We start from the raw sequence: 144,179 nt of genomic DNA on the forward strand, positions 1-144,179 counted from the left end.
CACTGCTCCCACTGCTCCCTGCTCACACTGCCCACAGTGCTCACACTGCCCACACTGCCCACACTGCTCACACTGCCCACACTGCTCACACTGCCCACAGTGCTAACTTTGCTCCCTGCCTACACTGCCCACACTGCTCCCTGCTCACAGTGCCCCCTGCCCACACTGCCCAGATCAGGGTCTGGCATAGCAGGGCTGGGATTTGCAGCCCCAGTCTGAGCTCCATGACTTCTCTCAGCTCCTCACTCAGAGGCAGAACACAGAACTTTCTTGTCATGCATTAGTTATTAAAATGCAGCCCCAGTGGTGCAGGACATCTCTAAATCATCCCTGGGCAGGGAGTGGGACCTACCCACCTGTGGCTGCCTGTGGCAGGCACATTCTTTTCTCTCTCAGGATTTTTTCATAGAGGAGCACAGAGAGAAGAAAGAGAAAACAATTTCTATTTCTGCTCCTTGTTTTTCCCATGTGGAATGTGCTTGGAGAATTGTTTACCTGGGGTGATTGCTTGATAGGATTCTGGTGAGGATTGTTTGATCCAATCCCTGTGTGTTCCCTCGCGAGAACATCACGAGTTGTGAGTGGGTTAGATATAGTAGCTAAAAAAAGTAGGTATGTAGTTTTAGTATCTCCTTTAAATAGTATATTAATGTATTATAGTATAGTTATAATAAAGAAATCATTCAACCTTCTGAACTGGTCAGACATCATCATTTCTTCCCACCAGGTTCATGTGCATTTACAATAGCTGCCCCTGGTGGAGTTGACCACCAGATTATTGAATGCAGGGGGTGTTCTCCCACTCCCCCTCCCAGCAGGTGTGCAGCTGCTCCCCAAATATCCCACCTCCTAGAAAAGCACAGTTTAACATTTGTGGGGCAGGAAAGGTTAAGTATGTTTGACACCACTTTAATTATTGCCACATACTAAGTGTGACAATCTGCAGGGCTGGGAGGAGCTTAGGTATGAAACAAAAGTATGCAAAATTCAACAAGGTTTGTTTCTGCCACTTCACTTTATTTTCAGTTTCTCAGATACTGAAAGAGCTTAGCCTTATATTTACAGCCAAACATATTAATAGTTACATTTTTTTGTGCTCCCTAAAAAAAAATATTTGGAATTTGTCTTCTTGGAGGGGGTAGGGAACTGACTGCTTCACTTAAAGAAAAAAGGACTTTTATTATTGCACAATATGGGTCATGTTTCCATTACCAGGCAGTTTGAAAAAAAAAAAGCTTTGAAAGAAATGTTGTCAGAGAATCCAAATCCAAGTTAATACATTGTTTTATCAACATCAACTCTACTTTGTAAAGGAGGTACCTGTTTCACAGGTATTGAATTTATTGATTAAATAATGGGAGAAAGGATGTTCCAAAAAATAGATATATTTCAAATTTTTTAGATTTTTTTTGCTTTAGGTTTGTATTTTGGAACTTGGCTTTTTGTAATACCATATATCATGACTGAAACTGCTTCAAAGAAAGAAAAATGGTTTCAATATGTATGAAGAATTTCTTTCCATATGTCATGAAGGGGAAAAAATGTTTTGACAACTGTTTTCTCAGGAGACAAGATTTGTATGTTCGAAGGAGCAGTAACATGTCACCAGCTAAGCTGGTGAACAGCAGCAGTTTGAAATAGCCAGTGAGGATGGCTGGTTCAAAAGACATTTTTCTAAAAAACCAAGCTTCGGTGGCATTTTTCATTTAGCTGGTGACTGGCAGTCAACATTTCTTTTGGATTTGAATAAACACTCTCTATATAATGATTTCCTGGCATTTTAGTGCCCATTCTTCCTCTATTTTCTAGCAGTTCTGGGCCTTGTTATGTCCCTGCCTGTCTTGTTTGGAAGTGGTTTTCTTCCTTTCCATTTTTAAAGATGACCTTGCAGGTAAATCTGCTTTCAAAGGTCCCTCAGCTCCATTTAAAATCCAGACCTTTAAACATGGTCTTTAATAGTTGTAAAATGTCCTCATAAATTCCAAGCTATGTATTTTCTATATTGTTTCTTTATGGTTCATTTAGTGTGACATTATATAAAAATTTTAAAGAGGCATTTCCTTCTCAATCACTTTTGAGGGAAGTGTCTGGAAAAATCACTCTTAGAACTTTCTGTTTGAGCCATTAATTAGTACACTTCTTGATAACTGCTGCTGTAGCTTTTGATTCAGTGGCACCAGTACACTTCTGGTGTGATGGATGAGCTGTAAAGGCTTAGATAGAGAGGCTGTTTGCATGTCATAGTAAAATGAGATATGGCATTCACTTTCAAAATGAACTTTATAGGATAATACTTTATAGAAGTGATGATGTCGTGCTGGATACCGCAGCTTTGTAAGTAAATACAAATAATGCTCCATGTGTTTTATTGGCCTTTGTCAGTGTAACCTTTAACAGAAAATTAAGACAAATTCAGAGCAGTATTTTAAGTTGAAAGGGGTATTAACATAATGGCATAAATAACAACTCAAGAATTTATGTAGGCAGCTATGAATAAAGAAACAAAGGTTTCTTGAACATAAGAGTCAGCTGTGAGGGAAAATCAAAAAGTCTCATGGAAATAGAAGGAGCTACTGGCAATCAGAATTCCTTGAAAAGGGGAGAAATTTAGTGACTCTGGTTTTATTTTAACTCTTCCTCTATAAAATATAAAAAGTTTTAATATTGCCCAACAGTTGTCTATTATGTATAACAACCTGCAGTGTGGAAAGCTTTTCACCTAAGGGGAATTAATGACCAAGTAAAAAAAAACAAACAGAAGAATAAAAGGGGCATATGTGGAGTTAGCACAGCACTGGTCACCATCCTCTTTCTTGCCCTTGAAACTGCTGAGGGATTAAAGGCAGTGAGGGGCTCAGATGTAATGTAATGAAAGGCCAGAACAATACTTCAGAGAGGAAAAGCAGCCCAAGAAAAGCAGAGGAACCACAGCTGGTTACTGCCCTTGGTTCTGTGGGTCACCAGGAGCTCTAACACAGCACTAAAGGGTAAGGCTTGGGCAACATCTGCTCTTTGTCCAGCATGAGTGGAGCTGGAAAGCAGTGCTGGAGTGAAATCCATCCTGGGGGGAGGGGTTCCACCGGAGGGCACGAGGCTGAGTGCCAGGCTCCACCTGCACCCCCAGCCCTGCCTGCCCCCCTGGCAGAGCGGGGCTCCGGCACTGCCTCTCCGAGAGCAGCAGGGAGCACAAACAGCACTACAGGCCTGAAGTAGATGTCTCAGAGAATTAGCAGGGACATTGATGAATCACACTGACATTTAGTCTGTGCTCAGTGGGAGCTAAAAAGTGAAAAAGTAATTTCTTTCTGTAGTAGATTTTCAAAATACCTGGAGGCAGATATTTTCCTGGGTCATGGCCCAGTCTTGTAACTTTCCTTCTGCAAACTCCTTCTCTTTTTGGTTCTTACGTCTGGTGCTCTTGTATGTGGTATAATAATAATAACACATTTAGGGTAAAGAGAGCTGCCAATGACACTAATAGCACCACGACTCACTTATGTACAAATTGAGCAGCATTTTCATTACAAATAGCATTAATAAAAGGCAAAAATGAAAAATGCTTTTTAAAGGTGGATGAATCTAATGAACAATAGCCAGGAACAAAAAACAAAAACAAAAACAAAAACAAAACAAAAAAACCAAAACAACAACAACAACAACAAACCACCAAAAAACAAACAAACAAAACAAAACACCACCAAAAAAAATAAAAAAAAAAAAAACAAACAGAAAATGTTGTCAATTTACCTTCTATGAAATTTGGGTGGGTTTTGGCAGTCAGCATTAAATGTAACTTTGCTCTGTTGCTGTGCATCATCTCAGGACAAAAATATTACACAATGCTTGTATTTAATGTATTCTACTTATGTCTTTCAGTAAGTGATAGTATGTCCTATCTAATTAAATCCAGATTTCTGTGCATCTCTTCATTTACTAACTGTGCAAATAATGGAAGCTAGCATTAAATTATTAGAATCAGATAAAATTGCATTTCATATTAATACAGTCAGTGGAAATGTATAATTTAAAATATATCTTATGAAATGTAATCTCCTTTACATACTGCATAGAGCTCTGATACTGATCAAGCTATTTCCAGGAGTGTACGATGAGAGGAGAAAATGAGTGTGTTATCCTTCCTCTAGGGATAAGCTTGCTTCTTGCTGATCTCTCACACTGCTTCTTTGAATGAAACTAGTTCTTGTTTGATCTTTTTCTTCTTGTTTAAGGAAGGTTAGTTTCAAAAAGGAGTGTTGCAATGTAGTCAGTCTCTCTCCAGATACTTTGCAGAGCAGTGGGTGAGCAATCCAGGGCCTCTTCAGCTCTGTCCCTTCTCTGGTCACACTGGGATCAGTTCCTAAAACAAACTTGGCTTTGTTTTCCCTGCTTCAGACAAGCTGAGGCCGAGGGGAGCTGGCAGGGTCTGGCTGGCAAAGGCACTGGGACAGAGAGGTGCCCTTGGCAGGAGCAGGGCACTGGAGGGCTGCAGGACACACAGCAGTGACTGCAGGGAGTGCCAGGACACCCGGATCGACAGGTCAGCGTGTCTCACTTGGCTGCCAGTTTGAAAATACAGCCTGTTTAGAGACAGAGCAGACTCTAAGTCACTTTTCTGAACACTGAATCCTTCAGGCTGGTTCATATGTCATTCACACCAACTAAATCCTCTGGGCACAATTCCGGTGAGAATGATATCCTCAATATTCACGTGCAGGATCTTCTCTTTTCCACAACCAGGTCACCTATTTGTGACCAAAGATTTGCTTTTGAAATCACAGTTTTGGTTTGCATCAGAAACATTCAAATATTGTCATCCTGGACTACACACATACACATTTGTAACTGAATCTCTTTAAAATTATCCTCTCTTCTTCCTGATGAAAACATGTCTAATAAGTCCTGTAAAAAAACTACCTATGCAATCTTGAGACAGGCTCTATTAAAATTAAGAAGGACTTTCAAATTTAGGAGACAGTTTAGGATTAGAGCCTTATATTTTAATATCAAACATCAATGCTTCAAAGAAATTTATTCAGACTTGTACACCAGCAATATGGAAGGTGTCAGGTGTCTTCCTGCATTGTTATCTGCTGGCTGGGGACCAAAAAGCAAAAACTAGTGATGCAGAAATCTGAAAACTGAAACTAAAAATGAACTCATAAAACCATGATATGAATAGTGCCTATATCTCTGGAACAATAATTGTTACAGCCAGCTTTTTTGTAGCTTTTTCATTAACCAGGCACTTAAAATTTTCAAACTAATAAAATTATCTGAGAAAAAACAAAATTGCAACTATTTTCACTCAGTGTTGTTTACCCTTGGAGACACAAAATTGTCTGCCAAATGTGGAATGGTTCCTTTCTTTAAATTCTAACTGGCAGGAAAAAAATCTGCTCTCTGCAAAAATTATCTAATTTTGTAGCTGTCTCAAGGATATGTCTCCTTTTATCAGATGATGCCCTTTCTTCCTTGAGTGGAAAACTCACTGTGCTCCATAAACAGTCACTTTGCATTATGTAGATTATTTCCCAAGAAAAGTGAAGGAGTAGGCTTTTGACAATGATGGAAACAATGAAGCATGAAGAATTCAGAGAAGATCAAAGGTGCTCATTAGTTTAGATGGTAGGAAATTGAGCCATTAACAATAACACAGTATCTCTCTTGTTACTCTTTCATACAGTATGAAATCCCATAATTGTTGCATCAGAAAATGCCTCATTTACTTTTCATGAATCAAATATTTAAAAGAAATTCTTATGCTTCATATGACATGTAGTAGACGGACCCCCTCATTCATTGTGTTACTTTGATGTATTTTTTTATTACTTGAAAGGCTAATTCAGATTGCAGAGGTTTTATGAATATTTTATAGACTCGGTGTTGTGAATGATCAGAAATATCTCTCTGATATGCTCTGGGCTTACAATTCAGCAGTACTCAAATTAAACCCAGCAGAGAAATAGATTGTGGAAGCAAAAACCCAGTTGAATCATCTTCCATATTCCTGCATTTCTTCTCAGAGCATTCTTATGACAGCTACAGGTGCCTCCCATATGTGTAGAGCTGAGCACATCAGTGGTGCAAAGTAATTTCTTATGCATGTCTCTTTGCTAAGACACAGCTAAGAGAATCTAATTTAGGCAATTTCATGTTTTAACTGATTTAGTTCAACCTAAAACTAATTTTGACCTTATTTATTTTCTTTCTTTAAATTATAAAGGTCTGCAAATCTCCTAGTACATGGTTTAGCAGTTCCAATATTACTGTTTCCCTGCTCCATTTGAGGTTGAAGTATAACAATAATACAACTGGTTTAATTAAATTTTTACTGCTTCTTTATGTCTCTTATGATTACCAGATTGGTGCTGTATTTAGATACTGAATTATTTTTATTTAGTAGCATATAAATAGTTTTTAAATTCTATCCACTATGGGCTTTCTCCCTGTATATCCTGCAAAAGAAAAAGGGATCTGTGTATTTAAAATTTTGTGATGGAATATTCTGGGCAAAGCAGTGGATACATTAGCAAAGGTCAGATAAATAAATATATAAAAATATATCTTCAGCATCCACAGAAAGGAAGAAATCATACTGAAAAAACCTGCCAGAATACCACTAAGACCCACCATACATACAGAAATGTATGTTTGTGATATAATGGACACAGTCTCTTTCTTTAATAGTGATAAAAACCTCACCAACCATTTCTGCTTGCTCATACAAGCTCTGTGTCCCCCGAATTGCTCAGAAGGTTTGCTGTGAACCCCCTTCTCCTCTAACAGGCTCAGTGAGAGTTACCAGTCATTCATCCTGTGCCTCAGCCAGCTGTTCTCCTGCTCACAGCAATTTTGTGTGTGACATCTAACCCCTATATCAGGATAAATGGTTCCATCTCTTTTTGTGCTGATTTGAACTACAAACTCACCAATGTTTTGTGAATCAGCCTTTTTTTCCACAGCACAATGGAACATAAGCAGAGAAATTGGTGTCCCTGCTTGCAGAAGTCATTGGGTTTTCTTCATGATGAGCAGACTGGAGGTTAGCACTACTCTGAAGTCATGGGGAACATCCACAGTGAAGGGATGTGGGAGGGTTGGTGCAGTTCCTCTCCCTCCTATTCTGCTGTTCCAGAGCCTACAAACAGCTGCCAATGTGGTTAATCACTGCAAGCACTAAAATAACACTGGTTGTTGTATGCAAAATATGGGTGCACTGGGAGAAGATGGGAGGGTGGGAGGGAAAAAGAAAACAGATTTTAATGACCTCTGTCTACTCCCAAAGTAAAGGCATGCCCAGTGTTATTCAGCAGCATGAAGATATGTTTTAACAGTAACCTTTAAAATAATGGTAAGAAATATAAATTAAATACTGCTTGCCTGTACTCCAGAGTTTGAAAAGAAAATCAGCTTCTGCTTCATTTGGTAGGAAGCCTTTGCTTATTCCAGAGAACAGGGTGCAAAGCCACAGTTTTGCATTGTTAAACAGATTTGGTATTCCAGCTAGGTACTGAATTTCCTTTAAATAAATATTAATACTTGGAAAAATTCTGAACCGTGTAAAATCCACCATTTCAAATTCCTTTCCAGCACTTTAGCTTATGCAAGACTGACACAAAAAGTAGCTTCTGAAGCCCACAGAGGCAAGAAGGTTTAACTTCTGTTTTCATTTTTGCTAAGAAAATATTAAAGCCATGCTCAAGTAATGATTCTTAATGAAAAAATGTAACTGTGAGGTAAACTTTGATCATAAGCCTGATCTTGTGAAAGAAGTGCATCTCAAGATTATCCTGAGTAATTGCTGCATGTTTTCACGACATCATTAATATGATCATTATTAAGATGAGCAGCTTTTAGTGCTGGTTAACTGTGACAGTGCTGATTTGTAAGTGTATGCAACTTACATTTTTGTCATGCTACCTTTCAATAGCTCCTTCTCATTTTGCCTCAGGACGTGGAACAGGTTTCTATTTTCAATAGGGTTTATTGTTTCCCTTCCTTGCAACTCCATTAGCTGATGGAAAAAAAAATGGTGATAGGCTTGTGTAGCAGGCCCTGAGATATCCATACCACAGGTTTTGAGTTTTCAATGAGTTTTCAATCATTTAACACATATAAAGATCACGGGGAAAGGTGAGATTCCAATACACGAGCCAGCTCTGAAATAGCAGACATTGTGGTAGTTTTTCTTCTCAAACTATTGGCTCAGATACTGAGGGGACAGGGGATGGAAGGGAAATTTGCTACACAATAAAGTATCTCCTGACTCAGCCTAAGGGAAGAGATATTTTTCTGTTCTGTGATCCAGATCACTCATGGGCAAGACCAGACCAAGGCAGATGGATCAGACAGATGCAGAACAAGCCCAGACATAAAAACCTCAAATAAATCTTGCAGTCTTTGTCCCAAGCTCTTTAGTGTGATGCTCAGGGCATCATTACTCTGTAAGTTTTAAAAAGGAAAGCACAAGAAACAAAGCCATTTTCCTATCTTTTTACTGAATTCTGCATCATATTTTCTTTCATGAAAAGCAGGCTAAATCTATTAACTGCAGCCATCTTACAATCTGCAGGCCATTTTCTGCCTGCAAGCTGCGATCAATTTACAAAGTACAGAGGGAAAAAGGCAGCCCAGAGCAGGATGTAAAATTTCCTGTAAGATGCCAACCCTCTCTCAGGTGCCCTCTTTGTGGGCAGTAGCACCTCCACACTCATGGCAGGGGGTGAGAATGTAGTTGAGATGAAGTCATCTCTTTAGAGAACAGTAAAGTCATCCCTAAAACTTTTCTTCAGTCACTTTTATCAAGTTCCACTTCAGTGTTTTCAGGGCACTCAAAATTTACTTACAGAACATCAGAATTTAAATAAAGGACTCAAGCTGTGTCACCTTTTAAATGATTTCTTGTTCTTCAAGATACTGGCAACCTGATACCAGAAATTCCACATCCCTTTATCTGTCTTAAGAAGAGCTTACAGACTTAGAAGGAATTTTCCCACTCTATCAAAATTCTATGGAGGACATGAGAAAAGTCAGAAGAAAAGCTCTGGTTTCCCTGACTTTGACCACAGAGCTCTCCAGAAGGGATATTGAATATCATTGCACCCAAACAGAGAAACATCATACCATCACCTTTTTAATCTATGATGGATGGCATTATATGGCAATAACAGAGCAATACAACGGCATCCTTGTCTTTTTCTGGGTTTCATGTAAATCAAATCCCCCAAAGGAAATCAAATTTAAAAATAAAAACAAAGAGAGCTGAACTTTAATGCCAGTTAGAGTCCTGCAGCAAGGAGTTCCTTTTTATTTGAAAGCACATGCAAGCTGAAAATACAAATTCAGATAACCATATAATTTTCCCAGGGTGGACTCTCTGCTTTGGTGAGTCTCAGGCTTCTAATTACCCAGATCAGGTGTCAGACCAGAGAGATAATATTGGAGCCTGCATGGGCCTGGCTTCATTTCCCCTGGAACCAGTGTGCAGGGATCAGAAGGAAAGATCTGAGTAGTTTGCACCAGATTTTCTTTACAGACAGGTGTTAGAACTGAGCCATATTTATTTTATAACTGTGCTGGGAAGGCTTTGGATGTCTCTACATGGAAAGGACAACATGGAGGTATGATGAGCTTTAGGAGTGCCATGGAGATGTATTCTGTCCTAAACAATGACAATTCTTTTCAGAAGAAATGATGAGTTAAATCAGTTGGTATGTTCTAGATGTATTTGTTGTTTTGTGCTCTTCAAACAGGTGGAAGCACAGCTACATGATGTTTATTAATGGCTTAGCAGGAAGGTGTTCCATGTATGCAAGACGAAGTATGCCTGTGAGAGGAGGAGCTTTCCTGTGAGTCTGCAAGACAAGATGTAGATGAGCTGTGGGTTAGAGGAAGTCTAATACCATGGTAAGTGATGGTGTTAAAAAAATGTTTAACTCATAAACCAAGAGAAAAAGAATGAACTGCATTACTGAGCAGTTTAGAAGAGAAAGAAAATGAATCCAACTCCTTAGATCAAGGCAGTTAGAAATGGTTTATAGTTTTAATAATCAAGACTGGAAATTACAATAAAAATTAAAAAAAACCCTGACACTGTGGCCTTTATCATTCTCCCTACTTACAATCATGGAAGGTATTTGTGCCTATTGTGCATTTATCAACATTCAATTTTCTGTAAGGTGTAAATATTGATAACTAAAATGATGATGTTAAACCATAAAAAAACACTGTTAAGTGAAAAATATTCCTCAAGTTCACACCTCAGAAAGCAAGCATTCCATACAGATGGCTGCAGCCCAGTCATGGTACTACTGATGTAGAATTTCTCAGTGTGGTGAAAAGGGACGTGGATTTTGCAGTTTCCCTGAAGGTGTGTTAAACTTCACAGACACCTCTCCAGAGAATCCAGTGACTCAGATCTTTGTTACCTTCACTAAGGAAATCGAATGCAGTACACTTAAAAACTGAACTCTTCACATGGCAGGTTCAGTACTGAACAGAAAAACAACTGTATGCTTTTCTTAAAGTAATAACCAAAACCTCACATCTCTACATTAGTACTCAAAGCTTGAAAGGCTTGTGTCTAGGTGTAAAACACCCAAAGCCTTGGACTTGTGCAGAGTAATTGCTGAGTCCCACGTAGTACTCATTAATTTCTTTGGTCACGAACAGTAACGCCTGTCAGCTGTGCATTATCACAGTGCTGGAGGCCAAAAGCTCTGTTGTTGCTGTTTGAGGTAATAAATGAAGTGATGCCATTCAGAATTTATAGATAAGATGTTAGCTACAGAAAGCTGAAGTGTCTTGCCTTAGGTCACAGAGGAATTACTTAGTCTGAGTTGGTTATCACTTATTTTAGTCACATAAAAGAATTTGGATCTCAGTCATCAACTGTTTATCATTAAATATGTCACTGAGCAAAGAATAAAGAGTCAGCATCACTGTCATCATTCAACAGAAAATCATCTTGCGAGGGTGAGTCATCACAAAGTGGAATTTGCAACAACATGATGTTTTAACAAGAGCAAGGCTAGAGGCTAAATATTAGAGTTACAGAAAGCATATAATAAAGGCAAGATTACTGAAAACTCATCTAACTTCAAAAAGTGGATATGGTGTGAATCACATCACAGGTTTCAGATTCTCACAGCTTAGGAAAACAGTTCTGATTTTGGCTTCGTGTTTTAACCTTGTGAGACTCCCACTTTTGCATTTTGATGGGAAAACCAGCCTTACTTCTTTTAAATTTTTTGAGGCTTTTAAATTCCCAGACTCAAATAAAATAGCAGAACAGCTAAAACAACACCACCTAAGACCAAAGAAAAATTTATATATTGTAAAATTTATATTTTGTAGACTCCATGTGCCCAAAGACAGTTGGATTTAGCAAATTGCTGTAAAATATACAAACTTGAGTTTTTAGTCATGATTTGTTCTATTACATCAATCATGCTTTCTCACCCAAGCTGGGCTGCAAGATTGACCCAGCACAATTACTTATTGCTACTTTCTTAAGGATTTTTTTGTCATTTGCAAGTTTTACTAACAATGATTCGATATCACTTTTCAGCTACTTGTGACTCAAGAAGATTAATTACACTGAATCAAGAGTATTTCTGTGAAAGACTTGTTATAAAATCTGCTAGTGGAGATCTCTAATTGAAGATAACAATTTTTAATAGTAGATCATAACCCTCTTACATTGAGATTATATTAAGTTTTATAGACTTGTTTGAAATACATTGCTTTCTGTGTCATTAATTTAAAATATTTTTAAATTTTAGATGGTTTGGTCACTCAAAATAGATGTTTGCTTTGAACTTCTTTCTTCTAACTAATGGGTAAGTTTGCATCTTGATGATCAGATGCACAGAAATAGCTGACATTTTTATTATCCCATAAAATTTTAATATGAATGGCAATAAACAGTTTAACTAGAAAGCTTATTGTTAATTTTAACCTGATTTGTGTCCTTTTAAGGACTATGGTTTTAGTGTCCTCTTTAATTTTTATAGTTTATGGTATATTTTGGTAGTAGAGGTTAATTCCTCTGATAAAGAAAAAATAGCATGTGCAATAGAATGTATTTACAAAGATTAATTTTATTGCACAAATGATTAATCTCCTAAACTTTATGATGATAAATACCAAATAAAGTGCAGTGAGATACAGATTATTTCCTAGACTTTCAGAAATTCTTAGAATGATGAGAAATGGGAATGCATTGGCAATGAGTACTTGGTGATGTATGAGAATACCAACACTTTTCCAAGCACCTCTGAACCTCACCCAGTGCTTCTTGGACTGAAATTCCTGCATTACCAATGAGGGAACAAGGCAATTACAGAAGGAACACTGAAAGAGAAAAAAAAAAACTTTAAATGCTATTTAATTAAATGTTATTTTCAGGATAATCTTTTGATTCCTATGAAAATCATTTCGTTTTTTGGAAGGATTTGGAAGGATTTGGAAGGAGGTTGTTGAAAACAACCAGCATTGCAGAGCTGTAATCTTTTCAGGTTATATTAATAAAAATAAAGAAAGCTCTTGGAAGGATTTAATATCAAATTATGTATTTTGGTGCAGGTAATTACATACTAGTTTACATCTATCAAACACTTAACTATTCATTTTGATTCAGTGTCAAAATTCTGATTTGAATCAAGAAGTTCTGATGTTGCACCCTGAGTTTTTATCTTCCATCCCTTTCAGTGTGCAGATGCATTCAATGCTTCTGCAAATTGGACTCATAACTCTGAAGAGCACTGAGGGATTCTTGTGGCTTTTATGTTTTACTTGGTTCTCATTTTGTTTTGTTTTCTTTTCTTTTCCTGTCCATTCTCTCCAGGAAGAAAATTAATTTTTTTAAAATCAGTTAATTTAGAAATGGGCTGGGAAGCTACTGAATTGACAATTATAGTGTATTGTTACATTTTTTAATTTGAATAACAAACCATTTTTAATTCTTGGTGATGAATAAATGGTCATAGACTATTCTAAGCCAATGTCACAGCTCAGAGAAAACTACAGAGCTTGCTAAGGCCTGGCTGACTGAAAATCCCAGTCTGTTATCTTTGTGAATTCAGGCTAGTACTGATTTTTCACTGAATTTTTGATAGGTCAAGTACAGTTGAGATGTGGACTGATTTTTTTTCACCGTATTATCCTACAGTGTGTTATTGTTTAGCAGCTTTTAAGCTAAAAATAAAAAACATTTCTCAATATACTGGAAAATAATATCTTAAAGTATTCAGAAAATACTTCAAATTATTAATCGTAGCATTTTTTAGATACAGTCAGAGAGCTTGACCATGGTGAGCTGTGTTTAGCCTAAAGCTGAACAAATATTAAGACACAGTGGCTTTATACCAATTGTGTCTTTTATGAATTCAAGGCTTTAGAAAAGGGCATTTTGGCTTCCTCACAACAGGTGCTGTGTAAAAGCAGGTTCAGAGCTGTTCAAATCACATCTGTGGGATTTGAGAAGCTGTACAAGCCAGAGACCAGTAGTGACACTCGGCTGCTGCTTACATATCACAGGGGGATTTCTGAGACTCCTGGAGGTCATTGGTTTCCAGATGCTGAACAAAGATGATGGCAAACAGGGACAGGCGAAGGTGGGTTTTCTACCCATCAGTTTCAACAAAGTCTAATTTTATTACATAAAATATATATCTGCTTTAACTAAAGACTTGATATAGCATTATTTATGACCCAGACAAATATGAATTGGAAAGTATCACATTCATGATTTCTCTCTGCTGCTTTTTATTAGTATAAAAGTAAATAAATGAACCTCAAAGAGTCATAGAAGGAAACTTCTGTGCAAGTGACTTGCATTTGTTCATAAGAAACATCTATGATAATAAAAACTGTCAAAAATGTCTACCAGCTTCTTGCTTCATTGCCATCTCACTTTTCCAAAACAACATCCCAAAAAATTCACTCTAACCAGGGTTTAATGCAAAGTATCACTCACTAGAATGCCACAGAAAGGCTCATGGTCTTTTTTGAGCCAGGCAGCTTACCAAGCTCACGGGATGCACACTGAACTGAGCAAGCTCTTTTTCTCGGGTGTTTCTGTTGGTTTTATCAAGCAAATGAGCAGAAAGCCTTATAAATTCTTTTTTATAATGCTCTAGCTGTGCAGATTCTATACAAGAAAAATCTCACATTCTTTAATATTGAAAAATTTCTTATAATACCTTTGCAGACACAAAGATCTCTATACAGTGAAGGAACTTAGTGCATTCTTTTTTAGCCAGTGCTACATTGCCTGTGGGAGGACCAGGAGGAGGTAATCTGTGTTCAGTCAGTCCTTTAGCCTAAAAATAATTGAAAATTAAATTAGAAAATACTTCTTCAGCTTCTGCAACATTGTGAAGAAGTAGGAAAAGTAAGACATGGTTTTGTAAATCCTCAACTATTTTGGAGTGCAGGAAGCACAAGTGAACTAGCATATTATTTAAAAAGGTGTTCCTGTAAAAGAGGGATAGCAAGAGAGCAAAATAAAATTGAGCATAACAGGGATGGAAGAGGCAGCTTACTGGAACCAATAAATAGTCTATGTAGGATAAATTTAAATTTAGTATATTAATATTAAACATTTTACAACACCATATCTGAATTTCACTTTATTTTTCCTTTAATCCATTTCCTATTACTTTTTTTCTTTTTTTTGTACAGTCTCTCTGAAAAGGGAAGAAAAACCCCAAAGTAAATAGCTGAATTATTTCTAACCAAATAACTTCTTATTAAGACTCAGGTTTCTAACTAAATTATTTCTTCTTCCCCACTTACTCTAAGTTAGGAGAAAATTGGTTGCTTGAGCTCCAGTTACAGGCCTGTGCTTAAGAAAGATCTGTATAATTTTTATACTTGCTGAGACAGCACAATATTGCCTTAGTCTCTGAAATGTCTCTGAGCTCAATTAATATTTTCCAGAATGGTATTGTCACCAGTGAATAGGGATTCCCAGTGCTGATTTGAGAAGAGACACACCAGGCACTTGGACACTCAAACTGAGAAAGTTACCAGTGCTCTACAGGGCCTGTGGAATCAGAACATTTGCAATGACTGGTGAGATTAATTTTAGATCAGAAGAGTTCCTTCTCCTGACAAAACAGCTTCCTGCAAGTGAACCTGAAATTTCAGTCTACAGCAACTCCAAGCACCTATCTGTTCCCCAGTGACCTTTTATATAATCTAACAGGATGGAATATGAAGAGAGGTTTTCCCTAAGGATCAGCATAAATTTCCTTCTACTTGCTTTCCTCTTGTTATTTATGCTTAGACTACTTCAGGCTATCCTAAACATTTCCACCTATTGATAACACCACCCCCAGTGAAACTTCTGGCTGGAGTTCACTCCTTTTCAGCTTCAGTGCAATCAAGGACAATGTGTGTGCTTGAACCCCCACAGCAAGAAGCCGATCTTTACCAATGGGGTAAAAAATGTGGCAAGAACCAGAAAGATTAAAAAACCCAACCAACCAACCAACCAACCAACTAACCAACCAACCAGCCAATCAACCATCCAACAAATAAACAAATCCAGCATCACCCCCACCAAATCACTTGCAGAATACCTGAGCATGGAAAAAAAAAAAAAAAAAAATTACTGGAGTAGACATGCATTCTTCCAAGTTTTTATGGAGACAATAAACCAAAAACTGGGAAATATGTTCTGATCATCTGTTTTAAGCAGACTCAAAGTACTTGCCTAGTAAAATTATTGCTTTATATAACAGTTTGTTCTTTTTGTTTTGATTAATGACTGTGCTAGTTTCTAGGCAGCAACACTTCCTACAGCTACATTGGAGAAAGCACATTTTTTGGAACTGCTGTTACCTGCCAGTGAGAAAATGGTTGTCTTGCCAGTGCATTTTACAGAAAGCAATTAAATCTTGTTCTAAAATAGGAAGTATTTCGTGTTGTTTTTAAACATGTAAGAATCTTTGAGCATCCTGTTCTTGTTTTTCTAATTCAATTGCATTACCGACCATGTGAATCTTCAGACAAGATAAATTGTCTTTGTTTGAAATACATTTCCTATATAAACACATATTCTCTCCACATATCTTTGGGAACACTCATATTTCCTCACAACTCCTTTTGGTAGCTCAGACAGCTTTTACAGCTTGATTTTTTTTTTTTTTTTTTGGTCTCAGTGCAGTAGAAGCACATTGTGCACATGTCTTCTAGTGTTTAATCTTTTTCATTTACAGAGTTTGGTCACAGAACAAGGACTCATGAAAACAGAGCTTCAGTTCACAGGCATATAAACCAAAATGGCAGCATTCAGATAAGGAAACTGAAAGGACTTTGACTGCTGCAGAAGCTTGAATACTGTTGTGACTTTTCCTGCCTAAATCAAGCACAGAAAACTGGCACAGCTACTTTTGATCAAGAAGATGTGTTTGAAATGTGGTGGAAAAACACAACCCATAACCCACTGCTTCCACTTCTTCAGTTCTCATAGAGCTAGCAAATAAGAGTCAGACCAACATCTGCAACCAAGTACAAGCTGCTGATCCAACCTATCTTTCAAAGACATTGGATTAGGATAGAGGAACATTATGCTGGAGTTTCAACAATTTCTTCAAAATTTTTAGCTTGTCTTTGAAAAATAGGAAGGATTAGGAAAACCAAACAGCTAATTTTTAGGTCACTCTGCTTTGAATGCAAAAACTGGGAACCAAGTCTTTAAAAAATTATTTAAAGTATACAGTAGCAAAGAAGGTGTGTTGATTTCCAATTGCCAAACTTCATGGGTAAAAATCTCATAAAAAACTGCATAGGATACAAAATGCCAAAGTGGTATTCAGATTTCAAGAGAGCTTCTGCCAGAGATTCATGTTCAATTGTATGAACTGGACACATGGATTTAATTATATTATGTGAGAAGAGTTTGGAGCATGGAAATAGTACTTCTGTTAAAAGCCAAGAAATATAATGCCGAGGGACTAGGTAAAAAAAAAAAAAATCTTTCAAACTAAGGCAGAAACTGAAAGAAAGGATCACAGAGTTGTGGGATCTCCTGTCCTGTAATAAAATGAAAGCAAATTTCTCAAAGCATTCATTAATAAATCCAGAATTTAGTGCCATATTTCAAAAATAAATTGCTACATTCTGTGTACAGAAAAGGTTAACAGCCAGTCTGCTACTATAAACTTATTTGGTTTTGTTTCTAAATCCTGTTATTGTGGGGTTTAGTTGTTGGCTTTGTTGTTTCTTGGTTTTGCATTTTTTCTTTTTGAGAAACTTCCTACAGCAGAGACAACCAGGCCAGAAACAACTCTATTAGCACAAAGCACATTCCAGCAAATGCCAAAGGCTTTTTCACTGAATACAGGGTGGAGAGGACACAGCCTTCCCACCAGAGAGCCAGCCAACACTTCAAGAGCTTCCACTGCCAGTTATGTATCAGCCCTGGGGTAGGTGGAGTCTATTTTTCACTTTTAACATCTTGCTTGTTGAGTTTGCATTTTGACTTTTATGCTTCATGCCAACTCTTCCCTCAGTTTCCCAGCTTCTGGCTGCTGCTGCACCTCGATGGATGTCTCCTTATGCTTGTTCTTTCCCCAACTTTCTGTCCCTGGAGGAAGATGAGAGGTTCTGTCTGTTACTTTTCTCTTCTGCAGAACTTGCTAAGAGAGTGATTAGTTACTGTATTAGTTGATTATTGTTCAGATTGGTGCAGGCCAGAAAACACTTTTCTTGGGGACTTAAACTTGCTTAGGATGTTATACACCCATTATTATTCTAATTCTTTGCAAAAGATCCTGAGCTGCTTGTTTTCAATCTATATGATCTACAGATTCTACCAGATGAGGTAATCGACTTTCTCGCCTATGCTTGCTCTGATCAGAATGAAAAAATCTTTGCTTGTGCCTTTCTTGTTTCAATAAACAGTCATCCAAATTCTCCTTGCAGTTAGATCTCTGCTGTATTTCACTATCAATGGACTGAAAAGCATAAAGGGCAATGTAAACACATTGTTATAAACACATAAAATATTCCTAATGAGAACTTTTCATACTAGCAACCAAATTAGCTCTATGATCCTCCAGTCATACCACCTATGTCAGCAAATGCAGTTTCTCAATAATTTCATGCTTGCCTTTTTCCCTGAAATCATGGTCAAAGAACTAATTAAAAATGGTCAAAATATCAGGATCCTAAAAACGGCGCTGTAAGACAAATCTGAGAAAATCTGGAGTTTTTAAGCTCTCAGTCAGATTCCTTCAGCCTGTCTGAGGTTCAAAAACAATGTTGTGTTTGATAAGAAATCCTAATGTTTGTCTGTGTATTCTTTCTTCATGCAGCTCTGGGCTCAGGACTTCTAAAAAAAGATGAAGACATGAAGACAATCAAACAAAAACAGGACTGGCAGTGCCCAGCAAAAGTCTGAGGAGCTGTGATGCAGTGTAGGAAAACTACAGAGCAAGTTTGAGTGATGACTTTAACCAACTCTATCTTTGACCTTTACTCAGTCTTTCTAATTATTGTGATTTTCTTTTGCTTTATTGTGGTTTTTCAAAATGTGTCTGCACTTTAAAAATGCTCTCCTTGCTTCAGTAGAAAGACTCAAAACAAACAAGCAAAAAAACTAAGCCAAAAGTACAACCCCAAAGCTGGAAACTACATATTAGGAGTAGGAATGGCCAAACTCTTACTCCCAGCCCTGTGTTCAGAAGGGAGGAAGCAAACAAAGGCCGAGCTTCTGTGGCACTGCCAACACAAGCAGAGCCTCTCAGTGCCCACACACAGCCCAGGCAGTTCTGCACCAGCCTGGGCTGCCACTGAGCCCACGCTCCCTGGGAGCTGCTGCAGTGCTCTGCGCACCACGTCTGGACAGCCAGGCTGCCTTCCTGCAGGAAAGGGCTCGTGTCAAAGGGAAAGACAAACTTCTTTCAAACCAGCATTTCTGTATCAATGATTAAAAAAAAATAAAAACATAGAAAGTTTTTACTACTTCACTCAGAAGTAAAACACAGATGGGGAATGAAGAACCATTTTTGGTTTCTTTGGTGGAACATTGCTTTGTGATGTGAAAGCAGTACCTGCCAAAGAGGCTATCACTCATGTGTAGAAGTGAGCTGTACTGCAAAACTGAAAAATTAATTAAACCATTGTTTATTCAATTACATGCTCTGTCCCTGCTCTATCTAGATAAACAAGCTGAAAACTCTCAGCCTGAAGAGCCTGAAGCCTATTATCACCTCTTAAATTAAACATTTAGAAGGCCACATTCTATGAAAGGATATTTCAAGGACCTATGGTACTTCTAAAACAGCACACCTAAAATATTTTGGCATTTTAAACAAAATTGCCTTGAAATTTTCAAGATCTGAAATGGGCCTAAAAATTACCTACTTCCATTTAATTTTTCCACCAAGTTTTATGTGGTAATTTTTTTTTTTTTTTATATATAAACCAAGGGGAATCATCTAATAAAGAAGAGATAGTGTATTTGGCTTTGTAATATTTCCTTACCTGAGATCACAGACCATACCAAAGAGTGTGAAATTCCTCTCTGCCCCTCTACAGGTCACTGTGACTAGGTGTCATTCCAGAGCAGACTACTGGAATTTCACACATTATTCAATGGTGAAAGTAAGAAGGAGACTCAAGCCCAGGACGGAGAGCATTTACAATTAGAAGTTGTGAGAGGCAAAGCAGATGTGCTTGAGCACAGAAACCACCTGGCAAGTGTCACTTTACAGTCCTGCATGTGCAGAAATGATTTTCAGATGTGATGAAGTTTACAGCACCACTGGAATCCAACACTTCACTACACAAGAAACTGGCAGCAAGAGCAGCTGCAGGACAGAATTCCATGGGCCAACTACACCTTTTTGGAGGGGGCAAAAAGAAGCTCATGTATTCAGAGGTTTAAACCAGAATATGATATGCATGTGTCATTGGGATATCCATTGGTTTAACAGCCTCAGACATCAGCACTGAAGCCAGTGTTTTAAATTTATACTTGGCTCTTGGACAGAGACTTTATTAAAAGCCTAGCCAAGAAATAGTGAGAAAAGATGTTTACCACATAAAATTCTTTCTTTTTTTTAAGAGGCATCAAGCATAAAAGCCTATGGAAGAGTTCTCACCTTAAAACAACAAAACAAGGAAAAAATATTGTCCCTACTGAGTAACAAAATAAAAATAAAAGAACTTCAAAATTAGACAAGACTACCTACTTTTTCTGAGTAAGCAAAGAGAGTCAGTATGTGGAGTTTTATACTCATTCCACTGCACCCTTGTGTTATTTATTTATCTGTAAACAAACTCTTATTTTACACAATGCTGAAAGAAGAACAGCAATTTTCCCCATGAGTGGATAAAGGCCTCAGAATCAGACTCCTGTTCCCAGTTTTTCTTCATTACTTATGTGATTTTTGCCATGAGGAAGAACACGGCATGTCTCTGTCCCAGAAACAGACTGGAGACTGACATGGGAAGGTTCAAGAAGGTTATTTATGCAAAATAACATTTTTCCAGTATAATGCACTCCTTGATTTAACACTGGATGCAATAATCTTTGCTGAGCAGTAAGAGTGCCAAAGCATCACAGAGCTGCTAATGTAGTCTGAAAAATAAGAGCTGATTTTTGCAACAGCAATGACAATACAAAGGCATGTCAGGACCCTGAGCCCAGAGTGAGATTTTTCCTCTGTGTCTTGTAGCAAGAGGACAGATCCTGGTCATAGCAGAGGCTGACTTGTTTAGCAGGGACTTTAGCAGCAGCTTTGGGCTGAGGCAGTGCCAGGGGAGCTGTGTCTGGGTGAGCAGGGAGGTCCCCAGAGCCATCACTGTTCCCTGGTCTCACAGGTGGCAGCCCCAGAGTCTTGCCCTGCACCATCAGGCCCAGGGCCCAAGCTGTATTCAGCACAGGACATTTACCAGCTGCAGTTATTCCGTGTTTGAGAGTGAGTGTGTCTCTAGGCAGGTCACAGCCATCTGTGACTGGCTGCAGAGACATGTATGGTACCACTGCGCTTTGCACAGTCATTCAAAGGCTTCCACATCAACGTGGGAAAGACAACGGGTTTGGCACTGGAGTGTCAGGAGGAAAAGGGTCATGGGTTAAGCTCAGGTGCACAGAGATATTTATTGTCATGCTTGAAACTGAGCACTGTTCAGATTACAGCTCGGACTTCACAGCACCAACACCCTTTGGTCCTTCTTGAACAGAGGAGGCAGAAATCTGACTTGGGTGATTAACTCATTTTATTAAAGTTTAGAAAAGAAAATAAGTACAAAGCCAAACTAAAAACCTCTGGCTGTGACTGAAACTGAGAATTCAATTGCCACCACTCTGCAAACTAAGCAACCAGGGCTGTGCCCCCATGACTCCCGGGCAGCAGTGATGATCGGCCCTGGCACTTGAAGGCACTGTAAATCATCTGCCCAGGGCAATATTGTAGACCTCAATAGATCAGATCAGCCCTTACTGTCTTCAGAGTAGATTTACTAGGGCACTAATGGGTTTTTAGCCCTTCCATCTCACTCAGTGACACTTCTCCAGGAGTGTTATGCATATTTCTGTATAAATGGCAAACCATGCTGAGCAGTAACTGCTGTGCAGCAGATGTGAACTTGGTTTTCCTTGGTCTCTGCAGGTGCACTGCAGACTTCAACCAACAGCACATTGCTGTCCTTACCTGGCTAGTGACTGCCCACAAATCTCAGTCTGATCAGAAGTTGGGCTGCATTTCTGGGAGGCCAAATATCTTCAGACATGATGCCCTCTAACTTCCCAATGGAGTACTGACAAGAAACAAAACACAAAACAGTCCCAGATTTCTACCTAAGCAGGCTTGCAGCCCAAGTCTATAAAGACTGAAATTTCTATAGCTCAAGTTAAGTCAGGCACAGTACATTGTAGACATGTACTAGAAAAAACTACTAACTTTAAACAAGACCTGTTTTTGAAGGGGGAAAATGCAGTAAGAGAAATTTCACAGACAACCTGCCCAAAACCAGAGAACCAGTGTTTCTCTTCTCTACTACATCACCAGCCTGGCAACCTCAGCACTCTAGAGACACAAAAACTTCTTAAGAGGATTAATTTCCTTCCCCCATTGTTTTATGTAATTTAGAATCTTAACTGTGACTTTCTTGCAGCTCTGCAGGCTGAGAGGGGCAAAAAGCTTTAATGCAAATATCAAAGTGCCCAAGGAAGTTTGTGTGTAAGCAGCAGAGCAGCTGCAGGCAGAGGGGTTTGCCAAGGCTGCAGGACTGAGGCTCCAGCAGGGAGGCAGAGGGGTCAGAGCTGCCTGCACAGGGCTGCCCAGGCAGCTGTGCCACAGCCATCACACGTGGCCCTGGGGCCTGCAGGGCCAGCTTTATCCTCAAGGCTTTGTAGGTTGATGCTCACCTCTTTTCCATGCTCCATTATTTTTTTGAATACTCTGCTTTCCACACAATGCTCTGGAACAATATTGATCCAGTGGTGGTGGGTTTTTTTTTCCAAAGGGGTAACCTTTGTGACTCTTTCTGGGTCTTGAATAACCTTTATCACCACCAGAGCAGCATAAAGATGGGTTTATGATACAGGCTACTGACCTATTTTTGATATTTGTTTCTATAGAATGACCTTTTCTTTTCCTTGAAGTTTTACTCTACTTATTCCAACTATTCTCAAAGCATTGCACTAGAGATGAAAATAAAAATGGATGATGATAATAATAAAAGAAGATACAGCATCCTTAATTTCCATAAAGTGAAAAGAGTTAATTTTTTAGTCCTTTCCAAAAGAAGATAATCTCTCCTCTTTTATTCCAACTCTGACTGCTCTAAAAGACAGGGGAGAAGGAAGACAACAAGCAATGGATATAACCATCTACCTATTCTCTTCAATCTACTGCTCTGGGCCTTCATTTAAATGTCAGGTTTGTTCTCTGCAATAAGTACCAAATTGCTTTTGTTGATTTTATCAGAAGATCTCACACTGTCTATTTATGAATGTAGTTTTTTTTCCATAACCAATGTTTAAAGAAAGAGCAGAAGTGTTCATATGTGCACATTCAGTTTTCTGAAGGTGAAAAATATTACTTTTGTTCTTGAATAGTTTTACCTTACTCTATTTGAGGTCAGTCCAATCCTCCTCTTTATAACTCCACTATAATCTTGGAGAGCTTAAAAGAACTCTTCAACTCTTTTAACTATTCCCTTGTGATTGAACTTTCATATAACCTGTTATTTTCTTGAGTTTGCTTTTTTATTTTCACAAAGGATTCTGAAATAAACCCCTGCCCAAAGCCCCTACATGAAAATCATTGAAAAGACAAGCAAAGCTGACCCAAATAACATTTACTTCTGTGGTTTGTGTGGCCCAAAGAAGCCTTACTTGGGAATTAACTTTTCTCTGATAACAATTGCAGCACATCCAGAGACTACACCTATCTAACAGCCTAACCTGCAAAAGTAATTATAAAACATCAAAATACTTAGCAAAATAATGCATTTATCCAACTTGTCCATTGCTTAGAGAACAACATAGAGAAGTGACAAAATATTTCATTACTTTCTTATCCCTGTCCTTTAAACTTTTCTTGAGGTGTGTCTTTGTCCTGTGGAATGGGAAGCTTCCTGTTGGGAGCTAGGTATGAGCAGGTCTTTTGAATGCTGATGCCAGTCAGGGCTTTCAGCATCAGTCCTTGCTCTGCCCCTGATCATCCACCCAGCACTCTCTGTACCACAGCCCTCACTGCCCCTCCTGCAACACCAGTAACTCAGAGAGGCTCCAGTCATTCCAGTATCTCTTTTGAGAGACCCTCTCCAGAGCCGATTGCAGCACAGACACAGACACAAAGCTACAAAATGATCCCTGCCTCAATTTAAGCTGTCAACACTGACTCAATTCAAAGTGGAGGGTGCCTTAGTTAAATTTGCACTGTCTGGCCATGAATTCTGGCTACATTGCTCTGTCTTTCCTCTTCAGTTCAAGTGCTCCAGTTTGATCTAAAACAGGACAGAAGGAGGCAGTGATCCATCAGAGCATTTAAGCACTTCTTCAGTTTACAGTCCCTGCACTCTTCCATTGGAGTTAATGTTACACCTCTCCCTAGTAGGACTTCTGGGTATGACTTTGTCAGTTGTGCCTTTGCTTGAGTTTAAAGAGTTTTGACACCTGCTTCAATGCTCATGGGAATTGACAGAGAATGGTAACACCCAGCCACAAAATCCAGCCTGTTTTGCATGGTAGTTTTGAATACAAAGATACAGCAAAGAGCATACAGGGGCCTTGATTTGGGCAGAACGAGTGTATCTTCTCTGAAGGAAATACATGAGATCAGAGTCCAATGGTTTTTCACCTCCCCATATCCATCCTACTAATTTCACATTGGTTTTGCTTTGCAGTCTAATAAATCACTGTTGGCTCTGTTGGCTGATGTAATGTCACTGTAATGCTCTGAGACAAGTGCTGGTGTGTAAGTTATGGAGATGAGAGTGTGTAGGCAAGCACTCATTAGCCTTAACTAATGATCCTCTAACAAAGTCACACACAATTGAGAGGAGCACAAGTTACTGAAGCCTTGAGGCTTATTGCACTGGGTTTTCAGTGAAAGGTTTTTTGTTTGTTTTGTTCTGATTGAGTGAAACTATTTTCTGCCTTCCTTGCTTTGTAAGAGGCCACAGACCCTGAGTATGTTCCTAAACTGAGCTGTGGTTTCTGGGAGACCTGACTTTTATGTGGAACAAAAGCCAGATTTGCCTGGGAGTGATCTGAGGTGCAGTCTCACTGTGCTGCAGCAGTAATAAAACAAGGTGATCCTGCAGAGATATACAGGTGTTCTCTTCTGAATATATGACTGATAGCCCCTAAAAGCTAAATGAAGTAGGTCTTTGTACTCTGAAAAACAATCAGTCCCCTGAAGACCTCAGGGGAAGCACAGATGAGCTTTGGTTTCTGCGGAGGCTGGGAAACACAACAGGTTATAGGGAGGGAGAGCACTGTGGAAAGCTGGCAGGAGCCACTCTCATCTTATGGAGATTGTTTCCCCTTCATTTCATGCTTAATTATAGAAATCTCTTCTCAGTGCTTGTTTAGGGAGAAGTTTTTTCTTTAGATACAGTGATTTTATCTACCTTCCCACTTGAGATGGGAGGATTGTAGCTATTTAATATTTGCATTTTATGATTACGTGCTTTTTAAAATTCCTTTAAAAAAAAATTCCTTACAAAAATGAATAGGTCAGGAAGAAGAGAGGGGGCAGCATCTTTTCTCAAAAGCTGCTGAGCCAGCTCAGGGTAAGAAGCTCCAGAGATTTCAGGGGCAGGGGAGCCAAGCTGGAAGCTATTTCCATTGTTTCCAGAGTTCATACAGTTTGTCTAAGCAGGTCTCCTTCAAAGCCCTGCTTGAATATGTCCAGGGCTGTAAAAACCTGGCCAGGCATGGAAGGCTGCAAAGCATTTCCAGGGAACTCTGTCATGGCAATGAAAACAGAGAAAAGCTAATGATGGCTCATAAAATCACTATTTTCAAAAGAAGCAAAAGTGAGAGGCCTCATGGAGTAGGATGTGAGTGCAAGAGAGCTGGACACAATTTCCAGCTTCACCAGGTGGGAATTCATTTAACCCATGTCCCAGTCTGTGCCTCCACCCATACACTGGGGATATAAATTCTACTTGGACATTTTTGTTACCAGTGTGACTAACATTGCTAATTTACTGATTGCCATTCCTCAGAAGCACTGACAAAAGGAGCTTAACTCTTTTAAACCTTTCCAGAAATCAAATCTCCCTTCCCCTCCACCTTCAGTTTGAAGCAATGGGGTGAGCAGGAGCCCTCTCAGAGTAGTGGTGAATTCTCTCTGCTTTACTCATCCTCAGCACAGTAGGAGGAAAGAGAGAGTTCCCTGCTGAGCACATGAGGATGTGTGAGGAGAGGATGCATCTTCCTCTTTCTGTCTTATTAAATTAGAATTACACACATAAAATAATATATTTTTTCCTGCCAAAATAGACTTGCTTTTCTCTAAGTATGGCAATAACATTCTGACCGTGGGGGAGTAAAAACACTGGTGTCTCTGAGGGAACAAGCAGGAGCACTTCAGAGCATAAGTTGGGCACAAAATGAGCCACCTCCAGAAAGCTGGATGACTTAGCACTACCCAGTGGATGTGTAGAATGATTAGGATGAAACACTGCCAGCATACATGGACTAACATACCAAGTAAACCACACACCAGCATAATAAATGAGACTTCAACATTAATAAAGTACATAAAGAAGTGTACCTCTAGCATTAGCAGGCAAATGCTATGTTCAGTCTGGATTTCATTGAGGATTCATTTGAGAGTTTGAGTTAGAAAACTAATCATGACATCTCATCTTGATTGAATGACATTTTCTTGGTGTGTTCCTTTATGTGACTGGAAAGTTATATATTCTAGTTTAAAATCCTTGCTAATCAAGACAGTTTGTAGTAGAAAAGAAGGGGAATTTAAAATCAAGTTTCTTCTTGGAACAGTGGTTCTCTCAGAAAGTTCCTTCAGTGCCCTACACTTTAAACCATTGATGAAACCACAAAGTAGATCATGGAACAGCTGGGGTGACATCCTGCTCTAAGGAACTATTCCTGTAAACATTCATCACTGGGCAATGAGCCCAGAGTGTGAAAAGTACAGGAAAACTGTCCCCTGCACCCCCCATATTCCTGGTATGGCAAACTGCACCATTTTACTAAAATTACTGGGTTATATTTCTTACAAATACATAAACTAAAAATGAAATGCTAAAATCTTCCTTTTAAGGGGTGAAGGGAATAAATACAGTATCTGGCTGTCAAATCAAAAAGCCATAAAATCTCAGTGGAAATATAAATTGCCTGGTTTTGGCAACAAACCAACAGAATTGGAACATAATTTGAAAGTTGCAAAAGGGCCAAAACGAAATTGAATACCAGCTCTCCAGTAGCTTCAGTTTGGGATGGAGGAAGGCTCCTGGTGAGGACACACCTCCCTAGGCTAGCAAAGAGCTCCACTTGCTGGCAGATGCAGCCCCTGAGTTATTGCTTCCCACTTAATTAACCAAAGCAGAAATAAACAGCCATAAATCAATTGCTCAGCTCACCAAGCCAGAATAAAAGAATTATACTGCTTAAGAGTACCCAGTGACAGCTCACATACTTTCAAATATCCTTCCTGGTCTGCAGTGAAACTTTGAACAAGAACGTGGACAAAATGGAAAGCGGTTCTTAGGCAAGGTGGAGAAAAAGGTGAGGAGTGATACCAGAGCCGCTGGAGCCTTCCCACCAATCAAGCTCAGCTCTTGGCTGAGCTCCAGAACAAAAGTAAGGAAGACACTACCAGTTTTGACACTACCAGTTCTTTCTGTGAGCCTCAGGTCATTCTAGCCTGGTTCACTGACATTTTGTGGTGAGAAAATTAACGCAGATTATGCATAATCTCCCCATGCTTTCCGATATTTTAGTGCTCAATATACCAAATTTACAGCATGTTTTTTCTGAAGGCAGCAAAATGCTGCACAAAAAGATGGTGCTCTCTATAAATTCTTTTGTAAATGGCCTTTATGAGTATTCGCCCACATCTTTATCATTCATTATAACACTATTTTCACCTTTACAGCAAAGTTGAATATGGCTGGTAATTTTTGCCCACAGCTCTTCAAAAGCACCTCATCAGCATTCACTCATGTGGATAAAATTATATTTCATGGTGTACAAAAGGATATTTTGCACAAAATGAATGATCAAAAATGATTTTTCTGTATGCCAGAAGTGTGTATATATATACTAGTCTTCATATTAATTTAATTAAAAATTTAAATTTATTTTCAAATATCTAGTAGGATCCCATGGAATGACACAGTGACAGGGGACTATAGCACTTTTCTAGAAAGGAGATAAGAATGAAAAATGTTCAGGAGAAACAGAACAGGGACCAGAGATTAACAAAAATATTATAAGGGGCATTTTGATTGCAATTTATATACCGTCAATTCAAATTACAAAAAGTAAATACAAAAACCTTGGCAGCAATGTTTCTTTGATGGATTTGACCAAGATCACTAGGAAGACATTCTGATTTTTTTCAGTTGGCCATCTAAATTTATTTGAGGGGGGGTTGTGTTTGGTTTTTTGTGGGGTTTTTTTGGTGGTTTTTTTTTTGTTTGGTTGGTTTTTTGTTTGTTTGGGGCTTTTGTGTGGTTTTTTTTTTTTTTTGTTTTTTTTTTTTTTTTTTTTTTTTTGTTTTTTTTTTTTTTTTTTTTTTTTTTTTTTTTTGTTTTTTTTTTTTTTTGTTTTTTGTTTTTTTTTTTTTTTGTTTTTTGTTTTTTTTTTGTGGCAAGGTTTTTCAATCAATCAGTGGAGGACAGATTGTGACACATTGCCAATGCTTCACTCACTTTTTTCACAGTCTGCTGCATCACAGGGACTGCTGATACACCTGTGGAATCTCTATCCTTTAACTCCATGCACACATAAGCAGATTATCCTGAATGAGACACTGGAATAGCAGTGCTCTCAGTGTCAGGAAGCATTTAATGTGGAGAAATTATTGTACACCAGAAGCAGTGGGAAGGGTTCAGCGAGCTCTGTTCCTCACCCTGCTGTGCTGAGCACTGCTCCTTTCCAAGGAAACCACCCCCTCTTCAGCTGATTGCCTGCAGGTCTCCACCATCATCATGGCCTGTCTTGTCTCTTTCAGGATTCAGGATTTGACTTTTCACACAAAGGGGCATTCTCACTATGCCAGAGATCAGAATCAATGCACACAGGTGGGAAAGGAGTAGTATCTCTGTTGTTTGGTCTGTTTAATTAACTCCTTGGCAATACTACCACAAATGGAAACCTAAATTTTTGGTACCTCAACTGGCTTCTGACATCACTTGCTTTCTAAAAATAGTTTTCAAGGAAAGATGCCTTTAGGAGTTAAGACTGAATCAGTGCATGCAGAAGCTCCTGCTGCATTGCTCAGTTATAAGGAAGAACAAGTTTCTTGAAGGAGAGAAAGTACAATAATTATGCATCTTTCACCACCAGACAGAAGCACGCTGGCAAGATAATAAGCAACAACATGAGATAGATAAGCTTCCTTTATTTGTAGACAGTGAATTGGGAGACAAGTTCAAATCTTTTTTTCCCTACCAAATATTACACAAACGGCCTCTAGAGGGATCCAGGTTATTGCTTTTCTGTTAAAATCCCTTAAGCTTGGTTGTCATTTTTATTGTTGGTTTTTTTTCTTTCCCCTCTGTTACTTTTCAACTAGTGAATCATTCATCTAGAAATAATGATGCAAACAATTTGCATTTAAACCACAGAGTTCATGACCAGGATGAAGGTTTTTTCAAAATCAAGAATTAAAAAACCTGGAGGGCAAGGATCAAATTCAGTAAAGTCCAGGCTCAAACAAATCAGCTCTCAGCTTATATCACATTCAATAAAAAAAAAAAATTCCAAAGAAATGCCTAGGCATTCAGCTGCCTATGTGAAATGCAGCTGAACTGGTGAATCTGCAGAGTTAGGTTAGGAATGTGGTAAGACTTGGACTCAAGTTTCTGCAGAATGAGTCAGAATTTCCCACTTGAGTTCCTAGAGTTCTCACGAAAAAGTATATTGCTTCCAAGTTATTGAATCTGGCTTGGGCTTTGTTTGCCTGAATTACTTCACCTAGTTAGAATTTTCACAGCTAAGTTTTTAGTGAAGCAGGAGTCCCAAGTTAAACAAAGAGCAAGAATTTAATTCCATGATGTCTATATTCTACGCATTCTATACTCTGGATTCACCAAATAATGGGTTTAACAAGCAGCATCAAGCCAGCTTCAAAATTCAGTCTAGCAAGCTTTTTAATGAATGTGCTTCACATGTAATCAAATGTAAATAAAGGAGATGTAATGACCATAGGCATGTGGAAATGACTCTGTGTACAGGTATGAAGAAAGTCAAAGACATGCTGCCACTCTGTTTGCAGCTTTGTTTTCAAGTTCATATTCTGCAAAAAGAGCATTTTCAGGGACCCTCAGGCATTCATAAAAATATTTGAACCAAACCACAAACTCAGCTAGCAAAACTCAACAAATTCAACTAGGCTTTAGATAAAAGAGAAAGACATAACCCATCTTTGGAGACACCAATGAGAGCTTTTGCAATGAAAAACCAAAACATTTAATTAAAAATGCCAATGCAAATAAACTAGGGCAAAGTTGCCTTATGCTTTACTATGAACTTTGTATAAAATTAGAAATGCTACAGAATTAAATATTTAAGCTTCTTCTTGAGGGTAAAACAAGAAAACAAACAACGACAATCTGGAGTCTAAACTAACATTTCTTATTCCACCATCACTTCATTACACCTTCTATCCTTTAGTAATCCAGACCACAAAATACCTCTTGAATCAAAAAGCCTCAAAATTATTATTATAATATTTCAACAACAAAAAAATATATAAAGTGTTTTTTCATTCATAGATTTAAAAAGAATCCCTTTCTAAAATGGAATTATTTCATTCATTGTACAACTTGTTACTTCCTCTCCCTGTAATTTTTTGATATAATCTATAAAAACAAACACAATTAGTTTTCCTCTAGCTGGAATTCACAAAAATATGGTTAGGTTTCTGTGGCATGGTTTTTGTTGGCTTTTTTACTCTCTGGAAATTGAAACCACATTTCTAATAATTATCTAATGCTTTATTTACAACTATATGGTGCTCTTGAATAGTTTGACAAGCAAATTCTACCTCTTCCCATTCCACTGCATTTTCTCTCAAGACCCTAGGAAGAAAATAATGGGTTTTATGTGATTTTTTTTTTTTTACTAATAAAACTCTTCTTAATGAGGTTCACCAGTGAGACTCATCTCACAGGTTGGGGCTACCTGTCAAAAACAACATCAAAAAATCCCCAAAACCAAAACAACCCAACAAAAAGAAACAAAAACCTAAACAAAACATAATAAGACTCCCCCAAAGAACCTCAAACAAAACAAAACAAAAGCCCCAACTAGCCAAAAAACACAAACACACAGAAACAACCAAAAGAACCCCCCAAAACCAAAAAACAACAATTAAAAAAAATCAAACCAAAAACCAACAATTTAAAAAATCTAACAAAACAACAATTAAAAAAATCAAACCAAAAAAACCCACAAACAAAAGACAGAAAGGAAGGAATCCTCAGATATTAAAAGGAGGATTTTTGCATTGAAAATAACAGCACAGTGCTCACAGAAGGCTACCAAGAATATTGCACAAGATTTTTGCTACTTTAGAGCAGTTAACCTTGCAGTGGGGCTTGGAAATTCCAGTCATGCTGGGTCTCTGCTGTGCTCAGTTCAGAGCTCCTGAATGCCACTCAAGCCAGCTCTATTTTCTCAGCTCCAGTGGGCTGTATCCCAGGGGTAAAGCTGCTGGACTTCTGTCATCACAGCCTAGCACAAAGCCACCTGGCTGGAAGAAAGAGAGGCTACCAGATCACACCTGTTTCGGGGAAAAAAAAACCTTAAAGGTATTGTTATTTATTCTCCAACCTGCAAACATAATCATGGAAAGAAAACGAAAGGAAAAATTACTGCTGCTATTGATATAATATTCAAATAGTGATGTCATTAAACAAGGAATAGAAGAACCAGATAAGGAATTCATGGGAACAGCAAAACCATTCCTCTTCAAGCTCAGAGTACACCCACTACAATTTTTAGTAGCACATCTGCTAATGAAACTCTAAATGCTTTGAACAGCAAGAACTAGTGGTGCTTGTCTTTAATTTTTGGAAAAGTCTCTTGGCTCATTCATTTTTGGTTCAGTATTTGATATGCACTGTTACACAGGTTTTTAAAAATAAAACCAAGCAACTCCACAATATTACATGAAAAGAGAAAAACATTTCTTTTAGTGCTCCCTCACCAGAAGTAGTAGTACTTCTGGTAATTAAAGAGAGTATGTGTTACACTTTTAAAAACATGAGAAGCCATTTCTACATCCTCTTTACACATGAATATTGTTAGTAGCTCTGGTTTTTGGATGAAGCCTCTAGGAAACAGATGCTCATTTTTTGCAATATTTCAGCATATCTGCTCTTTTGTCTAGATTCTTTTACCTTTTCACTGCCCATTTTTTTCTCCTTACCTGTTCTTTATTGCAGATTTTCCATCTTTAGATGAAACATAAGCAAAGCAAAAGTAAGTAAAAAAGCTGCAATTTTAAAACGCAATCAAGCCTGAACATAGAACCTTTCAGCAGAAGTCCAAGGTTGGTTTGTGATGGATGTAAATAATGCACAGAAGATGACCTTTCCCATTTACAGGAACTCTTTTCCTCCGATCTTTAACTAGATTCTGCCATGGAGTATAAAAATATCTATCTGAGAACAAATTCTCTTCCTATTTTTAATTTTTTTTCCCATGATCTTGGACTGACCTGTTGTAACTAATAAATTTCGATTGTCACTTTTTATCCCCCAAAACAGATGAACTCAGAATGTGTCAGGGGGGTGTAGATGACCAAATTGCTACTTTTTAATTTGGTGTCAAGCCCTAGCAAACCCACAGTACTTCTTTGATATCCACACATATTTTGGATTTGCCAAACAAGGAACTGGGCTGAAGTTTGAATAGGGTTTAACTTCTGACATTTAGTTTGATACAGCAGAAACACAGGAAACTTTCCATTAAGAAGTTGGCACGTGAATAATTGCTTAGAGAAAGCTTCAAATGGAGAAGTCAGTGACTATTTTTTTACTCCAGTTCCTAGCATTGCTTTAAACAGCCTTGTAGCCAATCACAAGGATAACTGTTTCTCCTGCAAAGGGAGCACTAACACACATGAACAGCAACATTTATCGTCAACTTTTTAAGTTTGTTGTCAACCAGCTCAACCCACACAAATCTGTGTTACACCTTATAATCCACACCAAAACCCTCTATGGCTTTCTGATTTTAGTGTTATTTAAAATGTTGAGATTTTTTTTGCTTGTTTGTTTGTTTTAGTGAAACAGCAAATTCTGATTCTGGGTCCTCCCTTTTCCCATAGCCAGCTTTGGCTTAGCTCAACACTTTCCCAAAAAATGTACAAGGGCCTGGAAACAAAACATCCTGAAATCTTTTTGTACTCAAGAATTTGGGTAAGACAAGTACAATTATAATAATATAAATTATTCTCTTTCAATTGCACTAAATTTGTAAGCAGTCTTTCCTATTAATGAAATTGATTTATTTTGATATGACTTTTTCTAGTCAAGTAATTTCAGTTTTACAATGTTGGAAACATAAAATGATTTAGGCCTCCAGCCTCCTGCTAAGGCTCACGTGCCTTCTTGACACCAAAAGTCCTACTCTAGTAGAAGAGTGGAATTAAAGAAAGAAGAAAAATGAGCAACATAAAGTGAAGTAAAACCTCCTTCTCTATGCCAGAAGTTGTTTTACTCAAGGAGAAACAAGCAAACCTGAAACTATTTCAGGTTGAAATAGTACCTGTCATACACATTTGTGATTTACCATCATGTTGTCCTCTATTCTCATGATACTGGGTGATTTCTTGCATAACTCCTTAACTATTAATGCGTTGAAATCTTCATTGCACTACATTTTCTATTTCACCTGCTGACATTTTGTTTTCTTTGGCTTTGTTTTATCAGGAAAACATGAGACAACATCTAGTAGACAAATTTCCACATACTAGGTAGGAATAGAAAGATTTTTTTCATAAGGAGTGTTCATGGAATTTTTCTGGAATATAGGAAAGCCCCAGGAAAACATTCTTCTTGATTTAAGTAAGTGTTGTGATCAGAACAGCAGCCTTGACAATTTCAATTTAATTTCATCCCCAAGCAGCTGTGATTCTAGAAAACCTGCATGGGAAGTAAATTCAGAGAATTTACCTGACCCTGTTATTTGGGTCAGATGGACATGACAATGTTATTTTTCCATTGCATAGAAGAAAAAAATGACTTTGTCTTCCCTACAGCACAGCATATGTTTGAAAAGGTACACTACCTCTCCCTCTTCTAACTAGCTATATATTTTCTTAAATTTGTAGAATTAACTTGCATAAAGATCTATTTTACTTCAGTTTAAATGAGTCAATTGCTTCAAAAGCAGGAGAATATAGACAAACACAGAGACACTGAGACAGAGTGAGGGAGAAGAAAGAGGGGAAATCCCCTTAACATCAACACTGCTCAACAACTGTCTCAGAATAAAACCAGCCAAATTTTATTGCTTAAATTTCAAGAACCCAATTCAGATAAGATATTTTCTATAGCCACTAAATGATTGCAAAAGTACTTTTTTACTGGCTTGTCAGCAAGGCATTTCAATTTCTTGTAATCAAGATAGACTGTAAAAAACAATAGACTTGCATCAAGTAACAGGGGTTGAGAAGCAGGTTTTTCCCAATGATTAAGTCATAAAAAGTGCATGGGAGCATAAGAAACCTTCAAGTTAGTCAATATACTTTCTTTCTCAATAAAAAAAAAAAAAAAACAAACTAAAAAAACAACCAACCAAAACAACAAAAATAAGCTGCTTAAAAATACTGTGAACAAAGTAGAATTTTGATCACTGAATTCAAAATAAAGAGATTTCATTCTTTCCTTCACTGGGACAACAGACAAATTTCAAGTGTTTTCTACAAAGCAGTGACTTCATGTCACTGACATGCATTATGGTAATAAAACAAGAACAATTAAAGGAATATGATTTTATTAGGCAAAGATACAGCAATATAGCTACCCAAATGCCACATGGCTTTTTGACACATTCCCTGGCATGAAAAAGTGCATTGTTTTCTCTTTCTATAATGTACAACCTACATATGCACTCAATATATCTGGTATTCAGCTAATGTGTTTTCCTGAATAATAAAGCTCACTTGATTCTTACTGTGTTCACAGAGGGTGTAAGGATTCCTACAGCCTGCATTGTTGTATTCGCCCGCCACAACAGTAGTTTGACCCTTAATATTACAATGGAAAAGGCTGCTGTAAAATTTTATATGCTCAGGGCTACATCTGCAGCTATACTACTTTATTGTTAATATTACTGCTCACAAGGTAGCATAAAAAGAATTATTCTCAGCAGAAATATTTGCATGTGTTTATTTTTAGCTCCTGAACAGAAGAATACATCAGCAGAGATTGCTGTCGAGGTTGTTTCACTGACATCAATCAATTCTTGTCAGATGACAAAGCATCATGACCAGATGAAGCACCAGTGTAACCAATGGCTTTGATGGGTAGATGTATATTTAGTAACAAAAGACATGATGCTACAGCAAGAGCAAATGCTGCACAGAAAACACTTCAGTTTTTACTCTTCTATAGTGGATAAGAACATTATGTGGCTTCTATATCTTTTATTAAGGATTTAACTGAATCTCTATGGTTTCTATTTTTTCCTAAGTCAGCACTTTTAATTTAAAGAGGTCATTTGAATTCCTCCCCTAGGTGATATGATTTACCCTCAGGACTAGTTTGCATTTTTATTATCTTCTAAAATTATACTGAAAAAAAAATGTGTTCAACCTGAGTTTGAACCACTGCCACAAAACTAAACTTAGCCACTTGAACTGACTGTGACTGGGATTTTAAAATTACCTAGTTCTTCCTGCAATAATAGTACTGTTCACTTGGGTGCACACAAAAATAAACAGAACATTCTTAATTAGCTCATCTGCAAGAAGTGCCTCCTAAGCATGTCTTTCCAAGCTCTGTTTATAATTGTGAAATTGTCATCCTAAGGGGAAAAACATAACTCTTTTCATGTTTCTACTATACAGTCTTAAGCTAATGACTTTGCACTTGGATTTATTAATTAACATGTTTTATATTCTTTGTATAAAAAACTTGCCCAAGACTCTGTAAGTCAGAATATAATATCTGAAGATTTAATGTCTTTAATTGTCTAAAAGGCCATGGTGATTATTTGGCTGAGCAACATAGGTCTGTATCTTAAAGACTTTTGGATGCTGCTGCAATTCCCACTGGAAAAAGTTTTATTTTAAGCAATCACACTGATTACCTCTACTTATATATTGAACTTAAGAGAGAAGCCTATAATTCTAAATTCCTTTTAGTATTAAGGTAAATCACTATCCAAGTTTCAATTGCATGACTCTCAAGAACATCTATTTCCCCATTAAAGAACATTTTCTGGTTTTCAAGACAAAAAGGAAGCTTTAAAATTGAGACATTTAAGATTCAGGAAAGAAGGTCATATAGATAAGAACTTCATACCTTTTCAATAAATAAAATATCTTTCAAAATGTGCCTTCAAAAATGTGCCATTTTCAAAATACAACACAAGTCATACTGGTCAAAGATCAAATAATTTTTCTGGATATCAATATACCTTGGCTCAGTCCTACTGTCACAGTAGAAACAATAGCATTAGGTATGAACTGTACATAATCTAATGTGGTCATGGGCTTGATGAGCTGCAAATGGTATATGGAGTTGGAAAACCCCAGAAAACCTAGTTCTGCACTGGAAATGGATGCTATTGCCAGCACTATAACACAGGGAGTTAGAACAAGACAGGTGCATGTGTCTCATTTATAAATATGAGTTTTGGCAGGGTCTAAACACTCTCTTCATTAAAGTGAGTGAGAACCGTCCCCACTGAATTTAAAGAACTTACTGGATTTCAGAGATGGGTTGGAGTAGATAATTGAATTTAAGGCTTCGGCTATTGCTTCTTTTTCAAATGTCTATTTTAAGTTCTTTGTTAGCATTATAAGTGCATTTTAAGAGGATTGCAAATGTAAAAAAACAATGTTCATTGAGTGTTTGAAATAACAACATATTTCTTAGCTGTTCTCCAATGTTAAAAATAAAAGTCAATACAAATGCTTCAGAAGGGAGGAAAAGAAACTAAGCATGATAAATATGCTTTTGCCAGTCTGCTTCCTTTCTCTGCAATGTGATGATTTCTCATAGAAATAATGTGTCTGAAAAGCCATATCTGTGTAGCATTGTATTTGATCAGTTTGATTGGTGTAGCATTACACCTGAAGGCTGATCAATATCAAATTACCTTGAACAAAGTCAAGTCTCCAGCACAGTTGGGCCATTGTATTGTGTTCAAGGTAAAGACATAATCTGCAAGCACAAACAAGCCTTTCTCATCTGCCACCTCACCACTGAACTTGTACTTTATTTTAATATGTGGCTTCAAATTTCGCTCTGTTATCCTAGAAAGAGGAAATACAAATCACAGACTTGCTTCAATGTTTTCCCATAACATTAATGCCACATGTCTGAAGAAGTCTTTTTTTCAATAAATAATGTTCATACCTGTCTGAGGTGTTTGTAAGAGCAGTTCAGCAGGTCACACTCGGGCACTGAAGGCCTCTGGATCCTGCATGTGGCAGTTGCACGTCAGTCTGGCTGAAGGTAAATCGATGTACACCGAATTTTTCCAATATTAATTCAGCTGGTTTAGTGCTTCTCCTCTGGATATTCCAAACTAAATTTTAACTGAAACTGATCCAAAATTGCAGGTCCTCCATGTGGGCTTCCCACACAACTCAGGGAGGTCGTTTTAGGAAATCACTGCTGTCAGCCCCCACAATAACTGTGTTTAAGAATATTCCATATATATAAGATATAAACACAGTCTTAAAAGAATTTTTTTACTGCTTTGCTAGAGTTTGGGTGTTCTGTATTTCACAGGACTAAGCCCATCACAGATATGTTTAATTATCCTGTTTCAGATTCAACTGTGTTATTAAGACAGACCTAGCAAGCTCTTGATGGATAGAAAAATCAATATGGGTGGTAGTTCCAGTCACTTGCTTTTTGCATATCTACTTCACAAGAAACAACACTGTCATACTCGAGTTTGACACAGTCATAGTCAAACAGACTTCCTGCTAGAATCCTAGATGATACAAACATGCCTTGAATATAAAGATTGAAATTCTAGTTATGCAAACAAGAGCTCTTCCAAAACCTGAGATTACATCTGGAGTGAAGACTGATTTATAATTAATTATGATTTAATTATTCAAAATCAGTCCTCATTCTATTTAAAACCCTACTAAAAATAGAAAATTACCTAATATTGAGGATTGTTATACACAAATATGTTATTTCGTTTCTTATTCTGCTTCCTTCTCACTCCCCGCTTTCTGAGTATGAAAATGTTGCACCGTTAGCAATGCAGGCTATCAAAGCCTTGGAGCCCAGCACAACTTGTTACAGACTTCAGCCTTCTAAAACCTATTGTTTTTCAAGGAAAAAAGTCAGCAGTATTCCACTTGTTGGTTGAAGTTTATCCCATCACACTGGATGTTCTGAAAGGTGAAGGTTAAGCTATACTCTTGGTGATTTGAAGTCATTCCTCTTAGGAAAGACACGTGGCATAAACTGATCTCTGCAAGTGCCTGTGTCTCTGTTCTGTAGGAGTAGGATGGCCAGCAGAGAGAGCAGAACCTTCAGAAGGGGATTCTTCTCAGTTGAAGAGTCAGATTTCTACAGAAAGGTGAGATGAGACCAAACACCTCTCTCCTCCATAACAGCTAGCCCCAAGCTGGGGTTTCAGATATCAGATTTTTTTGTCAAAGATTTAGCTTGCCAGCAGTACTTGATACAGATGTGAATCTCAAAAAGTCCCTGAAGAAACAGGTTGTCTTCTCTGGATCCACATGAGAAATATTGCACACCTTCAAAAGTTACATATTGCCCATCAAGGGCCGTGCAGGGTGCACAGTCCCTGGCAGGTACACAGAATACATGAATTATTTGATTATATAACACCACCTCTTCCTAATACTCAAGCCTTAAAAATGAGGGTGGCCTCTCCCAAACCATCATCTAATTTCTGTGTATCTTGCCCTGTATTTTCATATCACTTTTACTGCTCTGCCCTTTAATATGAGGATTTAATAAAGACACTAGGTGAGGCTGGCCAATGTAGATATTCCTAATGGTATATTTTATCCCACAGATTAAATAAATAAATGAAACTAGGTCTTGGAGTTGCCAATGAGGTGACTGAAGCCTGCTATTGTGATTAAGGTGTCTTTCTTCCTCAAGCAACCTGGAGTTTGTTATACACAAGTCAAGCCATAAATCAGTAGATACTGGATGACTCAAAAGCTATAAAGAACATAAAATTATGTGGCTTCAACTTAAAGAATCACAAGCAGAGAGAAATTAGTGATGGAAGGCTTATTAAACTGCCTAGTTCAATCTCTGCCAAGATGGGAATATCGCCTGGAATCTATTTTACAGCACATTATCAAAAATTGTTTCCATATGTGATTCTGCTCTGGAAAGAGCCTATAAAAGTGGTCTGGTATAGTACCATTCTGACTGAATCTGTGATTTCTTTCACTTCCAGAGAGTTCAAAGAAATATCATTTTCCTCTCAGTTGAAGACACCCACTCATTCAATCATACCCACTATCACTGAGAATAGATGTTCTGTGAGGCACCCTTGCCTTTATTTGCATTGTGTAACTCCACACTGTGCCTCGACTCGCTCCTCTTGCCTTAGGCACACTGTGATGCAGGGCAGAGGATGGAGGTAGCAGCAGAGGTAAATGCTTTATCAGAGATAAAGTGATACAGGCTCTTTGTATCACCTACATGTGCACTGAGACTTGCAGCATTAATACTGGATCTTCTGTTCCTCTCCTATTTCTGAGCCCACAGTTTTTGAATCATGACCTAATGAGTTCTTCATCATTCTCAAGTTTCTTCTGATATTACTACTGAAATCATTCAAATATTACTACCACTCTCCCCAAGACACCTGTCTTTTACAGCGTGAGGTGAAGGAATGAGTCAGTTACCTGAATCCTGGAGCTGCTGGGATTATTCTTCTGCCTCATAGTAAGCTCGTTTGCTATTCATTTAGTGCCCCTTCATCTCTTTGACTCTAAGTGTGACCTTTTCATTTTTGTCTTTGATTTTATTCATAGCTCTTTTCTTTTTCCATTTCACAGTTTTAAACTCCCTTCTAGGACTGGAATATAATTTTGATTTCCTTGACTATAGTGACCAAACAGGCCACACTGTTTAACTGGATAAGATTTGTTTTTGTCAGTTCTGTAGGACTCATGCCAGGCTTTATTTAAGTGGTCCTCCTTGCTTTGCTATTAGTGTCCATGCTTTGAGGTCAGATTCAGGATGGGTGTGGGTGAGTGATGCTTCTGCCTGCTGACAGCAAGGAGAGAACAATGCTCATTTGAGCACTGACTGGAACAGCTCAGCTGGAATCTTCTCAGGGTTTTCAGCCAATTAGCCATTTACATTTAATCTTTTTCCCCATTATTCATCAGATTCCTGTTCTTTGAAAGTTTTGCATATCCTAATTTTTATGCTAATTTCAAAAAAGTCCTAACTCTAATGCCTTCAAACTTCTTTTTAATTATTCACATTCTCACCACTTCCAGAGGATGTCAGCAATTCTTTCACCATGACTTTAACAAAAATCATGGTTTTTTCCTCACTTTTCCACTTGCCTGTCAACATAACCCTTTCTGAGCCTCTTCAAAATGTCCTTATGCTGTTTCTACATTGCAGCAGGCAGGCAAGCACAAAGCATAACACAGACGTTTTCTGGAAACCTGACTTGGCCTCTCAGCTTGAAGCCTTCCTGCTGACAGCCTGCTCAGGCTCTCTGGTGCAGTGAGATGCTGGCAAATGTTTGATGTTCAGACCTGAGAGCGCTGAGAGATGCACTTCAGCTCACCTATATTTGTGTTTGTTGGGTCTCTACGACCAGTCAGGCTTAAAGATGCAGTGTAGGTATAATTGTCATTATTTGTAGCTTCCCTGTCACCAGAGCAGGGTTCACACCTCTTCAGTTCACTGCAATCATATTTCCTCACAATCACAACAGCATCTGTGGGGTTGGAGCACTTACAATCCCGCTTCACAGAAATCCTGCTTTGCAGAAATCCCACTTCACACTTTCCCACTGTTTTCTAGGCTGAAACTCATCTTGACTACTGCAGCTTCTTCTCTTCCTCTTTTATATTTTACTCTGCCTCATTTTTCATAATTTACAAGAGAAAAACTAACTTTGTCAGTCATTATTTTTGATGCTGGCTGTACTACAGCTTGAGGCTTCCAGATGCATTTCAGAGAGAGAGGGCAGTATTGACTGCAGCAGCCACAGCATTGAGCAAGACACCCTGGGAACCTCAGCTTTATTCTTACTTTGTCACAGTCTTGCTGAAGGACTGTGGCTATTACCTGAGCGCTCCTTCTGCTTTGGTTTCAGCACCTTTCATATAAAGATAGAATCACAGAATTCTGATTTAGGTTGGAAAAGACCTTTAAGATCATCAAGGCTGACTGTTAACTGCACACTGCCAAGTTGACCCCTAAATCATGTCCCTCAAGCACCACATCTACATGTCTTTTAAATACCTCCAGGAATGGCAACTCAACTACTTCCCTGGGCAGCCTGTTGCAGTGCTTGGCAGCCCTTTTTGGTGAAGAAGGCTTTCCTTATATGTAATCTAAACCCATGTGACGTAACTTGAGACCGTTTTCTCTTATCCTATCACTTGCACCCGTGAGAAGAGGCTGACACCACCACCCACCACTCCCTGCCCCACTCTCCCCATCTTGCTACACCCTCCTTTCAGGTAGTTGTAAAGAGCAATAATATCTCCTCTGATTCTCCTTCTCAACCACCCCAACTCCCTTCATTGCTCCTCATAAGTCTTGTTCTCCAGACCTTTCACCAGCTTTGTTGTCCTTCTCTGGACACTCTCCAGTGACTTAATGTGATTCTTCAAATAAGGGTCCATAGACTGAACACAATACTCAAGATGTGCCCTCAGCAGTGCCAAGTGTATGGGGGGATGATCACTCTTCCTAATCTTCCAGGAACCTCCTAGAGTATTTCCTCTCTGCTGTGCTGTATTTCCAACAGACATCAGGTCAGTTGAAGTCCTGCAGGAGAACAAGGGCTAGCAATTGTGAAACTTCTCTCAGCTGCTTACAGAATTTTTCATCTACTTCTTGATCCTGGTTGGGTGATCTGAGATGAGTCCCACCATGATATCTGCCTTGTTGGCCTTCCTTCTGGCTCTCACCCATAAACACTCAGCCCTGTTGCCATCATCATCAAGCTCTAGACAATCAAAACACTCCCTAAAATACAGGGCTACCCGATGTCCTCTCCTTTCTTGCTTGTCCCTCTGAGGAGTTGCAGTACTCCAGCTGTGGGAACAATTCCACCACATTTCCATGATGGCAACTGTGTCACGGTGTTACTGCTGCACAAGGGCTTCCAGCTCCTCCTGTTTGTTCCCTGTGCTGCTTGCACTGGTGTACATCGACTTCATCTGGGCTGCTGATCCCATCCCTTCCTGAGGGGACAAATCCCAATTCCTGCATGACCATTCTCAAGTACTTCCATGGTTTCTAACATCAATAACCTTTGTGGTATTGCTGCTGCGTGGATCTCCATCCCGCAGGCTTGCAGACCTTGCCAAAAAAAGCCACCCTTCAATATTGCTGTGCTATGCCCAGGTTTTATCTCTAGGGAGCCTCCAGATTATCCCTTTTCCCCTTCAAATCTAGTTTGATCTCTTTCTGTGAGCCCTGCTAACACCTGTGCCAAAGAACCTTTTCCCCTTTGAGACAGGTGTACCCCATCTATTGTGTTGTGTAAACTGACCCATGGTCAAAAAACCCCAAAATTCTTCCAGTAGCACCAGGTTCGTAGACAGATACTGATTTTACGGCATTTCATGTTTTTTCCCTCATCATGTCCTGCAACCAGAAGGACAGAAGAGAACACCAATTGCTCTCCTCAAGCCCGATGATACTGACTTCCTTTATAAAAAGCTTTCAGCCCAACTGAAAGGCTGAAGAGAAGAGAAATGCTCTGGAAGAGCATTGGAAGAGAAATGCTATTATTGCTTGGCTGATGCAGTCCTTGCTATTTTCTCAGCACAATCACAGTAACAGAACTGTTGTACAGCCCCAGTGCCTGAAAGCTCACCTGCCTGTGGAGGAGGTTCCTCCTAAGCACAGGAGTGAAGAGCATGGAGCCCCCCTAGGCTCTCTGGCATCTCACCAGCATGGCAATGGGTCTGCCAATACAGAAACTTTTTATTAACTTTCAGGTTTCCAAAATCTTTCTAGTCCAAGCATTTATTTACTTTTTATCCTGGAAGGGAAAATAAAGGTTGGATAATCTTCATGTTGCACATACGTGACTTTTGTCTCTGATCCAGTTACAATAGCAAACTCCTCCCGTTGTCCCACCCAAAAAGACTGGAAAATGTCCATTCTAATTCTTTTCCCTAGGCTATGCTGAGTGAATGTTCAGCTCTCTGAGGCTGGAGTGTACTGGTATAAATTTACTGTCATAGAGCCTCACTGCTGCTGATTGTTGCAGAACTACCACTGAGTAGTAAATGCTTCACTGCTCTGTTACCCGGGGGGGCTGAGCATTAACTACACTATTGAACAGCAAATGCTTATCATCCCCTATAATTCAAACTGTATAAATCACTGAAGAGAGACAATGTGCCTACAGGGAACTCACATGTCTATAAAAATGTAAAAATCAGAACTATATTTAGCTGACAGAGCAATACTTAAAAAATAATAAAGTATTCAAAATATAATCTCAGACATTAAACTCATCTTCATTTCAATCTACCCAAACTTTGGTGGAGTTTAATCTCCTCTGCAAACATTTTCATCGTTAACAACATTTAAAAAAATAGGATTAAGAAATAAAAGCAATTACTCTTCTCTCTCCCCCATCCTCCAACCATTCATGCAGCATATAGAACAACCCCTTTTAAGCCCATCCTTAGAGTAAAACCAAAATGCCAGCATTTTTTATTCACTGAGAAAAGCATTTCTACTTTGCTTAAAAAATAACAGAAGGCTTAAGATGCGTTGCTTGTAAACATTGTAACCACTGGAAGTGGAAGACACAGTTCCCTTTTGTCTAAAGACAGTTCTTCAAATGTAGGGCTTATGCAAAGTTCATTACACTGGGAAGAAAGGCACGTAAAAACATTCCTCCAAGGAACTGTACTGTGACTGAGGACATGAACTTTCATTCCTGTGTAAGCAAACACTTTATGTGAAGTGGACAAAAGGAGTTCCATTACTGTCAATGAATTACTCGTGGCTGTGAAGTTAAATACACGTGAGCATTTGAAGCACCAGAGAACTTTATAAGAAGCTGGTGCTGCATATTCCTTAATGTGTACATAAAATCTGTTTTCTGGTTTGGCCTTAACCATGCAATAACCTCTGGAGAGGCTTCACCATGTATTCATAATGCAATTTACTGCAGAGCCAAGGCCTTCAATATATTCCATATTAAAAACCAAAACCATCCCCAAACACCTATCCATAGAGAAATAAAACATGGTAACCTTTAAATACACAGATGCAATTACAGAAAAAGACAAGGAACAAATCCAGAAAGATCTTGGGGGAGAAGTGGTATGGGACTTTCTGAGTCCCATATAACATTCAGAGAAATGATGAAAGAGAGGTTTGAGAGCAGAGTTGGAAAACGATTACAAGCACTCAATGTTTCAGAGAGGTCAGAACAAAATCAAATAAGGGTACTAAGCTTTATTCTTAATCCACTGACAGCTTAGTAGCATCCCATTAAGATCTATCATTCTTGAAGATGTTCTAAGGAAACAAAGAACATTTTGATTTTTTAATCTTATGAAAGATGATGTCATCAACAACTTGTGTTTGTTCTTTTTTCCCTTTACAGAGAAAATACCTGTACTTGATCAGCATGTGTGTCCTACCACACTGTGTGAGCCTGAGCTAACCAAGAGTAATGAGGGATTTTAAATAGAAACATAACTAAATCATGCAAATATGTTTGAAACACTAAGAGAAATAACATGGTGTTTGGCTTAATTAGACATTCAGAAAAGAGTTTTCCCAGCACACCAAGTCACGTATATATAAGATTACTTTGTAAGAATGAAGCAAATAACGCCAATATACTTCAGATGTGCTATCCGGGCACCTCATCATGAAGAGGGGAGATAAGACCTTTCTGTATGTATTTGTAATGTGGCTTGAAAGTGTTGCTTTCAGTTGTCTTCAGATGAAGAGCTGATAATTAGCTCTAAATAAAATCAAGGAAGTTCAGAGAACACCAATGAAATCTCTAAAGGCTATCTGGTCTTCTAAAGACTATGATTTCATACAGTCCATAGCTTTATCTCCTATGGGATATGTCCATCAGTGGGTCAACACTCAGAAGGGAACAGAGCATACTAAGAAATTTTAGTGAAAAAATGCTTAATTTGTGATTAAGGGCAGAAAAATTAATGTGATGCAGCAGTAATTTAATATGCTGGCAAAATGAACACTTACAAGTAATCCTCCAAAAAGTACACCAGCTGCAGAACGCCAGATGAATTTAAGATGTTCATCCCAGAGGACCACTCAATGAAAATGAGCTCATGCTTCAGGATTTTCAGATCAGAGCCATATGCTGTACACTAACACATTTGCAATATTAGTACCTTGAAGTAAAATTCTTAGAGCATTATTGAATCTAATTTCCAATGCCCACAGTCAGCAAACTTCTCTCATTTCCCTATGGAGATAACCCTGTTGGATGAGCCTTACACGATGTTACTGTGGCACTAGGTTGAGAGTATATTCCATGTTTGACTAAACATTAGATATCCATAACTTCAGGTGATGAACATTTAATTGGTTTTAAATTTTTTCTCCTGATGTTACTTATCATTTGGTGGAAACTGCTGCAGTGCCAGGAGTGGAAATGGAGGGTGACATTTCACACCTGTGAGGGTCAGCTGGGCACTGTGAGGGTCAGTGCCCAGCATCTGTGGGAATGATGGCACGAGTGTGGGCCAGGCGCACACAGACCCTTCCTCTTCTGGCATGCCAGGAAGTCTCATGCATTAGAAACAGGCCTTTTATTTTATTTAGTTTATTTGGACCCTAAACATTTTTAGCTTTCCATTGACAAAAAGTAAATATCTGTAAGTAAACAACAACAACAACAGGCCTCTTAAAACTTAATCTAATTTGCCTTATGTTCAAGACCCACTATTACACTCTCACGCTCATTATGTCTGACCTAAAAAGAATATTAAAAATCTTATTATTTTGTTGCTAGCTTTTCTACTTAATTATTACCACAACAGGCAGGTAATCATTATGATAATTAATCAAGACTAAGACATAAATAGCTCACATAGGGGTTAATAATCAGATAATATCAGTAAGCACTGTTTCTGTATAATTAAGTCAAATGACATGATTTACACTGGTGCAAACCTACCTCCAGAATGCAACATTTAAGGATTTTACTGTCGTTTCAAACAGCTGTACATTTGCAAGCCTACAGTATCTGAATGTTGCTTAAATTCTAAACTTTTGACATTGACAAAATTTGAACTGAAGGGGGATATTTTTTTTCAAATTGTAGTAATCTATTTGCTATTAATGTTGGCTACCATTAGTTAAATTTTCCTTTTTGATAGCCCACACATCAAAGAATCACAGAATGGCTGAGGTTGGAAGACATCTATGCAGATCTTGTCCAGCCACCCCAGCTCAAGCAGGCCCTCTCTAATTGATCACCTCCAGAAACTCCATCACCTGTGCATCATAATATTCCTGTAGGAATACGTTAAACTTCTAATGTGGCCAGTGACGAAACTCTCACTCATTTTCTAAAAACAATATATGATTAGTAACGTAGAGACTTTCTTGTACCCACTCATAATTGGAAGGGTTAGTCGCAATCCTTAATAGTTGTGTAAGCACCAGCAGTGCTACGTGTAAAACAACATAAGGCATTTCCAAATCACAAAAGAGGAAGGAATGTTCCATAAAAACAATGGTTTTCTCAAGCTATAGCCATTCAAGAAACAGCTAAGTATTTTAATATTAGTACTAAAATAACTTATATTGCTATCTCTAACTCAAACCTCTTTTTCAACTATGTGGAAGTAAAGGGTAGGATGCAAGAAACATTTACTAGATATGAATGCTATTTGAATGATTGCTTGAGAGGAATTCTGGAAGCTACTAACAGTTTTGCAGTTTTGCTAAGGGCCAGATGTGAATCAGTATTTCTGAGACAAAACTTACTTCTTGAGTAGTCGTACTGATTGAAATAACTTTTGGGGGAAGGGGTGGGTTTTCATTTACATACCTTCCTAACATGGGAAGATTTGCTAAAATATGTTTTAGGTTTATTTGTCTTTGCAATTTGTTATCCTTTGCTTCTCTTCTTTCTTTTCTCATTCAGCTTTCCCTAAATAATTTTGCTTTATCACTGTGATAGGATTGCACAGGCCTGAAAGCACAGAGTTGTATGGGTAAGAGAGGAGGGGCCACTTTCCCACAGGGAGGATTTCTTGCTTATCTTCCTTTGGATGTTCCTATAAAGCTCTACCTTAATCTATTTAGTAATCTACAGGGTTGCAAAGTGAGTCAGATGCAGAATTCAGGTAAAAAATTTCATGGAAATCCAAGGAGAGACAGGTTAAACAGAGCTTTAGGGCTTGCTATCCTCACAGCATCAACATCTACCCTTCATTCCACCTGTAGGGCTTTACAGCTCTGGCTGCCAGTGACAGTAGCCTGGGACAATCTCCAGCAGCACATTTCAGGTGATAAGCTGGAAAGTCTTAAGGAAAGAAAAGCAGAGATCGCCACACATTGTCTCCTCTCCACACATTTTTAGTTAGGTAAGATTGTTTAGACATTTAAGACCATTAAAAGCTAGTATAAACAAACTTAAATGAAATGTCACTTTTGGGGAGGGTCTTTATTCCTTCTCAGTACAATGTCCAGGGGAATACAATGAGGATGATATTTTTTCCTGACACTTGTTGTACTGCCAGGGTACCAAGTATCCATGAGCTGGATGGTCAATATTCCTGGAGATAACTGCTTGAATGAAGTTGTATCCAGACTTTAATGCATACTTAAACTCTTAGTGTCAGCCTTCCACCTTGCACTGAGGTAAAATATTCACTTACATAGGACAGCACCTCAGCAACAAATGCCAGAAATTTTTCATTAGGACCTATGCCTCATGAGCTTTTTTAAGCACTTTTACAAACTTGTTTCCTTTTTCTACTCTGCATTTTTCTCTGTTACCCCATATTTTATTAATGCCAGTCTGCTTGAAAAGGGCACAGGGAAAAGCAAGCATTCTACAGGGTAAATGGGAAAAGAAATGGACAGAAGCTTTTCTTAAAATGTCACTGCTCACAAAGAGCTTGTGGCAGCCCAGCGTTATATAAGGCTGAGTTTTAAAGAGGTGTAGTTAAATATGCCCTGATCTCTCTCATATTTCTAGCTTGCAGTTTTAATCCTCCCCACACTGAATTTTAATTTAAAAGTATTTTAATCTGCAACTTGTTACAATCCCACGTCATGTTTTGTATGGACTTGGAGCAATGCTGTCCTGAATCAAGACAAAGTAGGAACATCATGGTTGTCAAAAGATGTATCTGACAGAGCCAGTTATTGCTTTAGCAAAAAACCTCAAAGTCCTCTGTGCACAGCCTGACCCATCACAAGAACCTGGTGTGATGGTATTTGGCACGCATATGTTGTTGGAGTGTCTTTTATTCTATTTTCATGTATTGTCCTTTGGGATCAGCACTCATGTTCTGAACACAGCTGCAATTGTCATCAGAGAAATGAAATTTAACATGAATGCGGCCCTGGCACCAGCAGCTTTATTCTAGATTTTATAGAAGAAACAGAATAAACTTAGAGACAGATAAAATACAAGAAAAACATACATATGCTGCTTTATATAATATATATGCTGTTTAGTCTAATAAAAATTATAGAAGGGATCTACATCACAATGTTTTGGAGTTTGTCTCCACACATTTTTAGTTAGTTAAGGTTATTTAGACATTTTTAGAAAATTAAGAATTAATATTAAAAAGTATATGAAGTCCTATTAATATAATTTATTCTTCACTATAAAGTTTCATAAGAAAATACTTTTCAAGGCTTTCCTCCCTATAATGGATCTAAAATGTAGCTAAACCATACAGAAAAGAGTACATACTAGTATTGAGAATCTTCCAACTTTAAATAGTTTTCAGAGAAGAGGAGGTGATTATTTTCCAGTAAATTTTTGGTATAATCAGCTATTTCACACCTTCCTTTACACCAGAGTGCTTTGATAGCCTTTTCCAGCAGTCCTGAGGTCTGTGCCCCTCTGGAGTCAACACTTTGGTCTGTTCTGGGATACTGTGATGTCCTTCAGAAGAAATATATAGGCAGAGTTAAGGATGGGGTTTCCTTAGTGCAAAATCCAAAGGGGGAGAGGAAGAATGGATTCTGGAGTGGGGCCATTAAGGGTTCTGTCCATGCCTGCACTGCTGCACTATTGGAGGCTTCCTCCCTCCTACCTCCCTTTAAAACCAGCTAATTCTTATATTTGGCTTAGAGCTTGAGTCTGTAAGTCAGAGGAGAAGATATCCAATGAGGCTTATTTGAATTGTTCCCAGTTTCCAGACTGGGAAATCCAGAGATTGAGACAACTCCAGCAGTAAGGGCTGAAAATGTTCCTGGCTTTTCATTCCTGTGCTTTGTTCATCATTTACATTCACCAGCACCAACAGAAGCCCTGTTCTAGTCGTCAATCTAAATCAGCTGTTCATCTGTCCCAGGAGGTCTGATTATATTTATCCAAAATAATAGAGAAGCAGAGAGATGACTGTAAAGAAAACTCTGAACTTCCCCACATAACAATTTAGATCTCAGATTAATGAGCTCTTAATTAATTGGGTCAGCCATAAATAGGGCTGTTTGCAAAGACAAGAATACATTAATCTGGAAAGATCATGTTGCTTGTATCACTGGGAAGTATCAGAGTATTTATAACCCAGTTTTGAGGATCAATTGTTTGCAGTCAGATTTCATCTGTTCCCTTTAAATATATTCAAACTAAAGAGTCCTCTGGAGGTTTCTTCCTTGTAGTCCACAACACAGAATAAATACTTTGGGTCAAGGCAGAACAGATTTTGTTTAAGTATCTCCTATGAAGAGTTGCAAAAACCAGTATTGATTTCTACATGTTTACTTCAGGAAAAAAGAAAAGCCTTTCCTGGTGCTGGAGGTCTAATGGATTATTACAGACAAGAGAAAAACTCCAAGAATCTGCTTCTTCAGTAGCTGTCTGATGAAAGATAAAATGTTCTCCACAAGCCTGGGTGCACCTTAGAGATGTGTAGGGACCTCTGCATTGTATCCCATGCTGTTACAGCAGCCTTCCTTTTCTCAGCTCTTACAGGAACTCTGTACCATGCTGAGGAATAAATTATTTATTTGGGGACTTCTGCCTTGTCTGACTGAACCTACTATCCCAAAGGACTTTGGGAGGTATAAACTACAGTAACTTAAAACGGATGTGATTTTACAGCTTTCCTTGTCTGAGCTTGTTATGGGAATATAGGAAACCTCAGCACTGTAACACTGTGAATTGAATTGTTTTACTCCCTAAAATACTCAGCACATGCTCTACATTCTGTCTTGTAGCCTCCTGACTCCTTGACCAGGTTGTTAGAGAATGAGAATTGAAGTGGCTTTCTAAGCCATTGAATTAGAAATAAACTGCATAACATACTGCTGTCTTCATCAGATTCCTGAAGGGTTTAAACCACATTGTTGTAGTCCTTATTTGATTTATGCAAATAAAATCCCTTAGCATAATATGTAATTAAAATAGGATAATTTATTCCATTAATCTTAATCTAAATACAATCCTGCTCTACTGTAAAAAAAAAAAAAAACAAAAAAAACCCAAAAAAAACAAAAAACAAAACAAAAAAAACCCAAAAAAACCAAAAACCAAAAAAAACCAACAGCAACAAAAAAAACCAAAAAACAACAAAAAAAAAAAAAAAAAAACAAAAACAAAAAAAAAAACCAAAAAAAAAAAAAAAAAAACCCCAAAAAAAACCCAAAAAACCAAAAGCCCAGCTTAAAGCTCTACCTGAAAGTTTCATGTTTTGCATTGGGATCACAGAGGAAATGGAAGCATGAAAACAGTCAAGAAATCCAATTAAGAACAGAGGTACTAAAACAGGCCAGTCTTAAAAAGTGCCAGAGAAAAGAATGGGTAGCTACATCTGAGAAAACACCTCATCAAAAATAGTTTCATTATTTCTATCTATTTTTTTGCTATTTATAAAATATAAATTGGGAAATTCTTAAATATAAACCTTATTTAAATATATATATGTGGATAAACTTCTGTGAAGTCCATAGACATTACAAACCACAAGTGAATGTTCACCAGATTACACTGGATGAGGTATTTGGACCAAGAGATGACTTTAATTTGGCATTAAATTTCTTACTATATAATCTAAACATTTATTAAATTTAAAATGCAAATATTTAAAAAATTCCACTTCAAAATACTTGCACTTTTGATATGGCTTGGAATATTTGAAATTCAGTTTAAACATCTCTAGTACAATCACAGAACAGAAAGTTTGTAGCAGAAATAGATGAGATGAAGGAAAACATTAAAATAGTTTTCAAAAGCAGAAAATCCAACCAAATTCAGACAAAAGAGTAATTAATCATAGAATCACAGCATAGTTTGGGTTGGAGGAGATCTTAAAGATCATCACCTTTTCCAACCCCCCCCACCATGGGCAGGGACACCTTCCACTGTCCCAGATTGCTCAGAGCTCCACCCAACCTGGCCCTGAACACTTCCAGGGTTGGGGCATCCACAGCTTCGCTGGGTAACCTGTGCCAGGGCCTCAGCACTCTCACAGAATTTTTTCCTTTTATCTGATCTAAACCTACTCTCTTTCAGTTTGAAGCCATTCTCCATTGTCCTGTCACTACCTGCCCTCATAAAAAGTTCCTCTCCAGCTTTCTTGTAGCTCCTTCAGCTGTTGGAAGGGGCTCTAAGGTCTCCTTGGAGACTTTTCTTATCCAGGCTGAACAATTCCAGTTCTCTCAGCCTGTCTTATAGAGCAGGTGTTTTAGTCAAATAGTTTCACTTCTGGAAAATGCAATTTTGGGTTAATGGAATGTTTTAAGTGTTCAATAGGCTTCTGTGTGACATATTTAAGTGATGAATCTTGCTTTTACTTCTCATTTGAGGACCTTCAGTCCTGGAGCCACCCCTGGATTTTGTCACTCTCCTGAATTAATTCATTCTCATTCCAATATTGTCTTCTACAATTATTCCAATTGTAGAATGAAGTACACAAGACACCAAGGATGCCTTGCCAAGAAATCACTATTTTTGAAGCTATACCTATAATTTTTCCCCCTATAAATATGCACATAGTCAGGGGAGAGAGGAAAGCCCAAAATATTCATCACCATGTGATGCTGGCTGCTAGAAACAGAGAAAATGGTGCCTGTAACCTCTGGGGAGTCAGTTCATCATTAGATTAACCACCACTAAGGGCAGGCCATACATCACTGGAGACGACAGGCGCACTGTTGGCAATACAAGAATAATAAGCAGAACAACTTGCACTGTCACTGTGCGTGGGAATGGAGGAGAAGTCTTACAGATGCTGCTGAGGAAGGGAAGGGTGAATAGTTAGTCATTGCCTTGGGAGAAAAATTGTAAGCTACATTCTTATTCAGCAGACATGTCTTTGCTTATCAGGTTTATCTGCATTTACAGTACACTATGAGAACCAAATACATCAGTTACTCAATGTCTAAACACACTTTTCCAGCATGAAAAATATGGTGCCTATCCTGATAAGAGCTGCAATGCTTTTCTTTTAACCTTAGCTTTCTCTGCTTCAGTTTTAATGACAAATTGTTATCTACATGAAATGTTTTCCAGCTAAGCTCCTTAGCACAACATTGCTAGGGAATACTACAGCAGGAATCTCCCTGCTCCCCACAGGAGTGCTGCCTCAGGCACCTGGGGTTCAGTGTGACTGGAAAAGGCAACCAGCTGAAATCCTGTTCCACTCAATGGAGTTTAGAGTGTGCAAGGATAAAGTCCTTCAGAACAGTGGATGAGCAGCGAGTCAATTTTTTTTTTTTTTTTTGTTTTAGTTAACAGAAGGGGAAAGTTTCATTTTGAGAGCTTCCCATGGAGAGCAGAGATTTATTTACAAGAGACAGTGCAGACTCCCATGGCACATAGTGTTCAGCATCCTCATCCTTAGTTTAGTTTCAGCCTATCTCTACCTTTTCCATTTGCTTCAAAGTTTCATTTGAAATTGAAATAAATTGAATTGAAATAAAAATACATATAGAGAGTCAACATAGGTCAACTCTTCCTTCTGCAAACTAGCAAGCTCTTTACTGTTAACATCTTGGCAACCCTGCCTCCCACGCAAAGCTGACAGGTCTGTTTAGCACACCCAGTTCATGTTGGTCATGGAATGCACCAACAAATGAACAAAGAAATCTTTCTCTTTTTATGCCTTTACCTGTGTCTGAAACAGAACTGCCCTCAAGCATCTCTTGTACTCCCTGTCTGCTAAACCTGTCTGTCTCATTTATAATGTACCAGAAGTTGTAATGCTGTAGCATGTGAGGCTCTAGGAACATTTCAAACCATTATTTCCTTGGCTAAAGTCAATGCAACCTATAAAAAAATCTCTAGTTTTAGCAATGCAAATTAGCATGTAAGTGCTTTTTCAGCAGAAGATCAGAACTAGAGATCAGAGTATGATTATTGACTTATGAATGTGAAAAAGTATATAAATTGTATGCATGACAGCAATCCTGTACTTAAAGGCTCATTACCAACTTAATATACCTAACAAACCATTCCACTTCTCATGTCTATAAATCCATGAACTTTCGAAAACAAGGTATGTCTTCCTCTTTCTATAATGTCTCATCACTGCACTACTTAATCAGTAAACTTTACAGAATGGGGATAAAAATAAGCCAGAAAGGCACTAATTTGTTTTACAACCTTTCAAAATTTTGATTTTTGACAGAAAAAAAACCCATTTAGATAAATCTGTTAGCACATTCATGTAATGCATCTAGAAAGTCGATTTTGATGCACTGGCAAAAACCTTCATCACTTGTCTACTTCATGCTGTTAGTGAATTCTCCAAGTCCAGGGTACATGAGAAATGTGATGCTCATGGTCTCTGTCCTGACTGATGCAGCTGAGCCTAGAGAAGGGTGATGGTGTCACCTGCCATGGTGGCAGGCCCCAGGGCACAGAGATAAATCCACAATAGCTCACACTTCATCTAGCCATAAGCTCTGCCCAGACAAATCCCCCACACACTAACAAGGCTCGGCAAGGAGTGGTATCTGTTCTTTCTATTTCCATGTTCCCTCTCTCCTCTTGTGTAGTCTTCTGCACACTTTAATAGACAACTGGTCTTAAAAATGCAGCTCTGACTAAGTAAAATATACTGAATTAGTTCAATCACTTATCAATCAAGAAATTATGACTTACTGCTATGAATACTAATGCGAAAAAACAGGAGGAGCATTAATGAAGATAGTGCAGACATATGTAATAAAAAACCAAATTTTGCAGTGTGAAAAATAAACGAGACCATTGGGTAACTGCTGAAGATTTAGTAAAATAAAAAGATTTCTTGTTTATATTTTTCTCAGTGTGGAGTGGCCTATGTTTTCAATTAATCCTAAAAATGAGAATAAGAAAAAAAAACCCAAAATCTTAGTATGTGTATTCTGAAGATAAAAACCCCTCTTTAATTAGAACAGCATATTATTTATGTATCTAGATTTTAATTACACTCACTTGATATACTCACAATTATTTTCATTACAATCAAGCTTTTACTCTCTTCTTACTCCATTAAACTCTACTATTCATGGAACGGAAAAAAAAAATAGTTCCGAACAAAATTATGGCACCAGGCATCCCTTAAATCTGAATTGAACCCTGTTTCTTTTCATAGGAATACTAATTTTTAAATGGACATTACACACTTCTAAAAGCTTGCATACAAGGACAGGGCCAGCCCATGGCCATTTCTCCTCTGTGTGGCTCCCAAGCAGCCCTCGTGAGGATGCTCTTTCCCAGCCTGACGCTGCCTCACTCTGCAGGAGCCCTCAGTGCTCCCAGCGTGGGCTGGGTCCCTTGCTGGAATGGGAATGTCAGTGGGAACCCACACAGGCCTGGCTCAGAGCAGCAGCAGGGCACAGCGATGTCCTCACCTCCTGGACCATCCCTCTGCACATGGAGGGACCAGGCAGCTCCTGCTGCACCCGGCGGCTCCAGGGGATCTCTGCTCTCCTCTGTTTGTCAGCAGCACCCCTGTGCCCCCCAGCCCATCTGAGCTCCCACAGGAAAAGTCACACCATGAGACACGTAGGAACATACCCTGGAGCTGGCTCCTCTGCTTTGGGGGTCAGTGTCTCTCCAGGGCCTTCAGAGCCACAGGTGTGTCTGTGGATGTGACAGCCTGGTCAGAGAGAGGGAAAGCTAGACAAGCTTTCCCATGAGCTGGTCTGGGAGCTGGAGAGAAATAGTGATACTCAAATGGAAACTATCCACAGGCTGTGTTTTTAACAAGCTGTTTTCCCATAAGGATATTTACCAGAAGGGTGGTTTCTTAATTAGCCAATGATGATGGTGTTTTGATTAAAGGACCAAGCAGGTCCACCTCTAGCAAAACTAAGGTATAAAAGAGGAGAGGATGAAATAAACGGGGCTTTTACCATTTGCCTTCTGAAACAACTCTGTGTCATCTCTGACTCAAGTGTGACGCACGTCACAGAGTCTTTTACAAGAGAGTCTTACAATATTATAATTCTTATTCTGTTACCTTCAATCATCACGTTAGTTTAGGTACATTTTTCAGAAATGGTCCCTTGGCCATTGCCATCACTGTGACTGCTGAAACAAATCAAATGGAGCTTGATAGACCTCAGCATCAGACCTCAGCCAGGCAAAGTAGCTAAAAAATCTCAAAGCATGGATTTTCCCCACAACACTCCAATTCTTAGAAATAAACAAATGACAAATTCTTTAGTGTAGTAAGTCCCTTGTAGGTGCACAGTATTTAATAACTGCCTCCTTCAAGTCAGTTTGTTAAGCTTCCTGCATTTTTGAAACATCCAACAATCCTCTGAAAATGTGTAAGACATTTCTGAATCACTTTTCTTTTAGAAGTTATAACAAAAACTCTTAATTAATTTCATTAACTTTTATTAGCTTAGTTTTGCTTCACTGGAACATGTACTTATTCTCCATTTCTGAAGAAATTGAAAAATAAATAAAGGGGGAAAATATAATATAAAGTAAACTCACCAAAAACAATTACAAATAATCTTTGGACCACAAGTCTTTACTAAAATAATTAAAAATATTAAGTATTTTTTCCTCAAAAAATTTAGTTCTTTCCAGCATTTTGGGTGTTGAATTATAAGTAACACATTTGCATTTTGTGCTGTTTTTTCATGTGGCCCACTGAAGTAAGTTCACTTTAACTACTCACAAAGATGATTTACTGCTAAGAAGTTGAATTAGTATAAAAATGTTTTAGTGTGCATAATTTAAACATTTAATTGTATAAATAGTATTTTCTTCCTCAGGAAATTATATTCATCCCTCTTTCTTCCCCTTACAAAGAACCATGCTATTTTTACATGTTTATTTCTGTTCACTTACAAAGCAAATATTAAAAAGCAATTTAGGTAATGCCTTTCTCATAAACAGTTTGATTTAATTTTATTTAAACAAAATCTAAAATTTCCACACAGAGAATATGCACTGTAAGAATTAAAACACAAGTTAAATAATAGAGTTGAAAGCTTTAACACACACACATATATAAAATATATTATATATATTTTTAATTTATATACATACATATATATATAAATATATATATATATATAGTGGAGCTGTAAGGTTTTTTGAGAGTTAGGGAAATTCAGATCAAGATTGAGATTTTTAGCCTCTGCGTCTTCCCAAAATACCAGGAAAGCATGCACCAGCAACTCTTATGTTTCAGCATCATAATATTCTTCAACTATTACCCACACAGACATGCCAGAAATTTCATATATTCTTAATAACCAGGGATAATTCCGATCTGTGCTCACCCTGATGATCTTTCAGTTTTCACCAAATCACAGGTGTGCTGCTGCTGGGAGATCTTGGTCATCAGGAAATCTGACCCTTGTGATTATTCCATTACCAAGAGCTTTGCTGCTGGTTGGATAGATATGAGAGCTGCATGGGAAGCATGCTCACATTTTGTTCCCTATTTTTCTATCAGTTTATTTAGAACATAACCCATAAGGACAGTCATAAATTTTGTAAGGTAATTCTCAGCAATAGCAGTTCAGGTGACTAAATTCTTAGCCAGATTTTATTCTGCCTAACTAAAATATATTAAAGTGGTTTTGTTTTCCCCTTGTACATACCTGGGTTACTCACCAATTTCTTAGAACACAGCCTGGCTAAGCTGCACGTGCTCTGTGTCAAACACAAATTAGAGCTATTGGACTTTGGTTTACAAGGTCAAGGCTACTTGTGCTTATGAGAAGTTCTAAGAGGCCCAGGAAAGTTCCCTGCCATCACAAACTGTGCCTTTCCTATTCTCTTGATTTCTGTATTAGAGAGCACCATCACAATGTGTCCTGTCTGCAAGACACAGCAATTATCACTGACTGAAACCTCACCGGCCTGGATGCTCACTGTTGTGAGTGGACACTGAGCAACTCTGTTTTGTCAGGAGGTCAAATAACTCTTTCATATTACTTATCCAGCAGGAGTGAAGGGATTTATTGTCCATCCATTTTGAAACACAAGTTAATGTGAAGAAAGGGATGGTGGCATTTTCCTCAACTTTCATAACCTATAGAAAACTCTTCACAGAAAACACACATAAGCAGTTTTTAGCACATTTTAAAGATAGGATATTTTTGAGGAAGAATTTCAGTCAGAGTTACCTTTAATGGCAGTATCTTGAAATCCAGCAGACTTTCTCTTCAGTACATACCTGCTGAACACAGCAGGGTTGACTTAAGCAAATCACCAAACCCCTTTATTGGGGGGATGTCCTTCACACTGAGTGGAGAAGGTTTTAAAGATGATTCACAACAGCAGCACACTGACATGGTCACTCCCAAAAGAGTTTTGTCTCCGAAATCACCCATCATCTGTGCTGATTAGTGCAGGCTTAGGATCTTTGGCAATCTCTTGCATCTCTGGGTAGATGTAAATCAAAAGACCACATTAAGTATAAGCATTACCAAAAGTCCAGGATACAGTGCAACATATTAAGTCCAAGAATCCATTTCATCGAATTTATCTCAATGCTAAAATTTTCAAACTGAATTCAAAAATCTGTTCCTGTGTATTTATAATAAATATCTGTGAAGTATCAACATTTTCCTACTACAGACGGCACACTGTGCTTTTTTAGCTTTCTGCATCTACATCTTCCAGGGAAAGATTTGCTCAATAGTTCTCTCACTGAAAATATCCAAGAGACAATGATATTTTAAGATATTATTAATTGTGTATAAATTTTAATTCCTCTGAAATATACTGCCTTAATAAGGGGGAATTACTGCATTTTACAGACAGAAGAGAAAGTGAAATAATTGGAGTTTTCTGTTTCAGTATCCCTACTCCTCTGTATTAATTCAGTTTGACTGTTGGTGGAGTTAAAATTTCATTATAGAGTGAGTTATTAGTTCTAATAAGTTATTACTGAAACATTATTTCTAGTTTGAAATCATGTTTAAGTGATGTACCTTACAAGCTTAACTTTCAAGGGCTAAACCATCAGGGAAAAATGTTAAAAAAATAAGTCATTGTACTGGGAGGTTAAAACTGGTTCTTGGCACAGCCTGAGCAAGGGTTTGTCTGTAGGCTGGTGAGGATGGGAGGCAGACTGACCAGGGGTGTCTGAGTGGCAGCTGCCTTTCTGCTTCTTGTGAAGGGGCAGAAATGTGCCAGGTGGGTGTTCTGGCACTGGACAGCAAACCCTGTCCCTCCTGTGAGCCAGGGCTGGGCACTGCAGGGAAAAGTGAAGCTTTTTTCATCTGTTCCACACACACAAATTAAAAGATACTTAGCACACAAATGTTAATACAAGTGAGTACACTCATTTCCTTTCGCTTCAAAGTGTGTGTCTGGTACTATCTGCAGTCTAGTCCATATAATTTAGAGGATCTGACATCTATTGCCCTGATCTCATTTATCACCAGCCCATCTTCATTTTAGAAGCACAGATACTCAGTGAACAATTTTTACTGTAAAATTGAATTTGTTTCCTGTGACAGTGTAGGCTTGCTGAATTTATGATTCAGTATTGAACATCCTTCACCTTGGAAGTAGCTCTCCTGCTGTAAAAACGAGGCATCTCTCTCCTGAGGACAGTATAACATCATGATACAGATGCCCATCCTGTTAGACAAGGTCGTGCCAGGAGAAACTAAACTTAATTTTCTGAGACTTTACAACACTTAGCCCTATATTTCACTTTACAAGGATAAATACTGGGAAATACTTTATCCCAATGTAACAACTGTCCTTTTGATCAGGAGAACAAAAAACGTTTGATGTTCAGTTCAAAATGGCTGAGAGAAGGAAAATACAAAAGGCGTGCTGAAGACATGTTACTTTTCTATCTGATGGTTGTTGCCTTTGTCTTTACATCACAGAAAACAACCAAATTATCTCACCTGGATTTTGGACACAGACTCTTCATTATGTGTGGGTACTTCATTCAAGACTCTATTTTTTTACTTTCTCAAATCCTTTGTCACTGGGTTCACTGCTTTGCTCTCACCTTATTTTAACCACTGCAATTACTGTCAAGTTCTCAAATAAAACTACCACTAAATTGGTCTTAATTAATTCATGTTACACAGAAGCAGGGACATCTTGGTATTTCCATCTTGTCTTCAGATTTCCACAACTTATTTCAAGTCTGCAAATAGTATAATTTTTTTAAGTACTTCACAGCACTTCACACACTTCTGAGATAACAAAGTTCTGCACTAACTCGACCCCTTTGTCATGCAGGGGACAGCAGCTACAGAAGCACTGATGGGTCCATCTGGCTCCATCTCTGAAGTGCAACCCAAGAGGTTGCAACTCTTCATTTTCCAAGAAGGAAACAAACCTCTTTCACATCATGCCTTGCCTTCCTCCCCTATTTCACCTCATCATTATATGTAGGGTCCCCAACCAGCCACAGCTCAGCTCCTCCATGCAAGAAAACAGAAACCAACATCCTGATCTGCTGCACCTTTTGTAGCTCATTTTCCTTCTCTAGAGAAACTGCTGCTACCAGCTGTTCAAGGTGCTCAGTAATTTTCCAGCCAAAGTAAACACCTACAGGCTGTAATTACAGCCTGTCAAAAACCTTCTCAGCCTGAAGGAACTGAGATGCCGCAGACTAAAGCTGCTCAGATCTGTCTGGATCCTTTTACAACCCCAAAAAGGAAACCAGTTCACAGCTGGGGAAATATTTTCCCAATTATAATTTAAATTAGAGTCTGTGTGTTCTGCATTTGAATGAACTCTCCTGGAAGAGCAGCTGGATTCTGCTGTACTTGAGAGATTTTATAGAAGAATTAGTTAAATATTTTTTTTAAAAGTATGTATATTAAAAAAAAAAAAGAAAAGAAACAAACAACCCCAAACCAACAAAAGCAAAAAAAGCCCAAACCAAACCAAAAACAAAACAAACAAAAAAAAACAATTATCAAAAAACCCCACATTCTCATGCTTTGTAAATTACAGCTCTTTATATATTTTGCATTGCTCTAGATCATCATTCATAGCACTTTCCTGGACCACAGCAACAATATTGAGGAAAAAATGAATGGCGTTTGATGCTCAGGTTTATTCTCACTTTTGAATTTATTAACTTCCGTGGTTGCAAGGAACATTAGAGGATCATGGACCAAATGTTCCACAGCATAAACTTCCAGCAAATCATCAGAAAACTTTCAAAGGCTTAGACCAAAGTGTAAAGCCTCTTTTTAACAAAGAAGCTGACAGCCTGATGTGCTCTTGATGTGTTTATTCTTCAGCTCTAAGAATGTGCATCCTTGGAGGGACGCTGCTTGATTATGCTGTCGTATCACAAGGTATTACAAGCAGTGAACCTGCATTTATCTGGGAGAAATAAAAGATCATTGTACTAAGAGCTCAACTCTTCTCAGATATTTTGGGTTTTTTCCCCTTCCCCAAGCAGTTAAAATCCTATAGGACCTAACCTCTGATTTTGATTCCTTTTCTACTGCTGTGTATTCCTCCCTTACTAAGAACAAATCACAAGAAGAAGCTATTTTGAAAATGGCTTGGACATGTTTTAGCCAACAAATCCAGTGTAAACAGCAGGCTTGGATTCCCAAAGTTAAAGGTTTATTTTAGAACAGCATGCCATGTTTAATCAGTTTCCCTAATGCTGCACAGTTCTATCTGCTTTGACAAGAATATGTTGATCATATTACAGAATGATTACTGTTAATGGAGATCTTTTAGACAAGATTAGATTTTGCTTCTGTCCAGATGCCTCAAAGAACGTTATTAGTTTTTGGTGTCATATTTTTGTAATATTAATATCATCAGCTTATGGGCTTGCTCATGTGCTATAACTGCAGCAATTTATCTGACAGTTAAGCTGTCAGGACCATGCAGCATTTAACCCAGTGAGCATTGCTGCAATCTGGATCAAATTAGGCACTGCCCACACAATCTTATCATAGCTGTGAGGTGACCAATGAATATTCCAATGAGCCCCCCCCATCTCTGAGGTTCAGAAATTTGCATTGTGCAGCTCAATAGCTGTTTCTAAGAAAGCTGATTACTTCACGGAAATATCCCTAACAACGAATCTGCATACTTTTAAAGGAATGTAGGTTGGGGTTTTTTTCCACATAAATCAGCAAAATGGGATTCAGAGCTGTGCTGTTTTCACAGCTAATTAATGTGACACTGTAGCCTATTAGTATAACAGCTGTGGTGATAGTAGGTTTTCTATATACATACAGAAAGAATAAGTTACTTGACTATAAGGCACTTTTCTGTCCTTCTTTCAAAGTTACTGAAGATGTACAAGGGCCTTGCATGACCTGTATTTACTGGTTAAAGAAAATAATAATTATTGAAGCTAAGAAGTATAAAGACAAGTTTTAATACATTTGGACTTACAATATCAACTAAGCAATACCATTGCCCTTAAGTTCAATACATACTGATATGCACTCTGATGGCATGCTTCATCCCTTTGGATAATATGCCTTTAAAAACCATGTCCTTTAGGGTCCAATGGACCATGAAATAGTGTCTACAAAAGTACCAGTGGTGCCAATGCTGAGACAAACATTCATTTTGGCTGTCAGCTTTAAGGACTGCAGAAGAAATGAAGCACATTTATTATATACTGATGTATTCTGACTAGATAATCCTTTTCAGTTGTAGGCACTATAAAGACAAGTGCAGATTACTGTGGGGAACATTTAAAAAAATTGGGATGTGCTGAAACAGTTGAGCTTCCAATTTCACAGTTGGGTAATTTGCCTTATAAACTTGTATTTAAAGGAAAAGTTTTACTGGCAATGAAGTACTCTAAATAAACAATCTATAATTTGAAAATTAGCCAGTTGGAGATACTTACACAGAAATGGTATCTACTAATGCTACATTAATTAATTAATGTTGGAATTTATATTTCTTTGCTGCTGGCATTGTCAGGGCTTTTTCTTACATAACCATTGTCATTCAGTTCTGTAAAATTTTATTCCTTTGTCACCATTTTACTGCATTTTGATTGCATCCTTATTTCTGTACAGACAAAGCAACTCATCCTGGACAGCAACAGAACCTCAGGATTCAGAAAAAAATACTTAAATCATAGTATTTTCAGGATTCAGTACTGGGACCAGTAGTATTTAAAAAAAAATATATTATTTAAATTACTAGATTTGGGTTGGGTTTAATCAAATTTCTAGACAAGAGATTCATAAAGAGTTTAGGTAGGAGTGGTTCCTTTGAAACCCACTAGAGGCCTAAGAAAATGCATTTTACCTTCAAAAAATATTAAAGGCAGTTTCTGTAAGCAAAGTTTAGATGCTAGACTACAGATAGAGAAGTCACTGTAGATCTGTAAGGAAGGATGCTTGCACCATGTGGGGCTTTGGTCTGCAAACTTAATAGACAAGAAAATCAATTACTCTGCCATATTATTCTTCAATGCTTATGATATATTTTGGCAATGTTCAAGACATAAATATCTCAAAAGATATTGATCCACATTATTTTAATCTCTACTAAAGCAGATAGTATTAGAAAAAAGTCAATATTATGACAGGCAGCTTAAACCTTTTCGACTTTTAACAGAAATATAAATTTCCTGACTGTATACTTTCACAGTTTCATAACACCCAGTTGGCAGCAGCAACAAATATATCTGAGATTGTAACTATGACTGCAATGAAACAAAAATTAACCCTTTTATAGTAAAGAAACTTTGCTCTAAATTTACTTATTATATTTATTAAAACTCACGTTGTAATTAGGGGGTCGTATCAAAGAAAACAATGGGAAATTTTAGGCTGAGGTCTGGCCATTCTGTGTAGCACTGGGTAGTGCCCAGTACAAGCATTTGTAAAATAAACTTGTTTTTTACTAGTTGTGGTGTGAAGAGAAACACAGAGAAAACAATCTGCTTGGGCTACATCTGAACAAAACTGCTACTTTTGTTTCCTACCCAAATTTACTAGTTAAAAACACACTGAAAGCTGACAAATTATCTTGTTCTGTTAAAATACTTTTTCCAAATTCTGACTCCTTAGGCAACAAATTTAGTTAAATATTATTTTGAAATGTCACAGCAAAATGAAAACTTGAAACACACGGTTTAAGAATGTCAAAACAAAATCTAATTTTCTGTTGTCAAAAAAAAATCTATTTTATTTCCTGTTACTGAACATTATTCTTACCTTTGTTAGTATCAGGCTGAAAAGCCATTGAAATTATTTCGAGTATGGAGCTTGAAATGGAGTTTTGTGAAAAATTTTAGCTTCACTAGCTGTTGAAATAAATCTACTTAGCCGGTCTGTTTTTCTGTATAGCATGTTCTCTCAGCCAGGAAAATCTCCATGATGTTTATTTTCTGTCCCGCTCTCTGCATGTCATGAAGCATATGTTGTAGGAGACTGATTGCATCTCAGACTGACAGCTGCTCTGCTCTTCCAGCTCTCTGTCATAAAGGAAGATTGCTGCCATTTAAGCAAAGAAATTCTTCAGTAATATGCTTGGACACTTGCCTTTAGAACTTAACCATTATAAACTCTGGGGTTCAGTTTGCCTGAAAACAGCATTCTGATTTCCTAATAGGCTTCTCTGTCAAAAATTCTAATCCATATTAATCTAAATTCTTCTGGGAAACTGTATCTTGTGCCACTCAATTTATAAATTAATTCCCTCCACTCATTTTATTTGCAACCCTTCTGGCAAAGCTGGAGCTGCAGAGAACACTCTGTGTTAGAACACACATGAACAGGATCAGATTCCTCACTTGATATCACACAATCACACAGCCTGTTCAGGGGGAACTCTTTATGAACCATTTCCTTCTCATCAGAATTGTAGAATGGGTTTGGAACAGAGCAGGGCATCTCCTAGGTGACCTATGGACAGCCCTCTACACAGGTTCATATTACCTAATATTTCATATGAACTCTGAATTGCAGGTGTTATGGTGCTGTGATTGCAGCAATTAAAATAATTACTGTTGGAAGAGGTATCATTAAGTTATTGAAATACACCATGTTTGTTATTTGCAGAACATATGGCTTTTTGACAAGGTGAAAGAAGCAAGAGGGCAACTGCAACATATTAAAGTGACCAATCAGATCAGAAGTCAGTCAGATGCCTCTTAGGAGAATTGTAAAATTATTACCATATAAACCAATATAGAAACTGGTGGGGGTTTTGCTTTATTTACTTTACTTTTTTATTATTTTTGTGAGTGTATTTCATTAGAATCACACCCTTGGGTGTTTGTATGGGTCACAACAAATGTATTGCAAATGAAACAAAACATTGTCTTTAGTAAGCCAAGATCTTCATCTTGACATTTCCTAGACTGAGAAGGTGACCCAAGGAATTCAAACACAAGTGGTTATCAGAAACCACCAGGTAAAACAAAATGCTGTAAGGTGACTAACTCTTTCTCTGCTATGAGGTGACAACAGATATGGCTTCCAATAATCAAGGTATAAAAGAATAAGCATTTCCTGTTTGACACAGATTGGCAGATACTGGTATCAATATGACAAATGAGGAAGAATATCACTGCAGAACATCTCAGCAATGGCCAGCACACAATTACTCTAATTAGTGCCAAATTTCTTCAGTAACCTTAAGTTCTCTCCTCTAGAACCTGTATTACCTTTCCAAACTTTAGATTATAAGATTATAATCCTGCTTTATTTTTTAAAATTATTATTCCCTTTTATTAAGGCAGTTGCATTCTCCTCTGGTGATCCAAGTAATTTTTTGCCACAGGCTGGAAATTCCCATCAGTAACCATTGTGTTTCTGTCTATGCACTGTCCATCTGGAAATACATTCTCCATGCTTGTGCTAGGAATGAAAAGTATTGGAAGCAGACATGATATTTCTGTCAAGGTTTCTTGAGAAGAGTTATGCAAATATATATAGGTTATAGGTATCAACGAAAGAAATTCAGAAAACCTTAATTTGCTAAGCTGTCCAACTGGAATACAGCTTTAGTATTAAACTTTTAAACTTTTTTTTTTTTTTTAGCCCTGGCCTATTCTGAATGTTCAGTGTATTCAGCCATCTCAATGCTGCATCATTGCTGCATCATTGCTGCATCAACAATGAATTAAAAATTATGAAATTCTAGACCGCTTATAGAAGGAAATAGAGCAATTTATCAACATTTTCATTTTGTTAAAAAAAACTGAGAAATATATAGCTGGAATAAAAGCAAAATAGGTAGTCATAAGATTGTTTAAGTTGTGGTCTATAGGCCACAATTCATTGATATTTACTTTCTTCATAAACAGCTGTAAAGTACACAGAGGTTTTTTCCCAGGCTTCAGACTGACACATAAAACCTGCCTGTCTTTGCACAAAACTAACTCAAATTTTAGAATGCATTAAATGAACTCATGTTTTCAAAAGATTAAGTTAATATTTGTGAAAATTATTTTTAAAGAGATCAAATTGATCTATAATTTTGTCCATGTTGATACAATGGATTTTTATTAAAACAGTAAGACAATAATAAATGAAACTTACAACCAGAAGAAGAAAGCCAGTGATTTGAAAACTAGGAAACAGTTTGGTTTGCAAATCAATTCTACTCCTGCTGAAATAAACAGGGTTCTGTCATTGTATTCACTGAAAATAAGATTCTACTGCTTATTTGGGAGTAACATTTTGAGATTCCTACAATTTACAGGGAAAGAAAAACTATTTGGGAGATATTAACTTTCATTCATGAATTCAAGATGCTTCATTATGAAACATGTATGTCTAATACACACATATGTAATGAATATAGGGATATATTGATTTACATGATAATATGAAGACATAAACAAATACTTGAATTGAGAGAAGCAGAAAGAAACCAATTACGGTATATTGGGTCTTGAAATTGATTTTATTCTGGGTTGGGTTTTTGGCACAGTTACTGACGCTGATTATTTCTGACTCCAAAGGTGAGACTTCCACTGTGTCCTTTTCCTGCTGGTCATACTGCATAACAATTGCTGCAATAGTGGTATGGAAGCTATCATTTATATACAGCCAAGTTTTCCAAAGGAGTACAGTTTTTATGCTTATATTACCAATTTCTTTACTTGCTAGTTTCTGGCTATGAGTACTTGCCTTTTTACAGTAATGTTCATCATTTAACAGCTTCAAAACCTGACTGTTCATGCAAATAAAGCAAAAGGGTTTTGGCTTTTGATGTCAAATGATACAACTGCTCTTATGATAAGCACAGACTTTCAGCCCTGTTGCCTGTCTAAAAGGCAAACACTTTCCCTTATACTGCCACATAAAAAGCTCCTCTGTACATTACAATGCAGCCTAAACCCAAGCCAATCAAAAATTATCTCAGTTCAGTGGAAGAATCCATGTGATCTGGAAAAGAAATTCCTTTTTGGAATTTCAACCATTCTTTGATAGTGAAAACTTCTGTAATTCAGTAGGAATTCAAAAAGAATTCCTCTTTCCACATACTTAGGAGCACATGAAAATGCTGGAACAAAATACCATATTGCCTTCTGAGAAGCATCTGATATTTAGTTGAATATCTTGGGGTGGACTAATGCTGATGTATCTGTGGTACAAGAGGGACTCTAAATGCCTCTTATGTGTATCAAACATCACAAACTTCTATAGCAAGAGTAAAATAAGAGCCTGGTATCCAATGAACCTCTCAGTCCAGTAAACAAAATTTTGTGACAGTCCCAAAATTCTTCCCTCAGCCAAACACATGGCAAGGGAACATCTGACATACCAGCTGACAGAATGAAACTGCTCTGAGATGACACGGAAAATCAGAATTTTACAGCTAGTGCCCATGCTGGCACATACTCAGTCAAGTGTATTTTGTGAAACTGGAATGTGGTAATAAAAAAAGTGTTTGCAAACCATAGCAATTTCTGAGGACCTCAAGAACACGCTGTCAGGACAGCATGTATTAAGAAATATGACCATGACAATGCAAGATCCAAAGGAGAAAATGGCATCCTTTCAATTACTGGAAACTGTTTTCTCCTTTAGAAGATTAATCAATTTTCAATTTAGGTTGGGTTTTTAGTGGTTTTGTTTTTTTTTTTTTTTTTTTTTTTTTTTTTTTTTTAGTACAGTGTCTGAGTATGCAATATTGAATAATGCAAGAATAAAAAATTGTGTCTGAAAATAATTAAATGGTCTATCTTTACTTTGAGGTGTAATTTTCTACTGAATTGAGGTTCTTAAGATAAACTTTAATCTCTCAACTCTTTATTTGTCATTGACAAGGAGAAGCAAGGAAAGAACAATAAATCCCTCTTTGTAGATGTAGGATAAAATGAAAATACTCCAGTATTTACCTTACATAACCAAAGAGGAACTTCAATTCCTTAGGACCCATTTGCAGAACCTCTCCCCCTTACTTACCATGCATCTGTCTAAAATTAATTTTTAGGCTAGCTTAGAAAAATGCTTCCTACATGAAAGATATTAAAAACTTTGTCTGGATTGTACAAGGAACACTAAGAGGGTTTTTTTTTTCCCATTATCAGTGTTAAACAGAATGAACACATTTCAGAGATACTTGGGTGGGTATTTACAAAGACAAATCTGCACTGTGACTTGTAAATCCATGTTTACCTTGTGCAGAGGGCAGACAGATCCATCAGCATCCCCTGTTTGTTAGGCTCTGAATAGGTTTGAGTACCTGGATACTGATAGCTTCCATTATAAAAATACCTCACAGTCATTTCAGTCTTGCCTGTCAAGCAGAGCAGCACCCTCAGCTTGCAGGCAAGGAAATGGAGCCTGAGATTACATGTGATTTACTCAAGGTCAGAGGGGAAATCTGCATTAATGCTGAACTCAAGTTTTGAGCCCTAAAATCCAACTAATTCAACCATTATACTATCCTTTAGATATGCAGGCTATAAAGTTGAGCACATCCCCATGGTGCTTTCTGAATTAGAGTGAGAACCCTCAATCTCTTGCATGCACATATGCTGCAAGAAAAAACTGTAAGGAAAGTTGTTGGATGAGATGAAATATTTAAGTGTGCACTCAGGCACATCAAACTTAAAAAATATAATAGACTCTCCATACTCCACAGACTCTTGGGTACAAGATTTCATTAAATTCTGCAGGTTTGGGACAGGGGCTGAATGGATTCTGTAAGGAGAATTACAACTCAGCTGACAATTAAAGCTAGGCAATAAGTTGCAGTGTCCTTCTGATCTATCCAATTTTACCAAACCTGTGAATTTCTTTCTTATTAATTTGAGGTGAGTCAGGACCTTGAGGAAAACATAGTGTTTTTTTACAGTGTATTTAACTACAACTCTGTCTTCAATTCTTTCTTGGTGCCCTCAGTTTTCCTTGCAGTTTTAGCAAAAAGGATAATTTTCCTTTTTCAGTACTTTACTGGGCAGCGAACTCTTGGATAGTTTCTCTATAAATCTGCCCAAATTCTACAGAAATGTTTTGCTTTCCTGGACTTTGTGGCCAGACTCCTATTTTTACTGATATTTTCCATCACTAGCTATCATGGAAAAGACGTAAGGCTGCAGAAGGCGCTCACTTTGCCTTTGTGGAAAACCTTAAATACGCCTATAATGCCTCAGAGCTCTGTTGTAGGAGTGGCAATGCTTTTCCTCCCTTGAAGGAACTTGAGGCAGATTCTTTCCAGCCCAGCACTGCTGCCAGAGCAGGGAGCTGGATGTGACAGCAGACTGTCCTCCAGTGGAGAGGACCAGAATTAACAGTCCTGCAAGTCCTGCATCCTGCACAGTAAAACTTTTCTGACCAATGTACAAACCCCAAGCTTTCACGGCAGAAAACTGTACATTTTATTCTGTATCTCATTCTATTCCTCTGCAAACTGCCAAATTGAAAGGGCCTGCAGCAGATGGATCACTGACAGAGTTGCAGGGATCATTTAATTAAATGGTGCCCATTCAGCATTCAGGAATGTGAAACTTCACAGCTGGATTTTCATTACACAGAAACATGGAAGATGTCAATGACATGCCATCTCTATTATCTGTTAATGTAGAATGAATAAATTTAATTTAAAAATATAAACATCTTTGAAAGGATATGTTTAAGTCTTCTTTTGTTAACTGTAAAAAAAAAGATGATACTAATTTTCAGGCAAGTACAAGCTCCTTCTCAGTTCATTTGATCTTCTCAGAAACAGAGGTAATCATGGATATTTTAACACTGTAATTGCTGTTGCCTTACAGAAGCACCTGAGACCTACTCTTTCAATTTAGACATCCTTTTTGCACATTGATAATAATTTCCAATAATCTCATTCCATTAGAAAGAGGTTGCTTATTATTTATTTTTTATTCTGACACATGACTTTCAAGAAAAACAAGGGGTCTTTACCAAGTTGATTAATATTTTTTACTGTGAATCCCAACTAATTACCATGTAAGGGTTTCAGTCTGGCTTCTAACAAACAGAAGTCACAAAGCCATTGCTGCAGGGAAGAAAAGGATACTGTGAGACAGGTGCTCTATAAAGCATGTCAAGTGTCTTTGTAGAGCACAAAGCATTCTAATATGTTAAGATCAGGAACACTGCCTTCAAATAATCAGCCAACTCCAAAACCAAAAAGGTCATCAGTTAGAAATATTTCATGTGTTTTATCATCTTTCTGTGATAAAGAAGTGGGAGACAACTACTTCAGGAACTGTGTTAAAACCATTACTCAATCTATTACAAAATTATTGATGCAGTAATGTGTCATTAGTGGCAATTAGTGAGAGGTTAAATGCTGCATGGTACAGTGATATTGTGCATTAATTGGAAACCATTTATGAGAAAGAAAATTCTTATGAAATTAGGTTAGTATTTCAAAATAACTAGTCTCTCCTTGAAAAGAAGAGGCCCTTGATAGAACTCCTTGAAAAGAAGAGGTATATTTTTGGTTATTTTATTTCTTTTTTACCAATCTAATTTTATATATTCTATGTTTAAGCTTGCAGAATAGAGTGGAAGCAGACTTGCAAGAATGAGGCACTCCAGTGATCTAAGAGAGAGAAGGAAGAGCAATTCACTCTGAGACAAGTGGATGGGTGACCAGAGTAAGACTGAAATACTCAGCTGGGATCTGACTCATGACAGTCTTCAAGCAGATGCCTTTTATTGCCCTCAGGCAGATGTCTTTTATTTCCATTCTGTGTCTATAAAGGAGAGTAGGTAGTAAAAATAATCTGAAAAAAAATTTTATAAGATGCTCAGGACTGTGCACATACCTGAATACATATTGCAAGCAGAAAAAGCCTGTAAATGCACTTCAGAGGATAATTCCTTCTGATCAGAGAACTGTGTGATGAGAGAAGTGAAGCCCTTAGACAGGGGAGAGCCCAGCAGACTGACACAGTGATGTCCTGCAGCCTGTGTGCCAGGGCACTGCAGAGCAGAGCAGACTGCCTGGCACAGTGCAGTCAGTCCCTGCATAAGGACTGAGCACAGCCCTTATGGGGCTGATAAAGCACCTCCAGTCCAGCACTTTGGTCCAAAGTGGACAAGGAGTGGATATATGTGAAACAGAAATATTTTTCACAGAATGCTTCCACAAGGGTGAACTGAAGTTTCCTAAACTGAAAGACTAATCTGAATGATGAGCAAATCACACCTGTGTCAGACCTAACAAGGCTGGTGTCATTGTTCCTTGTCAAAAAGGGACTGCAGGGTTATTAGCCCAAGATGAGCCTAAAATGGGCCCAACCTTAGCCCAGGATGTTGCCCCAGCACCTGGGATGTTCACCCTAACAGCACCAAGGTCTCACAGAAATAACAGAGCTCCCACAAAACTGGACATGGCAATAATCAACATGTATCACATCTTAGCTTGTAAAATAGGGACATACTGATGCTGTACCCAACTGATATGAGGTCCCTCAATGTCAGAAACTACAAAGAAATTACAGAAATTGGATTTTTTTTCTTTTTGGCAGGATAAAAAAGGTAAATAATCCTTTAAGAATGTTATAACATTCAAGTGATGAATCATGTCATGGACCTGCTTCACCTACATTCCACCTGCTGATCTGCCTCTCTGTGCAGCTTGGAACAAGTTGTGCCAGAATACCTCAAAAAGAGAAACAAACAAACCTCCCCCTTCAATTGTCATCAGCTGAGAGAGGATTTTCTACTTTGTACTCCTTGTTTAGAATTTCACCACCAGTGTGCCTGTGTTCCAAGAACAGCTTTTTTACATTTTATGGAAATATTGAAGACTGAACAGTTAGAAAGGTGCCCAACCCCCCAAAATATATATTATGTGTCACATGAGGAAGACACATTTTATTGGATGTTTAATAATGTGCTAAAGGTTCTGTCTTTCATGAGTAATTTGGTTATCAAAACCGAAAGGTCACAAGATATTTGCTTTCACATATAACCTGTGCCAACTCTAAATATAGATGTATGTACAAAGTGAGGAAATTTATGGGCTATGTCCTATATGACAAATCTGCTTTTTCAGGGTAGTCTGAATACAACTTTCTGATAGAGCTCATTTGAGCACTGTGAGTGGGATCCCAGGCTGGAATAAAGAAAATTGTTTGTATAAATTCCATGGCTCACCTGATTGTGTGCTGGACATTTAAGGCAGGATGATGGAAATTTCCTGGGTTGCTAATCCAGTCAGCCATATCTGGAGAAGTGGTTCCCAGGTGTTCTGTCAGCTGAGAGGCAGAGATTCTTTCCTATTCCTCACCTGGTAACCTCTCTCCCTCTCTCTCTCCTGTGCAGACCAGGCACTGTTGCCCTCTGGCCCCATTCCTCCTGCAGCAGCAGCTCTTGCAATGAGCACAGGAGAGGAACATCCTGACCCTGAGAGTGCCCACACCAAGAGCTCTGTGACACTCAGAGCCTTTGCACATTCAGTGAGGCCCTGTCCATGTTAATTAGTGAGCAAAAAGGCACCAAGGGACAATCAACTCATGGCAGTCCTCAAAGGCAGGTGTACTTGAGAGGTTTCTCAGCAACTACTCTGCCTTTTCTCTCAACTTTATTTTTTTCTTTTTTTTTTAATCAAAGGTGGGGATTCAGTCAAAGATCTTTACAAAAAAACCCAACCAAACCACTTCTCAGAGCTTAAAATGTATGAGCCAATTTAAGAACATTTTATACTGATATATATATACATGCAACCTACAAGTATGTTACTTGCACAGAGATGTGTCATGACAGATCTGAGATGTTAAGAAGAAGTTTTCCAGACTTTTGAAATTTTCCAAGAGCTCTGTTGAGAATTCCTCTTGGTCCCTATTAGTTTACAACTGCATTAAATGGTGTTACTATCTAGCTCCTTTGAAAAAAACCCACATTATCCTTTAAATAAATTATATATGAATTTATCTTTGTGACTTCTGTTGGGTTTGTAGGTTTTCATCATTTTTGTCCACTAACTCTGAATTTGAAGTTATTCACTTATTACTATAACATCTTTTTTAAGTTGCAAAATTTGGTGTATTTTCTTCAGACTTGACATATATCAAGCACTACCACTTTTACACCAGTTGCTGCACCTCTCTGCCATCCATATCCTGCCAAATATAAAAGAGGTAGATAAACATGGAAGATGAAAATGAAATGGGAACAGATGGGCCCATCTGCAATTATACCTCTGAAAAGACTGAGAGCCTCATAGAGATTTATAAACCTTCTGGAGTCCAGACATTTGGTGATCTCATAAAATTATCCTGAAAGTGTTTTAAATAAGTAATTGAAAATAACAATTTTATGTGGCATAAAGGAAACTTCTCAAATCAACACTGTACCAACAAAGAGAAAACAATTAAGAGCTCAAAAGCTTTTGCAAATGTACACAACTTGAGTAAGAAAATGTAAGATTCCAGAAAAGGTGTTCTTCCCTTTTTTCAGCCAAGCAAAAAAAAATATTTTTAAACAAATGTGACAAGAGGACCTGACTAACAATGATTCTGGTCCAGCTGATCAGGTCTGTCCTTAGGATGTGTCAGTTACCAGTTTTTCTATTTTTAGACTAAATAAAACTGAGCAAGTACTCTGCCATCCTCCTCCTCCTCTGCTTCTCCCTTTAAGTCTTGGTTTTCTTCTGGGTGTGTAAAAGAAGCAGTAAAGCATGAGGTGGTTTTGTCCCTACAAAGATATACCTGCTTATCTGTTACATGCTCAGCACCTTGGTGAGGATGAAGCTAGAGCTAATGGCATCAACAATTCAGGGAATATCTCCCCACTTTCATGAAAGTTTAGGGCACTGATTTTCTACAGCCTGCTCAGTTGTGATGGCTTTCTTTCTAAAATATCCCTTTTTCTAAGTAGGTTGTCAAACAGCCTAGACAGGGATGACTTCAGTTTGTAAAGTATTGGCCATGAAATAAGAACAGAAGTATTAAATAATATAATTTGTATAAACTGAATTTAAAATAGCAAGCTCTAGCTCTATGAAATTTCATACAGCAAGGACTTATATCTCCAAGGCAGTCATGGGTAATGGATTGATTCACAAAAATCCGAGTCAATTTTCTAGGAATCTAGTAAGAAAATTAAAGCCCATGCCTTTGAATATTATGAGCTGGAGAAGTTGAACTGAAAAAAATTCAGGAAATTTCATCAGCTGGCTTCTAAACTGTGTGAGATGTAGGAGATGCTCAAAATGGAATTGTTTCAAGGACAGAGATCCATCCTATTCAAACAATAAGCTTGAAATGTTTTCAAGCAATAGAAAAAAATAATTTTGAGAAGGAATTTTTCTAGGAAACATGACTACAAAACACTACCACACAATAAATGGTAACAGAGAGACTGCTTCTTTATGCTGTATTAACATTTGCAGCAACACATTTTTATGCTTTGCCCAGCATTAACCAAAGTTTTGACCTCAAAGTCATTAAAAAACCTTGAGACTTTATAAGGAAAAGGAAAAACAGGACCCAAACCTCAGCACCACCAAGAGAAAATGAGAAAGGAACAATCCTGCTGTGAAACAATGACTTTTATCCAATGGCTTTTTCATTCAGCCATGGAAAGAACTTTTCGGGCTAAAAATCCCCCAAATTAACTTAGTCTGCAAGAAATAGCATTTAAAAGAGAGAGAGAAGGTTACAGGTTTTCCCAAATCAATGTCTAAAATTTGTTCTGAGAGACAGAATTAGTACAAGCGCATTGTTTTGCTTTGCTCTTTCCCATTAAGTCATAGGTGGAGAGGACCTGATTTCCTAAAAACAACTTAAAAGAAATTCCAATATTAGCAGTATGTAGTGTTTTTGAAAGGCTGTGTTCAGCAGCCTTCTGGGATAAGAATTTCACAGAAATTTATAAAACAGTATAAGATTTAGAACTGGAGTCAAAAAAACACCATAAATAATCATTATTTGTTTCTGCTCATCTGTTTTAATTCTGTAAATATAATTCTAATATCATTGCCTCAGGCTCAGTGTTCAAGCTGCAAGCTGGGTTCCATTTCAAGGTGTTCTCAGACGAATAGCAATGCTTCCAAATCAACAAAAGAAGCACAGTGTAAATGCCACACAGTCCTTTCATCCTGAATACAAACCAGCAGAACTTGAATCCATTAGGACATGGTGAAAATAAACCCCACCATTTTAGTCTGAAACCAATAAACTCAACTGATTTCTGTATTTTTGTTGCCATTTAAAAATTGATTTAAGTAAAGACAGGAAAGTCTCTTTTCTAAAAACTGATTTGTTGTGATAATTTTCAAATTTCCTCTGCAACTGGAGGTCTATTTTGGCTTTATTTTCTGTTCAGGTATTTTGGAAAAGGGACCAAAAAGTTAATCTAATTTAAGTCTAAATACCCATCTCATAAAATATATGATTATCTGGGGAGAAAGAGTAGAATGAGGAGGTGACAAAGCATAGGGAACTTAAATTCAATTATTGTAATCTATTTTCATGATAATTTAGTTAATTTCTTAAAGAGACACATTTGGATCTGAAAAGGCATAAAAGAACTAAGAGAGAAAGTCTGGAAATTGAAGCTCCATCTAGAAAATTCTACATAATTTTACCGTGAAGAGATAAAAAATATTTAGAATATTTTGTATAATGGAATAGATTTTCAGGACTTCATATTTTTAATTCTTAATTTTTAGGTAGATGTTGTGACACTGATACCATAAGTATTTAACCTGAAGTATAATAGACAGACTCAATGATTACAGCAGACTCTACAGCTTGAAACTGATGAATTTGTTAGGATAAATGATTTTGAGATTAGGTCAGGAAGGAAAGTTTTAGTGCAAAATAGTAAAAATTTACCTACTTCATCTTGAATCAGCTGTAGGTGTGAAAAATTACTTGTTTCTCTAGGCAAAATTTTAAGCAAATATTTTGGTAGCTATGCAGAATTTGCAACCATTATTTTTTTTCTCTGTTGTATCAACAGTGGCGAGGTTCCAAATCTTGTTTTCTTTCCAGTACTTCTGCCATCCTCTCAGCTGGTACAGATCTCCTTTCTTGCCCCCTTCACTTGTGCTTCCCAGGAACAAAACTGACAACTAGTTCACTGAATCCTTGCAAACCACGTTGTGATCCAATCATTTTTATTTCTATAATGCTGAATCATGCAGGGAGCCTCCCATGCAGCATTTATTTGCAGCAAGGAAAATTCTATAAGTTGCACAGGTATTTGAGCTCTGAGGTTATTCAAAGCACAGTGGAATTAAAATTACTCTCTGCCACAGAACGCTTCAGTAACTGAGGTATGGAAAAAGGGAGAGGAAATTGAAAAGATGGAAATGCAAGGGGTATTTAGGGCTGAGGCTACCACCTCAAGAGTAAGACAAAATGAACATAGATAGATAAGGTCAAAATGCAGTTTGATATTTCTGTGCAGTTTAAATTACAAAGAAAAAGGATTTATTTGAACTTTTTTCCTTCCAATTCTCTATAAAGTATTCTCTTCCAAATAACCAGATGGCATAGGTTTAGCAAGTGGAAGTGTTTAGCAAGTTTAGCAAGGGGATATATATGAATGCACTTCAAGGTGCTGCAACTTCCCTGCCACCAGCAATGCCTCCACACAGCCTGCAGGGAACATTAGTTTTCTCTTAAAAACACACACATATATATCCTGCATATTAAATTCATAAACCTCATTTTAATTGCATTTTTACATGTAACTTTTCCTTAAACAGAAGGTAAAACCACTTAGTAAGTCGAGGAAGACTGGTAAAGGGTCAGGGAAACCTGGAAATGTTCTGCTTCTCCTGCCATTTGCATGTGCTCTGCGTGGATAAGAGGAATCTTTGTACCACACCACTTGAAGGATCACAGAGTTCTCTCACAGGTACCACTGACACCCTCCCAGATAATGCCAGGAACCAGGGATGCAGTAAAAGGAATAACAGAAGATTTCCTCCTTTCTCACAGTCAGTGCACTTCCCACCAGCTTGCTTTTTCTTAAAGTAAATACAACCCTGATTTTCTCTTTCCCCTGTGCAGAACATGTGTCCTTTAACTCAGGAAAGGAAATGAGAAGGTTATCTCTGAGCCTGGCATACCACAGGCCAGCCTGTCTGACTTACAAGGTCAGAAGATTCAAAAAGGGAGGTTTTTCTTCTCTTTTTTTTTTTTTTTTTGAAACTAAATGGAGTGATAAGTGCTTACTTGATTAAGCCAGTGGATAAGAACATCTATTGTAATTCTTTCCTCTCATTTCATTTCTTCCTTTGGCTCCACGAGATAAGAATGGAGAACTTTTAGCCTGGCATTGATCCAAGCTTTGAAAGGACTTGCTGATTATGGATAATGTTCTTATTCAAATGAGCAGTCCTCTTGAAGCAAATACTAATGTTGCCTGTAGTGAACAGAATTTCATGTGATATTTTAAATGAATTTTTATCACATGAAAATATATTTATATATTCCAGTCTTTAATCTGACTGGATTTTACCATTGACTTCTGCTAAAGAATAATCTATACCACATGAAATCATCAAGTTAGATACAGTTAAATATCTTTCCCTCAGAAGTATGCTTCCATAAAGAAAATATAAACAGTCATGGTAAAGGACAAGAAAATTAGGAATTTCAAATTTTATATTAAATGCATTTATAGGCTAATTAAAAATTTATAGTCTAAATACAAATATATTTAAATTCTCCCTCTAAATTTTCTCCTTGACAACAAAAAGTCCCAGCACATCTAGCAATTTCATATACACAAATAATTTCATCATCTTTATGTCCTTTCTTTAAAGCTTTTAAATTCCAAAATAAGCCTTCTGAGATGGAGAGACATCAGAAAAGTACAAGGCATTCACAGGGTTGATGAACAATGTATTTATGCAGAGATATACGATTTGTTTATTTTCTATTCTTTCCCTAATAATTCTTAAAAGGTGATTTCTTCTGGACACTCACCAAACACTGAGCTGATGCTTTTCACCAGCACTGTCTGTAACTATCCCAAGGGCTTGTTCTTGATAATTAACAATCCCAGAGATCATAATTTTATATGTGGAGCTCAAGCAATTTTCTTCCTCTGAGTCACTTTACATTTATTTACACTGAATTTCACCATTTTAGTGCCCAGTTACCAGTCTTAGGAAATCCTTCTGTAATTATTCTTGATCATTCTACCTTAAATCTCTAACAGTGAATAAAACCACAGCACTGCCCATTCCAAGGTCACTGACAAACATGTTGAAATGTGGTCAATACATGTTTTTTTCCAAGTTTAGGAATCAGAATCCAGAATTAGCAATGGAGCATAGTCTCTTATAAATGCATCTAAAAGGTGAGATAGGAAACAATATAATAATCACAATAGCTATAGAACAATAATGAGTTAGATATAGGTTGATTTGATACAAAACAAAATGAAATGTCTAAAAACATTTGAAATATTTTAAAAATTTAGAAAGAGAAAGTAATTAAAATGTTTAACAAAAAACTCTATTCTTTTGCAAGAGTACAACCCAAATTTGCTGCTTAAAATGTCTTCTAAATAGTTCTGGGATAATTTAAGAATACATTATTATTCAGGGGCAAAAACCTTCAGGCTTTTTGAAAGTTTGAATATTTGAGAGGAGTAAAATACTGGATTATTCAAAGCTTAAGAGTTCATTGCTTCAGCTTTCTCAAAATGATGGTGCTTTTGATGAGTAAGACCCAACTGCTGACAATTTATTGACAAAACCATTGTTTGTTCCTAACCTAACAAAATAATTCAATCACAAACCACAGTGAAATTATTTACTCAAAGCAGGAACATATGAAAGTTATTCTCATTTACCTCAGTATGAGTTGAAATCCTTTATTCAATGTATTTGATAGGAGCTTGAACTTTTTTCTCAGTTCAACAATTATAAAAAAATTTCCCACACAAGTGAGATCCCATAATAAGCAAAATTAATTCTTTTGGGTAGTTTTTGAAGTTATCTTATATAGTTCTTAAAGTCAGCTAAGGGTTCAGAGCTGTCAGCCTGAAAACCACTTGAGTCCCCGAGTCAATGCCTGTGCCTGTGGCTCGTCCCTGTCAGAGGCTGAGGGACAGCCAGGACAGCAACAGCTCAAATGTCCATCCCTCTCTACAGCGTCTCCAGGACTCACACATGGCTGGAGTCCAAAATTCTTAATATGAGAACAAAGTGAAGCAACCCCACTGGATATAAAGATATAAAAAGTTTTTTTTTTCAATGACAGGTCATACACCCTAAAGCTGAGTAAGGTTATGAATATAAAATATACTTAGTGTGAACTTCAAATCCTTTGCTAGGAGGTAAAAATGAGACAAAATGGGGCTGATGACATTTCAGTCAGATGAGATGGGAATGGGATAGCAGCTTTGAAAGTTGAGAGAGAACTCAAGGAATGCAGAAGAGTCAGTATAACACAGTATTTCAAACAGATTATTTTCAGAGCTGAATCAGGCTTTAAAGATACAAAAGTAACTACAAACCTTCCTTATCTTTCATAGAAAACAATCTCTTCCTAGTCCATGAGGCTATGCAGATCTTTGCATTTCTTTTATTGAAATTCATGAAATTCATGAAATTCATGAAATAAGGATTTGGCAGGTTGGGTATAGCAGTCTCAGCATACATTGGGTCTGGAGCACCTCAGCTCAGCATGCACTTTGCAAGCAGCTGAGGAGGGACTGTCCTGTGGTCCTGTGCACCCCATCCAGATGTCCTGTGCCATTGCCCCTCCCTCTTGACAGGAAGCCTATCATGGAACAAATCTTGGAAGTAGCCCTGACTTTCCCAACAAATCTTCTCTAGCTGTTATAAGCATCCCAACTAGTCACAAATTAGATGGATTCAAATGTTTTTTCAGCATTACTGCCAGGACATAGAATTTCAACTAAAAACATTTCTATTTATATAAACACCAGTCAAATCAGCTCTGCAATAGTTACCAAGTAGCTCCTATTGTCCAATATAATCCCTTGGAAGGGGTGATCCTCAAATGAATATTTACATTTTCCACACTAGATGTACAGAACTGGATGTATAACAAGAAATTCCTATAAATAATGTCCACATGTCAGGTTTTGCTGCTCTCAATTTTACTGCTCTTCTTTCTTCTAAGAGAACATGCACCAATTCACACAAATGCTGCAAGAAATTTATCTATAACTTAGAACATAATTGAGCACTAAGAATTTTTTGTCTGCTACTGACCTCGTAAACTCTATCCATAACTGATGACCAGCATGCCTCTCTACTTGTAAACTCTCACAAAATATATGCATCACCTACTTTCTTTTTCTTTTTGAGAAATTCCTCATAATAATTTGCCACAGGGAAAAACAAAGAAAAAAAAATTGATGTTTTTATGCCCATTCAAAATAGACAGTTCTGTGGAGTCAGTAAAAAAGTGCACATCTGACCTTCTGTCTTATACAGCACAGAAACTAAAGTGATTTCCACGAAGCACAAGCAGAAATCGAAGACCTCAACACCCAAAATAAATTTAGCAGACTCCATTTCCTAGCCTGATTTCTTTCAGATGTGTTCCATGGTTAACTGCTTTGGTACTGGCTCTGACTGAGGGCTCTCCTCCAGTGGGGGCATTGTCAGAAATATTCTCTTCCTTTCTGATATCTGGTAAAGAATTGATGTCAATGTTCATCTGTTCCCCAAGGAAGGCACTGATGGAGTCTCTCTCCTCTGACTGATCAGCTGCTCAAATGCTGAGATTAACTCAGGACACTGAGGGAACTTCCTTCTGTTAAACCCATTCTGCAATTAGGCAACAGTTTCAAAAACTGTAGACACATACTGAAAAATCCTCCAGAGAAATGAAAACATTGGTGAGCAATCTAAACTAGTGCTGCTTCTTTTACTTATAGATTGTACCATAGTCTGTGTCAGTGGTTGCAAAAACTATTTCTTGAATCTTAGAATTCCAAGCACTCTTGAAATGCCTTTCTTTGGTACCTAAACAAGTCATCCAGATCAAACAGAATTCCATTTCTCAGACAACTCAGAGGTCCTTAAGCAAATACATGTGTGGCTACACACAAACGTGTGCAAAAGTGTTTTCATTTAAATGCAGAATGATCTATTAAGAACTTCCATTTCCAAATCCTGTTGGAAGTCAGTCTCTAAACTTTCCATGACTTCTTTCCATTAAGTTCCCAGTCTCTGCTGCATTTACTGGTAAAGGCAGCATTCAATCATGTTGATATTGCACAAGTACTGCACTGTGCATCAGACAGATATATTACCTGTGCATGCATATGAAAATATTAATGTGAAGAGTATTATTAAAGTTCACAGAAAAGAGTTTATATCTTTTTGTAATACTGCATACTAAATACTCTTATAGTGCACCACACATATAAAATCATTTATAAAGGTCTAAGAAAAGTAGAATGGGGCAATTTGAGCTGTAGAAACAGTAGAAGATTTTTTGCTTCTTACACTCTACACAAGGATAAAACCTTTGAAATAAATATTAGCATTTAGGTTACATGACATTGCAAGGATATCATGAAGGGGTTTTTGTTTGTTTTTGTTTTTCTAATGTGGGCAGTAGGGCTGAAGCAGATGGCAAGGGTTTTTTCTCCTAATTTTCCTTGCTGCCTTGCCTTGATTGCAGCAATAGCAACTACATTGATGTACAATGATACACTTGACATCCTCACATTAATATTTGGTGACTCTGCTCATTTTCCCCAAGGCCTGCTGGGTAAATCCCCTGAGGTCAGTTATTTTTATAGAGGTTCTCAGCAGGAGGGAGGGCTCTCCACACCCTCTTTCAAATTCACAGTGTGCTGGCACACCACAGCTGTTTTCCCAGACATGGGACAATAATCAGCACTGCAGGATCTTCTGCAAAAATCAGAAAGACATTCTAGCTCTCCCCAGAAGCCCAAGCAAAAGGTACCCACTGCATGGATCTGAACCTCCACCCATCTTTTCTGCTGCCAAAAGAGTTCAGAAAAATGTCCAAGTCTAACCTGAATCTGGCAACTGTTAAAGACAAACAAAAGTAGTGACCATGACACCAATATCAGCTGTGGTTTCTTTAATTTGAAAATAAACCAAGTAAAAAAATTCCCTGAATACCTCACCTACAGGACAAAGGGGGCAAAGCTATAGAGCCAGGACTAGCTGAAATGTTTGTTCAGGTAAGGCCAAAGACTCCTTCATATTGGTTATCGGTTCTGCTTTTATATTTTAGCTTTTGATTTTTTTATTACTGGTGTATGACTGGGCTGAGAGTTCACATCTGAATTAGAAAAGCACCAGACGTAGGAGTTACTGCATCAAGGTATCAGCAATGTTTCTCTGTTATGTCCTTGGTCACGGGAGTTTAATACATCAGATGGTGACTGTGAAGCATCTAAGACATACCTACCTCCCTAAGAAAAAAAAAGGGAGAAAAAATATAACAGATGCATGTGTTCCCATGTATGCAAAGAAATTAACAACCAATAAGGGAAATAAAAGCAAGAGTGATTATCCAAAGTTTAGCATAATTCTTGTTATAACTGAAACCATTGCAGTAACACTGGCCCTGTTGAATGGTTGGGGGTTTTTCCCCCTGTAAAGATTCACAACTGTTTGATAAATAAAAATTTTGAAAAATACTGATTTATAGCACTCCTAAGTATCAGTGGATGCTGATATTGGTTCTACAACTCTTGGTAGTTTTAAATTATTCCTAAATTATCATTTTCAAAGGAAACTAAAACTCATTTAGAGAATTTATTATTTTCACTCAAAACTTAATCTCTGGGCACAGACATTTCCTTTTCCCTCTGTCCTGCATTGCTTTGTCCCCTCCTCCTTCAGAGGGTCTTTGTATTTTAGAGGATATCTGAAAGCTCCCTGGCTATTCTGTTTACAATGTTATTTTGCAGAGCTCTAATTACTAAAGTATTTAGTATTCTGAGTCTCAAATTTGAGCCTTCTGACAAATTATTAATCATGGATAAGAGAAGCTCAAAAATAAGGAAATAAAAAGCTTATTGTGGCCACAGGCTTGTTAATCTTTGTTATTCAGCACTTATGTGTGCTGACAGGAATACTAACACAAATCATGTAATGGGAAAATTTCTGCATGGGGACTTTTTTTCCTGAGTGACATGTAGATTAATAGAACCCCTCCTGCTACTCTGAGCTGTGCATCAACTTTCCTTCAGTCCATTTTGTTGAAACAACAAATCAAGGTCAACTTTCTTTACCCACTGATCTGGCCCCCTCTAATCTGTTTATTGGAACTCTGTAGGAAAAAAGAAACTAAATACTTTACATCATATTATTTAGAAGGAAAATAATAAATTTGATAAATTTAATATACATTTAAAAAACCTCCAAACCCACAACACTAAGATCCCATAAACTTATGTAGGGAAACCCTGGCTTTCTTATTCTCTCCCTTGGTACTGAACAAAGAGAATATAAAATTTCTTTATCTTTTCAGTCACTGTGCTGAGCATTTCAAACCTTAAGAAAATTTTACTTACTGGTAAAGAAAATAAATGTAAAGGAACCAGTTCCTAAACCACAGTTATTGAATCTTACTTAATTCTCTGGCAAAAGAAAAAGAGAAGGGGAAAAAGGAAAAGGGGAAATGTGTTAAAATGAAAATACCTTTCCAGAAACTTGAAAGATCTATAGGCAAAGAGTTTCCCAAACTGACTGCTCCATTACACCTTAAGAGAATTTTTTCCTGCCTATATTTCCATCAATTGTTCATGAACATGTCAGTGAACAGGATTCTAAGCTTTATCCAAATTTCCAGTTCAGCACATTGACTGCTTCTCCTCAGAGCCTGATCTTCCCGTCAAAGAGGAAAATCAAATCACTTTGATAATATTAGTCTTCTCTAAATCCATTTGGCTGTTTTTTATAGCCTTATTAGACTCATAAGTATCTGGTCATTGCTAATATTTTTGCAAAGACAGAAGAGGGGCTTAGAATTCCTCCTCCCTTGCATTTACACCCTGATTAATTGAGACCCTGCCTAATTTCACTCTTCTCTTTTTTACCTAATGTATTTGTAGATCCTCTTCCTTTCTTTACCCCTAGTAAATATCAATGTATTCAGCATTTTATCTTGGCTGATTTTTTAACCCAAAGGATTTTGATAGCCTTTGAGAGCCAACTGCCCTTTTTTCCATTTGTGTGTCTCCTTTTGTACTAAAGATCCCACAACACAGCCAAATTACCTTTCATTGCCTTCTACGTTCCTCTGCTTTTGGACAGTTGGCTCTTTTGCCATTATGACCTGAGGTAGTCATGATTGGATTCACTTATCCAGACACTTTTGTACCATCAGTGATTCCTGGTTTGTCAATATTTCTAATAAAGCCCTCCTGCCTGCTAATTCAGCGGCAGCAGTTTGAGCTGGGAGAGCTGCAGAGCCCACCAGACATTCTGAACAAGCCTTTAGACAGCTGTGCTCCAAATCCCTCCTGTAATGATAATTTCACCTGGGAAGCAATGCAATTTGTGACATTTTCAATTCCCACTAAAAGCACAGGCACATTATGATACTATCTGGAAATGAAAATTTAGATTTAAGTGTGATTCCTACTAAAAGCATATTACAGGCCCAGCTAATCACTTCAGTCAGGGTACTACTGGTGCTTTGCATGTAAACTCCAGACTAATTAACTATCTCTGCCAGCTGCAGGTTTTGAACAAGGTACAATTACTATGTATTTTCTACTAATTTTAGTAATTTGGATTGCTATTGTTCAATAACTGCAAATCATCCAGGTCCTTCAAGCCAGACAAGTAGTTGGCTACAAACAGCAATGGTCTCTGCTAATTCCCATTTTTTCTTCTTTATTACTAATACAAAACCTACTGGGATGGATGACCATTATCACCAGACACATATAGAGATGGACAATTTTGTGAAAGTTGCTTTTATAGTCAGGATTTCAGATGACTAGGAGTAATAAAACAAATATGATTCAGGAACATATGTTAGCTGTTATTTTGCTGCAAACATTGTGAATATGTGAAACGTATATTTGGTGTTCATACACTGACAACAGCAGACTCTCAGATGTAAAAAGATATAAAGCAATTTATTCTATTGAAGATGCTCTGCTGCATAGGGCTGCTCAGATGGGACTCAGCAGAGATGGTTTCTGTTATGCCAGTGATTTACTCTGTAACCTGCTGTTGTATTATTTCTTTCCACTCACTGATTTTGATTAAGGGAAAAGGATTACTTCTGCCTGTGAATTTGTGCAGCACAGGATCTTTCATTCAAAATAAGGCCTCGATCCTAGAGAAAATAAAACAATAAAAAACCCCATCAAAAACATCTCCCCAGCCATACAAATATATCCATTCTATACAGCCATACAGCATTATTGGTTGTTAGCTGATAAACCTATGGTAGGTGCTGTAGCTACAATACACAATACATAGGAGAAATCCAGTTATGTCCATAGCAATGCTTCAGCACTGCTGTAAACACATGCCTTAGCTACAGCACCAGCTTCTATCTGTGCTGTGTTGAAAAGCAACAATTACAGTCATTTAATTGACCTGATCCAAGTGCAGTTCTGGAGCTAACATATACAAGATATCATCACCCAATCTATTAGGGCAGTATTGACATTTGCAGGAATTGCTTTCTGAAGATAAAGATGAAACAAATTTGGGATTGATTTAAGTATTCAAAAGTGTTTTATTCACTGGTTTTACAGTGTAGCAACTGTAATTTCTGAAAGCCATATGGATTTAAATTGATTTGAAATAGAGTTCTTATTTAATTATCTGGCACAATTGCAGTTTATGAAACTTACTGATTACTGTGAGAGGCTCTCTGTGGCAAAAGCTTATAGCAAAGAGAGAAGGAAGTCAACAGATGAGAGGAGGATTGTTAATAGGCTGATGAAGAATGAAGACATACAAGGCTAAATCACCAAGGAGTATGTTTTGAAGTTCTTGTGCATTTCCAGATTGGCTAAGGATTAAGAGCTTTATGCAAAAAACAGATTTAATAATTTCTAGGAAAATTAAATCATTTAGACTTCAAAGTGAAGCAGCAAACTTAAAACCATAAAGCTGTGGAAGAAATGATGCTCTTAAAGAACAAAAATATCACAGCACTTTCAGAACATGCAGAAGTCTAAACTTGTATTCTCTCCTCTGACCAGGGGGATACAAAAATGCTTTCTTCAGCCTGCACCACTGCAGAGGCACTGACGTGGTGGGCTCTGGTCCTGGCACCCTTTCTCCTGACTTCTTTTCACACAGGGGCATCAGCAGCACTGGGATAGGTGAGCAAGTCACCCGTGCGAACACATTCAAGGAAGATTTCATGCAAGGATGTGTGGGAAGGAAGGAGGGGGGTAAGGCAGCACTGAGTGTTTATGGATTTCCTCCCCAGGTTAATGGTTGGCCTCATCAATATTCTCAGTGTACTGTACCTAATTCTGTAAATCTGTTCTGAAAAACATCCTAAATTTTGAGCCTCTCAGTGTTTTAAATGACAAAACCTGGTTGGGCTTTTTTCTGGATAAGACAAATCAGGCTCAGTCATAAGATCTTCAGCTCCGTCACAACTGAGGCAGCTTGGGACATACCAAAAAATTAAATTCTAGGAGTCTACAGGAAGTCTTCTGCCAAAAGAGAGTCAGGTAAAACTCTGAGGTAATGCAACAAGGTGGTGGAATTTGCAGAATCACAGTTCTGTAGTTGCTGGCTAAATTTCAGTTAGCAGGTCATGCAGAAACACTTATAATCAGTTGTAAATGCAATGACTGAGAGCTGAGCTCTAGAGCATGTGTGGCACCACAGTTTCTAAAATCACACCCATATCCAAATCACACCCATATCTATAGGGTCTGGATGCCTTAGTGAAAAACATAAAGTTGCCCACAAGTGCATAAGAGAGAACAGACATTTGTATCAGGTAAATCAAAAGTCTGATATGTTGCTGACCAGCTTCCAGATGGTCAAATCCTACAGCATTTTTGAGGTCTGAAGGAATTTTACTGAGCCAGCACCTGCAGTATTTGGTTCTGAAGAATTAAAAACATTTCTGGCTATGGAACAAAACTCTACTAAACCTTAAAGATATACTTGGCCAACTGGAAATGTAAACTCAGGGGTCTGAGAAGTATCAATTTTGCTCTGGCAATATTTAATTCTACAAAAACTGCTCCACAAACCATGTGTCTGTGGTTGTTTTTGCTTGAGGCTATGTCGCCTCCTTCCAGTTTGAGGAGATAAGAAATAATTGTCATTTTTCAGCCATCACTGGAAGCAGTCCCTAATACATAAGGCCATGGTATAGCTCCTGGTATTCAGACTGATGCTTATTCCTGGAAAAAATAATGAATCCAACTGTGTTTCCCTTCAGCTATTCCTCATTATAAATAAGGGAACAGGAAAGATGCTGCTGCTTGCTGTTTGAAGGGATAAGACATCAGGTTTAACAGCACCATATAGGACAAACTTTAATATCCTTTCATTTCTTTGTTTATTTCTGAAAGGAGGGGGAGGAATTGGGCTGAAAATGGCTTTCTAGATCAGTTTGGTAAGCTTACCTGATTCTGTGACCTTCACAGCAAAAATTTCTACAAAATTTATTTTCTAAAATCTGAGACGCACGACTTGGGGGAGGAAAGCACTGAAGGTGTTTGTTGTTTAGGCAAACTGAGGAGCTTATCTAAAACAATCAGACTTCCTTCTGAGGAAAAACTAATAAGAAAATTAGGGATGTAATTTTACCACACTTCAAATTACCATGAGCAAGATAAAACACATTCTTTTGACATTTTTGTACAAATTCAGAAAAAAAAAAACACAAAGCAAACCAAACCTCAGGTAAAAACAATTAAAATTTTGGCAAGATTGGTTTCCCTTTGATCACACAGTATTGGTTCAAAGACAGTTCAACAGAAATGCTAAGTTTTGGTTGAATTTGTACTAAAACTCTGCCCTTCCTGTGATTTGCAATGAGCTAAATTAAAAATGAGACAACTTCAATTTACTTAAAACTAGGCTCCACTTTGAAGAAACATTCATTGCAGAAAGTGAGGTAAACTCAAGTTCTCAGATTTTTAACAAAGCCAAATAAGTTTAATATTTTCCAGAGGTGTTCTGCAAGGGTCAAATAAAATTCTTTTTTGACCATCTCGAGTTCACCTGTCACTGGTAAAATAAAATGGGCTTTTGCAAATCATTCTTTTGCAAGCACTCATAAATAAAGGGTACAGCTCTGTAAATCTGCATCCCTTATATGCCCTCTGCAGTTCTGTGCCTAAATTAAAAAGTCAGAATCTATTTCATATTGTCAAATGGATCTTTAGCAAGTGGGATTTGTTTTCATATTGTTGTACCTAGTAAGCATAGTGAATACATGAGATTTTTCACTAAATTAAATGAAAAGATTATTGCTTTTGCCCTAAGCAGACATTACAGAACATGCCCAGGAAGATAAATGTAGAACACAAAACATAGCAGAAGATTGAGTACTTCTCAAAACCCAATTGAAGGCAGTAGGCAGCAAATTGGATTTTCTTTTACAATAACATGCAGTTCACATTCTACTACTGTAATGAATATTATAATGTGTGCTTTCTAATATAATGTCTACTGATGCATTTCTAGAACTATTTCTCTAAGCCTAAGGATATTCTTGTTATATCATGGCTCAGTACATAGTAATGATAAGTTTGTTCAGTTCGCTGCATAGCCTTAAGGATATCTTCTTCTGAAGAAAGGAAAATACTAATCTCTAGATTTCTCTTGCAGTTAAAATGATTCAAGCTATGAAACTCAGCAGATTTACAATGTCTTCACACTGTCCAGCTCCCAAATATCTACGGTTGCTTTGAGAACCAGCACAAGTACCATAAACAAGCATCCAATCCTTCCCAAAGCTTAGAAACAACACTGAATTCCGTGGCTGCAAACCCAGCTTGGAAATGATGAGCCCAAACCATCTTGATTCTTCTACTTTTATGAAAAATTTAGATGATGGGTTATTAGCACACTCATGCTCATGAGTCACAGACCCAGGGTTTCTGCTGCACAGATCAGTGGCTGTGTGCTGAGAATGCACTCCCAGGTGGGCAGGTGACTCTAAGTGGCATTGCCAGGAAGGTCTCTCTTCGACCCAGAACTGAACCCCATCCTACGTGAGACAATAATTTTAACATTTATGAGAGAATCTTTTTTTGTTGTGTTTGCAGATGATGGAAAGGGGCCGGTGTGTGCAGCGCATGGAGCGTAAAGAAATGGAAACAGGGAAATAAAGATTTTTTTATACTGGATATTAAACTTTACTATATATTTCAAAAGAGAGAAGCATAGGCAAAAAAAGCAATAATGTGAAATGAGACAGGATCATGTGGGTGAGAAGGGATGCTTGGTTGTCATAACAAAGCAATACCTTCCTGCACAATTCAGATCTTCAGGGAACATTTCTTGCTGAATTTAGCTTAAAAATAAGGCAATCAGAAAATACTGATATGCTGAGGCTCAAAGTGATAAAAAATGTACATGGATGCCAGCCATGGGGAGTACTGTATGTGTTCCATATCAGATAACAGCTGAAAACAAGTTGTATATTGTGCTGTGTAAATGATATTTAAAATAAAGAAGCCAAGGAGCTCTACTATTACCATGCAGTCAGGAAGAGTGATGGGACTGCCTGTTGGTTCAAGGGCACCCATAAAGTGCTTCTTTAACAGAAGCAAGCTAATGCAGTGAAACACAAGATAATCACTTTCAAGGCTTTAGTCAGAGGAAATTTAAAACTGGACTGGAAAAGTTATAAATATCCTGCATTTTTTAAACTCTTATCAGGGAAGAATGGATTTGATATTGAAGTATATAATAATTTCTAGTAATTATGAAAGAAAAATAAGAATACCTTGCCTCTTTTTTATCTGATTTTTTCCAGAGAAGATCCTACATTTCTTCAACAGAAGCAGCCTGAGGGAGGTGTGGTGGCCCAAATTCATATCAAAACTCAGATTTTTTGTAAAACTTGAAATACATAGAAAATGCTTGTAGTACTGTCAAAATAAGCTTAATGTTTCTGTCTTAGGGAAATTTCTGAAGTTATTAATATTCTGTGTGATATCAAATGTTTGGTCACTGTTCCACATCTTTCTTGACAATAACTTTTATTGATTCCTGTGGATTATTCAGGTCTCATGTTTAGATTGTCAGAAATCTGGTGTCTAGGACTTTACAGTTTCCATGAGTTCCACGTTTCAGACCAGTTTCTTTTCTAATTACAAGCGATTCGTTACTGCAGACATTATTCCTAGTACTAATCCTTCTTTGGAGCTAATCTGACACTGTCATTATTTATTTATTAGATATTGAGCATAGGATTTATGAAGTACAAGAATTCAACCAGAAGAATGTTTCTTTTAAAACAAAACTAGCTTAGCATGAAGATTACAGACAGATGAAATTCCTGGGAAACATAGTTAGCTTTATTACTTTTTTCAACATAGATGATCCCTTGATTGAATTGAGAAATCTATTATCAAATCCAATAAAGGCAACTATCATCAGCTGTATTTCTGAGAACACAGTGAGTAATAGCAATGTACCTTTCAGAAACTGAAGAAAGAATAGAAAAAACCCCACATCTTGAAAATGCCAAATCCATGCAAACTTGGAATGTGTCATCATGATGAAATCATCTTCCCTTAAAAGTTATATTTGACTGGCTAAAAAAGAGAACACCTAGTCAGTAGCCAAATGGAACCCAGAGACAATGAGAGGCAGCACTGGGCCACTGCTGCTGATTTGCAAGGCTACACTGGCATTTCAAAGGAGGATGGCAAAAAGGGAAGCACAACTCACAAAAAAAAAAATATGATTGGAAATTGGCAACCTTCTATTTTCATACTAGGTTTCTTTTTCAAGGCATGACTGGAAAAAATGAAAGATTTTCATAGGTAACAGTAGTTTGTATGCAATAAACCCCAGCTTATTTAATCCTTTTTTTTTTTACTTATACACTTGCAAATTGTATTTAGTATAGGTGTTCTCTTGCTGTTGCTACTATGTTGCAGAGAATTCCAGACAACTTGAATGTCATTAGCAGATTAATGAATGATTTCAATTATGGAAATATTTGGTATAGGAAAAAATATGATTTTAAAGCTTTAAAAGCTTAAACATTTTCAGAACATCAAAAACTGAATCAGAGACATCCTTTTCACAAGAGTTGCTGATTTTAGGAGAAACTTGAAGTCAAAAAAGCCTCCTAACTTAAGGAGAAAAAAAAGAAGAAAAGAAGAAAAATAAATATACATATGTTAATATAAATATATAAAATAGAAAACTTCAGTATAAATCAGCACAAATGTGTTAACTCATTAGCTGTTCTAACTATTTTGTGGCATGGACTTGTACAAGTGAAGTGCTTTTCTATTCCCATTCATAATGTGGTGATGCCTGCCTTTTGCAGTGAGCAAAGAGTAGGATTTTGCTAATGAACTTCTGAACCCTTTAAAATGAAATTTCTGCTACAGAGCAACAGTTAACCAGCAGACAAGATGTTTGGGTTTTGACCAAGAAAATAACCTTGGTCAACATTAAGAAATCACAAATCAAACTAGATCAGGACACTAGAAATAAATCCATCCTTTAAATCCAGTAGTAATGTAGTACATTTTTTTCCTTAGCACATTCCAAGATAATATTGGCATAAAAATAATCAGATTCTGAACATCATATATTTGTTCAAAGACATAAATGAATGCCTTATTTTGTAAAATTTGTGTCAATAAGAATAAAAAGAAAAATGAAAAAAGATAGAGATACTAATATACAACAGAAAAAGTTAGAGCCTTTAATTTCTTTTTAGACATAACAGATGCCTGAAGCTCTTGCTGTTGTGTTTAAGCAAAGCTGATTTGCTTGTCTGTAACTCAATATTAAGCTGCAGATTAGTTTTGTAGTTTATTGTACATAATAAGCTTCTGAATTTAACCACATCTATTTGGAAGTGATGGAGGGAATATTACTTTTTAGCACTTAAGAGTTCCAATTTCCTCCAAAGCCAATGGTGATGAATGCCAGCACGCTCCTGCCTTAGGAACACAAAATTCAGACTTTGCTGATGAACTTGTAAACTTTCTAAGATATTTGGAGGCCACCAACAGAGAATCTGTGCTTGACCTTGAGCAGACAGACCTCAGGGAGGTACCACAGTGAGCAATAGAAACTTCAGCACCTGAGAATTCTGTTCTTTACAAAAGTTGTGGGACCAAAATTACACACAGAGGCATGGAAAAAGTGGCATGGAAACAGACAATTAAATGGACATAGAGACAGCAAAGTATGTCAGGCTAAGTTTCACAGCATTCAGGGAATTCTGATTGTAAGTGTTTACACTAAGATGAGTGAGGGATGAATAAGTAGGGCTGTGAACATTTACAATTTTAGAGACTTATTTCCACGTTGCATGAACACAGAGCACAACTTTCTCTCCATTCCTGCCTCCAAGGTCAGCCCTACCATGAACCTCTCCATGAACTGGGGATTCCAAGGTTGCTTCTTCCCTCTGTCCCTGTGATCCCTGAGCCATCCCCCTTCCCCAGCCCTGTGGAAAGAGGCTGACCTCTGCTCTGCTTCAGGGAGAGCACTGCCTTAACCAGCCTTTTCTCTAAAGCTGCTGGTAGCAATCCCAGCCTGGCAGGGCTCAGATATTCTGTTGGAAACCAGCTCTTTGATGTGGCAAAGCTCTATGGGCTATGAGAAGAGATTTGATAAGCTTTTACATATTTTTAAAATGTGCAGTAAGAGAACTAAGAAGACACAAGGCACTCAGGTCTTGCACAGCCCTCCCACCACGACCACTGAGAAGCTTTGTCTCTTACAGAGCCAATAATGTCAGCAGATCTGCCTGAGGAGTTGCTTTTTCCCCTGCAGCCTTCATCTGCCATTGCAGTAGGCCTAATCAATAACCCTGCAAGAGGGAGAGAGAATTTAATGTGTTCAAAGGGCTTTGCTCAGAACTTTTTTTTGTACCAGTATCCCAGCTGAAAGTACCAGTACATGCCTATTTTGCTCATCATAGTTTTGTAAGTTACAGTAGCCTGAGGCAGTTCTTCCCTCCTCCCTCCTCCTCAAATGGAATGAATTCAGCCACAGGGTTTCACAGCATCTGATCAATATTTACTTAGCAAGACAATTTTAACAAGAACAAAAATATTCTTTTTCATGCACTGGCCTTCTTTCTTTAAACTTACCAAAATATCTGTCTTGGTCTGAAGCAAGATGTAAAGATTTTAATGAGGAAAGGGAAGTAGTAGAATTGGAATTGATTCATTTTGAAATGTTCACAATTATTCAGACTACAGCTCACACAGAATAGGCTTCATATTCAAAATAAAGGTTTTCCTTACCAAGCTGTAAAACCACTCCTAAAGTGTTGAAAATTTATCTCCTGGGATAGATATATATTAAAATTCAACTGTTGCTTTACAAATTGCTTGTGGCAAATAATGTGACGGTAAAAGGTTGCAATAAGTTATTAAAATTTTTTTTCATTTTTGGATTAGATCTCCTATATGCACATATTTAGTCCTTCAAATACATTTTTGCTAGATAACACCAGTTAAGACAGTACAACCAACCCGTGCACCCTCAGCAAGTTTGGCGATGGCACCAAGCTGTGTGGTCAGCGTGCTGGAGGGAAGGGATGCCATCCAGAGGGACCTGGGCAGGCTGGAGACGTGGCCCCAGTGTGGCCCTCATGAAGTTCAAGGAAGCCAAGTGCAAGGTCCTGCACTGGGTCAGGGCAATCCCAAGCAGAGTTTGGGCAGAGAAGGGGGTGAAGAGCAGCCCTGAGGAGAAGCACTTGGGGGTGCTGGGGGAGGAGAAGCTGAACACGCCCCAGCCGTGAGCACTCACAGCCCAGAGAGACAAACGTGTCCTGGGCTGCACCCAGAGCCCCGTGGGCAGCAGGGCAGGGAGGGGGTTCTGCCCCTCTGCTCTGCTCTGACCCCACTGCAGGGCTGTGGAATTCCCAGCATAAGAAGGACATGGAGCAAGTCCAGAGGAGGCCAAAAAGGGATGGTGAAGCACCACTGCAAGTAGACAGGCTGAGGGAGCTGGGGTTACTCAGCTTGGAGAAGACTCCAGGGAGACCTTGGAGCTCCTTGCTGGAGTACCTGAAGGGCCCTACAAGAGAGCTGAGGGAATGTTTACAAGGGTGTGTAGTGGGGAATGGAGAGACTGGGAGAGAATCTTTACTGTGGGGGTGGTAAGGCATTAGAACACGTTGTCCAGAGAAGTTTTGGATGCCCCAGCCCTGGAAGTGTTGGAGGGCAGGCTGGATGGGGTAACCAGCTCTAGTGGAAGGTGTCCCTGCCCATGGCAGTGAGAATGGAGCTAGATACATTTAAGGTCCCATACATTTCATGATTCAGCAAAAATAATCTGTGATCACAGAGATAGTTGTTTGGAAAGACAAAATAGTCTCCTTGTCTAAAGCAGTTTTACTTGGTGTTTTAAATATTCTGCATGTCAAAAGTGAGTTAATCTTGGGCCGATATTCAAATCTACGGATTTGGATTGGTAATTTCGACTAGAAAAAACCTCGAGAAGATGTAAGTAGGGGTGTTTAGCTATGGAGATTATTATAAATTTAGATTATTATGGCCTTTAGGTAAACTTCTTTAAACCTTGAAAATGTTTCTTTCCCTTAGTATAAATCAGCCCTGAGGCTGGAAAATACCCTTTTTTTCACAGTGTCTAATATTTTCTAAGAAGTAACTGAAACATTACTGATTCAATCCACCACTGATTTTATCAGCTACTTTTATTAGAATAGACAAGATTTTTAAGAATAATTCTGCAGTTGTGATGCTATTTAAAAGGCTAAAGTTTCCCTTACTACAATGAGAAATGAAAATGCAAACACTTATACTGCTGATAAACAAGCTCTGAGGAACTCAGTCTAGAATGACAGAAATAAATGAAAAAAGAGTAAGTTTGACATTGCTTCCTTCAACAACTGAGCACCTCCTGCTTTGACCTAGTTTTATTTTTAAATGTGGATCCAGCTAGAAAACTGAATCAAAATACCTTGCAATTATTACTTTGTGTGATAATTAGCATTTTGCACCCATTATTCAAAAACAACCACAGATCAAGGCAAACCACGAGTCTCAGCTCCAAAAAGGCTTCAACACTTTCCAGAAGAGTTTCCAGAAGGGTTCTAGATGAGATACAAATATATCCTATGTACATCAGCACTGTGGATGTTCTGCATGCCCTCTGCTCACCACGTTACACAGACAAAAAAACAGCAATTTCTGATGCTGGCCTTAGAGTAAGAGTTTGGTTTTTAAAACAAGATATTCCCTACTATTTAGATGTTTTCATTCTTCTTGAGTTCTGCAGTACTATATTGCCCAGAAGTTAAAGATGGATGAGGAAAGGGACTTGAAACTTGGCAGAGACAGTCCAAGAGTTAGTGATAAACCTTTCAGTGAATTGCTGAAAATTGGTTATTTTTTGATAAAGTCAGTGTGGGAGAATCAGCTCTGAAGCTTCACTGGACTTTCTCCTACAGCTTCAAGCTTCAAACAAGTTTGTGTGGTTTGGAAAATGCCTCATGGTAAACACTGGGGTTGTTCTCAGTGGTAAGAACCTAAACTGTAAAGGTTCAGTCTGTAGCACTCATCCATTGGAAAAGTACAATAAAATTACTTAATACAATTTTTAATATGCCTTTAGAAGATAACAACAACAAAAAAGTGATGGATAACCAGGAGTCTACTAAACCTTTCCTTAATGAATGATTGACTCTTTCTTTTGCTTTACATATTTGTCCCTCTATTCCATTACCAGATCAAAACTTAATGCCCACCAAGACTCCCTAGTTACTGTGTACTGTGAGGTATAAACCTCTTCAGGGTGTTCAGTCACTTCAGGGGTTATTTTCCCACAGTAAAGACAGACATTAGAAGTAGAGTAGGGCACCTGAACTTCTAACAAACTTGTTTTGGGCATCTGGAATAATTCCCTGAAGACCAGCTTGTTTTAAATGCAAAAAGAGCATTTGCAGAGCATCAGTGACAGTCCTCACACACACCAAGTTCATGAGGCCATGAAGCACTGAGATGTTATAAGAAAAGTATTGAAAAACACAAGCTCCAAAGACATAAAGCCTGCTTTCCTGTAGACATGAGGGAGAAGTGACTGTTATTGAAATCTTTTTTTTTTATCTCCCTAGAGATATATTTCTCAGAGAAACTGGGGATTTGTTGAATCTTATGCTGTCAGAAACCTCATAGATTTTTTGCATCTTATTTCTTTTAATAAACTACTGCTACAGTTCTGCTACACTGCTATAACAAATCTCTTTCAGAATAAGGGGATTTTTATGCAAGGTTTATTGGAACTGAAATGAGGACTTAAAGTCACAACATAACAAATAATTTTCATTTCTAGCATTATGTAATTAGAAAGAACACTTTATTTCAGTTAGTTGCCATCCATCTTTTTTCCCCTTCTTGCCCAGCTAAAACTGAGGATGCAATATAATTGAAAACATTAGTAAATAACTGCTTGAAAATAGAGTTTTTGAAAGCATTTAGTCAGGAATTTTCTGAAACCTCAACTGCAAGTAAGAGACAAAATGGGAAAACACTACAATACAGGATATCATTACCTGATTTTCAGTCAGTGGCTAAAAAAGGCAGAAGCCTCTACTTTTATTTCCTTCATGTACATAAAACATAATCAGTGTTAAAAATGCTAGAAAAAGTATAGTCACATAAAAGTACATCCCTAAACACTCCTGTACCTAGAGACATTTACATCTTTTAAAAATGCAGTGTATTCCTTTCATGCAAGAGAGAGACTGAAGTGAAGGTGTCACTTTTGGAGTATTCAGTCGCTGTAATACACGCTCAGTCATAAATCATGTCATCACTGAAGTGGCATTTGATCGTGTTTTAAATGTCTGTGGTTAAAATGACTCTGTTAGTATATGAGAATATAGCAGTTGTCTTGCAGAAATATGACTATGATTTCTCCATACCCAATTGGTGCTGCTATTATGCATTAAGTTAGACTATTTCTTCCAGTAGAAGAAATTTAAAAAATTATTTCTTTGCACCTGAGACTTTCAATTTGAAACTTCTTTTGTTCTATCCTCCCTCCTTCTGCCTCCTTCATCGACCTGACACACTGAACCAGACAAAAGCACTGTTGATTCACTCTTGTTAAGAAATTACCCACTCCTCTCAGAGACTCCCAGAGCAGAATGACAACAAAACAGAAGAACAAAGCAATAGAAAGCACATGAAAGGTAGAACTGTCCCTCTCCATCTGTCATTGACAAAAGCAAGGAAAGAAGGCCATACTCCCCAGCTTGGGGAAACCCAGGATGCTAATAAGAACATTCATGATTTGTCTTAGCAGAGCCAGATTAAATTGTAGCTTCAATTAAATTGTATTTTCCAGATTGTGGATTTATCAGACAACTAAAGTACAAGGTGTTATAAATTTATAATTCACTAAATTTCAAAACTATAAACTTATGGGGAATCTGATCTTTGGAGTTGAAACAGTTCTTGATGCCAAGGGTAAACTCTTGTTTACAGTATATATCTTTACCATACTGATGTAAGAACTATATAACACAGTCACAAGAATATTTATAACACTGTCCAATATGTCCAGCAAAACCAAAATTCTTCTTTAGATTTTTATTTTTTAGAGAGCCACTATTAAACTAAGAAAGAAGAAATTAGTTTACTAACAGCAGGATTTTCTGTTAAATTCAACAACCTGGGTAACACAAATTTTGCAATTATAGAAAATCCACAGACAAATCCTCCCCAATGTTAGTCACTGTTCAATAGTTAGTAATGAATGTTTTTAACAATGTGAATGTGTTTTGCATTGTTTTCAGGCTATAACACTACAGTGCTATGTTGATGAGAACTTTACACAATGAATCTGAATGGTTACCACCCAAGTGGGATAAAGCTTGTATTGTATGACTGGATTGACATTGGGCAAATAAATACTAAGATTTTCTTAAGTCTGTTATCCAGAAGTGGCATTCAGAGTACCTTTGCACATCAAGTCCTGCCAGTGCAGGAGTAAGAATTCATTAGTAGGCAGGTTAAACCTCACTTTGTTGCTGAATTTTATTATCATGAGTCAGGGCAGCCCCATTCCCTAGAGATAAATTCACTCTCCTGAGATTCCCAGGAAGACTTTACCTCTAAACTGCATTTTAACAAGGGAACAGAAGCCTGAGAAAGGCAAATTATCTGAGAATCAGTTCCATTTCTTACACCTGAGCAGATCCTCCTGATAGTTCAGTTCCCAGCCCAAAGAAAACAACTTGAAGCTAAGCCAAAGCTGCAGGTAGCTATTGCTGTTTCCCTGCACAGCACCTGCTTCCAAGCACAAGGGAATTGGTTTGCTTTGTATTTGATTACAATGAACTTGACTTTGCTTCATTATTAAAGTGTGTTTGGGGGAAAAGTAATTTCATGTGGGTTTGGTAAACACTTGTCCCCCCTCAAGGGACTGGGAAACTTTATAGCACACAATTCTCTGTCAAACACTCTGGGAAAGATGTTTCTGTGTCTGCTAGACTTGCTTGGAGACTGTACAAGCTGGGCAGACTCAGTGGGAGATTTAGGTCTTAGATTTGCCAGGCAATAAGAAAAGCTGGTTTTGTAAACAAGGAACAGGAAGCAGAGACAAATGTCAGAGACCTCAGAAACTCACGACATATGTACATTCCTACAGTTTCCAGTGTATATATATCTTTGCTAGTTTTTAGTTATATTATTATTATTATTACTACTGAGACTTATTTTAAAAAAGGCTAGAAAAACCACTCTGTTTTGATGTTAAAGGGATGTAAAATCCTATCAGCACAAGTCTCAAATGCTTCATTTTCTAGAGCATCTCTTGATAGTTATTCTGGGTCAGCAGATGATTTTTGCCACCCCAGTGAAATGAGCCATAAACCACTGAAAGCTGTGCTTGCTAAATTCCACAGGGGCTTCTCCAAACTGAAGCTTGCCAATGTTTTGTGAGTAGAACATGCTCAACATGACAACACAACAGCAAGTAGAATAAATCCTGTGCTTGACCTGTAAAAGATGAGGCCAAATTCCAGATGTACTGATATCTTTCAGTTCTGACAGGTGAAACATTTAATCTGGAGCCTAAATATAGTATTTTATATACATCTGATAAATAGACTGTGGTATTTGGTATTATTTTTTTTTTTCCTTTTTCTTCCCAATACTCTGCTGTTAATTTTAATTTTTGGTGCATTATATGAGCGGGTGTACATGCTGACTTTGTATTATCTTTTAAAGTGGCCTCATATTTATATTTTCTTCCAGCATGAAGAAATTTTATCTTTCTGGTTATTCTCTGATATTAGAAGATCTTTGATATTTTCCTGAATTAGACATCCAAGGAATATCTGTAGTGACAGAATTCCTTCTGGTTAGATGTCACATGCTGAAAATTATTCCCAGTATTAGAAACAGCTAATAGCTTAGAAACAAGGTGACAACTCAAATTACTATTTTAGCAAACAAGTATAAAGTCTTGCAGCATTATCTGACTGAAAGATAAGTAAATAATTAGATTCAGTTCTGAGAGACTTCTCCCCCAGAGAACTTATCTGTACTGTTATCTCCCATCATAATAGCTTAGCAAAAGAACTGTTTGCACAAGTGATAATCTAAATGCAGACATTGCCCCAGACCAATTTAGCTGGAGATGGAAGTGTTTCTAAACAAAATCTAATAGCAATAATCTCATATTCTGGCTTTCATTGTGTTCTAGTCAATTTCTTCCCCTTCTGAATTTGTTATTGGTTGGAAAGTTATCACATTGGCATCTGGGGAAGGCGTACAGCTACCATAGCCATTGTTCAAGAGTTGCTTTATTAGGATATGTTTACAATCTGACAGCATTTAGAGCAAAATAATGGAATCCTGGTGAAAAACAGGGTTAAAATACCCCTCTACAGCTGATGCAATTCATCCCTTTGTGCCAAGGCAGGATCAGCAGGGGTGTTTACACTGAGACAGAAATCTCTCCAGCCCAGCTGCTGCTGGTTGCCCTTGGAGTCTGCAGGCAGCAACTCGGTGCTGCCCTACAAGGGGGCACAGTCCAGCCAGCCCCTACCCCCTCCTCAGTGGAGAAATCCACCCTGCAGCTCAGACCTGCACTTCTCAGGACGTGCTCACTCAGCCCCTGGGCTACGCACACCATCCTCACTGAACTCCTGCTCAGAGCTGCTACTAAAGACCTTCAGCAGTGAGGATTTAACAAGCTCCAAAGGCAGCCTAGGTTGGTGTTTCCTCTTCACAAGCTTTCTTCTAACACATTGCTTGCCACAAGGCAGGATTCTTCCCCTTGGCCTGACCATCACAGGCATAAAGAAGAGCTGTTTCTGTCTAGGGCCTTTGTATGAGCCCTTCCCAGCCCTTCCTCTCCCAGGCCATGGTTCTCTAAACCTCCCCTGTGCACTCCTCTGGACTCCCCAACAATAACAGCCGGTATAAAATGCTGCACCTCGTGTGAGCTCTTCCAGCTCATCCATCACAAGCTGATGGATTTTTGCTCTCCCCATTGCAGTTATTGTTCACTCCTGTTTATAACCCATTATTTGGCTGATTCTGCAGAGCTTTGGGCAGACATCTGGCTCCTTGCCTGCAGCCAATCTTCCCCCAGTTTAGACTTCTAATCCTATTCTCTTCATCCAAGTGCAAAATACGGTTCTGTTGTGTGGGTTTTGTGTGTTTTGTGTTTCTTTTACTAAAATGTCATCCCCTAAGCCATCCCAGAACAATTCTGTTGTCTTAGACTTTGTTTAAATCTTTTCTTTGAGGGTTTTTTTACTCATCAGGAAGCAGCTTCAATCTTTGCCCCAAATGCAGTTATCTTTCAATGCTGTAATATATGTACAATTTCTTAATTAGGAAGAGTCATGCTTTTCTCACAAGAAGGCTAAAAGTAATAAGGAAAAAATAAATAAATTAAGAAATAGATAGTAAATACCGCTATTCAGCCTCTTTCCTACAGCCTCATCAAGCCTTCCTTCACAAGCATAAGAAATCTAGAAAGAATTATAGAGCAATTTCTTTTTTGACTCCCCTCCACTCTTCCTAACTTTCACTAAACTCCTTAGCTTTCAAAAATAATTGAGGCAATTAATGAGCAAATATATCCATGCTGATTTTCTGAAAAGAAACTTGGTATTTTGGAAGGAAAAAGTGTTATTTCACACACAGATGGAAACAAAGAAAGAAATGGGAATTCTAGACAAGGTGTTCCTTCACAACACATGCAATATTTCTTGCTTTTCCTGATTAGTCTTGTCACTAATGCAAATACTTAGGACAGCTATGCACTCCCACCATTATCTGTGACCAGTTTTGAAGAGATTTTGATCAAGTCATTAAGCTCAACACACATCAAAAGCTGTTTAATGCAATTTTTGTGGTGATAGATGAAGCATCCTTTTCCCCTCAGTTACAGAAGATATCTGAATTCCTGTTCCACCACCTGGTGAAAGGGTTCGGACACAGCTGCCACAGAACTGGTTTCACCTGGGGGAGAAACACAAACCCAAAATCAAAGAAGCACACAAAAAGGAAAAATCTTTCAGCTTGATAAGTTTGAAGCCACTGGGTGTGAAAAGTCAGCATTTTGGAGAGAGCCGAGAAAACTGCTTATTTCAAAGCAGCTCTTGAGGTTTATGTTATTTGAATCCAGGACTCCCACTCTTCATATACCCATCTTAACACAAGGACCATTGGTTTTCTAAATAACAATTTTCCTCACCAAAACAAAAGTTCCTCTATAAAGGAATGATCTGGAGAAAATTCTGGACCTCAGTAACATTGTGAAATTCCTACCATGGACAAGCCTATATATGAGATGTTTCTGTTCCCTTTCCCTGGTTGGGTGTTTTAGTGGACTCAAGGGAATCTCAAAGAGTGATAAAGCAGTTGGAAAAAAGAGTGAATGAGCGGATCTATGAGTAGTTTAGTCTTAGTTTTATTGATCATGCTGAAAATCCAATTCTCTGTTAGCAAACTTTCTTTTAAAGTATAAGAGCAATGAAAAGAGGGTACTTCTGAAAGGTTATGTCATTAGGGAAGAAAAATTGAGTCATGAATTAACTCTAAATGCTGCAGCTTTAACTATGGAACAGCATTTACTGTGCACAGGACTGGCAGTTTCACGCACATTCAATACTCCACGGCAGAAAAGACTCTGTAATTACAATCTAAATTGTAGCTCTCAGCATTAAGAAATACATAAGGTTTCACACAAGACCTCAGTATATCTTTATACCCTCTCTGGAGCTTTCAAAAACACCAGTAGGATTTGCAAGTCAAGAAGAAATTCAAAAAAGGTCTCCAAAGGAAAAAAAATATGCAGCCAATAAAAAAACTACAACAAACTACATATCTCTTTCTCTGAAGCTCTTTAAACTGCTCATGAAAATGCAGGTTAAGGAAATAACTACTTATAGGCATGATTAAATGTAAACCATAAATTCAGTCTTGAATCTACCATATAATCTAACCGTAATGTTGAAATCATGATATATTTCTAATATCTCTGTGGAGGTGTTCAATAAAATATGGCAACGTTACACAAAAAAAAGGAAAAAAAAAAAAAAAAAAAAAAAAAAAAAAAAAAAAAAAAAGCTGTTTTGATTAGGTGTGACACAGGGATATTTTAAATTCTTTTTTGGCCCTTATTCCAATCCTTGTGATTTGCCTTGTGAAAAGGTGTATACATTCAGGGTCATAGGAAAAGGAATGATTTATAGTCCAGATTCTTAATTTTCCAGTTCATTACCAAGTCCTCATTTAATTTAGTACCTTGTTTTCCTCTGGCCAATGCATTAGCCTCAGTGTTTCCAATTTTATATAAGTATAACATAATATCCACTGAACATTAGAAATAACTATGTACAATCTTTCTCAAAACCAACTCATTACAAATAACCCACAGTTTCCTGGTATATAAAAAGAGAAGAGATGAAAAACACACTCAATATCCATTAATCCACTGGAAAAGCATATATCTTTCTATCCAGATAATTGAAATTACCCATTCCAGGCTTTAAAGAATACTACATAATTTCAAAAACAATTGGAGTACACTAACATGAATTTTTCTATTTTGGATTTCTATTTAAATAGAAAGAATTATTTGTACACTAACTGCTGGCTTTCTGGGTACATTAGCTCACTGGTAATGTCATTAGATCACATTAAACCATATGAACATATATTTTAAATAGAAGGAACTGGCAAAAGAAATTAAAATTCCAGCTAGGAAAATTTGACCTTTTTTAATTACTTCAGGGGAGAGAGAGCTCTTTGATGATAATAATATGCTAGGTAATGTCAGATAAAGCATTATTATGAACCCTGTGCTTCGAGTAATTAATCTGCTTCAATATCAACTGCCGATAAATGTCACCACTGCCTTAAAGAGTCACATTCTGGACTTTCATGACATAGTGTGATATGTGCTCAGATGAAGAATGAACTCTATATTCCAGAGTCCTATTTACAGACAGATTTGCCCCCAAATCCACCATGAGTTATTATTACTAGTCCTAAAATATTAATGATCTATAGGACTAGCTGCCTAAAAATTACTCAAGAAAAAGCTTTCAAAATAGCACATAAAAAGAAAAATATGTGCCAGATATTTGAATTGCCATATTGTCCAATCAGAAAAAAGTAATTACCTTGACTATTTTAAGAGATAGTTTAAAAGAAATAAAGACAATATGACACCAACATAGATGCAGCTGAACAAAAATATAGTGGAAATATTGTTATAATAACAGGAAAATAGCAGATAAGCTATCTCTTAATACCAGCAACAAGTCTTTTGAAGCTAATGTGAAATCAACTAATATTGTAATTTAAGGGGAAAAGGGCAGTAAAAATTAAGGAGAAAACCCCACAGAGCAAGTCAGATCTTTTGGAATTCTGTCCATAAGTTAAAATCACAGCCTGATGTTAATTTTCTATCTCAGTGCATGCTGTATCAACCTTAGCAAAATTTAGAGAATGATGTCCTTTCAGAGGCCAAAGAATTGCAAAATCCTACTCCTGAATCTTGCTGTTCTTTATAAAGACTCATCATGGATCTAGGACTGAAATACGAGTTCCAAACCACACTTCACCTGCAGAAATACTACACAGAAACTGGCTCCTCTTCCATTTCTCCTATGGAAATTCCTGCAAACTGCCTTTACAAATCTCAGCTGTGGCTAATACACAGCAGTGAGAGGGGAAATTCATGTGGTGTAGTAGTTCCTAAATGCACCAAATTTTATGCCACAACCACTATTTGGGTTCCATCCACAACCCAATTAAAACTGTAGGTCAAAAGCCACTAATCTAATATTTTCTCACTGCAGATATTGATGAACTAATGGAAATACCCTGCATGAGCTGCAGAAGCTGAATATGGCAGTGATGCATTTTCTTTAGGAATTGCATCAGTGTGATCAAATCCTGAGGGCACACAGACCTGGATAACCCTGCAGCAATGAGGAAAGTTCACACTCCCCTACACATGATGCAGGACATGCAGCTGAGCTGCACTGGGGCCAGTGGAGCTCAGCCCAGAGCACAGGGCAGGGCTCCTGTCTCCTCTGTTCCCACCACTGCATATCTGAGCTAACTATTATGGAGGAAATTGTGTTCCTCATCTGGAGCACTTCATCCTCTCAATCATTGCACCTCGAAGTCAAAACCAGTAAAAAGTTGGATAGTTCATGTCAACTGCCACCAGTTTCTTTTCTGCTGTTCAGTAATGAACAACATTTGTTTTTCCTGATGTGACAGTGAATGTCTCTCTGATGTTTTCTTGTTTTCATCGTAAATCTCAGCCCTCTTATCACTAGATACCAGCTTCTGCTTCCAACTATTCCATCAGTGTGTCCATGGGAATTGATGGTTCAAGCAACATTCAGCATCTTCCCTTTCAGACCCTTTCTGTCTGTACTACAGACTCTCTGCAACAGAGGAGTTGTACAACTTCACACAAAGTGTGTATTTGACTGTTTTATTTTATTTTTAATGATGGGAAACATTTTTTTAAAAACAGAAGCATTTTCCTGAAAGAAATATGTAAATATGAAGTACCAATGGATAGACTTGTTTAGTGGGAAACTCCTGAACTAAATTCATATGATGGGAAAAGGGACATGTGTTAAAATCTAGTTGAATCACAGGATAACTTAGGTTTGAAGGAACACAAAATGTTGTTTAGGCCAAACCCTGTTCAAAACAGATTATGCTTGTCACAGCTTTGTCCTGACAGGATTTTAATACCTCCAAGTTCCAGATCTTGTTCCTTTGACATCCATCTCCACAGTCTGCACAAGGCTCATTTGCTCAAGAGCCCTTCAGAAAGACAGACACCCCCAATAATTCCAGTCCTGCCTCAGCTGTCAATGGAGCAGCTCCATCCGTTATGGCACAGCCCTCCTGATGTAGCTGAACACCAGAATAGGTCTTACTATGTGCAGAATAAAAATCTTACACACATAAGAAGAAAAAGGTTTTGAGAGGCTCCCCTAATGCAATCTGCATGAATTACAAAATTAACCCCAGGCTCTCAACCTCATTCACACCTTGCTACACTTCCATTTTCTCCTAATCTACACTGCTGAACAGAAAACAGAAACAATCCTTTAATCAATAAAACCATGAACTTTGCCTTCACTGCAAGCAGTCATAGGAAGAGTTCAGATCTTTCTTTCAATTTGTCAATATGACTCCACTTGGAAAAAATTCTTATGTCATCACAAGTGAATACATAATACTGGTGGCTTTAAAAGACCCATGTTAGTCCTGTATTATATTATCCCCATATAATAAAAACATTAAGAACAAATTTGGCCTAATATGTCAGTAGAGAAATATTTTCAGTTCATCTTTCAGATCTGAAGATGATAACTTTTCTGACATGTTATGGAAGTGCATACCTACAATAGCATTTTGGACACTATAGATATAGTTTCTAAGAAGAGAATCAAAACTGCTCAGCATGTCATATTTTAATACTTTGGGGGTACATTAATCTGACTGATAGCACTGTGAAATAGCTTTTTTTTTTTCTTAGCAGGGATAGACCATTTGTATGTATTTATGATTGGCTCCATTCCAAAGCTGCTAAGGTTTTATGTTCCCTCAGTTACTGCCATAGTTATGGTTTATGGGTCTGTTTGGTGAAACTTAGGGAAATATTCTTTCCATATAGTGACAGTTGCTGTAATGCCAAGAAACATAGAAATTGCTACTTCCATTCATCATCATAAAACTGATATGCCCTGAGTCTCTTGATATCATACAGGTTGTGACTGGTGCTTCTTCAGCGCCACCAAATTGCTTAAAAATGCACTTGATACAGCATTGGCAGGTCACTGACCCAAGGTGTTTACATCCCAACTACCATGAAAAAATGCAATTAGAGGATTATTTGGGAGGGTAGGAAGAGATACATGCTTGACTAATAAAGATGAACGAATCAGTGGGTGAAGAGGAAGCAAAATAAAGACCACTTAAAAACCGTTCAAAGAAAACGTGATGATGCAAAGAGCAGTACTTCAGTGCAGATATAGGAAAAACCAGAGATATACAGATACAATTAATAAAGCACTGGATGCAGAGACTACATGATGAAAGAATAATGTAATCAAGGAAATATTCAAAGTAACAAGTGATCAACCTGGAAGAACAGATACAGAAAAGAATTCTGTTTAGCAATCTGTGAAATGGGACTTGATAAAGCACATATTTTTGAAGATTGAAGCAGTTCATGGAAATGCAGTAATAAAATAAAAGGTTTCTTTTAGTATTGTTTTCTTGTTTAGCAGACAGAAAGAAGCATATTTTTGAGCTGTTTTGTGGTCAAAGTGAATCCACATGCTAATGATAGAGTGCAGAACAGTGTGCAAGTTTCTTCAAATTTTAGTGAATTAAAAATGGAGCACACCTGTTGCTAAATGGCTGAAAAGGAGAAAATGTGTAGATAAATCACACCTCTCACCAGTAATATGAACTGGACGAGGACTCAAATTCCATTTTGCAAGGAAAAAAACCAAGACAATATTTTATAGGTAATGTAAAGAAAAGGGTGGGAATCAAGCATGATTGAGTTTTAAAATATAAAACCCTTAAAATATAATAAAGGAATTTCAATTTATGGATTTCAGTGCTCACAGTAGCAAATTTCCTAGTAACCTTGGCAGACGTTGCTTACTGCAAGAATCAATACACTTTGTGGGAATTGCAAATGCAAACCTCAAACTAGTTTAAGTGTGCTATACAGTGGATATTCCTTCTAACAGATATAATCTATGTATTCTATCAATTAAAGCCATCAGGACTTGTGCTAACTTTCTTTTTTTAAAATTTATAGACCATCATTCTGTGCTTAGAGACAAGAAAAAAATTAAATGGCTTTTGTGGGAAAGTAGTGAAAGAATTTGGCTGAACTCATAAACATCCACTGAAGTACTCAGCTTGGTTTCAAGTTAAGCAAAACTTACAGCACCTCTTGAATTAGATTTGTTAATCATATGATGGTTATTCAAGCTGTTATAGCCAATACTGCATGCTTGCAAGCAGAGATAAAAAGATCCAAGTGTAATACTATTATCAACATAAAGGAAAACTCCAACCATTATGCTCACTCTTTTTCTTGGAAAGGATAAAATGGATCATGGATATGGAGGTCTCATACCATTAAACCACAATTCTCAAATATGTTCTATTCTACAAAATCCAATTTCTATAGCCCTTTGTATGTTCTTATTCATAGTTCATATACTCTACAATCCAGTCTGAATAATTATTTATCAAATAAATTTACACTTATACCATTAGTGGATAACATGATCATTATGGTCTCAATGTTGTCAAGCATTAATCTTACAGATAACGTAAGTTTATTTTCAAAAAATCTGACTTTGCTAACACTACTAAAGAGGTTATGTGTTCAAATGTTATTTCCTGAAATGACACATTTGTCAAGCCAAAATTATCATGCCATAAAATTAATTATTCTTCTGATAAACAGAGAAAAAAGCAAACTAGGAAGTGAAAAAGTGCAGCACTGCATTCATCCTTTCCCTGTCACTGAATAGAAGAGAAATGAAGGCTAATTATTCACAAAAAGTAAGGTGCTATTGCTTTCTTAAGAGGGTTTCATCAACAAGAAATTTTATGTGCCTGTAATATTTTTGATTAGTTCTATCTAGAGAGAAATGATCATTATGGTTACTCCTAATCAAAATGGACAAAATAAAATATTATTCCTGAAAGTCTTGTTAATTGCCAAATAACTGGACCATACTGTTTGGAACCAGTGAAACACTGACTATCCCAACCTTGACTCTTGGTTTAAAGGAAGAAAATTTTAATTTTCCTAAGGAGCTGAGGGAGAGAAAACATTACTTTCTTCCTTCTCCTGTTGTCAGAATTTGGATCCCACGGGCTGCTGGTACAGGCCAGGATCAATTGCTCTCCCTCCCACCCAAGCAATGGAAGTAGAAGTGGAATTATGGCTCACTGGGGACTCAAAGGAGCAGCCCAGGCTGCTGCAGGTGCTGCTGCTGTGGGGAAAATGACCCAGTTCTCAGTGCTCTGCCTGAAGTCACAATGAAATCTGGAAGCACCTCCCCTCTGCTTACCAGATCCATTTTGTTGTTTATGAGGATAAATTTCAGATGGAAGGGAAATGAATTTCCACTGCATTATTGCATTTGTTATTCTAGCATGCCTTAAAAATTTGTAATAAAAATTGTAAGGAGGTAAATGAAATATTGATACAGCACCCAATATATATCATAAAGCTTAGATTCCTTTTTTTAAATATTATTTTTCTGTGAATGCAGCCAGTCATATTTCTCAGTTCATCAGAGACACTGCTCTTTGAAATGTAAATGACACTGCAGGGACTGAGGAGTATTTTGCTGACAATACTTTTTCTATAATATATCTGGGACATAATGTTTAAAAACCACTCAAATATGGAATACTGTGTAGATCATCACTCAGTTTACATGACATTGTGTATTACACAGAAGTGTTAGATTTTAAAAACCTGAAAAACATAAATAATTATAACATATTTAGAGTTTAAATAGAATTGTTTTATATGAGGAATAAAATTTATATTTTGTAAAGCAAGAAACGGTAGCATTTGTAACATACACTGGTGGACACTCTCCATTCTCTAGGTTATCTGGATTCATTCTCTTTTTGTCAGGAAATATGAAAAAATTATGACAAAACCTCAAATAAATAATTATGTGTAAGATGCCCTTTGGACAGGCAATGCTCACTGGGAGGCTGTGTTACAGAGTTTTAATTACTACTATTATTCTCTGCTCCTTTGAAGTATGGTGGTGGTCTTTGAGATGCTTGGACCAAGAGCAGAGAGAGAAATCATGACAGAAGTGTGCAGCAGAGATCATAAAAAGTGTTTGACTTGAGATTAGCTCATTTTATGTGCTAAGAAAAACAGAAGTTCTTCCCGGACTTTAGACTATCTTTAATAACTTTGATTAATTTGGCATTGATGGTTTTGGAAAGTGGATATTGTTCTCTCTTGTGCTATACTTTTCTCCCATTAAAATGGTCCTTTATAGAATGATGATTATGTTCAGTTCTTTATCCTGTATGTCTTCTTTTAGCTGAACATCTGAGGCAATTATTGTCTAAAGGCATAGTAATCGAAAAAGACTTTTTCTATTTCAGACATCTCGACTGGTTTTATTTTGTTTAGTCATTATGCCTTCCATTCCTAGAGAATGGGAGCTACTATAAAATTGGCAGCTCCTATACCAATTTCATACAAAGCTTTCTTTTCTCTCTTGCTTCTGCTATAACTGAATGTGGTTTTGATGAGAAAGGTATTTCCACAAATAATGCCTATCAGAAAACTGGCTGTGTGTAATAGAATTGCTTGAATTACTATTGCAGAACTTAAATTTTATACAGCCAAGAATCATTTTAATTTCAGTCTTTCAGCAATTTTTTTTTTTTCCTAAGCAACAACAATAACCTCCCTATAGAGATTGTACTACAGGACAGCATAAGCTCTATTTTTGCAGAATCTGTAAATATATAGCTTGGTCTCCTGCCAGCAAACGAAGCAAATGACAGTGCTAGAGCTTACTTGAGTCATTTGATAGACACTTAGGGCTGCAGTGGGTTTCCAAGCAGGATACAAATGTTTACTTTAGTCTTCAGCACAACTCATGTAATCTCCTCTCTGCCTTCTTGCTTCTGTGTCATTCTGTTCCCCCCAACATCTGTCATTAAAATAATTAGACATAAGGACTTTTTTTTTCCCTGTAAGGCTTCTATTGTTATTTCTGTACTAGGAAGAGTGAGAAGAACCAAAGAACCCAAAGGAACCAAAGAAAGGTTCTTCTAGAGGATTAGTTTGTACTTCAGTGGGATGCTGGACAAGATATGCCTTAAGCAAGAGAGTCCTCGATGACAGCACAACTACTTCAGGACTAATTTCCAGTAGCACTGAGAACAGCATCCCAGCTGAGATTTAGAGAGTAATTCTGGGTTTACATAGTTCCAGCTTTTTTAGGTAAGGATCTGTAGCTGAGGAAGTCTATTTCCCCACACAAATTTTTGCAGCTTTGAATAGCCGGAGATCTCCTCTTGTAAAATTCCTCCAACACACACGCACACATCCTCACACCCCCACACTCACCCTACTGGGTGCCTATTTCTTTGTAGCTTGGTTTTCTTTTATGAGACACATCGGAAACATGCCTGACTGGAAATAACAAAGTACTTACTCTTTCATCTGTATTCCCTCTGCCACTTTTCATTGTCGAATTCCTTCATTTAAGGATAAAAGGGAACTGCTTGAAACATCTGAGGTTAGTTTATGGCATTGTTCTGTTGCTTTTGTCTGTTGCCTGTCTCATCCTAGGGACTGAATCCATTCATCCTCCCTAATTCTATGGGCAAGTTTGAGGTTTCTGCTTTCAGAACAACCCTGGCAAGTCACAAATCTGCAGAACTTCTGTACAGATACATGAGAAGTGAAAGTCAATAACGTGCTCAACAGCAGCTGCAATTTACTGAGAATCCTTGGCCCTGTAGGCAATCCTTTGTGGAAGGGTAGACTACATGTGATTCTCTGATAAACAAAAGTCGACATCAATGTCTTGGTACTGCAATTGAAATATTTCCTTTTCACTACAGATGACACTCTGTGGTTCTGATTATTCTCTTGTTTCTCTTGCCAATTGTAAATAGGACAACAGTAGTAATGTGGAAAAGAAAAGGTAATGTGAAGAGTTCCCATTACTTAAATCCTAATAGTTAGCAAGGCTGGAAATAGGGTTTTCTTATTTTAAAAAACCCAACAAACAAACAAACAAACAAAAAACCAAACAAAAACCCCACCAACAAAAAAAAAAAAACCCAGCCTACTCATTTCCCAAAAATGGTTTTATCCTTTTTTTTATTCCAGAGAACTTCCTGATGGAAAATGCACTGAAGTAGCATTTCAGAAGGGCGGATCCCATTGATGCATGTCATAAAGGATATTCCCTTTACATTTATTATGCAAGTTGGGGATATATTTTACACATAAAATTGGTTTTATTAATTTTTTTCTGTGACTGAAAAAATATTTAAATATTTAAATTTCAAAAAGTATGTTAAATCAAAAGAACAAGGAAAAATCAATCAAGAAAAATATGGCCAGTTTAAAATTATATCAACACAGAAAAAATCAGGTGTTTTTTTTTTTTTTTTTAATTTATGACTCACAGTTTGGTCCTCTAAATTATTTTAGTACTTATAGTAAGACTTATACAGGAGAAAAAAAAATAACCCAACCCTTAGGTCCTATACCTCCTGGTGCAAGTAATCAAAGCTTTTTTGAAAATCAAATTTTTTTATGTAGTAATTTTAGAAAGACTTTATAAAATGAGATTGTTTCATGCTTCTTTCTTTGATTTTTATCTGAAAGCTAGCCTTGAAAACTGGCAATAGGTGTCAGCAATTCTGATATAGTGCAATGGTCTGCATCTAGATATTCTGCAGATTGTATGAAACTGAGACATCCTTTCATAAGAAAGCGCAAACCAAGGGAAAATTACAATTTTCCAGATGGAAGAATATATTTGACACCAAGGAAATTTACTCCTTGATGCTCATTATGAATGACATTTTTAACATACAGGTTAAAATAATGTGGCTTTACATAACAGTGATCAAGAGAGCAAAAAGATCTGACTGCAACAAGCTTGACAAAGAGAATTTCCAATATGATAATGGATTCTTGCCCTCCTGAGGTACTGGAGTTACAGAACCCTACTCCCACAAAAGTCACTGAAGGAAAAACTCACAATGATTTCAATGGAATTTAGATATAAATCAAGGAATTTCTGTGGCTTCTTAAATGTGTTAATGTATTAGGACAGACAAGTGTTCCTAAGAGAAGCTAGGATAAAAGAATTGATTGAAAATTGCATCCAGAAAATGGTCTTGTATTTCATTTTATCTCCAGCATTCTGAATAAAAAACAGATGAAAAAATTATAGGACAGAGAGAAATTCTCTCTTAGTTTTCAGCTATGCTGTTTCTTAAAAATTTCCAAAACTCGAAACAATGAGGAAACAGGAACAGTTTAGTGTAGCTAAACTGCACTTTTATATGCTGAACCAACCCAAATCACAATGCTTTGTTGAAATTAAGAGTGGGGTTTTTTTGCTGTTGTTGTTTGAGCACCAGCATGGCACTGATCTGTCACACTCTCAGATGCTGACAGCCTTAATTTTCACTTAGGGCAGGCTGACAAACTGTGACTTTCCTCCAAAATATTGGCAGCTGGGACAGGGGGACTTGGGTCAAATATCTTCGCATTTATGGTACAACAAACACATGAACCAACAAATCAGAACACAAATTAAGTGGCTTGCTGTTCAGTGACAAAAAGAACAAGCATCTATCTCATTTCATAAAACAAGGACATATCTATTTTCCAGTGTTTTTCATAGGGGAAAAACAGTAATTAAAAGCTCAGGGAAAACTATTCAGAGTTACAGCACATCAAAGTTTATTTGATTTTCTATTTCATTGAAGATAGAGATGCTTGGAGTTTTTGACCAGTTGAGAAAGGAGAAACTGAGAATAGGAATATTTCCAGTAAATGAAAATGTTTAGTTATCTCTTCAGACCAAACATTTTACCCATATTATGTTATTCTTCAAGATTTATTTATGTCAGTAAAATATGAGTGGATAACAGTGAGAAATTTGATTCTTTGCCTGTTAGGTAATTTTGGCTAGTAGGGAGGCACACTCACTGCTAACCCAAGCACAAATGAAGAACGGGATCTGATACTCCTGAAGATGATTGTCCATATGTGATTGCCTTAGACTGCTTTCAAGAAACCACCTTTAGTTATTCAGTGTTAGGTTGGGGTTTTTTTTGCAGATATCTTATTCTAGAATGTAACACTAATCTCTGGTATCTCTGTGATAGAAACAGTACTGATGGAAGATTTTGTCTTTGAACTTGAAATTATTTCCAAAGTTGACTATTTTTTTGAAGGAACTGTACTTCACTGAAATTTTTCTACCCTGTAAAAATTTCATCTTTCTAAAACAGATACTGGCTTATTTCCTTTTGAGTAACTTAAATCCACAGAAACTTGAAATACAGTCAATTGATTATCCTCCATTTGAAAATATTTTCAGATGATATGCAAAGTAAAGTACAGATAACCTTTATAATTATATAAATACCATATAGATTGATCCACTTATTTGAGAGTGTGTATAAGTGTGAGTATTGTATAAAAACAAAGAACCCCAAGGATTCCCTTTCCCAGCTGCTGTGCAGAATATACAGACATTAGGCATTCAAAAGGTGCCCAGAACTGTGGCTGAGGAAGCAGAAAAACTAGTACAGATAAACAGGGGCAGAAAGGGCATTTACCCATTGTACCACAGACCATTATTAAAATATGGCTACAGCACCAGGATCAGTTCTTAACATCAAACGTACTCCAAACCAACAATTAGTTTGGAAGAATTCTTTTCAACAGAATATTAAAAAAGAAGTGTTATAGGACCCTTTGCAATTTGACTGTAAAAATAAAATAGAATTTAGATTCAATTTCTAATGCTTTATCTAAGCTTAGTTTTATCTGTTAGTATTGATGTAAGTCATTAAAAATGCATATAATGAATACATTAATATTGACAATATTTTATCTTTTTATTGCAACAGGCAGTGAAAGACACATTGCTCCTTTTCCCTGAAGTTCTATTGAATATAGAAAGATTAATAAAGGTGTAGAATGGCATCCCATATTAAATCCATATTTTAGTATTTAATCAAATAGCCTAAGCTAAGCTGGTTATGGTTGTTCTTGTGTTGTATTATAAAGGTATTACCAGGATAGCTAAAAAGATTTAGAAAAATCACAGTATTGCTAATTTGGACATAACCATTAACTACTATGGCTTTATTACTATGGTTGAAAAGCCAGACAAGAGCTGGGATTTATCATATTTATTAGGAAGAAAGAGTAATTTCCCTGCTTTTTGTTAACACAGTGGTGCTCAGTCAAACAGCACTTGCTTTTGAAGTAAAATACGTCAAATTGCTCCCTATATAGAAGGAGATAATATCTGGCAGTTAGTAAAAGACAGACAAAAAGAGTGTAACTCAGCAGAGAGAAAGGACATAGCTCAGACCAAGGAGAAAATAAAAGTGGAAGAAAAAAAAAAAAAAAAAGGAAAGAAAAAGAGACCAAGGAAGAAAACACCAAAATAAAAAATATATTTTGAGGCCCACTTCCACACAAGCAGAAATATGATTTTATATTTAAAAGATTAGAGTTGTCATCAGTCTAAAAACTCTGAAAGCATAACTCAAAATGTGACTGGGTAGAAACCTGGTCTGCATATTACCTCTACCCTTCACCTGCCACAGTCCAAAAAGATTTTTATAGAGGGCAAGAAGCAGCTCTGTGTGTGTGTGACAGATAAAGCTTTTTTGTCTTGCAGAGCACAGAAAAGCAGCAGCTGCTTTTACAAGCACATCATTTGTGAGAGGTAGAGTTGAACTGCATAATCAGCATATCGAGATCACTGGAATGCTAATTAAACCCCAAACAGGCATTCCTGACTCTGCAGCAGAAATTGATCCACCTGTTGATGGGAAGCATTCTTCCTGAAATATATTTCATGTCTTATGGTGGATATATGTCAGAAATTGCATCAGCTCTTCTCCTGGACTATAATCTTACCCTTCCCCAATGTGCTCTAACAAAGCACACCCCAATTGGGTCAGAGGCCCCATAAGTACAGATGTGTGGGGTAATCCATTCAGTCTGAAGGTGCAGCAACTGGAAACTCTGTCTTGTTGATATTTTAAAAGAGAAAAGAAGGCATAAAGCTGTATGCAGGCCATTTGAACAAGTAAAATCAACATTGGAGGCAGCTGGGGAGGCTTTTTTTTGGTGGTTTTTTGTTTGTTTGTTTGTTTGTTTGTTTGTTTTTTTTACATGAGCGGATATTACAAATCAAAGTATTTTTACACACATGTTCCTCCAGTCCTTATGTCTGCAAAGAGGGACATATCTCATGGCCATCACTAGAAATCTTGGTCAAGGACACTTGGGCAAGGCCAAATTCATCCAGCAGCTTTTTAAGGATTGTTCCAGGGACATGTCAATTCTCCATTTTCACAGTATTAATCTTTAAAATAAGAATGGAAATTGGGAGAATTATAAAGAAAATAGCAGGTAGAGTAAACATTTATCCATATGATTTTTTGCAAAATAACTTAGATAACCTATTTATAAGAAAGGAAAAAAAATAGGAGGAAAAGAAAGAGAGAAAAAGATGGAGGTGCTCCAATAACTGAAATATTTTCAGAACTTCCAGAATGTTTAATAAGAGCATGTTGCAATTTACATCGAGATGTGGAAAATTCAATACAGTTTGCACCTCCCAGAATTCTGGACCTGCCAGGTCTGAAGGAATGAGGCACATAAATAATGCATTTCCTGTTATTCTTGGTCTGCAGCTGATCTCCTACTGAGCACCGAGAAAGAGTTTTAGAGCCCTAGGAGACAGCTGGTGCTGTCTAGCCTGTTTGACTGATTTTGTGAGCAGAGAATGAAAGGCATGAAAAGCAAAATAAGAATCTAAGACTCAAGATGTATTTTCTCCTGAAAGAAAACTTGGAAGGTAATAAAGCTGTGCAAGAAGGCACAATTAAGAGTAATCTGTTTTAAAGAATTATATTATTTGAAAATGAAAAGTCTCAAGTAGATTGGATAGAAATCCAAATGTGGAGTTGTCTCTGCAAACAAACTGCATCGTGTAGTTAGTAACCCATAATATTTTACATTTCAACCTAAGTGCCAGAAAGCTAATGACTGTCAAATATTTGCATCACTTGAGACTGTGGACCTCAAATGAGATGCCATCCAGGACTCAGCTGCACTTTTGTGACACTGAATTTCAACTGTTCTTCAACACAACCTGCAGGGATAAAGGTTTTCAGTTCTGGGTAGGTTTTCTGCAGAGGGCACTAAACTCATGGGTGGTTCTGCTCTTTCCAAAGAGCTATTCAGACTGCAATTGGTAGGCCCCATTCCTGTTCTCCAACAAGCTGGCCAGCTGCAGGGAAAAACATTCCTCCAGCTGCTTTCTCATCCCTCTGCAAACCAGTTATTCTCTTTGTAGAGTGTCTCTCTTTAAGCAAATTAAACTGCCTAAGCCAGAAGTACCCAGGAGAAGGGCCTGCATCGATGGTTCCTATTTACAAAGGCAGGCCACCAACATGCAGTCATGGCAGTGTCCAAACACAAACAATTGGAATAAAAAATGTGCCTTTTCTCACAGACTTCCTTAATTTGACCTGTAAGAAAGGCTAGAGATTAATGATGAATTTTAGCTCATTCAGAAAATCTAAAAAACACAATTCCCACAGATGAACTTCCTGTACATACGTTTAGAAATGAAATTCCTTTCTCAAAACAATTCTCTTTCTGACCAAGTCATGACTCCTCCAAGACACCAAGGGAGAGGAGGGTTGAACCTAGTGCATTTTACAAGGACTCAGTAAGACAGTACAGAAATTAAATCTGCATTCCCTCAGCTAACAGGTTTCAAAGATGAAGCCATTGTAATTATGCCACTAACAACAGAAATTCCAGCAAACTCACACCACCTCTGTGTAACAGCTGATTTGGCAGAAACCCCTCTTGTCCCAACATGTCCCATCTTGAAAAGTATTTTCCAGAACTCAAGAAAATGAGACAGAAGCTGCTGCTTCTATTCAGCCCTGAAGAGAGCTAAAATGTATAAATCATGGTTCATGAAAGAAATATGGGGAGGAGAATTTCTCTGCACCACAGATGATGAATCCTGGGCAGGTAGCCTTCAAAAGATGCACATATTGCTATCACAGTGAGAAAATTCCAGTGGAAATCAATTTCACACTCTTTATCGGCCACTGTAATCAGCCAGGAAATGAATTAGCATAGCCCAGAGGAAAAGGTACTATCAAACAGGGTCTTGATCCAGTGGAGCACTTAATCTTATGCTTAATATTAAGCACCTGAGCTGTTCCATTAAGTCACATATGCACAAATCAAACTTGGCCTGGCACTAAAAATAACTGAAATAATTTCTACCAAGTTACCCTTTATATCCAGTGTTTTGCTCTATTCATGTTGCCAATGAAAATTTTCTCATTTTTCAAATTATCTTAAATTATTTACATATACTTGCCTATTTCTGCCACTTGTGCTTGGGCTGGATGCCATTCACAGTCCAGGAAGTTGTTATCAAAATGTTGATCCTTCATATAATATTTACAAATAATGATGCATGCTTTCTTTTCAATGACAAGTAGAGTATAGATTTTAGAATAAAGTTTCTGTTTAGCATATGTTAACAGCTTCAAAATTCTCTAATATTTATATGACATTTTCTTTTTCTGAAAAAAAATGCCTTAGTCATTACATATATTTTGAAAAGTGGCATAAAGGCAATCAAAGCATAATAATTTTCTTTTATCTGGGTAGCTAGTCAGATGTATTTTTTTTTCAAATACTATTTACAAACCCTTTACATATGCTCTTGGTTAATACACCAAAAATTGAAACAGATTTGGGAGACAAATTTTGAAAAGAAATGCTCTTTAATCAGCAATACTATCCCAAAATCAGAATAACAAAGAAATACTGACAACTGAGCATGAAATAAAACTTAGAAATCTGAAAGCAAACTTCAAATTTTCAATATAGCTAGAAAAATTGCCATTTTGAAATATGAATAGGAGGAAAAATAAGATTAGACAGTCCTGGGACTTGCTTGAGGATCATTGAGTTTTAATCAGTAACTCCTATCATCTACAGAAGCCAGACAAATAACTTGCAGATAAAATAGTTTTATAGTAGAGAGAGGTCAGCCCTCCTCCACACAGAGTTAGGTTAAGGCCATTTTTATTCCACCTAAGGTGATTCAAGTCTTCTGAACAATTTAATCTGGCTGCTCCAAGGGGCAGAGCCTTGACAAGGGAAGGTAAAATGAGAGCAGAAATGACAGAGGGGAAAGGAAAACAAGCCCAAAGAAGCAGGACTGTGGCAGGGTGGGAAGTGAGGAGTGCTCTTGGCACCTGGACAAAATAGCAGCTACCACTAATACAGATGATTCAGTATTACATTCCTACATAAAATTCTGTCAGGACACCTAGAGGGAATGAATTATAGCTGGAAAATTATGCTATCAAAATGTCACCATTTGCATTCAAATTCACCTGTTATTTCTAATAGCATAATTTCATATTTAAGGTTATGCATATTTAGAGAATGTACTAAAATGTGAATAATACCAACATGCATTTTTCCTGTTTACTTTCTATTACTCCATAATCACCTTCCAAAACTGGCATTTAAACATCCACAACTTAAAGAGATTGCAGATTCCTTCCAAATTGAATTCAGAGCTTACACATATTGTGAATTACCTAAAACATTGACCTACATTACCTTATCAGAAAAAAAAAATACTTGAATATAAAGGGAAAGCCAAAGCAGTTCCAGCTGTTGTAATCAATTTCCATTTGCAGTGGGATTAGAAAGCTTTATTTAAGGGACTGCAGCACACATTCAATCCACAGATGGGAACTAAGGGGCTCTTTCAGCAGAGTACTCAGGGAAATATTTCTCTTCATGCTTGCCAAGTTTGTTATTTGTAAACTCGAAGGGCACTATTTCTGACTTCACAGTCTCATACTCCCATAGAAGGCAGCAAGAAGAAAAAAAAATTCTTTTGGATTAATAAAAATTGTATCAAGCTGAATATAGCCCTTGTCTTAGAGGTTTGCTGTGCATATACTTGATGTAACTGAAAATACTTCTGGACATTAAAAAGCCCCTCATCTTTTAATAAATTTTGTATTAATTCCTTTCTTTAAGTAATTTAACATTAAAGCCTTTTAGAACTATGAATAGTAAAAAAGACGTGTAGTTTTAAAAATATGTAAGATAAAGAGATAAAGTTATCCCAAAGATCTTTTTTTTTTTTTTTTTTGCAACAGACAATAGGACATTGCTGGATACACACACTTGTGTTACTGCTTAAAATTTTAATAAAAGACAAATTTACATGCTAAGATAAGGATAGTTTCTCCCTCCTCTCATATAAGTTTGCAGTTCATTTCACTTTTAAAAAGTAAATGATGAAATAATTTTTTGCTGCTACCAATACTGTCACTGCTGTTTGGAGTGCTAGTTGGCAGATTGAGTAACCAACAATATTCACCATCAATTTTAGCAAAAAAACCCCATGAGTTCCATTTTAATGCTGTTTGTCCCTAAGGGCTTTTTCCTTAGGCTACTTCAGCACCCCCAAGGCCCACCACAGAGCCTCAGAAAAGGTAATCTATTTCTGAATACTCTGAAGATTTCTATATTTTTAAGCATTCATCCATAAAATGCATTGGGTTAACCTTCACAACGCATCATTTTTGTTACTATGGTCAAATGGAGACATTAAGTTTCTTTTTTCAAAACCAGAACCCTTTGGCAGCCCACTCCAGACAGCCAGTAAAGGAATTAACATTAGACTGCTCACAAATGAGATTTTATTTATTGTACTACACACTGCAGACCTGTAAACCTTATCTAAAAAATGTCATCTGCAAGTAGAAGTTATAGAAGAAAAGAAAAATCTGAATATACAGCAAAAAATGTCCATCACCTAATAATTTCAAACATATTTTACTGCAAACAAATGTGACAGCAGTGCACATGTACTGGCACCAAACATAAGAAATCCCCCTTTCAATTGCTGACACAAAAAGTCCCCTTGCCCCAGTTCCAGACCAGTATTTTTGCTAACGATATCAGTAATATTTTGCTAGTCAAGGAAAATGAGTCAACACTTGAAAGGAAGAGATAAAAGAGCTAAAAGATATCAGTCTGGAGGCCCATACCAAGACTCATGAATTGTCAGTGCTGGTTGCCCTCATTCTGTTTTGCTTGGCCAGACACAGAAATTTCCAGTTACAAAAGCGGCTGCCTCTGCCTGAATATCTGCTGGGGGCAGATACAGAAATGGCTGTGGTACAAAACATGACCATTTACTACTTGGAAATAGAACCAAACCCAGCCAGAATGCTCATTACTATCTGCAGACTGGTCTCATTTCTAATCCAACTTCTTGCTTTAAATATATATAAACCTTAGATCTCTTCCTAACAGACTGATTTTAATTTGGAGTCTGACCATGGCAGAGACCTCACTTCTTCTCATGAACATTAACCTCCTGTGACAAAATTGAGCACATTTGCTGACAGAATGCTTTCTGTGAAGGACTCTTGAGATGAACAAACAGATGAGATTTTACTGGATGACCTGATTATATTATTTTTTTGGCCAGGATTTAGAACATGCCAAACATCGAGTATGCCTAATCTCCAATTATTTTAGCTATGTATAATGGAAGCATAGTTGGGCCTGCATTAGGCTGTCTTGAAATAATTGCATTTGAAACAATTAAGTCTTTAAAAAGAAAATGTAAGTCAGCAATGAAATTCTCAGTTGAAAGGTCAGAGTGAAGCACTTAAAATCACAGCAAGAGGTTTACAGACTGTTAGGCAATAGTGGAAACATGAAAGAGAAATTTAGAGATTCAGAGAGGAGCCTGGGAGACCTCCTTAGCTGCTGATTTTTGCTGCTAAGACAATGGGATCAGAGCAGCAGCTTCAGAGAATCTGTTATACCCAGTAATCACGGATATTCAGAGAAAAAAGGGGATAAGCAAGAAACCATTTGCTGAACACAACTCTGAATTTGTCTCTGAACATGAAGAAGCAGAGAAATCTCCTCCACATAACAGAACAGCCAGAAAAAGAAAGGAGCTTGAAGAAAAGGTGAAGAGGGGATTGAAATTGTTCTAGGATTTTAATTGTCCTTACAGTGTTAATACCTAAGAGGGAGAGTTGCCACAATGCTTCCATGCTGGATTGCCTTGCAGAAACAAAGAGAAATGGAAAGGAGATGAATAAGCAGAATTATTGTTCATCTACTTACTGACTGATATCTTTTGTCTTCCTTCCTGCAGTTTCAGTTTCTTCTTAACAGCTGAATGAAATCTAGTCAGAAATTTTCACAATCATTCACATGGCACCAAGGGCCACACTTGAGTAAATTGTTATACTGACCACGTGATATGAGAGTAAGTATTAGTTTGTAAAATGTGTTGAACAAGTTCTCAAAACCAGACCAAAAAATTCTGGCATTAAAAAAAAAGGTAGGGAAAAAAGAGTAAAAAAAAAAAAAAAAGGTTGGGGAATTAAAGTTTTGGAGCATGCTAACAAAAGTAGTGGAAGCAGTACAAAGAACTCAGTCCTGCAATGCAGAGTAACCAGTTTAGAAATAAATTAAATTGGAATATTCTTATTTGTTATAAGACATGTTACATCTGCAACTTTACTTTTAAGATTTTTGGGGCTTTTGTTTTTATTGAAACTCAACAAACTTATTGTACAAGTATTCGCAAGCTGCCTGCACAAATTTATGACAACTCAGCTGTACAGGGAAATCAGAGCAAGGCAGAAGTACAACTGCTCAAAAAGAGTGGGAAGAGAAATAAAAAATAATATGTGCTTATTTCTTATTCAGCATTCTCAGCATTAAACTTCCTTACAAAAAATCTCTCTCCTTACAAATGCAAAAGGAGCACAGCAAGATAAACTCTGCAGAAAGCAGCCTTAAAACAATATGTAAAATCAGTCTTTATAATTTATATACTCACTGTATAAGCACAGAAAAAGGTTATCTAAGCAATCTGAGAATTCATTCCAAAAGATTTAACAAAGTTGTTTCTATACAAAAGTGCAAGCAAAATTTTTAAGAAATCCACATTCCTATGGCATTTCTTCCCAGGGATTCTCAGACTGTAATACTGTAAACTGGGATGAACTTCTCAATCCTTTTGTCAAAGAAAGATTTTAAAAAGTGGAAAAAAGAAAAAGCAAATGTATTTTTAATATTTTCCCTTGCAGTCAAGTTCAGATACCAGTTATCACAGCCAGCTGATTTAGCAATCCAGACAATCAAATAGTATATTTCAAGCCATTAAAATTTATTAATTTTTATGTTACACTTGAGAGGGGATTATTTCTTAGTTTTTCTTTCTAGCTTTCTTCCTCCTTCACGGTTCAAAAATAAAAATATGCTAAAAAAAGGGATCTTTCCTTTCTTTTTTACAAAAAATAAAGTTATCAAAACAATTAACTGACTCTACAATCTGGTTCATGAAAACTAAAGATGCTAAGGCTAATAATAAAGGAACAAAATTCAGTATAAAATTGCTATTGAGAAATTATTACACAAATATGTCTTTGAAAGGAGGAAATACAGTTTTCTCAGATGAATAAGATTTTCAAGTTGTATCAGGTTCTTTTATCTCTGATTTGTCCTTCTAGAAATTGTTCATAATTTCACTGAAAATCATATCCTTTTATAAATTGCTTCAAGAGCTTAGAGCAACATTTGCATGTTCTATTTAATTCTCTGATTTCCTCAAAGCTATTTCTGTTGAGGTAAATTACATTTCTAGTGAACCACACAGGCTTAGTCTTCACAATCTTTAGGCTTTTTCAGTAAAGTTACACTTTGAATGACATACTTGAAAAAATATTAGAACAGGGTGCCATAAGAAATTTCATTCCATGTGAAGAAACAATAAGACAATGTGGATTTTTTGGGCTCTGCTCCTGAACAGCATTTATGTCAGTATTTAATACTACATTGCTACCCCAAAGCAAGATTGAAAACCCTAATGTTATGGAAATTGGCATTAAATTTTCCACTTCTTCTCTGAGAAAGCCTTATCAAACAAAAAGAAATGGCACATAAGGCAGATATCTTTATTTCATCTCTTGCTTGAATATGACAATCCAAAGGTTTGTCCAACCCACTCCCACTGTGCCCTGAACATAAGTGTTTATCAACAACTCCTAAAACAAACCATGTCTATGGATATAAAAGATGTTCACAGAATCTGAAATACCAATAGACATTACTAAAAAAATTATATGAACTAGAGTCTAAGGACTCTGTTTATGAAACTGAACCTTATTTTACTGCTTCTTGCACAAGAAACAATCAAGGCTGACAAACAGACTTTTAAAGTGAAATGTTCACATTGTGGTGGTTCCTACACGTTGTACTTACAGCTTCATCCTGTACTTACAGGAGCACTGGAGGTGTGTAACCACATTGTAGAGCAGACCTATATGCTGCTCTAAGCTATATTGAAAAGGATTTTTTTCAATATCAATGTGCAGCATAAGCACTTGGAAGTACAGACTTGGCTTTGAATCCCCTTCTTTCCTCAGCCCTTTGTTACACCAGTGCAGGCAAGCTATTTATTTGAACCCCAGCCCTTTGGACAGTCTCAGCTCGACAAACAGATATGATATATGGGCACTCACACTCCTCCTCATCTGTTGCCATGGCATTTTGCCTGCTCACAAGGTGATTGGACAATTTTGCAATGAAAGTCAGCACCAAAGATCAAAAGCTCTCCTGTGGAACAGTGCAGCCTCTGCCATCTGTTTTGCATGATGCTTGACAGGTACTGGGAAGAATGGATGAGAAGGCAATACCGTGTCATGCTTTTACCAATTTTTCCTCAGTAGCTGACATTTTGTCCCACCTTTCTTCCACCTGCTACTTGAAAAAATGCAGAGAAAAAAAAAACAAACTTCAAAACAGAAGAGAAAAAACAATCATCCTCCTGTAACTGAAGTAACTCACAGAAGTTGCTAAACAGAGGCTAGCAGATATCATCACATATGTAACATCTGCCAGCATGCTAGGGGAAGCAAAAAAAAACCCCAAAATACTACCAAAAAAAGTAAGAGTTTCCAGCAATAAATGGTGAGTTATGCACTGATACTCTGTTGTTAACACATACTAAATAATGTTAAATAGTCATGCAGAAAAAAAATATTTACAACCAAAAGCAATATTTCTGAAAGAAAAGCATTGGGGGAAAAGTAGAAAAGATTCAGCAGCTTCTTATAATCAGGTTTCTTAGAAGACAGAGTTGAAATACTTTTAAAGAATTTTTAAAAGGACCAAATGAATGTCAACAGATTAAACTAAATTAAATGTCAATTTACTAAATTCGGGTACACAAGCAGTTGTCAAATGTTTGCTTCTTATCCATTACTGTAAAGAGATAGAAGAAGATACCACCCTTCATTAAAAGATGGAAAGTGGGTTGTCTAAATTGCAACAAGTTTTCTAACATTCTAGTTTTCATTTCCTACTGGGTAGGACAAAAATCCACAGATTTCTTTTCCTGTTTCACAGCTCTTACTGTATTCTGCTATATTAAAGACAAATAATTGTGAGCATTTATATAATAATATCTCATTTGTCTGTATATAAGAATATTACAAAGCAATCCAATTCAATTTGGAAGGCCTTTGACAACAACAGCCTTTCTGAGTATACTCTAAACCACAGTTGATGAAGATTTCCTATTCATCATTCCCGACCCTTTCAGGTTTCCAAATGTTCTCTCTGTAGGGACTGCCATGAAGGCAGAAATATTTTTCTCACCACAGGCAGTCCCATCGTTCCACCTCCCTAGGTGAGAGAGTTCTGATGTTACTGAAGGATTTGCCTGCAAATCAGAGTAGAGAGGCATTTCTTGGGTCCAGATGAACTCTTACTGCAATGCAGCAACTCCCAGCAATGTTCAAGACAACAGCTATTATGATGAAGCTCATATGGATATTCCTCCAAAGAACAGATTCATTTCTAAATTATTTACACATCCTATTTTTTATTCCCCATGCTGTTATGCATTTGAATTACTTAGCTCTCATTTATAGCAGTACACATTATGGCTGGGATTTTAAAAGCCATGAATCCCTTAGGTGGCTTTCAAGATCTAAATGTGATCTCTTAGTTTATGCTCATTTATACAGGATTTGCAAAGGAAGATGGTCTTTCATTCCAGCAGGCAGCTTATGCAAATGTTTTTTTGTTATCAGATGCCCATCCTTCAGTACCATCATTAATTAGCAGACTGGATACTGTGAAGACTGTGTGCAGTTGGTAATTAAAATGGGGAAAAAGGAAACCAGGCTTTCTTTGCCATAGAAATAACAGACATTATATAATCAATACATTTACTGCAAAATATTACTGGTTGCACAATGTCTTATTTTATATTAACATGATAATGAATATAGACTGGAAATTTGATTAGTGTTCTCACTTGAAAAACTGTAGTACATTTCACATTAAACCAATGTCATAAAGTGTTTGGCAATATATACTGAGGAATGCAAACATTAGTCACTGTGAAAAATTTGTTGTTTTTACCAGTGATTAAAAGAACAGATCCATAAGGCTTTTTTGAACGAAGGATCCCTTTTTCTTTTTTTTTTTTTTTGTTTTGTTTTGTTTTGTTTTTGTTTTTGTTTTTTTTTTTGTTTTTCTTTTTTCAGCAGGTCCAGGAACAAAATGAAAACCCAACTTGCAATAAAAGTACAGCTTCTCAACATCACATAGAATGGCCTCCTCACTTTGGCATTGTCACAGTCAAAAAATTTGCTTTCAAAATAAAATCTGGCAATGTGTCCATTGGTTAAACTGGTTAAATAATAAAAATGCTATTAATCACATAGGTCACAGTTCCCACAATTCAAAGAATAGCTTCAGAGAATATTTAACTAGGTAAAAAGCCTAATCTTGTAACAGTAATTGCCATATAAGAGATTTGCTGATTCCAGCAAGAAAGGGCGCATTTTTTTTGGCTTGTCACTTCATTTACATAAAGAAATGGAGAAAGAATAGAAAAAAAAGAGAACCCTCCTGTGGGCTGCAGCTGATGCAGGTTCCAGGTGTCAGATGAGCACCCTCTCTGACGTGATGCAGTGTTAGCTGGTACCCACTGGCTGTCAGTGCTAGCTGGGATTTGAAGGAAAATCCATTCCTTACATCAGCAAGCTGCAAAGCCTGCAGAAGAGCACATCCAGTCCCACATTCCTCCTCTACTTTACTGCTCTTGTGGGCTTAAGGAGACCATGGACCCTTCATCCTTTCTAAACAATGACTTATGTGCTCCAATCCATGGTGTGTCTCAGAGAATTGTTACTGGGGTTTTCTGTTTCTATTCCTGATGTGCATCATTTAAGCTTGTTCCAGTTACTGTTCCACTCTATCCTTTCTCCTTTCTTTGAGCTTTAAATCTTGCTACTAGAGCTCTGAAACGTTCTCACTTCATACTTTTTGCAGTCATGCTTTTCATTCATAATCCTGAGTATGCATATTTTAACTGTGAATTTTCACTTCAGACTCCAATCACAAGAAAGCATTTACAATTACAAAATATATCAAGCATATGGTACAGGTTTAGTCAGTTGTAGCCAATGTAAGTGCACCGAGCCTTGGAAAGTAGGAATCACTACCAATAACACACATAAGGTTTCAAAATCTACGAAAATGGGAGGGAACAGCTCTTAGAGGTCTTAGCAGGTAAATTAGCACCAAATTAGGTGGTGATATAATAATGTAAATGGAAGATTTTATTAAAGCATTTAGTAAGGGTAAATCCAAGAAAAACAGGCAGTGGTTAAGTGTAGGGAGAAGCAGAATAAAAGCAGTAAAATAATTAGGTCATGTCTTAACAGTTTTACTCTGTTAAAGTATCTCCGCTAAATCAGACAGCATATCATTGGCATATTACATAATCCCTGACAGATGGATGGAAGACATTCAGAAACTAAGCCTTACTCTACATGACAGTACAAAACTGATAATATAATCAATACAGCTTCAGGGAACATGAAATTATCTGAGCATATTAGTTAAATGTGACTTCACACATGGAAGTGTGTCAGGGAGACAAGGAGAAAATGAGTGTGATATACATGCCTGCAGATACATGCTGATACACATGGCCTGCAAAAGCAGACAAACTGAGAATTAATCTGAATTCCATCAGCTAACACAACATGAACAGTTTGAAATAACTATGAAAGACACACTATTACTATTTCATTTTCCTGAGGCAAGTAATGTGATTTAGAAGTGCTTAAACTTTTCCCATTAATCTTGGTGCAGGAAAAGAGAAAACAAACACTCTGCTTAATAGTGTTTTGTAGTTATGGTTAAACTCAGAGATTACAACATTCACTTGCTTATACTTTGTCCCTGCACTTCTGAGTCACCACTCTCATTTTTGTACCACGAGTCAAATTTTCCCTTTTCCACCCATACTGACAGTAAAGGTTTTCCACCTCTTCAGCCACACGAGCTGAGTTTCAATCATGTAGCACTTTACAGACCTCCCTGATGTGGCAGTGACCGTATAAAACAAGCCACATGCATGGATAGGTGTGGATGTGACTCCAGCTGAACCCCCTCTGTCCCTGAGGAGGGGAGTCTCCACTCTCATCATTCACAGTCATTTGGCCACTGCTCCTCTGTTTCAAACAAGAGGCAACAGGCCAGCTGGAAGGCTCTCAGGGTTGGGACCCAGCTTCCTGGCTGGCAAAAGGACGCACACATGTGGCTTATATAGGATGGAGGCATTCTCCAGCCCTCATGTTGGAACAACAATGCATTAAGATATTCCAGGTTTGCTGGAGAAAAGAGCAGGAGCATGGCTCTCTGTACATTAACAATTGACCCTTCACCTGGGAGAGCAAATCCAGAGCTTGGTCACTGAGCCAAGCCTAATTCTGTGTCTTACATTACGCTGCTACTGTCTCCTCTTATTCTGAAAAATTACACTGAAAGTAAGTCATATGCAAATGTCTGCATGGACTTTATATGTGCTGCAAAAGCCTGCTAAGTGGTCTTGCTCATGGCAATGTTCGTATCTCAGTCTTTGAGTGGTGACATTTACAGAAACTGATAGTTTATCACAAATAAGAGGCATCTCCTAGCAATTACAGATTTTCCCGTGGGCAACACTGACAGTGCAGTAAGTCTTAATTCACTCTGTTTTTTTGGTTTTGTTTGATTTTTGTTTCCACACAGAGCACACTAATTTACTACACCAGAGCTGAAAAATCTGTTTGCAGGTGCTACAAACACTGCAGGGATATCAGGAGAGAGACTGGAGGTCTAAGGAGGCTGCTCTCCACAATGTTCCAGGCAGCAAGTGGAGGAGGAGATAGATCAGCCCTGTAACAAAATGCAAAACCAGAAACTACTTCAGAGAATAAATGCAAACTGTCAGGCATGGTGGGCTGGATGAAGCAAAAGCCTATATACTCTATTAACTTGGTGGTAATCACAATGAGGGGAAAAACACAAGCTGTAGGCAATGCTCATGTGCCTTGTGACTCATTCATAAAAATGGATTCCTGTGCCAGTCACCTTAAGAAATGCACTTTCTCTTGCTCATATTCTAGACAGATGACACAGAATAGTTTCAGGAATTAAATGTGAAACTTGATTTTGAAGAATCAATTACTAACTCAGAGCAGGAATGTTGCAGAAAAACTGGAAGAAAACTCCCTTTCCCAGAAAAAATGTATGCACCTAATATCTCATTGTTCAGCAAACTTGAAACTTTTTGATTATTTAGAAAATCTTAAATCTGCATGGGAATTGATATATTCATGAACCAATACAACTGATATATTAAATATTTGCATATCTATAGTGCAGTTACTGAACTACACTCCTGAAAAATGAAAAAAACATTAAAGTTCTAATATTTGCTGGTTGAGAACCGTACCTTTGTTAAAACAGTAAACAGGTGAAGTGGATGATCTAGCCATAAAAAAATATAGAAGTTTCATCTACCTTAGATGTGCATTTGGCATTGATCTTAGAGGTTATAAAAGGTTATTTCAGCTTTCTCCCTTCTCTGCTTTCTTCAGAAAGTGAAATTCTTCAGAAAGTGAAATTCACTTTCTTTCTTAAAGTGAAATTATTTCACTTTAAGAACTTCACCACACGGGATAGAATAATGAAATTTCCATGAGAAGATAAATGAAACTCAAATGTATATCAATGTTGCTGCACCTCACTTTGATTGTCACAGAAAGGAAAATAATAATCTAAGAGGTTATATTTGACAACAAACTCTGCTAATTTATAGAAAAAAAACAATTCACATTTAGGCAGGGGAAATGAAAAGTTAGTATAGACTTATGCTCTAAAAAGAAGTATTATTGATACCATCACCATACACTGTCATGTCAAAAGTGTCATTACAGAGAAGTCTCAAAGACATATGTATTAAACAGACATTGACCTAGTTTTTTTAAAAAATAAGTTTTCTAACAATTGGACACCTTATTTCTTAGCAGACCAACATAAAGCAATCTTAATAGTAGAAATCTCATGAAGGAGGTCTACAAGTTTTTCTAATGCAGACAATGTTCTGCTTTATTGAGTGCTTTGTCAAGTTAAATAATTAATTAATTGACTGAACTCCCAACTGAAAAATTTCATTTTATGAGCATTTTTGTCCCTGTCTTTTAGCTTGAAGTATTAACCTTTTTTTTCAATTCTGACCACAGGTGGTGGTTGCACATATATGGAAAAAAATTATTTTACATTTTCATTCCTGATCTCAAGAGACTTGATAACATTATACACCAATTTGTCCTACACAAAATAATTTGCAGAGGGGAAGCTTGAATACCTACTTGCTTCATCATTTCTGGAAATATGAATTCATGTCTAATGGAGACATAAACACCTTTCACTCAGCTACAAGACAATCAGTAAAGAAAATAAACTCAGAGACCACTGAATCTTGCTTTCAAGAGCAGTGGTCATGCCTGATATTACATTGTCTGCCTTCCTGCCTTATGGAATAATTCTCTATGACCACTTACCCAGTGAACTTCTTAAAATACAACTGGAATGTGTCACTCTGCTCCTCACACCCCGTACAAACCTTACTGCAGGCACGCTGACAAACCTCGGCTTTTTTTGTTGTGTCAAGTGATGGAATTGATATAAAATATTTATTCATGTTCAAGAACACAGAAAAGCAGCATCTATTAGTATTTAAAGCTGGTTTTGTAGAGGATACTATATGACACCCATGAATTCTTTCTATTGTCTCCAACAAGCATTAGATTAAGTTATTTGGAGTCTGTGTATCCAGACTGCCATAGCTATTGTATCATGAGGAAGAGAATCTGAGTGATAATGGATACCAACATTAGCATTGAAAAAGAGTGAAAAGCACACATAAGGAGCTCCATAAATTTGTTATAAAACCCATTACTAAATGTTATTTAGCATTTTCTCCTGAGGCTTAGTGCTCCACTAAATTAATAGTGTTATGGTTTCTATTCGACAGATTGCCTTAAAGTATTACATAAAAGATTAAAAAGCATACTATAGTAACAATGGGAATCACTTTTAATCACATCAAGAACAACAATCTGTGTTTAATGCCTTTATTCTGTACCTTAAGACCCTAAATTATAGCCTAAAGCATAGTGTGAACATGGTTAGCATCAACATATATGAATAGCTGCATAGAGGTCTGTATATAATAATTGGAGAATAATAAACATGTAAATATTAAGAGAAGTCTGATACAGCATAAAAGTCCAGAATATACTCTGATCTGTTAAAGACAACTTCAATAATTAAGTTCAGTCACAGGGCACTATGCTCATTAGGGTCACCAACCCAACTTGTAGGGAAGGATTGTCCCATGGAAGGGGGAAAAGATTTTCTGTATTGATTTGTGCCCCTTGCTGGTGGTGTTCATCATTGTGGGCATGACTAGAGAACTTGCAAACCTTCTAAAGCATTTGGAGGGATAAGGAAAGAGGACAGCAGTATCCAGGAATTAGACTCTGAAACATTCAGGCAGTCTCAGTGAAAACATGTCACAACTTCTCCTCAATCCCAGTTTAGTGATACTTTCGCTTCTCAAGTGCACCTGAGAGAACTCTTGGGGATTCACAAGGAAAACCTCTTCATTCAGTCCACCTCCCACCATCTTGCTGCATGCCAGCAGAGTTTTCTTTCTAGGATGCTTTTCTTCCAAAGCACATCCCCTGCTGCATTTCCAGCTCCAAAACTGCTTAGCTTAATAAAGAACTATACCCTGATCTCCTCAGCATCAGTATTGGAGCGCTGGGCTATCAATCACTGCTCCCTCCTGACTAAAATATCAGTGGTTTGCAAATCTCTCTGGAATTACTGCAAGTGCCCCATTAGAAAGAACTAAATAAACAAGGAAAAAACCCAAAGAAACAAACAAATGAAAAAAGTTTTGCAATATGAATATACATTGTAAAAAATTAATAGCTTTATAGAGATTTTGTACAAAAATTAAATTAAAATGTGTTTGCTTCGCAAGTAATTTAACAGCTGTCTGTTAGCTAGGATTTCACTGCCAAGCAAGACCTTCATCAGGAACACTGCTGTCACTGAAGTGGTGGCAACCTTTCCAACGTTGCTGCCCTTTTGCAGATTTCCTATGATGTTCAGACAACATTCTTATCAGTATCTTAAATCAGGGATTATGCCACAGAGCTTGAGAAGTGCTGGCACCGCATGGCGCAACTGAGCAAAGTCTGATTGGACCTGTGCAGATCTAAGAGACACTTCAGGTACTGCTTAAAATGTAAGCAAAGTATTTACCCCTTTAAAAAAATAGATCTGAAGTGCTGCCACAACGTCAAATATAATTTCTGTGCATAAATCTTATTTCAGTCTAAAACGCAGTCTGACACTGAAATTCAGACATGAATGTTCCTCTCATGGACATTAATTGGTTGTGATTTCTTGAGTCACTCTCTGCTTTCCTCGAGCACAGGCATGGCAGCAATCAAATGGCTCCGAGCGTAACACGGGTTTGGAACTGGCCACCTCCAGCTGCAGCTTTGCAGGACCCCACGACAGCTGCTCTCCATTCTGCCTGTGGCGCTCTCCAACAGCTGCTCAGGCATCAACATCTAGCTCCAACACATCTACGCTTCATTTTGAAGGTAATTTCAGGTTTTTTCACTCTCAGCTGAGTGATATCTCGCTTTTACACCGTGCACAATGAGCACTGCATGAGATTAGCTTTTTAATATCACCTAAAAAATATTTTGGTCTTTTAAATTCTAATTTTACAGATTCATATCCTACAGGTATAAACACATTGGTGATCCTTAATAAATGCATGCTCTTCCAGTAGTAGAAGTTCTATAATTTGAGTTAAGGTGCCTTTGAGCTAAGATGTGGGTAATAGTGAATGCACAGTTCATACTGAGTGGAAATCTCATATAATCTGGCCCATTACATAATAGAAATTTAATTTTTGTCCAATTTATTTCAAACCAGTTCTCAAAGTAATGAAGTTTTCTCTGTAAAGTCCTTAAATCAATTCAACTTCTGTTCACCCCCAAGCAGACAGCCACAATCACATATGAGGAAAAAGAAATCCCTTTTTCTTATGGTTCTGATGATTTAATTTTATTCGTTGATGGAGTTATTCTGGATATAGTGACATGCTTTATCTTAGATTCCACTCTGGAAAATTTCAGTTGTAGTTTTCTTACTTTATATAGGGAAAAGCAGCTAAAAATGCATGTGATTTAACCTTAATAAGAGTACAACTTTTTCACCTAAAATCATATTTCAGTCCCCAGAAAGCTAAACAGAAGGATACATTTTGTGGGATGGAACCGAATAGCCCATGTCAGGTGATCTGAGAGCAGAAAGAAGCCAAGAACCCTGAGGTTATCACTAACCTTCAGATCTTCTTATTTAGACATATATCTGATTTTAGGGGGAGGGGAAAGTAATTTAGGTCTCAAGAGGCTTACATTTAATTAGTTTTTAATCCATTTCTACACCCAATGCCTCAGAGGATGATTTCATCTTTAAATACATCTAATTGAATGTATTTTAATTGAGAAAGCCTACAACATGCATAATAGAACTACCAGGAGTTAAAGTACAGTTTTATATTTTAATTTGTTTATATTTCATTTAAAATTGGGTAAACAGGGTTTCAATCCCTGCTGGAGTTTACAGGTGAAACTCAATTAACTTCAAAGGGACTGTTCCCAGTTTGTAGCATATGTGAAAGTCGTGGATGATTAGAGTCTAAGAACACCTGCAAAGTGTCATTATAATGTCAGTGAAATGAAAATATTTCAGACTCCTTCTGCAACACCTTTGAAAAGCTCAAGTTGATTGTGGGAGGAGAGGGATAATTGCTTTGCTGTTCTTTCATTTGACTGAATCACTAATCTTGAATTAAAACATTAAACTTTGATAAAAATATATATTTATTTGAGCAGCGGAAATAAACTGCTTTGATAAATAGTATTACTCCACACTGTTAATTCTATGTGAAAGCATTTAAGAACACTGGTAGCAGTAAATACTGGAAGTGAAACTGAGCTTCTGCAATCCTACACTTTTTAAATTTTATTTTTGACATGGAAGGACATTGCACGCTCTCAAGCGCATGCAGTTTTTGGAATTTTTATGTACCATTTAACAAACTTCTCAAATGGAGAAACCTTTTTAGCTGAGCAAATATGCATTGCAGAAGTTCATTTTCATTTTCACTATCAAGACTAGCATATTCTGATATAATGGAAGCAGAACAGCCGCTTTTCCATCAGAGACATGTAAATATTTTAATTTAATTTCCTGATTAGATTGGCTTTTTTGATGATGTGCTTTGATTTTTCATTTTTACACATAACTATATAACCAAGTTTGGAATAAAATATAATTGCATACCAATCTTTTCTGCTGTCAATAAGCTTTGTAAAATTATTGACAAAACTAAGATGCTTTATGACTTTCTGACAAACTGAGACTGTGGACTATGCCCACAATGCAGCACAGAAACATGGCAGAGATTCCTGAGCAAGCCTAACAGCACATCCAAAAAGCAACAGAGCTACCTTAGCATGGTTTTGCTTCTTTTCTATGATGTTCTCCTGCAGTGTGCACAGAAAGGCTCAGACAACTGCCCAAGTGCTAGAAAAGGTACTCAACGTGTCTCTGATTCCCTTTTACAAAGCGCAGGAAAACACTACAAGCCTAATATGAATATTAGCAAAGCACGAGGATATCACATCAAAACCCACTGCCAATGCACAGTAATTGTCCCATGGGAAATTCTTTCCCCAGACTTGCAGTGTTAGGATCTACCTATATCCTATACCTAACTCCCTATACCTGCTGCTCTGCCAGCTGAGAACATCTGCCCCAGCTCTGGGCTCAGGCTGCCCCAGTTCTGTGTCCAGAGCACAGAAAGCAGTGTAACACAACAGCTTTGGGTGTCAGTGCTGACTGCTCCAGACTCTGGCCAGGAAGGCCAGCTCTGACAAAATCCACACAAGCAGCTCGAGAGACTGTTCCTGTGCATGAGGGGAATGAGCACCAAGATGACAATGGCTTATTCAGAAAATAAGCCTCCCACAGAGAAAACAGATTAAGTGGAGCTACATAGATGTTTCTAGATTCTTATTATATCTAAAGTTAACACAGGCATTCTTAAATATAAACCACAATCCACAGCACAACATAGCTTCAGATGCTCTAAAGATGCTTTTTCATCAGAAACAGGCAACTCCAGCAATTACAATGTGACGTGCTGGTTAGCACAAAAGAACAGCAGAGACAACCCTTACTCACTTCCCTGAAGGAGAATCACAACTGTAAAAATATCTGTGTCTGGTAATAAGTGCAGTTGTTACACACTGGCACTGAGTTCACTTTAAACTCCAAAGTAATGGCAAAAAGGAGACAAATTCTTAAAAGACAAAAGAACCAAACAGCAATTACTGGCAGCAACTTTATGAAGAACTTTGTTGAACACAATATCAGCATCTTAACTGAACAAGAATTAGGGTGAAAATTGCCCTGATAAGGACATCTGAAACTCATCTAAGTATGTCAACAAAAATGAAATGAGAAAAACCAGAAGTTTTTAAAAATTTGTACAAACTGCAAGAATATTAAAATTCAAATGGTGGATTCTGTTGAAAAGGATGTGTTTTTTTATCTAGAAGTACTCAGGATACCTGTCTGGGGAACTGAAATATTTAAATAACTTAGCAGTTTTGAGACATTCAACAGAGAGCATCTCACTGTCTCCAGTTATCCTTTTGCTTCTAAGCCCACCTTTATGACATATCTTATTACATATTTATGACTTAATGACATAATGTAAAAATGGGTGTAAGTCCATAGCACTTAACACCTGGGAGTCAAATCTCTGCATATTCTCAGTGCACTCTGCAGGCACAAGATTCTTCACACAGGGATAAATATTCCAGACCTGTGTCCAATGATGCTACACCTTCCATGTTGGAAATAGCTAATAAAAGTTTGAACTATACAGAGTAAAGCTGGACAAGTGGTATGGCACAGAAGCATATCATTGCCATACTTTTGACCAGTGGCAGTTGTGAACATTTTTCATGACACTTTTCTTCTGCTGAGCATCCTTGAATTCTCTGATTGGATTTGCTGGGTTTCTATAAGTGTCACTGAATAAATCAGAACACCAGACCACATTCTGTGATTTTTTGCCACAAAATTAACTGCCAGTAATGAGTAGCAGATACTGCTTGTAGCAAAATAGACAGATGGTCAGTTAATCTTAAGCCTTGGCAAAAACCTAAAGGGAATATTACTGAATAATAAAATAAATGAACATATCAAATCCAGCCCCAGTTTGAATATGAAAATTAAGCTCTATTCATGTTATTCTTAACCAAATATCATGAGTATATTACACCAAATAAAATTCCCTTGGGAAAAATTTTCTCAAGAATCAAATTGTTCATATTCCTCCAGTAATTGCAAAGTAGTACTGATAAAAATACGGAAAACAGGAAGATACTTGAAAGGAAGTCACCTCTTAAATTTAAAATGTTCCCTAAAAATTTACTGACATGCTATAAACTGTAAAATTAGACTTAATTTAATTTCCAAGAAGGTTTGAGGAAAAAAGGGATCTGATATATTAAATATAAAATGTTTGCAAAAACTGAAAACAAAGTGGTGTTTTCATGCTCTCCCAATTCATGGAAATAAAAATTATTAAAAAATAATGGGAAATATCGCAATGCAAAAAAAAAATATGTGCAAGTACTCTGAAAATGAAGTGTTTTTATCCCTTCTCACACTTAGAACAGGGAGAAGCCTGGAACAGATAGTTTACTGTGACTTGGAAAACTGTCCAGCCATATTTACCAGAAACTTTGTGCGTTGCTTTTCTTCATTTGAGGAAAAACACTCTGTGAAAGAACATGGGAGATGAGATTTATACCTGGAAATGTATAATCTCTGTCCTTTCCTACTATAAATGAAAACAGGCACCAACAGGCTTTAAGATGATGAAATTCTTAAACTACTTATAGCTTTTTTAAATTCTGAACCCCTTGCTATATATTTAAATTCAGCCAGTGGCTGCTGCAGTTGTGTGTTTGTCATAGGATGTTGCCATTCAGCCAGATTTACGTATCAAGCAAAAGAGGTGGAGTAGTTTAATCATTTGTTCTGGCCTGCAAGAGATTAATCTGAATTTCAGGCTTCCAAGTATCATTTAGCTTCTTAGCTTTCCTGGTGCTGATTATTTGTAGCACATTTGTGCAAGGAGCTTGTTTTACATTTATTTACAGTGTGTGAAACCCTGGAAACATGTCTTGTGTGTTTTGAGTCACAGGCCACATGATCTATGGGATGCATAAAACATAAAGTTGGAATCTATTTACCACTAAAATATGCCCTTTAATATAGTCTCAGTATAGGCATTTAAAGTCTCTGCACAGAACGTGAAAGTCTAGAATTAACAAGCAGTTAATTAAAGTGCCAAAGTCTATCCATCTAAGAGACAGAAGACTAAATATCCTAAATTAACTTAAGATTTATAAGCAGTTCTTTGCCATTACCCTTTCAAAGCCTGAAGACACAAGTTAGTGCCTGAATCTGCAAATTGGGTAGAGTATACCAATCTCTCTTCCAAAGTGACTATTCTATCAGGGAATGAGAAAGAGGTAATCAGACAAAACCAGAGCTTTCAGCTTCTCCAAAGCCAGTGCGCAAATAACATTTGGTCTGCTTAAACAGACACAGCAGCAGAATATGAATTTCAGAGTGGATTCGTTTCAGAGCAGTGGCATTTCTGCAATTCATTTTCTAGGGAGTCAGAAACCATAACAATACACATGACAAAAGAAAAATCTATTCTAGAAAGATCTATTACCAGATTTTGATCTATAGTCTATTTCATCAGCAGACAACCAGGAAAAAAACTTATCTCCCCACCTGCCTTTGGATTTGTAGAGAAATTCATACAACCTGATGGCAAAACTGAAATAATCTCTTTGGCCTTGCACCTGGAAGTGAGTCACTGTTAGAATGTCATAGGAAAATAGTTGTACAGAGCAAGCTACAGCTTTCAGGTTTAATGGCTTTAGGGGAGGCATATGAGATTTTGCTGTCTGTGAGGAAATCAACCAAGTAAGGATCTCACCAATTTAACCCAAATAAACACAAACTGTGGTGTTCTGATGTGGAGAAAAAATTCAAAAGGAAATCAGTATTTTAGAATGGGATAAGAAAATTAGTTGCTCTAGGGATATTAGATGTATTAGGAAAAATTCATTTTGGGATTAGGAAACAAAGGGAATAAAACTAAAAAATCAAGTTCATTCTATTCTGGGAAGCATGTCCTATACAAAATTTCATATGTCATAGCTGAAGGAAGAAACTTCTCAGTATCGCACAAGTTTAGGCAATATAGAATTAAATAACCAATCCCAATAATGAAAGCTTAAAAAAATATTTTAGGAGAACAGTTTCTAGCACTGTATTAAATATTTTCAGAATATGTAGTAACAAAATCCAATGAGAAAATGGTTCATGCCATAAATAAAAGACTAAAGAACTTGGCCTTTTATACAGCTGAAATGTCAGCAGGGGAAAAGAAAAAAAGCAATATTATAAATGGGGACTATACACCAAATCTGGGGATATTGATGAGGTATGCAAATCACTTTTTGAGACACTGCAGGGTGAAGAACTTGGACCTTGTGTAATAAAGGAAAATGCTCTCTATTACAGAGTGAAGAAGATAGAGGAAGCATTACCAGGTATCATAATTTTAGGTTAGCACAGAGAAGATTGAAGTGACACAGCAAAATTGAGAGGGAAAATGAGATCTCTACCACTGATAGAAAAACTAACAACAAGGTTTAAATTGCAGCAAAAAAGGTACAAGACAGGCATCAGGAAAAGCCTTCTCCGAGTACAAAGAGGCAAGGAATGGAATATATGAATATATGAAGTTTGTAGAAGTTCTTACAGTGAAGGCTTTTATGGGTAGATTCAGTCATTGCTGACAGACATTTGTAGGCACATCTGATGATGGACTCGAGTGGGATTTCTTGTCACCTTGAAGTCTGACAGCTCTCTTTCTTTCTAGTTGCCCAGAAATTAATATCAGAATAAATAATTCTACTCTGCAAGCTAAGCAGATACTTTAAATCAATAGCATCAAATTTTAAGTCTCGCTGTTCATTTATAAATAAAACTATATATGCATTATATAGTTATAGTATAATTATATACAAATATATCTATTCACCTCCATGGAAATAAGATGGACCCCAAGTAAGGTTATTATAGCTAATCCTTGTCAACCTCACTGGTTTCCTGTAAATTCCAGATAACTTTTTTGAGCTAAAGGGCATATGCTGAGGTGAAGCACTGATAAATTTCCTCTTTTTTAAATTAAATTACTGCATAGGCTTGTCACAGGAGTTTTTCTTTTCTGTTCACTAACCACCAGTATTGGGGAAAAATCCTGATGAAGTAATACATGAAATGCCTCCCAAAAATGCCAACATTTATGCAGATTTTCACATGATCTTTTCATCAGCAATGCATACAGCAAAAAAAATTAAGAATACTCTTTTGTAATTGTAACACATTGTAATGTGCATCTGTTGAGACAGCTAAAAATGCAGCTTATGAATTATTTAGACTGTTTGGAGCCATAAAAAAAATCCATTTGATTACATTTCTTAATCAATATAAAAGAAATAATGCAACTACTGGCAACACCTGGCTCAATAATGTTTAAAATAGTCTGTAAAGGACTTGCCTGGCACATGAACTGCACTTCTGCCAGCATGAGTGATGGCTACAAGGACAGCACTGAATTGTCTAAGTCATATCTTAATTGTTTAATATAAAAGGAGCCCCAAACAGGTAAGGGTACACCAGTCTGACCATGCCAGCTTTGCAAACTCTATAATGCCACCCTTACTATGAGTGTCTCATCTTTGCCTAGGGCTCCCTTTATAGCTTTGGCAAAGTAGCAGGGGGTGGCTGCCCCCATCTGCCTTCACAGGGTCCATCCCTCTGGCACAGCAATCACAGCTGCGCTGGGAATGGTGGCTGAGAATGGCAGGGATGTTTCTCAAATGCAGGTCTCTCTTACTCTGTCACTGACTGAGATTTAACAGTTGGCACAAAAGGCTTGGAAAGACATTCTTACCAAAAAGCTTCTTCCTGTCTAGCCAGTGCAAGAAAAACTCAAAAGCATTGAGCTAGTTTTTGCCACCTTTCTTCACATTAATTTTCCTTCCTTGCAGCAGCCTTTCCCAGAGGACAATCCACAGTGATTGTGTACCTGCCCTGTCTGTCATACAGACTGACTTCACATAACAGGCATTCCCTACTCTACAACAAAATTCAGATTTGAATTTTCCATGAGAAATCCCTGATGACTGGTACTTAAACAATCAGTTTAATAAAACAATGGCTCAGACAACTCTTCTTCCTCTAAAAATAGCAGTATAAATATTTAGGAAACTTGGTGGGTGTTCTGACTGTAGAAGAAGATTGTGGGAAGAGAAAGACTGAGAGAAACTGGCAAATATGATTAATAAAAGTTTATGAAATAAATAATGCCTAAGGGTTAGCTGCTGCAAAGATAAATTGCCCCTAGAGTAGACAGATTCAAGTTATGGAGAAATGAGCTATCACTTTTGGATAGCCTAATTTATAAAAGAAACAAACTTCTGAGCCTAGAATTATTTATAGAGAGATATTACAAGAAATATGTCTCAGCTGTTAATAATCATGAAAAAGAACAAGGAGGTGGAATGGTCAGTGATCTATCAAGATATAAAGTAGGAGAAATGTATCTTTTTTTTTTAAATCACCAGATTTTCACACACTAGTTATACAAAAAGAATTTCAAAGGTTGAAACATTGATTCTCTTAGATTGGTCATATTATCATATTCATTCCTGATGGCAGCATGTCATTTTCAAAAGAACACTGCAGTATGTAGTAGAACAATGCCAATGAGATCTGTGAAAATTACCTGAAATGCACATTTTCAAAGGCTGTTGATAATAATAAGATACTCTCCTAGTCAAAGTGAACCCTGAAAGCAATATGCTGTGGAGCAGGGCTGATGCTTTTAGTCTATAAAACATCTCAGTAAATGGTGTCCTTTGCTCTTTGAAACAGCTCTCCCAGACACAGGGAGGAGTGCAGTGCACTGAGCAAGGCAAGAACCTCTCACAGACCGAAACACTGCTGGCCTTACTTTCTTTTACATGAGAAACAAGCCCAGGGTATTCAGACACCTTCTCTGGGGCACTTGGTTCTTTCTCCTCAACATGCCCAAAGTGGAATTGCAATTTGATAATGAGATGAGGTTGTCTTTGCATGTGCATATTTCATACAGATGCCCATGGACAGAGCGTTTGTTAAAAGAATACAAAATAACCATAATAGGGCAGTGCTTTTTTGGGGAATCAAATCTCTCAAGCAGCATGGTCAAGTGGATAAGAAGAGTCACCATTGCAGTGGTCCAGCTGGATCAGGAGACGCTTCCTGAACCTTCCAGAACATCAGCCCTTCTGGCTGTGGGAGCATTCTGTCTTGGAGGGTGATCTGGGGAGGGTGATCTGTTGTGTTTATGATCTAGATCATAAACAACAGCTCCAACTAAACTCACCACAGCTTTGCTTCCCGGCTCCTCAACTCCCTCCCTTTTGAGGAGGTCGAGCTCCCAAGAGAAATGGGGATAAATTTCCTCCAGGACACCAGAGGTTTCCCCCTTCCCTCCCGTGCCTTGCCCAGGCTGAGGCGGGCAGGGTGGGTGCCCTGGGGCTGGGCAGGGCTGCCACAGCCTCTGCTGGGGGACACCATCAGCCACCATGGCTTCTGAACACACCCCGTGAATAAAAAATGCATTCAGCTCTTTAGTCTGTTGCATTTTGGAGAATTTAATTTCTTAATACATTAAAAATAAAACAATGACTAGCTGACAAGTTATTTTAGCATAATTGCCTAAGGTTATTACCATTCTGTCTGACAAAATTAGGGAAAAGTGTAATCATTGCTGAAGGGCAAAAGCAGTCAAATTACAGAAAGCTGGCGATAGCAAGTTAGTTCATGATAAAAATGCTAAACTGAATTATTTTGTAATACTCTTTCCCCAATATTCATGATCAATTTCAAAAACAATGTGCCAGTATCTGTCCATATGAAACATAAAGATTGGGAACACAATACCAGGACACAGATGTCATTGTAGAGGACTTCACTGACCTTTAAGTAATAAAAAAACAGCCTTTTACTTTAATAGACCTTGTCATTATTATAATTCTGTCCCGGTTAACCACAAAATGTGAGTTTTTACATATTTTATTCAGGTCAGCTGTGTTAGTATCAGGATTTTAAAACAACCACAGAGAACTTCAGTAGATTACACAAATCATATACAGGATTTGATAGGTCTGAACAGCAAAAATAATTACTGAGTCCTTTTAAAGGACTTGTGAAAGCAAAGTGTGAATGTAATGATTATATTAAAGTCAAAGAATAAAAAAATATTTGAGGATTATATTTTGAGCTCTTTGAAGTAAATTTTCTTTTCACTTTGAAAGCAAGATGACTAGATTAAGACACATGACAGATAAAACCTTGCCAAGCAGGCAGCCTCCAACCAGTCATCTCTGCATTGCATGCTCTTGCATTGTATTAAAAAGCAGCTGCAGATACACGTGCTAAGGGAATCACAGCCACAATCATATTAATATGCCTTGTGTGATGCATTAGGAAGGCAAAAGTTCAACTCTCAGTCAGATCAAACACATTGTTTTTATTTACAGCTCCTGGTGTTACCATTTGCCACACCAAACAGCCCTACTGGAAGTAGCCCTCCCAGTGACTAGAAAATTGAAGTAACTTTTAATCTTGGCTCCCACCCTACTAAGGGTTGCATTAATGGTTTGCTTAGATTAGCCTGCTGTGCAGCATCACAACCCAGCACCACCTCTGTCACCTCTGCCAAACTCTGCTGCCACAGAGTGCTGAGAAACACCCTTGTTAACTGAGGCAGGAAGGAAGCAGGGAAAAAAAAAACATTCTGACACAGAAAAAATCCATCCAGCACATATCTTTTGCTTCTGGAAAGTAAACACCAGAAGTGTTCTCATGGATGAGAGAATCCTTTTAGTGTGAGTGCAGTGAAATTAAGCAATAAAGCAGGATTTGGCACTTTGCTTTACTGAAAACCCAGTATTTCCTACTAAATCAACACAACTAGTGAATGCACGGGTTACACAGGTGATTAGGAACATCTCAGCCTGGGTCAGTCAACTCAGTGTGCTACTACATTAAAGATGAGGTGAGAAGTGTTGACATATGGGGCAGACTGGGAAGTCTGTGTAGTATTGCAAACTCTGGTTCTGTTGCACTTCAGTTGTCACCATGACAATCACCACATACACAGCAAAATAATCCTGTTTGCAACAACAGCTCCTTCTAGATGAGGCATGGTTTATTAACTGCTTATTACCCATTTAGGCTGGACACCCTTTGATGCTGTACCTGAAAGCAGGAGTACTGGAATTGTTCCACCAGAAAATTGCTGCAAAAGCTATGTTAGTTAAGCACATGTTAAATGTTTCTAATGGAGTTAAAAGCAGGATTCAGTAAAGATTTCATATCATAGTTTAAAAATCAAGACTGTGCAGCTAAACTAGCTGGTGAAAGTGTCATAAATTATACATTAAACTATCTGTCTGACAAAAAACCCCAAACCAACAATAAACGATCATTTATGGTAAGTGCTTCCTACTTAAATGTTATCTATTACCTATGTGATTTTAAAGCCTGAAAATGCTTCTTATCTACCTCCAGTATTTCAATATCCCTTTCAATAATCTTTTTAAAGTACCAAGAGGGAAACAAAGTGCAGTAAGTTTGAATTAATGAGCAGGAGAGTGTAGAAACACCTATCAAGCTGCGTAACACTGCCCTTTCAGAAGCAATCCTGCATCACAGCATATTTTATACAGCCACAGAAATCTTTGTTGCACATAAGATCTTTTACTTGCATTGCTGTCCACACACATCCTGTTCTTAAAGTGAGAGTCAGTGAAATGAGAAAAACCTCTGAAAGACTTCAGATTGGAAACACTGTACATATAGTTCTAAAATTCATATATTGCAG

General features: G+C 37.3%; 1 long non-coding RNA gene across 3 annotated transcripts; it reads right to left on the reverse strand.

Moving 5' to 3' along the window:
• Nucleotides 1-12,112: 12,112 nt before the first annotated feature.
• On the reverse strand, nucleotides 12,113-64,281 carry LOC128793237 (uncharacterized). 3 transcript variants are annotated; one of them, XR_008432701.1, is made up of 5 exons: nucleotides 63,874-64,281; nucleotides 57,859-58,116; nucleotides 55,280-55,414; nucleotides 14,205-14,324; nucleotides 12,113-12,354 (listed from the first exon to the last, which is right to left on the reverse strand). It is a non-coding gene; the product is annotated as an uncharacterized LOC128793237 (long non-coding RNA). The 3 variants fall into 3 exon arrangements; XR_008432700.1 differs by lacking the exons at nucleotides 12,113-12,354; nucleotides 14,205-14,324 and adding an exon at nucleotides 31,116-31,457; XR_008432702.1 differs by lacking the exons at nucleotides 12,113-12,354; nucleotides 14,205-14,324; nucleotides 55,280-55,414 and adding an exon at nucleotides 31,116-31,457.
• Nucleotides 64,282-144,179: the final 79,898 nt, after the last annotated feature.

The sequence above is a fragment of the Vidua chalybeata genome, chromosome 10 (assembly GCF_026979565.1).
Source record: "Vidua chalybeata isolate OUT-0048 chromosome 10, bVidCha1 merged haplotype, whole genome shotgun sequence".
NCBI lineage: Eukaryota > Metazoa > Chordata > Aves > Passeriformes > Viduidae > Vidua > Vidua chalybeata.